Here is a 144,179-nt window from a genome sequence, read left to right as displayed (position 1 = left end):
ACATCCAGCAGATTCCAGCTGCCCGCGGACGCTGTCCCCCCTCCTTCCTCGACGCGCTGAAGAGAAGTCGCTGCCTTTCTCCTGCAGAGAAATCCAGCCACGGCGTTTCCGGTTTACCCTCGCGGGTGACTGGGATATTGAGAGAGACCCCTGAAGGAGATACCAATCCTCCATCATTCTATTCAGAGGTATGGTGTTGACTAAACCCTTAGACGAGAATTCTTGAAACAAACCTTGGCAAAACCAACTTAACTTAAAGCTACTTAACTTACTCCCCTTTCACGTGTTAGGCTTAGGTCAGGCACACTGGGGTAGGCTTAGTTAGAAGCACCAGTTGAGTATGTTAGCCTAATGTATATATGACTGTATATATGTTTTATTACTTTTAAACCATTGTATGGCTAAGAAACCATATCAATGCTTTTACAGTTCTATTTCGCAATACTTATCTTACTGTACGTACTTTTTATAATAACAATTATTGCAATTGTGGCAATACATTTCTCTTGTACGAGAAAAAAGACTGTTCAATAAATGTTAACCTTTATTGACAAACGCCCGTCTCTCTATTCTCTACATACCGTGAAAGTAAACTGCACTAGACTGACTGAGTGAAATACATGTCTATTGTTTCACACGACCCTAGAGATTGACTCTTGATCTGAGGAGCAAAGTTGTCATGTTGCACGGTTGTTGGAAAGCTGAATCCCTTCTTGTCTGTGCCAAGGAAGCTGATCACTTCCTATGCAGAGAAGAAAGTTTCCAGTGACCTCTGAGCTAGTTGGTAACACAACCCAATTAAGTTTAGCATAGTCAGTGGAGGCCTGGAATATCCGCAGTTCCACGTCGATACTACTGTTTATGTTATTCCAATGCGCAGGGCCTAGTGGGAAACTAGGAACTACACTACAAGGACAAAAGAGAGGTAAGTGAACTTAAAAAAATAATTCTCTTCCAACTTCTGCTTACCCCCCTACCCGCCCCACTACTGCTTCGTGGGAGAAGCTGCGACTGAATAGGAATGTTAGAGTTAAGTGTGCATTTATTCAACAAGACACAGAAAGCACCGACATGTATCAAATTAGCCAGTTAATTGCAACAAACATGATAAAATGTCTTCTTGTTGTGTCCTCAAACCACCTAAAGTCCAACAGCTTATTCCAGACACAGGAGTTTACACCCATTCAGATTCTGTATAAATATGACTTAAAATTTAGCATTTTTACCTCTTTGCTTAGTGTCCTGAATCCAGCAGTTCAGCTGTCTGACTTCCTTTTGAAGTCTTAACATAAACTAAATTGGGATGGGGGTAAGAGTGGAGATTAGCATATTTTACTACAACATCTGGAAGAACTATGCGGCATATTTACATGAGAATGGCAAAATGCAGCGTTAAGCCAAAATGGCTAACCTCATGCGCCGCCATTCTGAAAATGCAGGGATGTGCTGTATTTACAATGATACAGCACACCCCTGCATTTTCCCTAGCGCTGGCGCTAAATTCAGCTGCCTAGCGCCAACACAAGCACCCTTGCACCATAGTGCCAGGGTGCCTGCATTGAAGGTATGATTTTTTATGTGCAGGAAGGTGTCTCTCCCTACACAGAAACAATCAATAATGGTGATTTGTAACTCCTATGTGTGCTGCATTGTGCAACACACATAGAAGTTGCAAATCGTCATGTTTTTTAATGATTGTGTGCAGGAAGGGGCACAGTCCTGCACATAAACCATCATTCATGGCAATTTGCTGTTTCTATGTACTGCACAATGTAGCACACATACAAACAGCAAAAACTAGGAGAAATTTATAATTTCTCCCCGTTTCACCATGTTAAGACCAGGTTGTTTTTGGTCTCAACCCTTGTAAATAGGAGGCAACATCAAAAAGCAGTGGGTGTTGCAATGGAACAACTACTGCAACACACATTGCATGCCCCTTTCACACTAGGTGTAGTGTGAAAGGGAGCCTTATTTACAAGGCATAGTAAGCCACGTTAAGTGGCTGAACACCGCATTGTAACGCGGCTTAACGCCGCCTTGTAAATAAGGCGAAGGGTTTATCGCCACAGGAACGTCATAAAAAGTGACGTTCCTGTGGTGATAAACTTTTGTATATATGCCCCTATATATTTTGCCATTTTCAGTCTGCTGTTTTCATGCAGCTCAATAGCTCAGTGCAAATGTCTGTACAAAAGTGCAATTCACCATATCTCTAGGTCAGAACCAGCCTAGCTCGTGGGCTTAGAAGGAGCCATTTTTAAAATGAAAATGTTTGCTCTTTGCCATTCACAAAATGAATTCTTGGCAGGGCATTGTAAGGGGAAGTTGGAGCAGTACTCCCCCCACTGAGGCATCTATCGCTAGAGACATTAACTAACCCCCATTGCACTAGCGCTCTGTTTTGAGAAGTTGTAAGTGTGATCTCCACATAGGATTTATTCAGTTTTCCAGGATTAATATCCGTTTTATCCAGCTCATAGTATGGAGGACAGAGACATTTCTGTTTGTAGCAAAGTTTCTTTATTTTAATTCATATGACAAGGACAGCCGACACGTGTTTCGCCCCCTCTTGGCGAATTGCACCGGGGCTTTCTCAAGGCTGTTGGAAAAGGAATGAAACAGAATGTTTCAAGATTATGTGGTCTATGAGCAGTTTGACCCCAAGAGAAACCAAAGATAACACCTAGTGTACAGGAGTGGTTGGATTGGTTCTGTGATACCATATCACCTAAAAAGATTATGTGCGTGATCAGGAAAAGTCTTAGTGCCAAAGTCAAGAGCAGTGATTAGAGAAATGCCAAGAAGCCGTGCGGGACAAAGGTCCAGAGAAAAAAACCTTATGGATGTGTTTCAGTATTTATTCCAGAGGATAGCTAGATTCGGTTAGCGTCAGAGGAAATGTCACTATATTTGGTTAGTCAATCAAAGAAATACCGAAGTATCAAAGCAAAAGAATAAAGTGAGTAGAAAAATACAGCGTGGTCGAAAAATACAATCATCATACCTAAATGGATTAAATCACGTTGGCGATTCTTATTTCCAGATATGTACAGTGTCCGAAATTTTAAAAAACCTAATTCTTCAATATTAAAATATTTCCTGTTGATTTAAACAGAACGATTCATAAGTGCAATTGTATTGACCTCCAGTCTTGTATACAGCGTATTGAGTAAAACATAATGACAGGCAGCTTTGCAATATATAAGGACAGTGTGTTTTAAAAAAAACAATTTACCAAACATAAATTACCATATTTATGGTGTCTATACATGGTGTTTATCTAATCCATTGACAGTATTGCCTAGTAGTTAATATGCTTTTGTCACAAGGGCTAAGCACTCAAACGATCTTGTCTCAGCAAATATTTCAAAGGATGATAGTCCTACATTACATTTAGGTTATAACACCTATATTGCAAAGGCATATGATAGCCTGTTGTCAGCAATATCTGATTAAATGTACACATGCTATAAGGGTTGTTTACGCTAATACACAGCACATATTTTTGCACATTATTTATCACACTCATTTTTTTATACTTTTATTACACATATTGTTCCATGGTTACAAGCGGTGTGTACTAATAATTCCTCAAAACGAACCTTTGTTTATAGATGTTGTATAGTACTGTGAGATATTTTAGTGGCGGTGGGGGTTAAATAGGTTTAGAGAAAATAATAAGCCTCATATCGGTGCATCTATTGAAATATTTTAAAGAGGCAAGGTCTCCCTGCTTAATCCGCCCGTTTGGGAAAAAGTATGTGACTTTGACCGGCCGAAATGCCGTAGGTCATAATCCTATTGAGTATCAGGAAGTTCTCGATAGAAGGTTTGGTGGGTTGGTGTTACGCAAGCAAAGAAAACGGCGTGCAACCCGAAAACTGAATAAATCCTATGTGGAGATCACACTTACAACTTCTCAAAACTGTTTCCTTAAATTGAAGCCCAAGAGGTCCAGAGCTTCGAGTGTGTCTCCACCCACAGATTAACTATACTTATTCAAGTGTTGTCCAAAGCCTTAAAACCCTTGGGCCTTTGCTTCTCTTTCTGCACTAGCGCTCTGTATTCACTGTCAGAGGACTGTCGTGAGTTGGTGCCCAGTGCATTGTATTGTGATTCACTACCAGAGGACCTAGGGTGAGCTGATGCACAGTGCACTGCATTGTGGTTCACTACCAAAGGGTCTGTGGTGAGTTGGTGCCCACTGTACAGTGACTCACTACCAAAGGACCTGGGGTTTGTTGCTGCCCAGTGCACTGCATTGTGGTTCACCACCAGAGGTCATGTAGGGAGTTGGTGCCAGTGCACTGCATTGTGGTTCACTACCACAAGGCCTGTAGTGAGTTAGTGCCCAGTGCACTGCATTGTGGTTCAATACCAGAAGACCTGGGCTGAGTTGAAGGCCCAGTGCACTACATTGTGGTTCACCACCAGAGGTTCTGTAGGGAGTTGGTGCCAGTGCACTGCATTGTGGTTCACTACCACAAGGCCTGTAGTGAGTTAGTGCCCAGTGCACTGCATTGTGGTTCAATACCAGAAGACCTGGGCTGAGTTGATGCCCAGTGCACTGCATTGTGGTTCACCACCAGAGGTTCTGTAGGGAGTTGGTGCCAGTGCACTGCATTGTGGTTCACTACCACAAGGCCTGTAGTGAGTTAGTGCCCATTGCACTGCATTGAGGTTCAATACCAGAAGGCCTGGGGTGAGGTGATGCCCAGCGCACTGCATTATGATTCACTACTCGAAGGCCTGTAGTGATTTGGCACCAGAGCTATGCATTGTGGTTCACTACCAGAGGGCCTGTGGTGAGTTGTTGCCCTGTGCACTGTATCACTACCAGAGGGGCGGTAGTAAGTTGGTGCTCAGTGATCTGCTTGTGCTTCACTACCAAAGGGCCTGTAGAGAGTTGGTGCCAGTGCACTGCATTGTGGTTCACTACCAGAGGGCATGTAGTGAGGCAGTGCCCAGTTCACTGCATTGTGGTTCAATACCAGAAGGCTGGGGTGAGTTGATGCCCAGCGCACTGCATTATGATTCACTACCTGAAGGCCTGTAGTGAGTTGGCGCCAGTGCTATGCATTGTGGTTCACTACCAGAGGGCCTGTGGTGAGTTGTTGCCCATGCACTGTATCACTCCCAGAGGGACGATAGTAAGTTGGTGCTCAGTGAACTGCCTTGTGGTTCACTACCAGAGGGCCTGTAGTGAATTGGTGCCTCTGCACTGCCTTGTGGTTCACTACCAGAGGGCCTGTAGTGAGTTGGTGCCACTGCACTGCATTGTGGTTCACTACCACAAGGCCTGGGGTGAGTTGATGCCCAGCGCACTGCATTATGGTTCACTACCAGAGGTCTTGTAGTGAGCCAGTGCTATGCATTGTGGTTCACTACCTGAGGGTCTGTGATGAGTTGGCGCCAGTGCTATGCATTGTGGTTCACTACTTGAGGGTCTGTGGTGAGTTGGCGCCAGTGCTATGCATTGTGGTTCACTACCAGAGGGCCTGTAGTGAGTTTGTGCCAGTGCTATGTATTGTGGTTCACTACCAGAGGGCCTGTGGTGAGTTGTTGCGTGCACTGTATCACTCCCAGAGGGACGGTAGTAAGTTGGTGCTCAGTGAACTGCATTGTGGTTCACTACCAGAGGGCCTGTAGTGAATTGGTGCCTCTGCACTGCCTTGTGGTTCACTACCAGAGGGCCTGTAGTGAGTTGGTGCCAATGCACTGCATTGTGGTTCACTACCACAAGGCCTGTAGTGAGTTAGTGCCCAGTGCACTGCATTGTGGTTCAATATCAGAAGGCCTGGGATGAGTTGATGCCCAGTGCACTGCATTATGGTTCACTACCTGAGGGTCTGTGATGAGTTGGCGCCAGTGCTATGCATTGTGGTTCACTACCAGAGGGCCTGTAGTGAGTTGGTGTCAGTGCTATGCATTATGGTTCACTACTTGAGGGTCTGTGGTGAGTTGGCGCCAGTGATATGCATTGTGGTTCACTACAAGAGGGCCTGTAGTGAGTTGGTGCCAGTGCTATGCATTGTGGTTCACTACCAGAGGGCCTGTGGTGAGTTGTTGCCCGGTGCACTGTATCACTCCCAGAGGGACGGTAGTAAGTTGGTGCTCAGTGAACTGCCTTGTGGTTCACTACCAGAGGGCCTGTAGTGAATTGGTGCCTCTGCACTGCCTTGTAGTTCACTACCAGAGGGCCTGTAGTGAGGTGGTGCCACTGCACTGCATTGTGGTTCACTACCACAAGGCCTGTAGTGAGTTAGTGCCCAGTGCACTGCATTGTGGTTCAATACCAGAAGGCCTGGGGTGAGTTGATTCCCAGCGCACTGCATTATGGTTCACTACCTGAGGGTCTGTGATGAGTTGGCACCAGTGCTATGCATTGTGGTTCACTACCAGAGGGCCTGTAGTGAGTTGGTGTCAGTGATATGCATTATGGTTCACTACTTGAGGGTCTGTGGTGAGTTGGCGCCAGTGCTATGCATTGTGGTTCACTACCAGAGGGCCTGTAGTGAGTTGGTGCCAGTGTTATGCATTGTGGTTCACTACCAGAGGGCCTGTGGTGAGTTGTTGCCTGGTGCACTGTATCACTCCCAGAGGGACGGTAGTAAGTTGGTGCTCAGTGAACTGTCTTGTGGTTCACTACCAGAGGGCCTGTAGTGAATTGGTGCCTCTGCACTGCCTTGTGGTTCACTACCAGAGGGCCTGTAGTGAGTTAGTGCCACTGCACTGCATTGTGGTTCACTACCACAAGGCCTGTAGTGAGTTAGTGCCCAGTGCACTGCATTGTGGTTCAATACCAGAAGGCCTGGGGTGAGTTGATGCCCAGCGCACTGCATTATGGTTCACTACCTGTGGGTCTGTGATGAGTTGGCACCAGTGCTATGCATTGTGGTTCACTACCAGAGGGCCTGTAGTGAGTTGGTGTCAGTGCTATGCATTATGGTTCACTACTTGAGGGTCTGTGGTGAGTTGGCACCAGTGCTATGCATTGTGGTTCACTGCCAGAGGGCCTGTAGTGAGTTGGTGTCAGTGCTATGCATTATGGTTCACTACCTGAGGGTCTGTGGTGAGTTGGCACCAGTGCTATGCATTGTGGTTCACTACCAGAGGGCCTGTGGTGAGTTGATGCCCTGTACACTGTATCACTACCAGAGGGACGGTAGTAAGTTGGTGCTCAGTGAACTGCCTTGTGGTTCACTACCAGAAGGCTGGGGTGAGTTGATGCCCAGCGCACTGCATTATGATTCACTACCAGAGGGCCTGTAGTGACTTGGCGCCAGTGCTATGCATTGTGGTTCACTACCAGAGGGCCTGTGGTGAGATGTTGCCCAGTGCACTGTATCACTACCAGAGGGACGGTAGTAAGTTGGTGCTCAGTGAACTGCCTTGAGGTTCACTACCAGAGGGCTTGTAGTGAGTTAGTGCCCAGTGTACTGCATTGTGGTTCACTACCAGAGGGCCTGTAGTGAGTTGGTGTCAGTGCTATGCATTATGGTTCACTACCTGAGGGTCTGTGGTGAGTTGGCACCAGTGCTATGCATTGTGGTTCACTACCAGATGGCATGTGGTGAGTTGTTGCCCTGTGCACTGTATCACTACCAGAGGGACGGTAGTAAGTTGGTGCTCAGTGAACTGCCTTGTGGTTCACTACCAGAGGGCCTGTAGTGAGTTAGTGCCCAGTGCACTGCATTGTGGTTCACTACCAGAGGGCCTGTAGTGAGTTGGTGCCACTGTATTGGGTTCACTACCACAAGGCCTGTAGTGAGTTAGTGCCCAGTGCACTGCATTGTGGCTCAATACCAGAAGACCTGGGCTGAGTTGATGCCCAGTGCGCTGCATTGTGGTCCACTACCAGAGGGCTTGTAGTGAGTCAGTGCCCAGTGCACTGCATTGTATTCTAGGGTCACAAGCTACTGCACTGTTTCCATTGGTGAGTAACTCACAAAAGAGCTGCCTCTGTACTTCACTAAACTACCACTCTGCACTGCATTCATGGGACACTGGCTCACTGCACTACAGAGTACAAATACTCACCCAAAAATGGAAGAAGTGGGAACTAACAGCTTGTTCAGCACCTTATACATCAAAATGAAAGAAATAAACCAGCACACTGCAAAGCATCCCACTGGCACGACGTCACCACAGTGCACTGAATTTAAAGGATACTACTGGACACCACCAGTACTGCATTCTAGAGACAATAGCCCTTGGTACACTACTGCCCCATAGGGGGAGAAAGCCAATCGGTAATTGCTCTGCAAGGCCCCTAACCTGCCACAGTGCACTGCATGAGAGGGATACTGCCCTCCCTACCCCACCGCACTGGCCTTGTCAAAGCCTCTTTTATTGGGCTCACTTTATGAACGTTTATGTGAAAGGTGCCTCGATGTGAGCACAGAAAGCGCTATCCGGATCAGAATGCATAATTTTAAGAATGAAGCCATTTTTAAATGGATATAGTATTTCAACATGACTTCACGGAATCTGATTGGATCTCAGACAGCCAGGGCTTTAAATGGGCCGGTACTGTCTGGTACTGAGGACCTGCACTTTTAGCCCTGCTGTAATACATTTAATGGGAGAGTGCAGGCACTTCTCAGAGGCAAATAGGTATTCTGAATAGAGAGTACCAGCACTTCTATATTTCCATTTAAAGCACTGGTGACAGCAAAAAAACATCCACCCAGCACGTGCTGCCTTCATTGGAGCAGAAACCCCATTCCTGAGGACTTGGAGAATGTGCGCTCTGGTTTGTGGAAACCGACAGCTTGCAGAAGTCAGCTCCCTTCCTAGCAACCACGGCTTCATGAAATGACCGAGCCCGTGACGTCACGCCCCCCAGGGAGCTCTGCGTGCAGCGCAGCGTGGCTGCGATGTCTAACAGCGCCCCTGGGAGCGCCATTCCTCGAATTACCCATCAGTCTCATTCTGCATAATTGGCAGGGCGTGGGATTACATCCTCTCCCCGCGTGCGCTCTGGCCTGTATATTTTAATTCACAGCTCTTTCCAATTCTTCACAAAGGCGCCACCATGTTGTTTTGAGAAAGCTGCGGTGTGAGGTGATGTAGAGGAATGGGTCTGATGTACAGGGCCAGAATTTGCACCGGTGGCGCCTGGTGCATCAATCTTTTGTGGCACCCTCCCCCCTCATGATCTCTTTCTCTGATTCCCTCACTACCACCTGGCAAAAGTGCCCCTCATCTCTCCATAACCCTCTCTCACATACATGTCATTTGTTTTAAAGGCTGGCTTTACCAATCCACTCAGCTATCCACATGAAATACAGATCTGCTCTTTACAGCAGGCACATTAACCCTCTGCGCTACTTTATGATGAGTCAAAACTGCCTCTAGACAAAACTCTGATCTCTCTCTGTAGCAGGAACATTCACCATAAGAGTTATCTTGACATTTTAATTGCAGCCTGGAAGCTGGAAAAAGAAGGAACTCTGCAGCAGGTGTTTTTATATCATATGCTAAACACACTGCCCCCCTGAGGTTAGTGCCCCCTACAGATCAGCGCCCAGTGCAGCTGCACCGGTCGCACCACCCTAAAGCCGGCCCTGTCTTGACATTTTATGCTGCTTCCTGAAGGCTGGACACACAAGGAACTCAGCAGAAGGTGCTTTTAGTAAGTTATTGCTAAACACAGCGCCCTACCTGAGGTCAGTGCCCCCCTTCGAGGTCCGCGCCCAGTGCGGCCGCAACTGTAGCACCGCCCTAAAGACGGCCCTGCTGATGTACCCCACTGTTTTGTGAGCTCAGAACCTGCAATTCACAAAATCACTGGGGTTGCTTCCAGAAAATAGTGTGTTAAGATGTACAAGCCCCTTTTGTGAGTCAAATACTTCTTCCAGAGTCATGAAAAGGATTCTACAACACTTTTCAAGTTTGCAATTACGAGGGGGTGTAAAAAGCACATTCCCCTCTCAATTGCAAGTCCCAAAGGCGATGTATCAATCAATTGTGACTACAATTATGGTTGGAGTTCATTGATCACATCATGATACCAAGGTTAGAGCGTTAGCTTATTCACAAAGAGGAATTGTCCCCCTGGAACAGCTTCTCTTTGGAAATCGTGTCAGGCAACCTCGCCAATATGTTTTCGCAAACAGGATTATTTTATTTAAGGCAGCATCTGTTCCTGCTGCTCTTTTTTTAGGTTGAGCCTAATTTGGTGCTCACATGCACTGCTCGCTCTACGAGGCATGCGGTAGTCGAGTATGCTGTAGAAGCCTCGCCCACTCTCCTCCCATACTTTTCATTCGCTGTTGTCATTGTCCTTGGTAAATCCTGACTTCCGATTCATTATGAGGCTTGTTTGTCCTTCCTTCTCACCGCCTTTTAGCCATTTGTTATCGCCCATGATGACTGGACCTTTTACTTGACTCTTATACGGTTGGCTTTATCTAGGGGTTCAGCATTAGTTTGTTTATGGGCACTTATGGGGACTATGGTGGATGCAATTTAATTGTATTTGTATCCAGAACGCGACGCCCACTTTAGGGGATAAAGATTGTTTAACACGAATCCTTTTCCCCGCAGGCTATTACAACGTGGTCGTTACTACGACCGCATTGTAACAACGCATACCATTACCCCGCAAGTCGTAACAATGACTTGCGGAGGGGTAAGAAGGTGTTGGATCTAAAATCCAACACCTTCCCTATTGTTGCACAGACTGGAGTTGGAATAGTAAAATATACTATTCCGATATCCAGCGCCCCCCCTAGAGCCAACAGTTGTTATGACTTGCGGGTAATGGCATGTGTTGTTACAACACAGTTGTTGTAACGACCGCTTTGTAATAGCCTGCACTAAAAAGGCATACGTTGAAAGGAAACATTTTCCCTTTAGGGACGCGGCGCTCAGTTTATTTATTTATATTAAATGTTTATGTTGAGCCTGGCGTCCACTTCTGGGACACCGCTCTCTGTTTATTTATTTGTTTATTTTTAACTTTGATAATGAGCACAGTACCCGCTTCAGGGACACTACGCTCAATTTCTTTTTTCTTTTTGTACTTTAAAACTGAGCATGGCACCGCTTCAAGGATACTGCGCTCGGTGTTAAAGTAAAAAAAAAAGAAAGACACCGAGCGCATTGTCCTTGTAGCATTGCCGCGCTCAGTTTTACACTGAAGCAAGCATTTGTAATGCAATAGGTCCCGCATTTACGTGAGTTTAAGCTATTGGCATTGTAAATGACAATGCCTTAGGCATATCCAATGCCAATAGCCTAAACTTGCGTAAATGTGAGACCTATTACATTGCAAATGCTTGTTTAAAGTCTTTCTTATTTCGAAAAAGGAACACAGAGATGAAGTAATTCCGTCTCTTGCAGCCCACCATACCTGCTATTGCAAATAATCAGAGAGTCTTAAATATTGAGTAACTAATAGTCACTAGTAACTTCACTTTCGGAACCTGTAAAAAAAAAAATGCAATGCAACCATTAGTGTACAGGTCACGTTGCAAATTGCATCCTTGTTTGCAAACAGATCAGTGTGCAAATTTCACCTCTGTGATATGCAAATGACAACAGTACATCAGGCCAAACGTCTTGCTTTCCCTCATGTCATTGAATGCTAGCTGTGCATATTTGATGTGTTTCCATTAGTCTTGGGAAGGGCTCAGTAAAGCCTTTTAATGCTGTGAAGAACACCTCAAATGGCCCCACCTCTGGAGCATGGATTTGCGGAATCCCCAGTAAAAGGGTGTTTTGAGTTCTGGGCATGTCCTCTCATCTAGAAATAACTCCAATTTTGAGATCGCTCATTATAATCCAGCATCCTTCTGGTGTGGCCATTTATGGTGGCATTGTAGGGCAGCTGCTTACAGTGGCTTTGATGCAGATCTGGCACTTACTGGAAGATCACAAACCAAAAAGGCTGACAGGCAGTGAGCTTGTGTCTGAGCCTGATAATATATAAACTAACCTCTCCACCTCTGAAATCACTCCACCAAGAAAAAAGTCAAGTTCCTCACTCAGTTTCCAAAGAGGTTTGGAGCAGGGGCCTTGGGTACCTCTGCAATCTGTCTCCTCCCTTTGTTCCTGCCTGGAATCATGGCTTCCACCTCCCTTTAGTATCCTCCCCATAGAAATGGAAGAAGGCCCTCAGTGTATTGGGTCTGATGCTATGGAATAGTTAGTACCTCAGATCCTAACCTAACATTTGTTGTTCAGGAAAAACGTAAGACGTGCCTGTGGAGACGGGACTCAATTGTGACCTAATAAGGACTGCTGCACCCTTTGGCAAAGGGACAGGGCCACACCAAGCAGTTTACCAGTTTCCCCTACCTTTAACCCCTTCGCTGCGGGGTGTTTTCCCCCCGCTGTGTGGGGGGGAGGGGCGCCGCCGTGCTGGTGACGAGCTGAGCTCGTCACGGCTTCACCTGTTTTTAGAACGTTCAGCACAGCGGGGTAATTACCCCCGCGTGCGAATATTCCAACGGCCGTGACGAGCTCAGCTCGTCATGAGTGCAGCTCCACTGTGCCTCATGACGAGATGAGCTTGTCAGCATCACCCATGAGGTTAAACAGGGAAGCCTAGTGCATCTGCAGGTTCATTACTATCAGAACATTCTGTTCCCATATACAAGGCCATTGTGCCTCTGGTGGGTCACTTTTATTGGCGCGTCAGCAGTGCAATGGGCTTCCCCATATTTACAAGGCCATATAAAGTCACAGTGTGTGACTGTTCATGCCCTTGTAAATATGGGCCCCTTTCACGTATTACTCAGTATGAAATGGGTGTTCCATGGGTGTTGCTCTGGGTGTTCCCACACACAATATCCATGGAACCTGACACATTCCCAGATTTACAAAGTTTTGTAAAGCTGAATGCATCAGAATCCTACGCCTCCCCAGCAGAGGTGCAGGAGTGGCAGAACGAGGAGAAATAATTGTATTTCTCTTTTTCCCCCCTCTTTCTATGCATGGGGCATTCTGCAGCGCACACCAATGGAGGAAAACACCATCAATGATTGTTTTTGTGCAGGAAGATTTCCCCTCAACGCAGGCGCCCTTGCAACATGAGGCAAGAGTGCCTGCGCTGGCGCATGGCAGCTAATTGTGTGCCAGCACAGGGAAAAGTACAGGGAATTGTTGCATGGTTGTTAATACGAAGCATCCCTGTACTCTTAAAATGCCACAGAGCGGCACAGCAAAATGGCTCGTGGCGCCACGCTGCACCATTTTTTTGTAAATGAGGAAGAGGATGTCTGCACACATCTGCAGATCATTACCAAAGATTCCCTCGAGATTTCAGTACTGCAAGTAGGCTGCGTATCTAAACCTCACTAAAACCATAAAGATATATATATATATATATATATATATATATATATATTCACTGAAAAAACCATAGGTTATAGACCATATATAGTTAGGAATTAGCATTTACAAAACCTTGAAAATTCACTGAAAAAACCATAGGTTATAGACCATATATAGTTAGGAATTAGCATTTACAAAACCTTATTTTACTCACACAAAACCATTGAAATTTGCATATATAGTTAGTTGCACTAACTATATATCGCGCACCCGCAATCCACTGCTGATCATGTCACATATTACATCATTCATGACATGGTCAGTGACATCACTGATGACATCCTTCATGACATCTCAAATGACATCACTGATGACATCTCAAATGACATCACTGATGACATCACTGATGACATCTCATTTGACATTACTGATCACATCACTGATGACGTCATTCATGTGATAATACGATGAACCTCTTCAGACTCTTATATAACCTTAGATACACTCAGTGTAAACAGACACTCACAGACTGTCACTCATCCATGGAGCTACTCACACACCTAGTCAGTCATGCAAAGAATCAATCACACCTCCATTTCCTCAACTATACAGTAATACACACCTTACTTATTCAAACATATACTAACACATATTTACTCTCTTATACAATCTCTGATACAAGTTCACAATGATCCATACAGCCACTCACACATTCACTGGCTCTTATGCACAGTTATTTATATATGTCAACTCTCACATGTACTGTGTTTTACATATGTACTTACTTTGACATGTAGCAATGAGATATCCATTCACTCACCAATACACTCATGCACACAGTCAACCGCCCATACAGCTGTTTCCACATGCACTTTTGAACCCATACATCTAGTGAATCAACTGCTCACACATCTATGCACAGAGTCATACACCTCCCAGCCACCCACACACACACTCAGTCTCCCATACAAATACTTGGGCAACCAATCAATAACCCATATAGTTACTCATATAGCTACTGATCAACACATGCAGCAGTTTACAGAACAACAGACATAATGATGCACAAATTAAGACAGTTTAGTCACTAACCCACGCACTCAGTGAGACACATTTAATCACTCACTCATACAGTCAGTCATGCACCTACTAAATCCTTCATCCAGACACTTATACATCCACTCATTCTTCAATATGTAAGACATATTTTAACTTTACAGAAACATACAGTCACTGGATGTTGTCATCAGTGATGTCATTTGAGATGTCATCAGTGATGTCATCAGTGATGTCACTGACCATGTCATGAATGATGTAATATGTGACATGATCAGCAGTGGATTGCGGGTGCGCGATATATAGTTAGTGCAACTAACTATATATGCAAATTTCAATGGTTTTGTGTGAGTAAAATAAGGTTTTGTAAATGCTAATTCCTAACTATATGTTGGTCTATAACCTATGGTTTTTTCAGTGAATTTTCAAGGTTTTGTAAATGCTAATTCCTAACTATATATGGTCTATAACCTATGGCTTTTTCCATGAACTTCAATGGTTTTTTAATAGCAAATATCAAAAGCTGTAAAATGTATTCTTCTTTTAAAGGAAAAATATATGTTATATGTATTTAATATAATTTTTTTATGTATATACATTTTTTGAGGGAACTCATTTATCAATTATCATGCTGAAGAAGAGTGTGGGGAAAAAAAAACAAAGAGGAGGACTAAGAGGAAAGAACAATCAGTTCAAAAATACAATTGCTTTAAAGCATGAAGTGCTTTTCCACACATTCACATTTAAATAACCCATATTAGAACATACAAAATATCTACAGAGGAGACGGTGTACATTGAATTTTAGACTCTTCATTGGTACCTACATGTTGGTACTTACATCACCCACACAACACAACAGCTCTATTCAGAGCTACCCTACCTCAAAGCACTCTAAAATATTATTTTACTATTTCCCTTGGTTTTCCCCTTGTTACGCTTTCCGGAACGCTACCCGGTGCGCGGACCGGGCGCTAACCGTGCAAAAATTAGAAAAAAAATGTTTTGGTTTTTTTACATATATGGGCCTCCTCTGCCACCCTCAGAAAACCTAGGGGATCAGGATATGTCTCCCGTGCCCCCTTATACCCATTCCCAACATTGTTTATCCTTCACCTTGTGACTAAATTTGTCCGAAACACAAGATGGCGGACTCTTGTTACGCTACCGGTGAGCTACCCGGTTCGTGTACCGGGTAGCGCTTCCACCGCGAAAAATTGAAAAAAATGTATTTTATTCTTTTGCCCCGCGTGGCCCTTTAATAGCCCCCACATCAATCCTAGGGGGTCAGGAGGGGTCTACCTTGCCCCTTTCATTCATTTCCCCCTTTTTTTATTTCCACCTCTTGTCTCTCGATCCTACCGAGAGACAAGATGGCGGCCACTCCGGACTGTTTAGAATGTTGAGAGTCACCGGAGAGCCAATCCGCTTCTCCTCGCGAAGTTCCGTTACGCGTCTGGTACGCGAACCGGGGCGCTAACCGGGACGCTGTCACAGATATATATATTTTTTTGAAAGTTAATTTCTCAAAATCCACTGGAGCACATATCTTCAGACCTAACAAAGGCACATCGGGCAAACAGTCTCTACAATTTTGCCAAGTTTCATAGAAATCCATTCAGCCGTTCGAGCTAAAAGTGAGTCCAACCGCCCTATGGAAAACTCAATGTTAAAAACACGTTTTTTGGGACCCCCCTTTTTTTTTGGCCCCTGCTTGACGAAACCCCCCCAAACTTTCAGGGGACGCTCAGAAACAAAATGTGCCATTTCCCTGAACATTTCAGCCAATTCCGTCCATCAACGCCAAAGTTATTCAACATAGAATTTTCAGAAATCCCTATTCAAAAAAATCCTAACTATATATACCTACTGGCGACGGCCAGTAGGTAATATATATATATATATATATATATATATATATATATATATATATATATATATATATATATATATATATATATATATATATATATATATATATATATATATATATATATATATATATATATATATATATATATATATATATATATATATATATATATATATATATATATATATATATATATATATATATATATATATATATATATAACACATTTCTATGGCAAAATGAAACCCCTCATTTTGTTCCTTTGCAAATTAAATGTTTTAAGTGTTAACACTTTATTCCAATCAAGATGACTTCAGGTGTGCCATACTTTTGTCATAAGTAAGACTGTTAGCGCTCTAGTTGTACTTTAGAACACTCTGGGACATTCTGTCACTGGGCTATAGTTGGGCTACATCTGGCTGATATTTGGGCTACATTTGGTTTTTTTTTGTCTCTGGTGGCCATCTTTGGGCTACATTGGGCTACATTGGGCTATATTTGGGCTCTAACATATATATAGCCCAATGTAGCCCAATATATATTTTTCAAAGTTAATTTTCGTAAAAACCACTGGAGCATATATCTTGAGACATAGCAAAGGCACATCGGGCTACCAGTCCCTACAATTTTGCCAAGTTTTGTGGAAATCCATTCAGCCGTTCGAGCTAAAAGTGTGTCCAAACGCCCTATGGAAAACTCAATGTTAAAAACACGTTTTGGGACCCCCCTTTTTTCTCGGCCCCCGCTTGACGAAACCCCCCCAAACTTTCAGGGGACGCTCAGAAACAAAATGTGCCATTTTCCTGAAAATTTCAGCCAATGCCGTCCATCAACGCCAAAGTTATTCAACATAGAATTTTCAGAAATCCCTATTCAAAAAAATCCTAACTATATATACCTACTGGTGACCGCCAGTAGGTAATATATATATATATATATATATATATATATATATATATATATATATATATATATATATACATATATATCACAAATCCTGATTTCGATACCACGTCTTGAATCACGCGTAGAAACCAAACAGAACACAGACCCAGGATTATCTCAATGCTTATTTCTTTATTTTAGCCAGATGTCAGAGACGCGTTTCGCGGCGCGAACGCCGCTTGTTCACTCGACAAATTCATTTAGTCATGAAGGCTATTTAAAGTGAGAGTGCTTTTAAAAAGATGTGAATCACGTGATAACATTTTGTCATGGACATAGAAAACATGCTACAATCCTCGTATAATACCTTAATTTGTAACATCGGTTAAGGATATCGGTGGCTTTACTAAATGTACGTAAAATACGCATAACATTCTATTACGTGCAACTTGGTGCTTAACTTCTTCCATGCTGATGACGAACCCCAGCCGTCATGCACTACGGTGCTCGTGTGCTTATGACGGCTGGGGTTCGTCACGGCCCGCCCCTGTTCGTGCTGTTTACAGCACACCAGGGGAATCGCGGCCGCATCGAAGGGGTTAATAACAAATTCGCACCTTATTTAACTTTTTATATTTAGTTATTAGATTTTAGATTTCTGTATATATATATATATATATAATATATATATGATATGAGAATATGGAAATACGTGAACACAATTGTTCTCCAAATGTATTTGGGCCTCATTGAGCAAGCTCACACTCAGGTTTATGAAAATTGCATGTAGTCACATTTATATAGGTAGTCATACCCCTGGCAAGGCATCAACTCGCATTGGGATGTATAGCACACCATTCCATGAGAGCGCTTTGGAGGATAGACTCCGGATTGTGATGTGGGCTGTATGGGTGGTGTGTCGATGTCATGCAAGAAGGTCAAAGTTATATTATTACTGGGTATTGTAATGTTGCTGTGTCTTAGCGTGAAATTGAAGCAGAGTCAGGAACTAGAATGCTTAAGTGTTAGATGACAATGTATGGTTAAATCTAGAAGAAATATTTGAGGATAGGCATGGGAAAAAAAGATGCTATCTAAAAGTCCTTATAAATAACCAATACTTTGACTAATAACAATGAACAAAATGGCAACAGCACACCAAGAGGAAGTGGGGAGAACCTAACAAGTTGATCTCTGTTTCCAAAGTTTTAGTCCATCCACAAAGAGTCTACAGGCCATATCCCAGGCATTAGACTAGTATCTGTCTCTGTGGCCCTCGCCCCGCCATTTCCCTGAACAGCCCCACCCCCCATTCCTAGTACCATTCTCCGCACTTGAATCTGCTTCTTCCTACTCTTGAATCAGCTTCTTCCTACTCTAGAATCTGCTTCTTCCTACTCTTGAATATGCTTCTTCCTGCTCTAGAATCTGCTTCTTCCTACTCTTGAATCTGCTTCTTCCTACTCTTGAATCTGCTTCTTCCTACTCTTGAATCTGCTTCTTCCAACTCTTGAATCTGCTTCTTCCTACTCTCCAAGAGGCTCTTCTCTGGTCAAAGGCATCACAGCTCTAGCAAACACCACTGTTACTGATAAACAAAGCAGTGCTTAATTTGTAATAAATAAGTGCTGGTGCCAAAACTCTGGTCTTAAACCTGCGGTTGGTGCAATTAAATGTCAGTGCACCGAATGCCAAGGCTGCGTGGCTTTGAATCGACATCAGACCTCCTTACTCCACTGCCAGTCACTTCCTGTCCCTTTATCGCACTCTTACAGGCGCCTTCTTTCTGCCTTTATGGTGGTTTCTGTCTTTCCGCTTTGTTAGTTTTTATGTCTCTCGGTCTCTGATGCAGAAAACATAAGTGTTGGTTCCCAAAAATAAGTGCCGTGCCCCACACCGGCAACCACTGGCTCAAATTAAAGCACTGGAACAAACTTTTGTTATCCAGGCATCTTCTGTCCAGCAACCCTACACCCACAGCAAAAGACCAAAGGGAGGCCTGAGACCGTCAAGAATTAAAAAAACACTGAATTAGTCTTACTGTGAAAGGGCTCCAGAAAGCTGGGGCTCTATTCCACTGAGGACCAACCCCTTGTTTGACCATTTAAAACTAGAACTTAAAGTCCAGCTTTTTTCAATATTTGTTTTCGTGGGTGACTGATTCCCAAGAGACCCTGTTTCCTGGAAAGATCCAAGACATATTCTGAATGATAATGTATGTTTTTATCTTTCACATCCATGGTTATTCCATCTACTGTTCTGTTGTTAGTTACATTTTGCCACGTGTTCTCTAGACACTGGTTATTTGCTGCTCTTTGTGAAGTGCCCTGTTGGCCTAAGGGTCTGGAATGGAGGTATGGAGCTATACCAGACTGCAGAAATGAATTAAGAGAGGGGACAGTAGTTAAAATAGTAGCTAGGTAGCAAAATGCAGTGCTGAACCTTATGAAACAAAACAGCAAGAGGTAGCCAAGTTGGAGACTAAATCCTCGAGACAAGCTTGCTGCTCAAGATCCTACTCCTGTGGCTTCTAGCTTCCGAGAGGCGTCAACCGGCAGCAGGCAGTGCAGCTGAAGGCTGTGGACTCCTGGTCCTCTGAGCTGGTGCTGCTGCACAAGTGAGAGGCTTCAGAATGGCCATCTTCCTCCAGGTCATTAAGGACACAGTTTCCACTCCTGGGCTTTTTGTGATTATCTAATGTATTCTGGGTGTTGTAGTTGTGTTTTGCTTCTGTGGAACTAATTAGATCACGCTTCTCCAACAAGTAGCTTGTGAGCTACTTACTGCCTGTAAGTATCTCTCCTATGTGTAGCTTTGGCAACTAAATTAGAAGCTTGTGCTTGGTTGAATGTATATAATATGTATTTGAGGCAAACATGGATGTCTTTTCAGAACTCATAAGCTCATGTGTGGAAAGGGTGGTAGAATTTCATTAAAGGTGATATTTGAGTGAGAAATCAAAAAGTGTTAGGGAGACTTCTTAATAATATTAACTTGATGCCAGGGGCATTGCACCTGTGGCTGTTATGTATCACACATGTAGTGGCATTCCACATTGACAAGGCATTTTGACATTACTGCTATCAATCGTGCCTAATGCACTGAAGTGATCTCTGTTGGTAATTTTTTCATTTGGGGGCCACTAATTTAATCTTGTCTGACGTGGTAACTACTACATCTCTAATAATATTAGTAGCTCAGTAGGATTTTAATTGAACATAAGTAGCTCTTATTACAGAAAAGTTTGGAGACCTCTGAGTTAGACTAACACGCCAGAAATCATTGACTTGTAGGTGAGAACCTCAGGACTGGAGACAATGTCCATAATCACCTAAAGTGAGATTGGCACCCTGTAAATGTAATGTAAATTGATACTTGTATAGCGCACTACTCACCCGCAAGGGTCTCAAGGCGCTTGTACGAATACCGCTGTGGAACCCATCCTGGCTTTCCCTGTGAGGCGTCCACTCCTGGGCACCCCCAAGGTGGAAGCCAGGCATCCTTAGCGTTGTGGGGGCCGTTGTGGAGATTAAGCAAGCTGTTGCCCAGAGTTGCAGAGTGGGACTCCATGATTGGAATAGGCACCGAGGCGAGAATTATCAGGTCTGTGGAATTTTTGAGCCCAAGACCCGCCGAGGCGGGGAATTGAACGCTGGTCCCAGGCTAGACCGCTGCATCAGGGTCTGCCGCTCTAACCATTGAGCCACACTTCTCCACCCTAGTGAGATCACATTTGCTTAAAGACCTTAATACTATTTTATGTCTATATCACACACATTTTTTACTCGTTAGTGTCTGTTGGTGTTCATTCTGAAGAGTGTTCGCAATCCTGCATCTCCCCCTACAAATTTTGTTGAGGGAAATGATCACTCTCTATAACCCACCCAACATACTTCAATACTTTGAGTAATATGCAGGCTGATGCTTTTAGGGGGGATTCCAACATGCCCAAAATGCGAGTCCGCACCACAATTTATTTTTCTTAAAAAAATCAACTACTGCAATGTTGCACTGAAATTTTAAAAAATGTATGGGGCTTAGTGACAAAGTCTGAATCACTTTGGGTACGTTCAGCACATTATGATTCATGCAAGGTGCAGCTTAGATCTTGCTGGGAAGCTACCAATGAAAAAAATAATCCGGCCTCCGCCCTTTTCCTACCCTTGAATCATAAACCACTTGACCTACTATCTAGCAGTTGTTATGAGGAACATTCGACAACTGCCTCCTTCCTTACCGGAAACAGCATTCAAAGAAGTCCACTAGAGCAAAGCAGAGCTGGTATGTGTGAGTCTTATCAGAACTCCTGCCTTACCCCGGAAGAGGCTGGCAGCCATTTTGGAAGCTCTGCCATATCCAGTGGAGGTTGGCAGTCAATCTGAAATGTCCGCCTTGCTCAGTGGAGGCTGGCAGCCATAGTTTAACTTCCACCTTACCTGAGGGATGCTGCCAGTCGTGGTGGCAGCCATGGTAAAAGTTCCACGTTACCCAGGGAAGACAGGCAGCCATAGTGAAAGTCTCACTTTCCCTAATTGAGGGTGGCAGTCACAGTGAAAGTCCACCATACCCCATTAGAAGGTGACAGTTATCGTGGAGTTTTCACCTAACCCAGTGGCGAATGGAACTCAAAGTGGAAGCCCTGCCTTATCTATGTGGAGTCCGGCAGCTATAGTGAAAGTTCCACCTTAACCAGTGGAAGCTGGCAGCCTTAGTGGAAGTCCTACTTTACCTGCCTGAGGCTGGCGGTCATCGTGGAAGTCAACTTTACCCCAGTGGAGTCCGGCACTGATAGGGGAAATTGCGCCTCATCCTAGCGGAGCCTGGTAGATGTCATGGAATTTTCACCTTCCCCAGTGGAGGCTGGCCTTCATAGTGTAAGTCCAGCATTATACCAGTAGAGGCTGGTAGTCATAGTTCAACTCTAGAGAGGTGCGGCGCAGCGGCCAGGCTGGCTGACTCCGGAGCGCGGGGCTAACAGTTCAATCCCTAGTGCTGGAGGCAGCTCAGCATCATGTGACTCTGGGTAATAGCTCACTTAGTCTCCCCGACTGCCGGCAGCGCCTTGAGACCCTTAAGGGTGATTAGTTTGTGCTTTACAAATACCAGGTTAACTCCCACCTTCCCTAACGGAGGCTGGCACTCAGGATGGAAGTCAATCCTTACCCCAGTGGAGACTGGGAGTCATTGTGGAATTTTCACTTTATCCAGCAAAGACCGGCAGCCATAGTGGAAGTCCTGCCTACCCCAGTGGAGGCTGCCACTCACTATGGAACCTCCAACTTACACAGTGGAGGCTGGCAGCCATAGTGGAAGTCCTGCCTACCCCAGTGGAGGCTGCCACTCACTATGGAACCTCCAACTTACACAGTGGAGGCTGGCAGCCATAGTGGAAGTCCTGCCTACCCCAGTGGAGGCTGCCACTCACTATGGAACCTCCAACTTACACAGTGGAGGCTGGCAGCCATTGTGGAAGTCCTGCCTACCCCAGTGGAGGCTGCCACTCACTATGGAACCTCCAACTTACACAGTGGAGGCTGGCAGCCATAGTGGAAGTCCTGCCTACCCCAGTGGAGGCTGCCACTCACCATGGAACCTCCAACTTACACAGTGGAGGCTGGCAGCCATAGTGGAAGTTCTGCCTACCCCAGTGGAGTCTGCCACTCACTATGGAACCTCCTATTTACACAGTGGAGGCTGGCAGCCATAGTGGAAGTCCTGCCTACCCCAGTGGAAGCTGCCACTCACTATGGAACCTCCAACTTACACAGTGGAGGCTGGCAGCCATAGTGGAAGTCCTGCCTACCCCAGTGGAGGCTGCCACTCACTATGGAACCTCCTATTTACACAGTGGAGGCTGGCAGCCATAGTGGAAGTCCTGCCTACCCCAGTGGAAGCTGCCACTCACTATGGAACCTCATATTTACACAGTGGAGGCTGGCAGCCATAGTGGAAGTTCTGCCTACCCCAGTGGAGGCTGCCACTCACTATGGAACCTCCTATTTACACAGTGGAGGCTGGCAGCCATAGTGGAAGTCCTGCCTACCCCAGTGGAGGCACTCACAGTGAATGTGTGAGGAATCCTGTGTTTTCTGGCTGCTTCTACGTCATTCAACCTTCTACTCCTTGGTTGAAGTGGGGGGATCTGAGGGGCATCAACAAATGCTCTCCAACTTTTTCTGAAAAGCACACCCATCCCAGGATGATTAATTACCAGAGTCTAATTGCTTCAGCTGAAATGCAAGGCAGGGAGTCTCCTGTGCTGTGAAACCGTGAGTGGGGCAGACAGCTAAACAGACCTTCTAGCCAGGGTGCCTGCTTGTCTGAAAGAAATGTACTGGATAACCTGAAAAGAGGGGTTTGGAAGCCGGTATTGACTTTAATTGGTGGAATCACTTGAAGCTTCCTGATGACACAGATTTAGGGGCCTATCTATTTGAAAGGTACGCAGCGCAGCAAGTCACCCTGCTGCGCTGTATTCCAGGAAAAGGTTAGGAATTATATTTATTGCAATACAGCACATTCCTGTCCTTTCCCCAGCGCTGACGCACAATGGGATGCCTAGCGCCAACACAGGCAGCCTAGCATAATGCTGCAAGGGTGCCTGCGGATGCATGCTGGATTGTTTTGTGCAGGAAGGGCAGCACTCGCAGACTCGAGCTAAAGAAAAGAAGTGCCATAAAAACCTGTCCTCTGATGGCGGTGGGGAGGAAGCAGCGAGTCATTTAATTTATGAAGATGTGGTTAACCTTAAATTTTCTCCTCGTGAGACATCAATGTGAGGACGGGCACGAGTGCTAAGAGGAATGACGAACCTGGGAATTAAAAATCAGACTGAACACAAAAGAACCTTCATTTTAAGATGTTTACAGATTCGATGAGTTCAAGGTTATTTGTGCATCGAGTTCTTGCCACGAAAGCATCTTTTTGTCTCATGCACTGTTAAGAAGAAAGGTACAGGTGAAAACAAGCTAAAGTTAACAAAGTAGTACAATATTACCTTTAAATGTGGTTTGGCCAGAAGTGGCTTGGCTCACAGGCCCGGAAGAATCCCTCGAATCTCATTGGTAGACTTGGCAGATCCTGCAAAGACTAACAGGCAGATTCATCAAGCGAAATTGCGCTCGCAAAGGGCCAGATTCTGAGAATCTGGCCCTTTGCGAGCGCAATTTTTGCATTTGGGATTCATCATCCCAAATGCAAAATTCGCTATTTAATGTCTTTATTAGAGATTCCTTAAATGCTATTCTTCAAACATTTAAAAATTGCGAATTCGCAATTTAGAAACGCTATTTACCACGAAGTCAAACCTCGTGGTAAATAGCGAAAACTTATAAAAATGCATTTAAATGCATTTTTCTAAGTTGCATGTTACACATACCATAACATAACATGAGTATTTGTAAAGCGCACGTTCACCACTACGGGCCTCTTGGCGCTGAAATAACAGATGTTTGTTGTTACCCAACTCAATGGTACTCATTTTATCGACCCCAAATGGATGAAAGGCTGAGTGGACCCGCCGGGATTTGAACCTGTGACCATGAGGTCGAACACAGGCCCCTGCAGTAGACGCATTAGTCCACTGAGCCACCAGACCCGGCTAACGGTTACACACACACATGTCCTTTGGACATGTGTGTGTGTAACATCTGTGTAAATTTACATTTCAGGGGTGTTACAGGGTGTCCTTTGGACACCCCTGCACCCTTGAAATCGCAATCTCATTTGCGATTAGCTAATTGCTAATCGCAAATAAGGAATGACTCCCCATTCATTCCTATGGGCCTTTAGGCCCATAGGAATGAATGGGGAGTCATTCCTTATTTGCGATTAGCAATTAGCTAATCGCAAATAAGGAAGCTGTAGGAATCGCAAAAAATATTGCGATTCCTACATGAATTTCGTTTTGCGAGTCTGGAATAGCGATTCCTTATTAATCGCTATTTCAGACTCGCAAAACTTCACAATGATGAATCGGGCTGTAAGAAACGACCCGGATCATGACTGTTCCATAGACCCGTGATTCAGTTCTTCAGCTGTCTCTATTGACCCGGTCTGTGCAAGTGAGACATCCAACGTTTCCATATGAGACAGACCTGCAAAGCCCTGGTTTCATAGCACTATGCTGATCTCGGGAAAAAAAAATCTGCCTCTTTCTTTCTGCCGGGAAACAGTTTGTTCTTTGTCGCCTGATTAGCATTTGACATCCAAACTTGCAATTTGCTGTGAGTGCTTGCCATCTGCATTGTGCGCCTTTTGACAGTAGCACATTACAGACTGAAACATCAACTCTGATTCCTGTCTAGACTGGTGTGGCACATCTGGGAGAGGTGTCATCACACAAAGTGATGAAGGCCTCGCTTCTGGCTCGGAAATTACAAGCCTTGATAGGATGGCCGCAGGGCAAAGGGACAGGACTGACAGGAGAACACCTTCCCCAGGAATGTAATTGTAATTGTATTTATATTGCACTTACTACCCCTGACTAGGTGCATAATATATGTCAATTTCACTGGGGCGAATGGCACAAATTGAGTTGAAGCATTATATCTCAGTTCTGCATGTTATCCTATATCAATCCTACTCGACGCATTTCCGGGACACCGGAGCTTTATTGCACATGTATATCATCACCGCAACTTCCCTCTTCCTCATCTCAGTCATTACGTCAAGCCCTGGTACTCCTGCCAGGGCTGGACTGGCAGTAGGGGCTACCAGGCGTTTCCTCGGTGGGTCGCTAGAGTGGGGGCCGGTTCTGGGCTCCTGGGGGTCCGTTTTTGTTACAGGGTCGTTTTTGCAGCATAGTTGCAATGTCAGCCCCTGTAACAAAATCGGTCGAAACCGTCCCTGGCAAACAGCTTGGCCGCATCCCCAACCCTCCAGGGCCGGTTTTGGTTCCCAGTTCCTACATCTGGATGGTGCTAATGCTCTGCTCCATTGTCTCTCAGACACCTCATTTCCTCCACCTGCTCCCCCTTTTAGGACTACATGCTGCATCATGTCTCATCCGAGGCCAGAAGAACTATGGTCCCTCCACCCCCATCTGATGGAACATTATTGCCCCCCTTGCCAGCACATACCATCTTCAAAACCAGCCGCATCATCTACAAAGCCATCTCCACCAGCACCTTTGCTGATTTTCTAGACACGCTCAGCATCTCTGGTGTTTCTCTACACACCTGCAGACAGGACATGATTAGACCGGGGACTAAGAAGTGTTAAAAAAAATAAAGGCAGTAGGCCTTTTCCATCTGTTTACCCGGGATCTGGAAGAAGATCCCTGTATCCATCAGGAACGTTCCGGCTTTGCTACAATTTAGGAAAGAGTTGAAGACAAACCTCTTTGAAGAACACTACATCAACATACAGTAACAATCCAATAGCCAGCTACCTCTCCTATGACTTATTAAGGTTATACTTTTCTTCGACCTTTACATCACTCTGCTGCCTTTTGGCTCGGTTCAAGGCAGATACTCTGATTCTTGAAACCTACATAAACAAATCCATCCATTTATTGTTTTTTTAACAAAAGTTCTCTAGTCTCACGCGTTCTGTATACACCCACCTGTTCTCAGAAAGCTTCCTATATCACATCTCTCTCTCTCTCTCTGGTCAGGTAAGCATCCCCAGAGTGTGTGTTGGGTAGGGATGCCCTGAAATTGTACATCCTTGGCTAACCTGAAGATCTTGGGCCATGGTTAAAACAGTCAGCAGCATTATCTATAAACTCCCTACTGTGGGTTGTCTGGTACTTTGAACTATATTTTCTAGAAGAGGTGCCCCAGTTGTTGAAGCAAGGCGTAGCAAGTCTACTTTTGGAATAAACAACCACAAACCCAGCAATTCCGCCAATTACCACCCAATTTCTCTTTTGCATGCATAAGCTTAGATACTCAAAAGATCAGTTAACTAGAAGCTAAAGTAATAGAACAAAGTCAATGACATTCTGCATTTAGGTCCCATCCAGGGCACGGTATGGATTTGGTGCTGGTCGCAGCCTTAAATGATCTGAGAGGCATTTAGGCAACGCTGGAATCTTTCTCCTACTGGATCTGTCAATCAAGTTCACCAACATCAATCATCCTGGCAACTTACCTCTAGACTTCAGGGATTGGAGGTCAAGCCCTGGCCTGGCTCACTCTTTTAGAAGGGTGGATGCAGACGGTAGCTATGACCCTATGTAGATCAAAGTCCAACCATCAGGTGCTGGGTTCCACACGGTTTGGCCCATCTATACATCTTATTTAAGATCTGAATAGCCCTACTGGCTAAACTGATCAGACATTTTGGATCTGAATTTTACACATTTGTGGGCAATGCACAAAGCATCTTCTCAATGGACAGACATTCTGTAGGCACCATCAGAGGTTTGAACAACTGCATGTCCTCTGTGGCCACCTGGATGACCACTAACACCCTCAAGCTAACCTCCGATAAGACTGAAGTTTTGTTGTTCAAGGTTCAGCCAACAATATCTTGGAGAGCATGAGTTGCTGAGAGCTTCTCTGTTCCTCGACAATGCTGCCCATGACTTAGGCTGTGTATTGATGCATAAACTGCTTCCATAGCGGAAGTCAACAGAGAGGTGTTACTTCTCAGACCTTTGATACTGACTCTCCTTTCTGCCAGCTTCTATTCAGCCAAAGAGGTACCTCATCTTGCCTGGGTTACTAGAATGCTTTCTATTTAGGAATGCCTAAGGATTTAATTGCCTACTCGCTGGGCATCAAAGGGGGAACAATGGTATATCTTCATGTCAGGTCTTTGCGTTGGTTGCCTACTTCTGAAAAAATCATCTCTTAGACTTTTCTTTGAATAATAAACTGATATTTTCTGGTCGTTTTGGTTTTTTGCGTTCCCTGTTTCTTCCCTTTCACACTCGGAGAGCAGTACGACAGAGGCATTGTAAAGTAGGGGCAAACTGGGCAATTGGCCAGTGTCCACACCTTCCTTATGGCTCCCTGGTATAGTGAGTGGGATAGTCGAATTTTCTGCCATAATAACATTATTCATAAAAACAGCTTCTTTTTCTACTGTGAGAGCTTAGCATGTTTAGCAGAAACTTAGGGTCACAATTCCTAAGGGTTTGTGCAGTGGCAAAGTTATGTAAAGTGATGGAAAACAGCACAAACGCATGCAACTGTATTTATATTCCAGTACAGAGGTTATTTTGTGCTAGAAAAGTGCCCTGATCTCAGTGCAAATAGCTCTTTTACGCTGTTTTTCACCTCCGTGCATCAAGGGAACATTACATGAGTGTAACCTGGGCAGATTATTGTAAGGACCCATCGAGCCTCATTTATGAAAAGTGACGCATCACTGCGAGGAAAACAGTGATGCGTCACTTTTCACTGCGCCCTCCTTGAGACATGCTGGATGCATCACATTTACAGTAATACGCATCATGTTGCAAGGAGTTACTGGTACGTCAGTATTTCTGACGTATCTGTAGGTGCAAAAATGACGCATTGCTGGAGTGTGTCACGAAAGTGACGCAATTCCATCAATGGGTCTTTTCACATGGGGCAAGCCCCATTTCAAATGTGCCTGCATCCGTCTTACGCCTGCTGTGAGGCAGGCGTAAGATTTTGACGCCTTTGCGTCCTAGAAGTGACGCAGTGAAATATCATAGATTTCACTGCGTCACTTCTATGAGGCTTATTTGCGTCAGAACGCCCAGCCTGCATGCATTATACATGGTGCAGATATAATGTGGCGCAAGGGTTTACAAAGTGACGCATCTACATAGATGCGTCACTTTGTAAATATGACACAACATGGCGCATTTTTTACCCTGCTGCTGCGTCACAAAAAGTGACGCTCTAGCGGCGCAAAAGTGACGCAGGGGCCCATAAATAAGCCCCATCGTTTTTAATACCAAGTCCATCTACTAAAATATCCGTACCGGACTTGATGTTAAAAAAACGCCTCTTTGAAGCAGGCTCTTGCATGGGGAAATGTTTTATTTCATTTCTGCAAACAGTCAACGTGTTGCATGTTTGCTGCTCTGTTCAGCGCGTATACAAAGTATTGAATTTTTAGGAATTTTTCTAGGCATGGGGTTTTGTCCTGTGACGATATGCTTCCAGTACAAATCCTATGCCGGACAGCACACACACACCTGCAAGCCCAGGCGAGCAGCAGTCGGCCATTTTGAACAAATATGTTTCGGCCCGGCCTACTTCTACTTCCTCCCTCTACATCAACTCTATCTCATTGCTCTCTCTGTTCCTCACTGTACTGTTTCCCATCTGACCTCCCTGTATCTCTCCTCAATCTACTTCACTTCAGGAGAAAGTTATTCGATTTTTAACAATGGAAAGGTGACAACCCTCCGCTCAGCGGTTTGATTTTCACTGGTGCAGCAAGAACGGCAGTGGTGAAAGGAGATATATTTGTGATTATAAATATTCAGCAACTAAAGGTACAATTTCAAGTGCTATGTGCATGTGACTTTCCTATTATGTGCTAGTCGACTAAACATCTAACAAAGCTCCCTTTATCATGCCTTCACGACAATGGGAGTAACAAGCTGGTTAGACACTGGATTCTACATAAAATGTTGTTGCAAGTAAAACAAATCTAGATCTAAACTCATATATACATTTCTTTATAAAGGATTGTTTAAGCTTCCTTGTTATACTCCTAGGCTGGTGGACAGCAGGTAGCTTTTAGGCTGTTTCTGTGTGCCCCCTTTTCTGAAAGTTTGCCACATAATTTAATATTGTGTGGCATCATCAGGGCTGGCTTGAATGAGAGCAAAAAGCGGTAATACGTTGAAAGGTGTTCCTCGCAGGGTGCCCCAATATATCAATAGCCCAGTAGCAGCCCGGGGTGGGAGTGCTGCCGGGTACTGACGTGGAGCGGGGGAGGGGCAGGGTGGGGGGTAGTAAACTGCGGAATACGGCCGCACAGAGGTATGTACACAAAAAAATAAAATGAATTTTGTTGCGCTCTCTGCATCGCCAAATTCAGTATTCCATCACTACTAAACTGGAGGCAAATTATCCCCGTATCTTTGAGATAAGCTTTGGGGTGAACTGCTGACCAGTTCTAGTTGACCCCAAACACAATTTGGTTGCCTGGGAAGTACCATAAACCTGAGGTGCGCGCTTTGCAAACAAATGTTCTTCGCAAAGGGCTCCAGTGCTATTTGGACTATAGTTTATTCTATATCAAGGAACTAACTTAACATTTAAAAAATCATGAATTGACATGTACACAAAGTTGTGCAACAGGTACATTAACCCACCATGCCATCTTACTGTTATGGAAACCTATTGACGTGAGGTTACACGCATATTACTGTAGCAGACACTCAAGCTATTGAGCTGTCTTCTCTGGGACTTGTGCTGTTACCTACAGGAATCAAAGGACCTGGGGTGAGCACTCGTCCTTCCATACCTTAAGCTTGTCACTGCACAATGTCCACCTGTGGTAATTGCAATTGATTACATCAGCCGCAGCCCATGCAGGTAAGAGCAGTTGGGCTGGGTGGGGGGGGATTTGACAGACATCAACCAGGGAAAAATTATTATTTATTTAATTTTCCCTTGTCATTGTCTGTCGAAATCCCCCCCACCGCGCCCCACAGCCTCTTACCTGCACTGGCCGCGGCTGGATTACATGGGCGGCGGAAGTAAGGTGAGAGAAGGGTGGGGCAGCGGCAGATGTTTGCTGTGTGGGTCCAGCACCATCTTATTGATGTCCTTGTTGCACCTGGTGGCCTTGCGTCTCTGCCTTGCGCATAAAGTGCCTGAATGAAACCCCCAACTACTAGGAAATCCCTTGCATGCAAGTTGTAAAGGGGGTTAATCTGAGCAGTCTACAGGTTCAAGGCTCCCTTGGCTCACCCTTAGTTTCAATGATTTTCAATTTTTGGAGTGAGCAAGCATCCCTCCCCACCAAGGATGACAAGAGCCATCTCTACCTCCCATGAATCAAGGGCTCCTTGGGGATTCTCCCACCATACCAGTGCTTAATTTGTAAAGAAATAGGTCCCAAGGCTCTCGTCAGAAAGCCACTGCCGCGTGTACCACACATTGAACCGGCCTGCGCAGCCAGTGATAGTAACAACACATCTGATAACCATCAAACACCAACAAGTGTGACAATTCGGAATATTCAGGCCTTTAAAGTTATAAGAATGGCTTGGGTGGCAGGTAATAGTCACTTTTAATGTATATTGAATGAATAATTTCCTGTTGTGGTCATCTCTAAATTAGCTAGATAGCGCCACCATGTAGCAGACTGTCACAAGCGCCGTTGTTGATGGTTAAGTGCCAGTGCTGAGCACGGAAACCACTGGCTCAAATTAAGCACTCGCCCTGCCGGCTGGTGTAAAAAACAGGCAGCTCTTACCATCACCTGAATCGTACATCACAGCAGTTTTTCAGGCCACAAGCTGTGGGTGAGACGGGGCTTGCACCATCTGAATAATGCTAGCCCTTCCTCCACTCTATAAAGTGTAGCTAGGTAGCGGGTGGTGGCTGGACTGGCCTCTAATTTCATCGAGCATTTCCCCAATGAGATGGAGTAATTGGAAGACAGTTTTGAAAGTCCTAGGCCGCTGCTGGTGCCTCACAGTGGGGCTGTAAGACAGAGAGAAAGGGTAGGAGGTAGGTCGGAAGGTGTACAGAAAGTTATAAGAGAGTGAGGAGAGAAGGAGGGAGAAAGAACAGATGGATGGGAAAAGAGAGCATGAGGAGTGGAAGGTAGTGGGGCTGGTTTGAGCATTTTTGCCAGACTGCTTTTGGTTCCCCAGTCTGGCCCGGGTTGGTGGTACTGTCTTGCAGGAGGCTACCGTCACTCTATGCCATTGTTGACCCTCACTCTATGCCATTGTTGACCGTCACTCTATGCCATTGTTGACCCTCACTCTATGCCATTGATGACCGTCACTCTATGCCATTGTTGACCCTCACTCTATGCCATTGTTGACCGTCACTCTATGCCATTGTTGACCCTCACTCTATGCCATTGTTGACCGTCACTCTATGCCATTGTTGACCCTCACTCTATGCCATTGTTGACCGTCACTCTATGCCATTGTTGACCCTCACTCTATGCCATTGTTGACCGTCACTCTATGCCATTGTTGACCGTCACTCTATGCCATTGTTGACCCTCACTCTATGCCATTGTTGACCGTCACTCTATGCCATTGTTGACCGTCACTCTATGCCATTGTTGACCCTCACTCTATGCCATTGTTGACCGTCACTCTATGCCATTGTTGACCGTCACTCTATGCCATTGTTGACCGTCACTCTATGCCATTGTTGAAGGCAACAGCTTTTTACTGGCAGGCTTTCTAATTTCTCAGAACCTTTTTGTACAGCACACAGATACCTCAACCTTTGGAGGGATTTGAATGTCTTCAAGAACGTTTTGTATTTTTCAAAGTATTCTTTTTTCCTGACAACCCCAATATTCCCTTAACTCTCTATGCTCCTAACGCCCTGTCATCCCTGCCTGTTTTTCCATGTTTTTTGTAACCAACAACATGGGGCTTGCTGGGAATCATCCCTCCCCCTCCATTGTACTACCCAATACACTCCCCTGCCTATGCTTTACTTTATTATGAATGTAAATGTAAATGTAGGTGTATTTATATAGCGCAACCTGTCACCCAAAGGGCATCCTGGCGCTTGCCTAGGGAACCCGTCCTGGTATTCCCCTGTGAGAGGCCCCGGCAGGGTGTCCACAGGGTGAAAGCCAGGCCTCCCGCCACGAGGGGCCGTCGTGGAGATTAAGCAAGCTATTGCCCAGAGTTGCAGAGTGAGACCCCGTGAGTCGAGAAGGCACCGGAGCGAGAATTGTCGAGGCCGTGGAATGTTGAGCCCGAGACCCGCTGAGGCGGGGAATCGAACCCTGGTCCACGGTCGATCCCAGCTTCCGGGTCTGCCGCCTCTAACCACTGAGCCACACTTCTCCAGCTAGTACTGTTCTGTTATGTTATGTTATGTTATGTTAAAATTATTTATAGAGCGTACATGCACCAGTTGGTTTCTTGGCGCTAACTGTCCTGGACGGATGGTCAGATGTCTGAATGAGCAGCCATGTTTAAGGTTAATCATATGCCTGAGTGAAAGGCCATTATTTGAGGAGCTTCCTGAATCTCAGATCTGTGCAGGGTCTGCTAGTTCAGTCTGCACATGCTCAGTGTGAAGGACATTCACTCTACTGCTGGTGGACCCTGTTTGTTTGTTTATTTAGCTGCTGGGAGTGTTTTCATGTCTTGCATTTCTTGGGCTGTGTAAGGGTGGTATACACTGCTGCCAACTCTGTGCCCAGTCAGTTTGAGCGGGGAGGCACTAGCATAGCAAGGGGGTGGGGGTTTGGTACGCGGTCTGCCCCGTGCGGCATGAGTTTTGAGGTTGGCTGCCTCCCCCTGCTCTTACCTTCCGTCTTGCGTGGCAATCGCCAGCACCCCCCACGATCCTCAATACGGCCTCGGGGCAGCAAAGGCAGGGACCACCACTTGCGGCTAAAGGGCTAGCTACGCCACTGCAGAGAGGCTTTCACTGCTAGGGTGGGGCGTGAGGGAGAGAGAGAGAGAGAGAGAGAGAGAGAAAGAGAGAGAAAGAGAGACTGCCTGTGTGTGCATGCATGCCTGTGTGTTTTATTCAGTTATATGAACTGCAGCAAATTTGTACAATTTATTAAATTACTGGTTTTAATTCTGCTGATAAATAAGGCCTACTTTATCCGTGCATATGCACTTACATTACATTTGTTCTACCTACCTGTTGTGTTGGAACACTGAAAAAATGCATTTTGCACTTTAAAGTTGCTTATAATAGTGTTGCATATATGAACATTGTATTTTAAGCTATTTTTAAAATGATCCTGATTTATTTATGTGATTGTAATGATTTTAATTAATCAAACAATAGTGACACAGGTGTGTGTGTGTTGCACTTCTGATGTCCATCAGTTTCATTGGAAAAGCTGAGTCCTTGTGACCCGGTGGAGGGTGGCCTGTGGCCAGTTCGGAGGTTTCAGCCAGCAGCACTTTTCATGTTGAAATTCTAAGGCCCTTACGTACAATGTGGAAAGGTGAAGTGAAAAGATCCCAGCATGCTTTGTGCTGCAAGATGAAACAACAGATTTGCAGGAATGTTAAGGTCATGACATGGCGGAAGTTGGTACCCATGGTCAAGCGTCTCTACTTCACCTGTCTAAAGTTTGGCATCTCGTCAGAGGCTTAGCCAGTATGTCATGGGCCCTAGTGCAAGGAAGGAAAGCTGCTGATGTGAACAGTGAAACACTGCAATAATTTTATTTATTTATTTATTTATGAGATTTGTAGAGCACACAAATACCAGAGGGTGTCTCGGCGCTAGGGTTCAGTGGGCTCTTCGGGCCTCTGGGCCCCGGTGCCACTGCACTTGCGGCACCAGCGGAAGTTACAAGTGTATATGCTTCAGTGCCAGTTGCACGGTCCGCTCACGCTGCCTGCTTCTTGGTGAGGAAGCAGCGCTTTGCCAAGGCATGTTTAATTGAATAGTATTTTTGTATTCTAGAGTGATGCGTTTCCTCAAGCTGTTCTGCGGCCCTCCCCTCCAGCTGGGATCCTGGGTTTGTAAGAGCTGGGTTATTCTCTGCCTCCCTGGGACAGATTGGCAAAGCCTCCTGCTATTAATAGCCTTCCTTAACCACATGGCTGCTGCGGGGATTTTTGCGCTGTGCTGCATATGCTCATTTTCCATTATTCATGACGAGCTCAGCTCGTCATCAGCACACGACACCCGTGGGTGATGACGAGCTGAGCTCGTCATCAGCATCGAAAGGGTTAATATGAAAGAGCATAATGAGGCCTGCTAATCATATTACTTTTTAATTAAACTGTTGATAGAGTCTGAGCTCTTTCAGTGATTAACTGTGCTCATAGCTGGGCTGGGGGGAGGGTTTAGTTCATTTAATATAAGGCCATATATTTTGGTATCTCAACATCCTGCCTACAGTCACTTTGTTCTCTGATGTATGTTAGGATAAAGATAATAACTTGTTCTTTTTCATATAGTGCTTGCTATAACAGTTTTGATACATTGTCGCGCAGCTGTTGACGTGTCTATGGGTAGCAGTCTCTAGGTCATTTTCGGACAATGAAACGTGGAAGGAAGAGACAGTGGGGCCAGTGCCATCTTAAGGAGTTTTGGGGCCCCTGGCAAGACATATTTTGAAGAACTTTGAATTTTTTACTAAATTTTCAGCTAAGTCAAGCCTTTGTGATATTACAAAAAACTGAATTATTTCATAATTCAAGGCACCGGGACCCAGATTCAATAACAGTCATGCAAAGCAATGCAGCAGGGGAAGTTGTTGCACTGCATTGCATGAAAAGGAGAGAACTGAATTGCACCATAGTTACAAAGATATGGCGCTATTCAGCTCTCTCCCTATGCTGGTACACTTGAAGCTGCCTAGTCCCTACTCATGCACCATCGGGCTATGTCGCAAGGTTGCCTGCGTTGTGGGCAGAATAGATGTTCTGCAGGAAGGGGTACGTTCCTGCGCAGAAGTTATCCTTAGAGATGTATTCCTCTTTACATGTGTGCTGCACACATGTAAGCATAACACTGAGTGGTCAAAATTCTGCCAATGCTGCCGGAGAAGTGGAATATATCACCCACCGCTACAATTCATGTGACCCAGGACATAGGGTATGGGCACCAAATGATTAGGACAAGAACATTTTAACTTTCTAAAAGTGGTATTTTCAGAACTGTGACTTAAAATCTAACTTTACCATTAAAGAGAGTTTTAGATTACAATTCATTTGAGTGCAAACATGACATTCCTACATGCTCCCAATCAAATGTTCTCACTAAATAAATGCAATAAGGTAATTTAATGTTATCCTATGGAAGATGTAGACCTTGCAATAGTGAAAACGATTTCAAGAGTTTTTCACTACCAAGGCATGTAAAACTTAAAAACACACTTCCTACTTTTTTAAACAAATGCCTCCTGCGAAATGGTCTGCTTAAGACCTACTTTAGGGGTGATTTATTTATATGTATTAAAAAGAAATGTTTAGGCCTGGCAAAAGATATATTTTGTCAGACATAAACAGCAGTTCAAAACTACACATAGGGTGCAGTGACAGGCCTAAGCCAAGTTTTAAAGGCTACTTTACTGGGTGGCACAATGATTTCTGTAGAGCCACAAGTAGCATTTTATTTATAGACCCTGGGTACAAGTAGTACCACTTCACTAGGGACTAGTAAATTAAAGGTGCCAAATGGGTGTAGGTAAATTTTACAATTTTTAAAGGAGAGAGCACAAGCACTTTAGCACAGGTTAGCAGTGGTAAAGTGCAATGAGTCATAAAAGCCAACAAAAACAGGTTCAGAAAACAGGAGCAAAGAAATCAAAAGGTTTAGGGGTGACCATACGGGGAGGGCCAAGTCCAAGGGCGTCTCATCACCCATCTCAATAATGACCCGTGGCATTAGGCTTCCCACCCTATAGAAAAATAAAAAAGTAACCTTGTGTCCTACCACTAGATTCCATCGCAATACAAAAATTCCATACCTGCTTTCCTGCCACACAGCCCTGTGCGTATTCCCTCTCCTCATCTTTCCCCTCCTTACATAAAGCCCCCACCTGGCATTCTGCCCACGTCTGCACTACCCTGTGCACATTCTCGCCCAACATTCCCCAAAGCCGGTCTCTGTGCTTTCACATGAGGAGGGTCGCGCCAACCTTCTGCTGAAAATGACTCCCCACAAACTGCTCTGCAACATGTTGTTTCTGGCAGTGCAGGTTTTCAGATGCCTACAGTCACACACAATGTGATTGTTGGCAGAGGCAGGGTACCACCCGCATTCTCCCACCTCCCTCCGGTCTGTGGAGACCAGAGAGAGGCATCCTTCTTCTGCTTAGCTCAGGTCTCTGCAGGCCCAGGCAAGGCAGGGGAAAACAAGGGAAGTAGGCACTTCCTTTATGAAGTTGTAAGAATGGGAAACATCTGTTCCCTCCCCCTGTTGACACATTATAGCTGTGAATAAGTGAGCCTAGAATCCAGTATTCATGCTAAAAGCTCTCTATAACAGTTATACATAACAGCAGTATTCAATGCCTGTATTCAAAGCATTCTGATTTAATAAAATAGTCCCAGCTTTCAATACAGATTGCTCATGAAACTTTATTGCTAACTACTCAGGCTGGTAACAGTGGTTAGCGCCCTCTGCAGAGACCATTAAGCATTGTTGATTGTTGGCACCCAAAGTGGGAGCTACAATTAGAGGAAGAGCGAATAGGAGATGTCAATGCCTGACAGCAAAAGGGCTTTTAGCACCCATCTGCCTAATGTCACCCAAATCAGGGAGACAGACAGTCCAACTTTCCCTGATTCACTATGTCCCCCCTTCACAATATCACCAAATGTAAACAGCAAGCAAACAAGTCATTATAGCCAGCATCATATGTGTTTTGCTCAGTTGAGCCTATGTCAATATTCCATGAAGGGTGCAAATTAAAACATTAAAAAAGTAGGAGTCTAGAAAAGACATGCAAAGAAACAATGCAAGAGATAAAATGCGTAATAAGATATTGATGACCTGACAGCCTTTTTGACTACTTACTGCCTTTCTATGGAGCACAAATATTCACTGTTTCAAGCTTTACACTTGCTAACCCTCAGATGGTGTTATAGCTCTGCAGTGCCTTTTTCTGGTCTTTATAAATCAATGTCCTGCTTTCCTTTCTGATGTTTCGGCTGGAAGAACACTTAATTCATTTACCACTTGTTCTGTGAAAAATGGTTAGCTACTTATTGGTTCCGAGTCAAAATCCTAGATTTCATGTTTGACCAGAGAGAAACACTGTTAACTCGTGTTATAAGTGGTTTGCACCAGAAAATAATAAGTATGCACCCTTCTAGGCTGCATATCATTGCATCTACCTCTGGGATGCCACATTTGGGGGAAAGCTCTTCTACTGCATTTATTCCCTTTGGGGATTTGAATGTTTCTGCAGGATTATTATTCCTGCTTTTCCCCCAGTGTGCACATATTTAGATTCATGAGCCTCTTGCTACTGGACTCTGCCTAGTTTGCCAAATTTACCAAATTCATTGGCCTATGAGGATTCCTACACAAAAAGTTTCATTAGATAATGTTCCAGCAAAATATTTTATGGTAGAGACGACCTCGATTGATTTTTTTTGTGTGAGTTGTCACAATTCTTAACTTTTGTGGCATTTTAGAAAAACTTCAAAAGGTTGCTGTGGGTAAATGTTACAACTTCACGCACTCTAAATTCTCATGACTATTCTTCGGGCTGTCAGGGCACTCTTTTAAAGATGAGGATTGAAGATCTGGCAATATGAAATATTGTAAGTGTACACAAAAATGCAAAGGACCGAGATTTCTATTTGATCAACGAGGGCAAAGGCATACATTTATGTCGAAATGAATGGATGATAGATTGAAACAATACGAGATTATTGAATGTACACTTGAAGAAACAGATCTAATGATGAAGGTATTAGGTGTGGGCGGAAAATCCGTTACGCTCGCGGATTTTGCGGATTTTTGGGAAATTCGCAATCCGCGAGATTTGCGAATTTCCCGCAAAATCCGCAAATTCGCACGCAGCGGATTTTTTGGGCGGCGCGCGGCGTTGGTGATACAATTTTTGCGGCGCGCGGCGTTTATCATCGTTTGCCGAGTAGTTTTTTTTGATAGTTTGCGAGTGCTGCGCCATTTTGGATCTTGCTGTGTGATCTCGCGGGAATTGGCGAGCGCGATTACGTCATCGCGGCTTGCCAGCGATAGTTTGTCAACGCGAGTACGGCGAGATCACGTCTCGCAGTACTTCGCAATTGCGAGATTTGAGATGCGGCGAGCGAAAATATAAATTTGCAATTCTGCACAAGAAATCCACCAGCAAGCAGCATAAACTTTCTAGAAATGATGATTTTTATCTAAATAACTCCTTAGTTTGACATTTGCCTGCACTTTTTTAGCGAGGAGTCCATTTTGGGGAGGGGGGCAGGGGGGTGGGAGGAAGGAAGTGCCCCACAGTCTTCAACTTCCTGTTCCTGTTCAGCAGGCTCCTCCCAGTGCTTTGTCCATCTCCTGGTCACTTTTCATTTGGGTCTGGAGCTGGAAGGATTACTTTTTGTGGATGCTGCTGGATATTTGGATTTGAGGCCTTTTTGACTTTCTTTGGATCACTGTTGGATTAGAAATTTTACAAGTAAGTTTGTTTGGGGCATTACAGTTGCTGCAATTAAAATTTTGGAATTTTCGATTTTTGGGCTGTTTTGGGGCCTTTTGCCCAGGGGTACTCAGTGGTGGGTGGACTGAGTCTTTCTGTGGGTTGTCTTGAACTTAAACATCATGGAGGCCATGGATGAATTGGGATTGTGCTGATTTTTCTGTGTTTTTCGATTTTTGACCTGTTGTTGGGGCCTTGACCAGGGGTAGTGAGTGGTGCATGGGCCTAGTCTTTCTGTGGGCTGTCTTGAACTTTAACATCATGGAGGGCATGGATGGAATGGGATTGTGCTGATTTTTCTGTGTTTTTCGATTTTTGACCTGTTGTTGGGGCCTTGACCAGGGGTAGTGAGTGGTGCATGGGCCTAGTCTTTCTGTGGGGTGTCTTGAATTTAAACATCATGGAGGCCATGGATGGAATGGGATTGTGCTGATTTTGCAGTGTTTTTCGATTTTTGGGGGTGTTCATGGGGAGGGACATGCCATGTGGCTGGTGGCCATTTTGAGTGCAGCTACAGGCACTGGCCATGTGCTGGCAGGCAAGTGGCCATTTTGAATGCAGGCTTTGTTGTTAGGCCTCCAACCATTTTGCCTACTTTTCAACCTTTATTTATGCCCAGGGGTAGTGAGTCTTGCATGGGCCTAGTCTTTCTGTGGGTTGTCTTGAATTTAAACATTATGGAGGGCATGGATGGATTGGGATTGTGCTGATTTTGCAGTGTTTTTCGATTTTTTTGTGCTCTATAACTGAACTGATGTTCCTCTGTCTTCCATTTTTTTTAGGTGCACAAGACTCAAGAGAACCACCAGTGCCAGGAAGAAGTCCTGCAGCGGTGTGTGTGTGCAGCATAACGTCACGCGACGTCACGTCTGGCCTCAGACAACTCTACAATTCGTGCAACTGCGGCCTGCTGTCTGACCTGCTCTGAAGAAGATGGCCCCGCCCCCAAAGAATGTTCTCCGTAGCTCCTCTAGCAAGAAAGTTGCTAGTAAGGAGCAGAAGAAGCAAGTTACCAAGGAGGCTGGTGTGCCACCCGCCATGTTTTTTGGGAGCAAAAAAAAAAGTACGCCTGCAGCAGCAGGATCTGCTGGGGACCAAGCTGGGAGCAGCACCCCTGCTCCATTGGGTTCAGTGCCTCCACCACCACGCCAACTTAAGTCAAAGCCCTTGAGTGCTTCAGAGGCAGTCAGTGTACTTCTCCAATCACCATCAACCAGTGATGTTGGCTCATCGCAAGAAAGTAGCAGCAATGTCCCTGAATCAACACAGGTTGTTGTAACTCATCTGACAAGTGTTGAACAACCACAGCCGCAACAACAACACCATGTGCAAGTACACGCCCAAGTACATGTGGAAGGAGAGGCAGCAAAAGGAGATGCGCAAGCAAAGGTGCATGGAGGTTCACAAGTGCCCACAATAGTTGTTCCTCCCGAAGTAGGGGCACATCAGGAAATCGACAATGAAGCCGAGGTATCATTGGAAGCCACTCCTCCTGATGATCATTCATTGTCTTCCACATCCCTAGCAAGGAAAAGATCAAGGGGGGTGTCTACATCTTCTTCAAGCCCACCTCGTTCTGATGCAAGTGATCTGTCTTGGGAACCACAACTGCGGTCTGACAGTGAGGCACACCATGATCTGACACCGGTACCTAAGCGTAAAAGGAAGGTCGTCCAAAAACTCAAACCTATGGAGTGTGATGAGGCTCAACAAGAAGTGACAGATACTGCTGGTGATGAAGCCTCTCACGATGACGACGAGCCAGTCATCACAAAGGTCACTGCAGCCCCACCGGGCATGCAGCAAAGAGACATTTTGACCCTATCCCGAGAAGCTGCTGAGCGTGATGATGATGTCGGCGAGGAGGCAATGGAAATGGAATCATTAGATTTGGAGTTAAGTAGTACACCAAAACCTACTGCTTCCATATTTCTTCCTCGCAAGAAGGTACCCACCTCGTCCTCGACCTCAATTCGTGGTGGTGAAAGTGCAAAACGTACTGAAGTTCGGCAATCCACATCCTCCACTTCATCTGGCATTAGCAGCAGGACCACCACCACCAGTATCGCCGCCTCCTCCGGCCCCCGAAGACATTTCAAGTCTCCAGTTTGGGACTTCTTTAGTGTTTGCCCAAAAAAGGAAAACGTAGCCATTTGTAGCCTTTGTAAGCTTCGATTTAGTCGTGGTAAGCTTGGTTCTAACTATGGTACCGGAGGCCAGAGAGGTCATCTTGAGAGAGCGCACCCTGTCCAATGGTTTCCGCACCTAGAGGCGGTCAAGAAAGCCGCAATTGCACGTAATGAAAACGTTGATTTTTCATCTGGTGATGACGAGGAGGTAGAAGACGATTCAAACACTTCACTTACACCCAGTTCCCCTGTCAGCAGCACACCCCATGGGAGCCACACTAAGAGTGTGGGAGAGAGTGAGACATCAATGCGGAAAAGTTCATCAGCGAGCGTAACTGGGTCGAAGAGATCATCATCATCCCGTAAATCCTTGGTCCAGGGCAACATTAAAAAGATGTTGTTTACAGAAGCGCAATATGAACGCAACCACCCAATGACCCGTCTGTATAACACTAAGCTGGCTAAAATGCTAGCTCTGGACCTTCTCCCTTTTTCTTTTGTAGAAGGGGTTGGTTTTCTAGAATTAGTGACAGCGCTCTGCCCTAAATGGAAGGTTCCTAGCCGGTTCTATTTTGCCCGAGTTGCGGTTCCAGCACTACATGAAGATGTTCTGAAGGTGATTGGGGCAGCTTTGCAGAAGAGTGCTGTTCACACTATACATCTGACAACAGACATGTGGACCAGTGGCGCAGGCGCTGATTACATGTGCATCACTGCACACTGGGTCTCTTTTTCAGGGGCTAAAGCAAAGCTAAACGCAGGTGTTGACACTAACATTGTTTTTAAAGGTGCTCGGAAACATGCAACACTAGCCATGTTTGGTTTGGAGAAACGTCACACAGCAGAAAACATTTTGGATGTCTTTAACACAAAGGTCCTTAACTGGCTGTCCCCACTAAAACGCAAGGTTGGTTATGTTTCCACGGACAATGGCGCCAATATAGTTAAGGCCATGAGGGACGGTTACTATTTCAGAGTGCCGTGTTTGGCGCACTGTATAAACCTGGTTGTCCAAAAATTCTTGGGTAATAAAGGCAGTGCAGCGTACAGTGTATTGGAGACCTGCCGAAAAATGTGCAAGCATTTCAGGCATTCTTTTAAGCCTGCTATATCAACGTCAAATGCCAGTGAAAGCACTCATCCAGGAGGTGGTAACACGTTGGAACTCAACCTTCTACATGCTTGAGCGTCTGTATGAGCAGTATACGGAACTCGATCAATATTTCTTTAAAGAGGGTACAGAGGAGCTGAGGATGGGTGGGCCGCAATGGAACATAGTTGAAAGCCTGACACGCATGCTTCGTCCTTTTGAGTTCTTCACGCGTGCAGTCAGCAAGGAGGACTCTAATTTGGGAAAAGCTATCCCATTGTTGTACATGCTGGAGGACCAACTGAAGGAGGTGTGTTCTGTGTTTGGAAAAGATGACAAAAACCAAGACTCTTTGCTTCTGGCTGAGCAATTATTAGAGCTCCTACAAGGTGATGAACGTCTTAAAAAGATCCACTCAGAACAGCATTACATTTGTGCTACTATTCTGGATCCACGCTACAAAAAGGTGCTGGCAGGCCAAGCATTCTTTCCTTTTGATGATGAACATGTTCCAAAGTACAAACGTTGGCTAGCCTTGTCAGCCAAAAAGTTTGAAACAGAACGGCTGGAAATTGAAGGAAATGGCAGTACATCAGCAGGCCATCCCTAGTCAAAACAATCCACTTCTGCACCTGTGGCTGTGGCACAAGTGACCTCTCAGCCGTTAAAGACACCGGCAACCGGATCATCTGCACGAAAGACAACAGAAACATTGGAGCCTGAAGAGGATTGGCTAGCTCTGCGTATGTTTGGTTCTCAAAAGGTCAGAGGCACAGCAAGAGCTAAGCAAAGTGGAGGAACCTTGGATGAGGACCTTGAGTCGATGGTGAAGGACTATCTGAATGACTCAACAGAGGTCTATGTTAATTCTGACCCATTGGCGTATTGGCATGGGAAAAAAGAATTGTGGCCACAGCTCACCAACCTGGCTTTAAACTACTTGTCTTGCCCACTCGCAAGCGTGTCTTCTGAACGGGTTTTCAGTGCGGCTGGTGGGATTGTAACTCCCAAACGGAGCCCCCTCTCGCCCAAAAATGTGGAGAGGTTAACAATGATCAAGATGAATCAGCACCTCATACCACCAGATTTCAGAGTACGAGAGAGCGTGCCGGATGAAGAGGAGGTGGCCAGCAACATAGATGAGGGAATTTCTACTCTGTCAGGTGACACTGAGCTCACCCTGCCTGAATTCGCAGAGTATGATGACGAAGCCTTATTCTTATTCCTGGACCGTGATACCGAGCCCTGAAAATGAGACAACGAATCAATAACTTTCTTTTTCATCCTTATTTACTTTTATTCCTGTGTGTCTGTCTTTCTTTGTTGTGCACAGTTAATATAATTCAAACTTTAATCAGATAATCACAAAAACAAGCCCATCACCAGAACTGTCTTCACTTGTTTGCTAATTGATTTGAAGGTGCCGCAGTCTGCATTCCTCAGGTTCACAAGTTCAGAAGAACATGCTCCTCTATCCTCCTCCTCCAGACTCCTATTTCCATCAAAGCAGAGGGCTGGTTTACGCCCAATGAAGAAAGACTCAGCACTTGTGGGGGTGTTGTTCTACCTCTCTGCAGGTGAGTTGACGGGTCTGGGCCATTGCTGGGAAGCACTAAAAGTGGTTTGGACCAAATCCGAGGCGGAACATTTTTTGTGTTTTTGATGACTTGCTTGCCTTTGAGGTGCTCTTAGGGGGGGTTCCGTCTGTTTGTAGGTGAGTTTCGTGGTCTGGGAGCACTGCTGGGACACTCTAATCTTGATTGCATTTGCTTTTCAGGAAATCCGTCGTGGCAACCCCGACTTATGGCCTAGCTACGCAGCGCGTTTGGACCGAAGGCCCAGAAATATTGCAAGTATGAGATTTTGCTTTTGGCCTGTTTGGGGGTGTTATGCTTCTTGGCGGGTGGGTTGCCGGGTCTTGGGGCATTCCTGGGAAGGTCTAATACTGGGTAGAAGTGGTTGGGACAAAATCCAGGCCGATTTTTTTTTGGCTATTTCTGACATTTTGCTCTATGTAGCGTTTTCGGGGGCCTGTTTGGGGGGCTTCCTGGTGTTTGTGGGTGAGTTTCGTGGTCTGGGAGCACTGCTGGGACACTCTAATCTTGATTGCATTTGCTTTTCAGGAAATCCGTCGTGGCAACCCCGACTTATGGCCTAGCTACGCAGCGCGTTTGGACCGAAGGCCCAGAAATATTGCAAGTATGAGATTTTGCTTTTGGCCTGTTTGGGGGTGTTATGCTTCTTGGCGGGTGGGTTGCCGGGTCTTGGGGCATTCCTGGGAAGGTCTAATACCGGGTAGAAGTGGTTGGGACAAAATCCAGGCCGATTTTTTTTTGGCTATTTCTGACATTTTGCTCTATGTAGCGTTTTCGGGGGCCTGTTTGGGGGGCTTCCTGGTGTTTGTGGGTGAGTTTCGTGGTCTGGGAGCACTGCTGGGACACTCTAATCTTGATTGCATTTGCTTTTCAGGAAATCCGTCGTGCCAACCCCGACTTATGGCCTAGCTACGCAGCGTGTTTGGACCGAAGGCCCAGAAATATTGCAAGTATGAGATTTTGCTTTTGGCCTGTTTGGGGGTGTTATGCTTCTTGGCGGGTGGGTTGCCGGGTCTTGGGGCATTCCTGGGAAGGTCTAATACCGGGTAGAAGTGGTTGGGACAAAATCCAGGCCGATTTTTTTTTGGCTATTTCTGACATTTTGCTCTATGTAGCGTTTTCGGGGGCCTGTTTGGGGGGCTTCCTGGTGTTTGTGGGTGAGTTTCGTGGTCTGGGAGCACTGCTGGCTATATATACTTTACTTTGCAAGAGGTTTGAAGCAAATCCATGGTGGCAGAGGGGACTTAGGGCCTAGCTGCAGAGCGCGCGCGGAGTGATTTGGGAAATTTGTGAAAAATTGACTAAGTCCCCATTTTTGTACTTTTGCTCTTTGGCTGTTTGGGGGTCTTCTACTCGTTTTCTCCTGGGTTGACGGCTCTGGGGCCATTGCTGGGAAGCTCTAATACCGGATAAAAGTGTTTTGGACCAAATCCCAGGCGGAAATTTTTTTGTGTTTTTGATGACTTGCTTGCCTTTGAGGTGCTCTTAGGGGGGGTTCCATCTGTTTGTGGGTGAGTTTCGTGGTCTGGGAGCATTGCTGGAACACTCTAATCTTGATTGCATTTGCTTTTCAGGAAATCCGTCGTGCCAACCCCGACTTATGGCCTAGCTACGCAGCGCGTTTGGACCGAAGGCCCAGAAATATTGCAAGTATGAGATTTTGCTTTTGGCCTGTTTGGGGGTGTTATGCTTCTTGGCGGGTGGGTTGCCGGGTCTTGGGGCATTCCTGGGAAGGTCTAATACCGGGTAGAAGTGGTTGGGACAAAATCCAGGCCGATTTTTTTTTGGCTATTTCTGACATTTTGCTCTATGTAGCGTTTTCGGGGGCCTGTTTGGGGGGCTTCCTGGTGTTTGTGGGTGAGTTTCGTGGTCTGGGAGCACTGCTGGGACACTCTAATCTTGATTGCATTTGCTTTTCAGGAAATCCGTCGTGCCAACCCCGACTTATGGCCTAGCTACGCAGCGCGTTTGGACCGAAGGCCCAGAAATATTGCAAGTATGAGATTTTGCTTTTGGCCTGTTTGGGGGTGTTATGCTTCTTGGCGGGTGGGTTTCCGGGTCTTGGGGCATTCCTGGGAAGGTCTAATACCGGGTAGAAGTGGTTGGGACAAAATCCTCGCGAAAAAGCCTTTAGTTTTGGCACTTTTTGTAACTTAGGGTTCGTTAGGGTTAGCCCTAGCAGCAGGATTGCATGTGTTTCGGGGTGTTCTAGATTTTTCCAACTGAGTTCTGGGGTCTTAGAGCACTCGTGAGAATGTGTAATTTTGGTTGCAAGTCATTTGAAGAAAATCCTGTGTGGGAAAGGGGGGATTTGGCATAGTTAAAGAAAGCCTTTGCCACTATTCTTAACTTAGGGTTCGTTAGGGTTAGCAGTATTTCTATTGCATGTGTTTGAGTGGGGGGGATTTCGAGTCTTGGAGCGATGCTGGCTATGGCTACTTTTGCTTGGTTGCTTGCAAGTGGTTTGAATGCAATCCACGGTGGGTAATGGGTAATTAGGAAGGGGGTACTTCGGCCTACTTTTACTTTCAAAGTAAGTTTTGTCACCAGTTTTCTGCTAGGCCTCGTTTTTTGAGATTTGATTGGGGGTCTTCTACATTTTTGCGACTGGCTTTAGTAAGGGTCTGGGTGGGAGCACTGCTAGGAAGATCTAATTTTGTTCTAAAACACAGTTTACAGTACACCTAGCTTGAGGGGCAAGATCCGCTACATTAATTTGCCCATACTTATTTATCCTTCAAAAGTGGACTCAGAGTACGCACTTTCAAAAATATTGTACTGTCTACTAGGAAAATCAAATTGTGACTTTTTGCACTCCACAGCCTACATACCTTATATTTATTTATCAGTGGTGTTGTAATAATATATCACTTCCTGTTTTTCGTTGAATAACTACAGGCCGGGTTTCAGTCTCTGCAATGGGGAAAAAAGGATGGAGTCAGGCTTCACAGTAGCGAGCCACAATTCAGCATCAGGCAGGCAGTGGACAGGGTGTCTTCTGGTGACCAACATCGATGGACGAAGCGTCGGCTGCAATGGAGGAGTGCCGCTAAAAGGAGGATTGTTTTTCTGCAGGCAACTTACTTACCACTTCCAACAGGACCACTACAGCCACATAGATACAGTATCCCTTGCCTTTTTCTCTGACTGTGACTGCATTTCTTGGATCTCTCTCTGCTTCTAAATTGATCCCTTAACACATCACTTAGTCCACTCCACTATCACATCTGCACCACACATAGTCATTTGTAAGTGCTCCTACGTAATTCGCAAGTCGCAGCACGCCCCAGGCCGTAGAGGACTGGGATGGCCCCAATGATGAAGCATGTCACCAAGGGGCAACCCTGGTGAGTGAGGGGACACCTAAAAAACAAGCAATTTCTCCTTTTCTATCTACTATACCTTCCAGACCAACCACACTGAGTGTTGTTGTGAATGGATTTATAGTGACCAGCATGGCTCTCGGGTATCTGGCTAAGTACAGAGACCTTATGTTGAATATCGTTATCAATAATTCCACACAGGCCCTGTACTGTCGCATTCTTTCTTCCACAGTTGTCGAATGTACTACTTACTTTTCACTGACATGCATGCAGTAGTGCATGCACTTTCAAAGATTGATGGATAGGTTTGTACCCAAAAAATTGTTTATGTTCCATTCTTTGTCTATGCTGTGCTTTTTTTTACAGGGGGTCTTCTGGTGACCAACATCGATGGACGAAGCGTCGGCTGCAAAGGAGGAGTGCCGCTAAAAGGAGGATTTTTTTCTGCAGGCAACTTACTTACCACTTCCAACAGGACCACTACAACCACATAGATACAGTATCCCTTGCCTTTTTCTCTGACTGTGACTGCATTTCTTGGATCTCTCTCTGCTTCTAAATTGATCCCTTAACACATCACTTAGTCCACTCCACTATCACATCTGCACCACACATAGTCATTTGTAAGTGCTCCTACGTAATTCGCAAGTCGCAGCACGCCCCAGGCCGTAGAGGACTGGGATGGCCCCAATGATGAAGCATGTCACCAAGGTGCAACCCTGGTGAGTGAGGGGACACCTAGAAAACAAGCAATTTCTCCTTTTCTATCTACTATACCTTCCAGACCAACCCCACTGAGTGTTGTTGTGAATGGATTTATAGTGAGCAGCAAGGCTCTCGCTCGGGTATCTGGCTAAGTACAGAGACCTTATGTTGAATATCGTTATCAATAATTCCACACAGGCCCTGTACTGTCGCATTCTTTCTATTCTTCCACAGTTGTCGAATGTACTACTTACTTTTCACTGACATGTATGCAGTAGTGCATGCACTTTCAAAGATTGATGTATAGGTCTGCACCCAAAGATTTGTTTATGTTCACAATTGTTTGTCTATGCTGTGCTATTTTTTCTTGTCTCCCAAAACCTTTCCCAAAAACCCCCGTACCCATCCATTTTTCAAACCCTAACCCTCTTCCCCCGGGCTGTGTGGTTTTGATTGATGTGTGACTAAATGACAGCAATAAATCCACACACTTGCTGGGGAGGATAAGGTGATAGCAACAGGCTGGTGAAGAAATCCGAGGATATATTCTTACTCTGCTTGACAAAGAACCATTGCTAATGTGAAAGAACTTCAACCGAATTAGTAGTTATACTTTACCATTTGTTAGGCTACAATGTGGCACTGTTCTACTGTACTTCTGTCACCTGCTATATTCTCAGTTGTACCGTTGAATTGCTCAGGAGGACAAACCAGATTTCATTTTCTTTTTTTTCATAGGCATGCAACTGCCACTGTGTCACACCACTAGTACCACCGCTATGAGGAAATTTTATCCGACCAAGATTGCCAACCATATTCGCTGTCTCCCGTGGAGCCAGCCCTGGGTCTAGCCCTACTTTCAAACACAAATTACAGGTAAGATAAGCGTTTGGTGGTTTGGGGGTATAATGGAGTATTAGTACGAGAGACGAGAGACTGAAGGTAGTACTACTAAAGTCCTAGGACTCTTGGATTCACTTCGTCTGTGAGAGGCACTTAGTGTTGAAAACATTTGGGCATTTACACTTAAAGGAAGAAAATGGAACTAAACTTTCAGGAAAACAAAGTCAACGTTAAACCCCCACCCACCAGGCAAGCAGTAAGAAACGGGTATGCTCAGATAAAGTTTGAAAAAGTATATTTATATCCCTAACAAAATAATCTCCCGCAAGACCCTCCCTAACCCCAACGATTGTCCTTCAAAAGTCCCCAAAAACCCAACTCCCAATTCCCACCCCCCAAAAGTCTCTAAAAAAGGGGCAAGGGACACTATGGGCGGATGCTGTCAACTTTTTGGGCCAGGGCATCATGCTCCTGGCGGAGCAAGGCGTGCTCTACGCGGAGCCCCTCCAACTGGTTGGAAAAGTGGTGGAGCTCCTGCTGGAGGCGGGACACCATCAGGGTACTGCGGCGCAGGCGTGCCTTCAATGCCTTGTAGGTGCAACGGCTGTGAGAGGAAGCTGTAGCTGTTGTCCTTGCTACTCGGCGGTGGCGTTTGGCTTTGGCAGCCCGGCTCAGTCTGGGTGGACCACTGTGCTGGGTGGCACTGGCAGCCCGTGGGGGAACGGAGGCCGATGCAGACGACGTAGTTGTTGTGGTCGACTGCACACTTTCTTCGTCCTCCAGGGCCACCAGCCGCCGATATTCGGCCACAGTGGCATCGATCCTCCGTTGCCGGGCCGCTCTAGCCAGCTCCTTCCTCCTTGTTCGTTTGGAAGGAGAACCTATATGAAGAAAGAAAGACATAGTCTGTAACCAATGCTCCTTAAGATTAACTCAATCATTCAGCAGAAATTTGTGTTGCACTACAACTAGCAACTTGCAAACGCATTACATAACTATTGAGGCCAGTATCTATCTAACCTCACACTTCTTCATCCTTGCTCTAACATTAGTGGGAGTTTAAGGAACAAATTCAACGAGCACTATGGACTTCCATTAGAGTCGACTATGAAAGTACACCAGTCTTATTCTTCTTCTTGTCTCTTGTTTTGGAAAATTGGTACGTTATCTTCTGCAAGCCGGCATAATGCCAGCGCAGTAAACTTGCACCCGAGAAAAAGAGACGCACGCCATGAGGAGTGACCTAGACTTGCGTTGCGTTACTGTACCCGTCCAGTACATGCAGGTGGTGAAGCTCTTACTTTTCTATTACGGGTGGCACTGAGAATACTCTGTTACAACTCAAGGGCTACTCCTTAATTAATTTAACTTTCACCCTACAGTGGAAATGAGTACTAGAAATGGAAAATTGAAGAAGATAAATAATCTGATTATCTATCACTTCAAATGGGATGTTTTTGCTTATATATGGGATGACTTTTGGTGCTTTGCTTTTTATTGAGTGACCAGTGATACATCCACACATGAATGACTGAGTACTACTAAACTTATAAAGAGAGGTAGGGAGTGGCCACCGTAATAACCGGATCTATGCAGTGCTTGCAATACAAACTACTGCTACTATTGATGGTAGTATTTGGACAAAATTAAAAGTTCTTTTCCTTGCCTTTCCTACACTGGAACGGACGTGCGGGTGCAGTGTTACATGCTCTTCAAAGTTACACTTAGTTCATCCACTGACCGTCTACTCTCTCTAGATCATGGGTACTCACAAACTTTCTCTCAGGGGCTACATTTCCAGTGTAGTTTGGGGCCGAGGGCCGCACTGGTGGGGGCGGAGTCAGAGGGGGCGGGGCTAGCGCAAAACGATAACTTGTGACCATGAGGTTGCACACAGGTCCCTGCAGCAGATGCCCTCACCCACTGAGCCACCAGACCCAGCATTTACATACATCTCTCTCCCTCCTGCTCTCCCTCCTGCCCTCCCTCTCCATCTCTCTCTCCCTCCTGCCCTCCCTCTACCCCCCCCTCTGTCATCTCACTGTGTGTGTGTCTATCTGTGTCAGCCTTCAGCCCGGGTTGAGACCGCTTCCTCAACGCGCACACACAGACAACAACACCAAAGTACTTAACAGGTCTTTAAAAGACCATTAACATATTATTGAGGCTTTGTTTGTTGTAGCGCCCCTGCTTCTCCACCCTGACAATCACTGCTTGCCCGGCCCCACAGAGGCTTTGTTCTATTTCACCTCTTTGTGGCCTTGCATCTCCACTCTGCTCTGTGGGGACCGGGGGAGCAGTGATTGTCTGCAAGGTCTGCGCACCGCCAAGGAAGGCTTGCCGGGCCACCACCTGCCCGCGGGCCGTACTATAAGTACCCCTGCTCTAGATACACATATGCTATCTAAGAGTCAGATAGTAGCATGATCCAGGTATATGGACACATACAGTTTCTGTGTCACCCACCCAGGCTGTTGTCCTTCCACCCATCATTACTTCATCATTCACCCAGCCATGCATCTCATATTCTTGCCTTCCCAGCTAGACTTCAATCTCAATAAGTAAGGAATATATAAGAGCTTACCTCTGGCCGCCACCACCACCGTCTCAACTCTCACAGCCGCCGCCTCCTCCCCTGAAGAATCGCCCTCCGCCTCCGTGTCGAGCACCACCACCTCCACACTGGCCCCGCCACCAGATGTTCCACCTACAAAGTACATTTAAGAATGTTAGAATAAAGCACTCACTAGTCTTTGGTCTAGGAATGAAAACATGTGAAAACAATGTAATTTGTGACTGTCTACGTTAAAGTTAAAAAAAATGTCCCTTTTTCCAGGGAAGGTTGTCTTGCTGCACTTTTTGGCACAACTGATGAAGGCTGTTTTTTTAACACGCACCATTTTTCTCCACACAGACAGAAGATGGACTTCTAACAACAAGATCAAGTTAAACCAGGTGAGAGCTCGGCTCGACCACAAGAAATGTCTTCAATTAATCGTCAGCACTAACCACTTTTCCATTATCAGTTAAACGTTTAGTTTTATTATGACTTCATTTTAATAAATGTGTTTACTTTTAATAAAGCTTTTAAACTTAAATACAATCTGTGTATTTTGGTCCAGACTAGAGTGACTGAGCGAAAGGTTTTGCAATTTTTGCAAGCATGAGTCCAGATAGAACACTTCAAAAGACATTATGGACAATCCCAAAGGACTGCACTAAGTTGATAGAGCTATTGCTGACTAGAATGGAAGTTTCGCCAACCGTGCAATCTTAGTTAGCTACACAGACAGACTAATAAGAATAATCTAGTAATACCACAGGGAGTCATAGTAGAGGCAGGATAAGAATTTAGATACAGTCTACAAGAAGAGCAAAGACAATTTTGAAAAAATTCAAATGAGGAACGCTAGGAAAAATAGGTACTTGTCTAAAATGAAAACTTACTGGGGCCAGCAGAGGAGCCCTCGCCTGCCCGATCCTGGACCTGTTGAACAGCATCCGCCGCCTGCTGCTCCTGTGTCCTCCTCTCGCCCCTGGGGGGAGCTGACGTACAACATGAAAGAAAGAACAGAAAACATGGATGATTGTTGCTTGTCAATGTCAACCAAATCAAACATTTCAAAAGAACAATAACAAAATATTTCCGCGAATTTATATTGATTAAGGTTAGTTTTCATTTATTTGCGGACCTGTGACTTCGAAAGTCACGTAACTCACTAAACAAAGTACTGAAACGTTCACCTAGGACTGGCAGGCAGCAGTCCGCAGGCAAGACGCAAAGTGACAGACAAACTCCATTGTGATTTCAGTCAGATCAGTGACAACACTAACAGTTGCCTGCTACATTACCAGTCATTGAAATAGTCAAACTATCAATCCACCGCCACTATTTTTCTTATTGTCAGGGGTACAAAGGAAGGGGCAGATTTAAGCCCCTTGCGGCTCTTTTGCGCCGTTCTTGCGTGACTTTTGTGACGCAGCAGCTAAACAAAAAAGGGCGCCATGGTGCGGCGTATAATATTATAAGAACGTGACGCATTTGAGAGATGCATCCCGTTATAAAGCCCTGCGCCATCAGGGGGCGTTCCGGCGCAAGGGAGGGCATTCCTGCGCTGGAACACATCCTAATAGTGGCTGAGGGAAATCTACAAAATTTCAATCAGTCACCTTTAGGACAATGATGCGTCACACAAACCCTGCACCTGCTTGAAGCAGACGTACGGCTTGACCCAGCATTGGGGAGATAGGGTACCCCAGAGCATTGCTGGAGCTGCGCCATCGTTGTGACGCAACTCCAGCAGTAAAGCTTCGGTGACGTTTTGGGCCCATGGTGCGCCGCATTGCAAATACGGCGCACCATGTTTGGTGGTGGTAGCGGGCCGCACAATTAATGGCGCATCCCTGCTACTTTGCAGGGATGCGACGGTAATTGCAATTCTGCCCCTTAGGGGCATACTTACTTACGCGTTCTGGCGCATCTCCAGAGATGCGCCAGATCAAATGCGTCACGCAAAACTACCCTTGCGACACGGCAGATGCGCCTCATTTACAATGCGGTGCGCCCTGGCGCAAGGGTAGGCACTTGCGTGACGCATTTCGTCACGTAAGAGCGGCGCATCGCTGGAGTCACGTCGCCAACGCAATGCAACTCCAGTAATGCTCAGGGCCACCCAATACTTAACATGCTGTGTCAGTCCTTTAGCCTGCTTCGAGCAGACATAAGGAATTGAATTGACGTAGCAGCGTCGCAGAAGTGCCTGCGTTAAATCTTGTAGATTTCACGCAGGCAATTTTGCGAGGCGCACAGCCGCCGGACCGCCCACCCTGCGTACTAGTAACGCACCCATTGTGGTGCAGGCCCATGGCTTTATAACGTGACGCATCTCCCTAGATGCGTCATGCTGTAAATGACTCGCAGGGATGCGGCACGTTTACGCCGCTGTTGCGTCACGCAAGGCAACGTAAACGTGGCAACGTAAACGTGGCGCAAGGGGCTTGTAAATGTAATCTGCCCCCTAGTGTCTAGCATTACGCAGTTCTGTAAAGTACACTCATACATAATAGTTACTCAGGCCAATGAGACCACGAAATAGAAAACAAATAAGCATAGTAGCAACGCCACTGAGAAGGAGAGCAGTGCACCTGAAATGCACAGAAGATTTTGAAATATAATTTAACTACAATGTAATCGTCATCAGCGGCATTATTGGCTTGCTCCATGTAAAAAACAAATATTTGCAATACAACAACACAGAGCAGGAGAAAACATCATAGTAGTGAGTGATTAAATGGCTACTACTACTCACCAAGCCCGGGGATCTCCAAGCCGAGCTGGTCCAGCAGGTCGCGCTCGCGGTCCAGGAGGTCCGTCCAGCGATGGGTGACCTGGCTGTAGGTGCGCTGGACCCCGTAGAGGTGGGATATGGCCCAGCACACCTTCTCCCACCGCTTCCGACGCTCCCGCATGTTGTAGCCGCCGGCCGCGATCCTGCCGCCTCCCGCGATGGTCCTGGGCAGGCGGCGCTGGACGAAGTAGACCAGCGCGCCCACTTCCTCCGGGCTGAATATCTCCCGTCGAGTCACCTGCTCCCCCCTCAATCTCCCGCATGCTGTCCTGGCACTGGGTCCAGCACTACTCCCCGCCGCCGCTGCGGCCCTCAAGTGCCTGCGCAGCTTCACGGCGCCTGGCTTGACCATGGTCTGGGCAGGTAAGGTAGGAAGAAGTTGAAAATTAAGAAAGAATAGGATAGGGAAGAAGAAAAGAAAAGAGTTTAAACAAGTAGTTTAAAAGTAAAGAAAAATAGCAGAAAAGACAAAAATATACAGCTAGGAAAAGAGAGGGATAGATAAGAAGCAAAATCGTAAAAAAAAAACTGAAAATAAGCAAAGGATGGCAAAGATACCAGGAGGATTAAACACCATGCCCAGACACAGGAAATGAATGGAAAACAAGATGGCCGGCGCCCGTTCACGAGCGCGAAAGTAAGTTCGCGCGAGATTTTCCTCGCGATCTCGTGCGAACCTCTAGATTTCCCGCGCGATCTCGTGCGAACCTCTACTCGCAATGCGCTTACTGCGCGAGATTATACATAGCGGGCGGAAACGGAAATACGTCACGCAAACAAAATGGCCGCGCCCGTACTCGACCTTGGGGTAAATTCGCGTGTTGCGCTGCAAGCGGCTCGCGAATACTGCAAAAAAACTCGCGAAACAACAAGCCGCAAAAAAATAAAATGCTCATTCGCACGAATTGGCGGCTTCCGCGGTCGGTTTCGCACGACGCCGCGCCCCGCGAATAGCGCGAAAAAAACCGAAAAACGATTTCAGCAAAAGCAAAAGCAATGAGCAGGTGCAAAAGGTCAACCTCATGATTTGTAACGATTCTTTGTAGTGCTTCCTGAGGGAGCCCTCCAGAATTCGGTTGCCTGCTTGCAACTATTGTGTGACCCTGCTCTGACCTTAACTGTATGCCACAAAGGTCCTGATTTACAGCTAAAGGAGCAGACAAGCAGGTGCCAGGCTGGAACTTGAAATTCTTTCAGTGACACATTAATTAGCCCCTAATTCATTATTGTCAGTTGGGGCAGGGCAGGTGTTGTTAATAAACTAACCCCAAATTAATTCATGTCAGTTCAAGCAGGGCAGGTGGGCTTGCTTTTCCCCCCCATCTTCTACAGTGATGATGAACCAGAGGGTGGCATTGATGTAACAGAGGGTGGCATGGGTCAAAGAGAGGGTGCCAGTGGTGAAACAGAGGGTGCTGGGAGGCGGTGATGATGAACCAGACGTAGAAACAACATAGTCGCGACCGTTGCGAGCCGACAAGTAAGTTCGCAATTGCGAACTAGTACCAAATCCTCGCGAACTGGCAGGAACAATTGCGAACACACAAAAAAAAAAAATCCGCAAATTCGCGGGAATTCGTGGATTTTGCGGATTGCGAGTTCGCAAATCCGCAAAATTCGCGAACGCGAGATCCGCAAAATTCGCCCATGGTTAGAAGATATACATATTTAAAACTATTAAAGGAGAATTATCAGGCGCATGGAAGTGTCATTTTTCAATCTCAAGTTAATTCTGTTATAAGCTATTGGAAGCCACACTTTTCTTTGGTCTTTCTGGTTGCCCTGCACTTCTTTGGGAGCTAGAGGCCATCTTTATGTTGCTTAGAAAATGGTTGTTGCCTGTCCCCTCCCCCCCCGAATGATGGGACTCTCCACCAATTGGTTAAAGTCTCCATCCCAGATTTAGTCAGGGTTGCACAGGCACTCTTGCTGCACTGTGCAATAGTGTACTATGCCTATGGGCATTTTCATTTGTAAGTAAATTGATGCAATGCTGCTTAGAACATAACCCCATCTGTGTGGGGCCAATCTCTGGTTTCCAAAGATAGGGCTGATCTACTGCAAAGGCTGTGGCTTTGTGAACAATAAAAAATGATGTAATGAACAAATGGAGAGAAGCATGAGGAAGGGAAATAGGTGAGGTCAGGGCCCTACAACTAAAGTTCTTATGCTGCACTAATAGTCTTCTTTTACTGATGACGAAACAGACATATGATGATATTGATTAAATACTTTAAGAACAGAAGAGCGGATAAGGAACATAAGAATGTACAACATAAGAAAAGAAGGGATAATACAAGAAAGAATGATGAAACAAGTTAGCAAGCGAGACATAGGAAAAGTCCCACTGTTTTGACAAGTGACCAAGTTCTCTCTACAGATTGTTGGCTGCCCCTCTTCTCAAGGTGAGGTTTTAACCAAAGATCAAAATTCTGCTGTCCTGCTGTGCAGCTTTCTAGGGTTTATGGAAGCCGCGGCCTGCCAAAACAGACCAGCGAGGCTGACCAGAGCACCTAGAAGACTCCCTTACCCCTCACTAGGATCCGAAGGAGAACTGCCCCAGAAATGATCCATCGAGAACAGGCAAGTAGGGCAAGGCCTCAAAAGCATGTTCTACTGCACAACCTAAATCCTTGCTGCTTTGTGGGCCTTCCCTTTCTCCTCACCTTTCCCAACCCCAGATCCTACTAGCAACCACTGGGCGAGGGGGGCGGGGGGGGGGGGCATTGGTCCATAAACACCTACTTGGCCAAGTCCGGACTGGCTGTAGCGGGCACCAGGCGTTTCCCCGGTGGGCCGCGAGAGTGGGAACCGGTTTTGGGCCAGTGGGGGCCGTTTTTGTTACCGGGGGCCGGCAATATAGGCCCCCTGTAACAAAATTTACGGAAACCGGCTGTAGCAAACAGCTCAGCCACACTCGCCATCCCCCCCCCACGGGGGACCGGCCAAGCAGTTTGCCAGGGCCGGTTTTGGTTCTTAGTACTGCCCTGTATGTGGTTGTGGGTGCTGAAGAAATGCCCATCAGCCACACTTGGAGGTCACCTGCTGAGCTATGCAGCTGCCCACACCCTGGAGGGCTGGATCACAACTTGGCAATCAGACCTGCAAGAACCTTTTCCTGTCCTTTGTCCTTGTGGTTTAGCAGGACCAGTGCCGTCTTAACGCATGGGCACGCTGGGCACTACAATTTAACACACATTTTACGTTAAACATTTGTATTCCTGTGAGTGGTTGTGTAAGCAAGCTCCAGTGCACTGCTTTGCCCGGGGGCCTATAATACTGTTAAGACGGCCCTGAGGTGGACCACGTCTTTCCAGTTCATTACTGAAACTGGCTGGGTGGCTAGCCTGAGACCCCCAGGGGCAACACAGTTGTACATTTTCAATAGTAGATGCTGAGATGCATGTCCTGCTAGCTTAGGTGCAATTGCTTTGTTTTTGCATGACATAAGTGGACGCAAGGCACCCCTGCGTCAAGATGCATTATATGGGTAGAGATTGTCTGTTCTCATGCATCCAACCATGTAATTTGACACAAACTCAGATTTAATGAAGTCAGTAAGCCTGGGTTTGCACCATAAAGGTGCACCTACCCGACCTTGTTGTAACGATGAGAAATATGTTTATTTCTTCTCCTTACTTCCTCTCTGCATGTGCGCTGCATTCTGCTGCACACATAGAAGGAGGAATACGCCTCTCATGTCCACAATGCAGGCGCGCTTGTGACATAGGGCAAGGGTACATGCAATGGCGCTAGGCTACCACAGGTCTGCAAGGGTAAGGAGAGAGAGGTGCGCCATATCTAATTAAATATGATGCATTTCTGCCCTCTCCCCTTTGTCAATGCAGCACAGCAAATTCCTCTGCTGCCTTGCAATGCATGAGAGTTTAGAAAATCTGACCCTAGACTGCAAAGATTGAGAGTTTATGTCTTAAATCAAATGTGAATTTTCCGCTTTGTGTTGCCATAACGTTCATCAATGTTGGCAAGAGGGCGAGAAATCCGCCCACAAAGAATACCTTTAGACCATCATATAAATTGAGAGACAATGATGTCGCACCAACAGATTAAAAGAGTTTTGAGTATCTGTTTATTTGACTTTGATAATAGCTTTCAGGGGTTATAGCACACCTGGCTGAGCGTTCCATCGTTGTTGTCACTGTCTTATGTTTTATCTGGCATTAAAAACCAATCTACCTCCCCCAAACAAGGTCTCAATCTCAAAACCAAGATACCCCAGAGAGTCAAAGAGGCTTTGAAAGCCCAGCTTTCCATCTCAGACCAACAACTCAGCATTCTGGTCCATAAAGAATACATTCAGTCTCATCTTTCATAAGTGCTCCCTAGAACTGCACAGATGTGGGAAAAGGTCTGACATTGACGGCTACAAGCGCTGTTCCGTATCTTGACCACAGAAAACATGTTAAATCATTCCAATTTAAATTTTAAGCCTTAAAGTGGTAAACATAAACCACACTGTAGAAGGTGTTGAGGCATTACCCAGATGATAACATGTAGAAGCACAGACAGAACAATGCAGAACGAGGCATCTTCAAACAACAGGAGTCAGAGGGAACTTCTTGGAGTGCCTTTTGGATTTTAAGGCAAGACCGAGAGAAGAGTCTCCCCAAAAGAGGGATTCTGTCCCTAGCAACACTGATACCCCAGCTCAGCAGACTAGTTCAAATGCTGGGTCTGGTTGTTTAGTAGACTAATGCGTCCTCTGTAGGGGCTGGTTCACTCAGTCTTTCATCCTTATGAGGTTGATATAATGGGTACCATTGAGTTGGGTAACAATTAAGTATGGGTGGAAATTCGGGAGTTGGCAGATTTTTTTTTCTTGTTCGCGCTTCAAAAATACAATCTCGCGCGCGTGGTATTGACTTACCATGATTCTGCGTTTGCTGATGAGTTTTCCTCCATGTTCGTCTGCGCTGCGAGATTTTGGTAGCTGGCTGAGCGACGCCACGATCGCGAACACGTCATTACGACCCGAAACAGGAAATTGCGAACGTGAACACATCATTGCGACCCGAAACAGGAAATTGCGAACACGAACACGTCATTGCGACCCGAAACAGGAAAAAGGCATCACGAGCAGGCTGGTTAAGTGGAAACAACATGTTCGCAACCGTTGCGACCGCATGCACAAGTTCTCGTTCACGAACTTGTAAAAAAATCTCGCAAACTCGCAAAAAAATAAAAATTCGCAAGCTCGCGGAATTTGGCGGATTTTTGCAAATCACGATTACGAATTCGCGCGAATTCCGCCCATGCTTAGTAACAATACATTTCTGTTAATCAGCGCCAAGATATCGTTTTGGATGAGAGTGCACTTTACAAATACTTATGTTATGTTATGTATACCAGAAGCGTTGCCCTCACAATAAAACAACTGGAAAATAAGTTGGGAACAGCAAACCTAACTGTGGCCGAGCGAGCAAGTAAGTCCAAGAGGGATACGTTGGGTGCAAAATTATGCACGCATGACAGATGTGTTGTAGAGGAAATTTAGGCGAAGAGTAACTCAACAACATGACAAGTTCATACATTCATAATTATATTTATGCAGAGTTTTGTGTACAGCTGACACATTATTTTGGTTACTTAATGAAACCAGGAAAAATCAAAGTGGGGTAATATAAATATATTAAGGGGATTCGAGTTCACGTTGATATAGAGAGAGGACCTAAATCCAGCATTCTCCAATCTCTCACCAACAGTTCAGTTTCAGGAGTTTCAGAATTGAAGGTATTTGCTCTCAGCTTCGAGGTGAGTCTGAGGGTTTTCCATATATTCAGGCCCTGAACTCCTTATGGTTTTCCTTTATGTTTTAGTCTTTTAAATTAATGTTTATGGATGAGCCAAGAAGTCGGCTGCTGGTTGCTGGCTGGTACATTAAGGTGAACCAGCTCTTCGGAGGTATGCCCTAGGCATCACCCTTACTAACCAGTGTGAAGCGAATTCATGAACTTCAGGTACACAACTCTCTTCTTTTCAAAAAACCATGAAAGATGTAGAATGGGAGTTGGATCCAGATTTTAATTAGTTTATTTAATTTCATGTTTCAGATTACACCGTGCCCCAGTGCCCTGATGATAATCCCGCAAAGTCATCGCAAGTCATCGCAGGGATTATCATCTGTCTCTTCAGTTCCATCTGTCTCACTTAGCGCCATGAAACCCCTGGGTGACCGTGCGCTTAACAAATTCCGAATAACATAACATTACATAACATTAGAAATGCGTCGGCCTTTTCATTATATTTGCCACATAGGGCGTTTAATCAGCTCCAAAATTAGGGTGTAGAAAGGTTTACGCACCCGACAGGGAGTGAAGAAGAATTGCCCAAGTAGCTCTAAGGAACTCCTTAAAATCACCTATTGTTAGGCGAATAGAGTTCTTGTGTTTATGAAAATGTGTAATTCCTTCAGCAGTAATTGGATGAATTCTACATGTTTTTGTATTATTTTTTCACTGTATAATATTACCACATTGTATGATTAATTTTATTTGCATTTGATCAAAAATGACTTTTGGTGGATGTTAGATGTATTGATGCTCAGCCAAGAAATTCAAATGTATATTCTATATATCGAAAAAATATATAAATGGTATACACTGAACATATGAACCTTATGGTCATTGTTTCTTTTCCCGCACAAAATAAAAAGTGGTGAAATACACAAACCAGGTACTAGTATGCTTTGGGCATGATGCATAATGTTCTGAATTTTATTCATGATTCCATCAGAAGCCTGAGGAGTGCTATTATGGTGGAACTGATAGTGGTATTGTATTTGTATTGTATTTGTATTTTGTATTGGTTATTTGTAGAGCGCAACTATCGCTCCAGAAGGAGCATCCTGGCGCTAATAAAACAGAGTGCATACAATTGCGGGTTTTGAGTTAAATGGCTGTCATTACGTAGTGGTGTGTCTCAGCGAGGGCAGGCATGTTCTGGTTGCATATTTTAGGACACTTGTGGGCTGATTCACAAAGGTAACATACACGTTTGCGTAACTTAAACTTTTCAGTAAGTGTCCTACTTTTTGCTTAGAAGCCAAAAGAGGTACGGTGTTCCTGGGTGGCAAGTTGGCCACCTGGTGAGTACTCCGAGTGGTGGGGAGGTGGGGAATACCTCCTTTCGGAACTAGGAGGAACTACTTTTTGCTTATTCACAATATCTGAGAGTAAGTTACCACAAAAACAGTAGTAAGTACAGCACCACACATGGACAACCACTGGGATAGAAACATGCCCGATAGAGAATAAGGGAAGTAGGGAATTAAAATAAAACCCACAGGAAATAATGTTAAACTAAATTGTGTTAAATGGTTAAAATATAAAACAATGCAGTTTGATGTTAAAAAAAGTTCATATGTTTTATTTAATTATAAAATATGGTAGCAATGGAGTATTTTTGGGAGAGCCTGGCATTCGCAACATTGCAGTTGTCCAGTCATGCTGTTACCAGAGCTTATGTTAACTCTGCTCAGTGATTTGTTTGCAGGAGAGTTATTTAATTTAATTTTCTGGAGAAGCTCCAGTTGAAAGTTTGTTCCCATGACAGCAGAGCTTGTTTGAGAGATGAATGAAAGGTATTAATAGCTTAAATAATAGAACTTCACCATATGTGACTTGAATGTGGAGGGCATACTTTCAACATACCACAGCCACACAACTGAGTCTTTTTTTTTTTTTTTTTTTTTTTTAATTTTTATTTTTGGTGCAAAACAAAGATAGTATGTACAGTTTCATCCATCGCGTTCTCACATATAAGTTACTAGGTGAATGAAGTGATACAGTATTTACAATGATAAAACTTATAACATCCACATTAGTGCAAAGCATTTCAGGTCATATCGACGATGTGATGAATAGGGATATACTTGTGTCGTAGAAATACAGTTTGCGATTTTGTGTTTTGTTGGCTACTATTCGTCTGAGTTTTGCCTTTTTCACCTTGCAATAAACATAAAACAATGAAAACAGCACACTTAGTCCGGCACGTACTTGAAGTAGTAGCTTTCGGCACTTGTAGCACAGTCCATCTGTAAAGAGAGCAGTGTATTGTGTCAAAGCCCCCCAATTCCCACTCTCTCCCATACCACCTCCCACGGCTGGACCCACCCACTTCTGTTGCGCACGCCCTATATACATTGTTATAACCCAATCAACGCTCCTCGTCACTCTCAGATCCTTCGTCGTCATCCTCCTCCAGTGGTTCGCAGATATCCCCTCTATAGGTGTTCCAGGATTGCCACACCCCATTCCATTTACGTGGATTACCCCTCAATTTGTACACCGCCCTTTCAGTCAACATAAGCATGTCCATGTTGCGGAGCCATTGGGGCAGCGTGGGGAGATCAGCCGACCCCCACCTCTGTGCTATGTCCCGTTTCGCTGTTACCATCCCCACTGTGACCCAGGTCCTTGCATAAAAGGTGAGGTCAGTCGGCTCCCAGATGTTTAGCAGGCAGAGCCGTGGGTCTAGGGTGAGGGTGGTGTGAAGTGTTTGGGCCATCGTGCGTACTACCCGTTGCCAGTAGCTGACTATCAACGGACATTCCCACACCGTGTGTATGAAGGTCTCTTCTGCCCCGCAGCCCCTAAGGCAATACGGATGATCCGCCCTGCGCAGTTTATGAAGCAACGTACGGGTGTAGTAGATTCTGTGAATGAATTTTAGCTGCACTAGGCGAAATTTAGACGATATGCCTGCTTCACGTGGGGATGCCATGGCTGTGTTCCAGTCAGTTTCATCCAGGTCACCCACTTCCGCCATCCATTTGTCCTTCAGTTTCCCCAGTGGATCAGGCATATTGTTAATCAGCTTGCGGTATGTCAGCGATGTCGCCCCTTCTTGCATGAAGTCGGTAAGTAGACGATCCTCCAGAGGGGAGGATTCGGGCAGGGATGTGTCGGGTGAGATCGCTGCCTGTAGTGCGTGTCGGACCTGGATGTATCTGTAGAGCTCTGTGTTCCCCAACTCATATTGGTCCTGTAAAGTGGCAAAGGAGATCACTCCTTCCCTCGTCCACATGTCCCCCACCGTGGAGATGCCGATGCTGTCCCATTGTGTGAAGCCCTTAGAGCGCCGCAAATGGCCCAACGCCTTTGCGTCCCATAGGGGCGTAAGTTTCGTAATGATGCCATCCCACTTCAACTTTGCCTGTGCCTTGTACCATATGCGGACTGTGTGTTTCGTAGGCCCAGTGAGTTTTGCCGCCACTCCACGGTGGTACAGTGGGGCCAATAAGGTGTTTGCACCCAGTTGCGCCCTGTCAGCCTTGAACGCTGGGTCATCCTGCGGGGCATGTATCCACTGGTTAAGGATTTTGAGTTGGGCCGCCCAGTAGTACAACTGTACGTTTGGGAGGGCGATTCCCCCGTCGTACCATCCCCTGTTTAATTTGGCGTGAGAAATGCGGGCTGGCTGGTTGCCCCATAACAGGCCCGAGATCTGCGCCGTTATTTTCTGAAGGAAGCCATCTGGCACCAAGTACGGGGCGTTCTCCAGCACATATAGGAAACGTGGCAGAGCCATCATTTTAAATAGCGCTGCACGTCCAAGGAGCGTTAGGGGGAGATCCTTCCAATGGCGCACGTCCCCTCGGAGCCGGGCCAAGGGAGGTTGTAGGTTGAGCCGTGAGAAATCCGCCTCATTCCGGGTGATATGAATCCCCAGGTATTTAAAGGACGTGTGCGCCGGTTCCAGTGGGCAGGAGTCCGGGAGAGGCGGGAGTGGCCCCCGCAGTTCAAAAATGATGGACTTGGTCCAGTTAATGGTGTAACCCGAGACTCGCCCATGAGCTGTACAGAGAGCCAGGAGGTTAGGGAGACTCTCTTCCAGATCCGTAAGATAGATCAGCATGTCGTCTGCGTAGAGGGACACTCTGTCCTCCCATAAAGAGGTCCATTGTATCCCTTTCAGGAGTTGGGTGGTGCGTATCGTAACCGCCAGCGGTTCTAGAACTAAGGCGAAGAGTAGGGGTGAAAGCGGGCAGCCCTGTCGTGTACCTCTGCCTAGGGAGAAGGTTCTTGAAATGTGGCCATTAGCCGTCACCTGCGCCACTGGGTCTCTGTACAGCATTCGTATCCAGGAAAGGAACACCGGGCCAAAACCCATACGCGTGAGCACTGCAAAGAGGTAGCTCCATTCCACCATGTCAAACGCCATCTTGGCGTCTAAGGAGAGGATGGCAGCCGGTTCTTGCAGTAGTGGAACTCGCGCCAATACACCATGCACCCTGCGGAGATTTAGAGCAGTGCTGCGGTGTGGCATGAATCCGGACTGGTCCGGGTGGATTAGGTGGGACAGAGTCGGCAAGATCCTGTTTGCCAACACTTTGGCAATAATTTTGGCCTCCGGATTCAAAAGTGAGATCGGTCTATATGATGAGCATTCGTTGGGGGGCTTACCTGGCTTCGGTATCGCCACAATGGTAGCCATCCGGTGATCTAGCGGCAGCGTACCCTGTGCTCTAGATTCCTCATACATATTGAGTAGGGGCGTGCTTAAGGATTCGGCCATGACTTTCAACCATTCAATGGGAATCCCGTTGGGGCCCATCGCCTTGCCTGGATGGAGGGCGCCTATAGCCATCTGGATCTCCTCCACCGTGAGAGGCGCGTCTATGTCCTCGGACATCTCTGGTGTCAGCTCTGGCAAGGGAACGTGTTCAAGGGCAGTCTGTACCTCCCCCTCCTCTACCACTATCTCTGGGGTGTAGACTGAAGTGAAATAATCGGCGAGGACGTCTACTATCTCGTCGGGGCGGGTGTGGTTGTTGCCCTGTGGGTCCGTAAGTTGTAGGATATTCTCCCCCCCCCCTGTCTCCTGTCCAGCCACGCCAGCAATTTACTGGCCTTGTCCCCAATATCATATACCCTGTGCTGTGTGGCCGCAATGTCTGACATTGTGACCTTGCGCATGTGATCTGTAAGGCGGTGCTGGTGGACCTGGAGTTCGTGAAGCGTGTCGTCTGAGGGGTTCGCCATATGGGCCGTATTGGCCCTCTCTAGGCCTAACTCTATCTCGAGGGCCTCTTGCCTGTGCGTCCTTTTGTGATTTGCGATCGCTGCTATGGCCTGACCCCTGAACACTGTCTTATACGCCTCCCACAGTATGGAGGGGGAGGCCACCGAAGATTGGTTTTCTTCGAAATACAGCCGGGTTGTCCTCTTCAAGTCCTTGGTAATCCGAGGTACTTTGAGGTAGCCTGGGAAAATCGGGAATAATCTGCGCCGTGCCATGGTCGTAGTGGTGAGTGTTAATGTGAGTGGCGAGTGATCGGAGACCCCCCGTGGTTGTATCTCGGCTTCGGCTACAGTAAGGTGACCATTAATCAAAGTAAAGAAGTAGTCTATCCTGGACAGGCTATTGTGCGTGGCCGAGTAGTATGTGTATTGTTGCTGAGTAGGGTGCAGAGCGCGCCATACATCCACCAACCCCTGTGCAGTCAAGAATGTCTGGAGCCTGTTGGGCCCTCCTGCGTGTGTACGTGGGGGAAAGCGGTCCTCGGAGTTTGTGAGTGTCATGTTGAAGTCCCCACCTATGAGCAGTTCCCCATCGGGGAGTGTTAGCAGGAATTTGCCCAGATCCGGCAAGGCCTCAGAGTGTAGTGCTGGTGGTATGTAGACTGGGACTACATTAAAGAGCTTCCCCTCCCACTGGCCATGAACTGCCGCGAATCTGCCATGGTCATCCGTTGCAGTAGACTTGACAATGAATTTGGAAGATTTTTTTTGCAGGATGCCAGTGCCACGGGACCCCGAAGTGAACTCAGCATGCACTATCATGTGATAGCCTCTCCTATCTAGGGCCTTCGTGGCCGCTCCCAACAAGTGTGTCTCCTGTAGGAGAATGAGAGCCGGTCCCCGTCTCCTTATCCCCTGCAACACTAGCCCTCGCTTAATCTTATCCCCCAGGCCCCTCACGTTCCAGGACATGACAATTAGTGAGTTCTTCGTGGTTGGACTATCCGTTGCAGCCATTGCTAGTCTCCCATTCAGACCTCCCTGCGCCCGAGTGTACCAGTAGTTCTTAGTTACATAAGACATGCCTAGATACTTAAGTGTGCATAGAACATAACCTTGTAGGACCGAAAAGTCCCACAGAGAAAACTTATTCCACTCTCCCCCCCTCCCTGCCCCCTGCTATACGGACTCAAAACTGCCCGCCCCCCCAACTTAGCAGAGTGCATACCCCATCCCCAAAACAGTGTACTTGCGCGTTGGGGTGAGGGACTCTCCGCAGCCGGCAGTCTCTCATTCACACCCCCGGAGGCCCTTCACCCAGTGTCCAATGGCGGGAAGCGCTTCACAGCTTAATAGTCTCAATACAGAAGCGAAAAATGAATTGTTCCCAAGCGTTCATTGTTCCTCAGCCTCGTCCCCGCCGCCTTCAGCTCCCAAAGAGTCACTGTTGTCCGGTCCCCCTCCGGAGGCCTGTGAGTCTCGGCGATGGCCTTCAGCCCGATCTTTTCTGGAGCGATTCGTCCGTCTGTGGTTCTGACCCGGTCTCCATCCCTCGAGCCATTCTTGCACGTTTTCCGGGCTGTCGAAGAACCAGGTTTTGTTCTCCGCTACCACCCTTAGTCTTGCGGGGAATAACATTGAGTACGGCAGTTCCCTGGACCTCAGTTCCTTTTTCACGTCGAAAAATGTGCGTCGCCGACGGGCGACTTCCGCGGTGTAGTCGGGGAAGATGGCAACGGTGGCGTTCTGGATCTTGAGGGGGGGGGAGGACCTGGCTGCCTGCAGGATCGTGTCCCGGTCACGGAAGTTAAACAAGCGTGCCACTATGGGTCGCGGGTTAGCCCCCGGCTTTGGTTGGCCACCCGGGACTCGATGGGCCCTCTCCACCGAAAAGAAGTTGGACAGTCCCTTCGGCTTTAGTTCGTTAGTGATCAGGTTCTCTATGAAGAGATCCATCGCCTTCACACCTTCCGATTCCGGTACCCCTATAAGGCGGATATTATTGCGCCTAGAACGCCCCTCCTGCTCATCCAGCTTCTCCCGAAGCATTCTATTGTCCTGCGCCATCTTCCCCATTTCACGCTGGAGTTCCGCGACGTCTTCCACCAGTGATTTCGTGATCACCTCCATACTCTTGACCTTTTCCGACATTTTGTGGAGGTCCGCTCTAAGTAGGGTGACGTCCGTGGAGATTCCACCAACAGTTGTTTGTAATTGTGCCAATGCAACCATGACGTCGTCCAGTGTGGCCTTTTTTCCCCCAGGGGAGTCGGCCGTCTTGCCAGGCTGTTCCTTCCCTGCCGGGGATCCGGCGGGCTTGTCGGAGGTAAAGCGATCTATATGAGTCTGTGTGACGCCGCCCTTAGGGCCTTTCCCCGCCATGCCGCCGAGTGTCGTGCTCCTCGTGCCCCTACGCGCCAGGATGTGAGGATCGGTGCAAGCCTCCTGACCGGTCCGGTTCAGCAACGATCAGGTCGGGCGTGCGTCTTCGGGGCGCGAGGTGCTCCGTTAGTCGCCAAGTGCGTAGCGACTGTTCAGGTCACAAGATGGCGGGCGTCCACTCCGTCGTCGATGCCCAGGCTCTCGGCACGTTAGGTGATGACCTTCGAGGCTTTCAGGACTCCAGCGGCCCCTCCTGTAGGCACCGCTTCCTTGATTCGCATGAGCCGCCTTCTCCGACTTCCCGAGGTGCAGTCGATCTATTGAGTCTACCACCGCACGGGCACTTCCGGTCTAAGTTCTCCGGTCAGGATGCACTTCCGGCGGGGTGAAAGTCCGGGGAAGGTCCCGGCTCTGGAGGTGTTGGTAGGCCGGCCGGAGGCTTCGACGTATCTTTGGCTACGGACGTCGGATTTTCTCGCTGCTTGCCGCTGCTCACTCCGCCCGGTCCTGGGATCCGGTACCTGCCTTTGGGGCTTGTAGTTGTGACAGATTTTGTGTCGGATCGACGAAGAGGCCGCTTCAGCCGCGGAGCTCGTCCCTTATGCTGCCGCCATGATCGGCTGCTAGCCACGCCCCCCCACAACTGAGTCTTTAATAGATTATTTTCTAGGAAACTATCAGAAAATCAAGGGTTTGGAAAGCTTAAAATTGACTATATGTTGTGAAAGTGACCACAGTACTCTGGGCATCACCTTGTCAATGAACCTTCCATAACAGTAGAAAGGGACAATCAAGAAAAGAGATTTGGGTGTAATACACAGGAAATCTGACAGGGAAGAAGGCTAAGATGGACATAAGATATCAAACAAGTATTAAAAGAATAGAACAAAATTAATGAACCAGAACAGACTGAGCCAGTAGTAGACCTGGGCCTGTATTACAGACAGTGCCCCAGGGGCACAACAGGCGTGTGCGCCAATGTTCTGCACCTCCTAAGACAGAATGAGCTGCAGACACTTTGCAGCCTCTTCTGTAATACAGAGAGGCCAGCACACATACAGAACTGATGCTATCTTAGTGGGACATTCCCTCATTGGTTTAGGGCGAAGGCCTCATCCATATGAGAAAAAACGTTGCCCCTGTGCCCGTGCAATGCTAGGTGCCTAGGGGTAGAGTCAAAGAAGCCTTTAGCAGACGCACTGCCTCACACCACATACAGGTGCTGCACAGTCAGTGTTCCCCATTTAGGGCAGCCCACAAAGGAGAGAATGGTGGTCCCATGGAAGCCCCCGGCATCCCCGTGAAGGTTAATGCAGCAATTTGCTGAATGTGTCTGCCGGTAGGATCTCTGCCCCCCACCCCCTTAGAAGTGCTGTTGAGAGACCCCTGCACAATGAAAGAAGGAGCAGCGAGTGCCGTTTGCACAGTGAAAGAAGCAGCAGCGAGTGCCGTCTGCACAGTGAAAGAATTAGCAGTGAGTGCCATCTGCACAGTAAAAGAAGGTGCAGCGAGTGCCATCTGCACAGTAAAAGAATTAGTAGCGAACAGTCTGCACTGTGAAAGAAGGAGCAGCGAGTGCCGTCTGCACAGTGAAAGAATGAACAGCGAGTGCCGTCTACACAATGAAAGAAGGAGCAGCGAGTGGCGTCTGCCCAGTGAAAGAATTAGCAGCGAGTGCCGTCTGCACAGTGAAAGAATTAGCAGTGAGTGCCATCTGCACAGTAAAAGAATTAGCAGTGAGTGCCATCTGCACAGTAAAAGAATTAGTAGCGAACCGTCTGCACTGTGAAAGAAGGAGCAGCGAGTGCCGTCTGCACAGTGATAGAAGCAGCGAGTGCCGAGTGCCGTCTGCACAGTGAAAAAATTAGCAGCGAGTGCCGTCTGCACTGTGAAAGAAGGAGCAGCGAGTGCCGTCTGCCCAGTGAAAGAAGCAGCAGCGAGTGCTGTCTGTACTGTGAAAGAAGGAGCAGCGAGTGCCGAGTGCCGTCTGCACACTGAAAGAAGGAGCAGCGAGTACCGTCTGCCCAGTGAAAGAAGCAACAGGGAGTGCCATCTGCACAGTGAAAGAAGGAGCAGCGAGTGCCGCCTGCACAGTGAAAGAAGGAGCAGCGAGTGCCGTCTGCACAGTGAAAGAATTAGCAGCGAGTGCCATCTGCACAGTGAAAGAAGGAGCAGTGAGTGCTGTCTGCACAGTGAAAGAAGGAGCAGCGAGTGCCGCCTGCACAGTGAAGGAAGGAGCAGCGAGTGTCGTCTTCCCAGTGAAAGAAGGAGCAGCGAGTGCCGTCTTCACAGTAAAAGAAGAAGCAGCGAGTGCTGTCTGCACAGTGAAAGAAGGAGCAGCGAGTGCTGTCTGCACAGCGAAAGAAGGAGCAGCGAGTGCCGTCTGCACAGTGAAAGAAGGAGCAGCGAGTGCCGTCTTCCCAGTGAAAGAAGGAGCAGCGAGGGCCGTCTTCACAGTGAAAGAAGGAGCAGCGAGTGCCGTCTGCCCAGTGAAAGAAGGAGCAGTGAGTGCCGTATGCACAGTGAAGGAAGGAGCAGCTGCTTCAAGCAGCCGCTTCATCTTTCACAAATGTTCTGCGCCCAGGATTGCCACAAGTTTACTTCTGCTGGGGATTGTGTACTATGAGTAATAGGGCGCACTGTCCCTGTTTGCATCCGGCGAACCAATTTGAAGGTGCGCTCCCAGACAAACAGGGACATTGTGCCCTACTTGTAGTACAGCCTCTGGTATCTTCAATAACCATTAACCAGCTGTTAAAAGATGATGGAGAGTTCCACTCTGCAGTGCAGCCATGGGTCTTTAAAGGACTATGCTTGAGCAACACAAAATCATAAGAGAAAGTGATGAACAATGATATGTTTGGAAATGGAATGCAAAACCTTAAAGCAACAACTCAATGAGTTGAAAAAACACTCCCAAAGGAATGAAATAGCAAACTGCAGGGAAAAATACAAAAAATTGATTGAAATTAAAATAATAAGAACTTCATGATAAGAAGTGGCAGAATTCATAGCCGCAGGTAGCACAAAAAAGAATAGGAAAGGAGCCTCAAATTGATGTAAACAAACCAAATGCAGTTGGGCCGAATACTAGGAACACATCATCTCTGACAACAGGCTGCCTACTCAGAAACTACAGGGCCACCAGTTAATATATAGAGCACAAGAAGATTAGCAGGCAAGAGTAGAGGAATTCTGACATTAACAGTTCAAAAGACAAACTAACAAACAATAAAGGCCCTGCTCAAATATGATGCCTTCTGGATGCTAGATTGGTGATGCAGACATTGATGGAAACATTAAAGAAATGCTGCATTGCACAACATTTTTCAAGTTTGTGATACAAGAACATAATAGCCCTAATCTACAAACAAACTTTGGCAAAGCCAGTAGTTCTGACCTTTCGCTTAGCTCAATCATTACTAGGTGTCCATCTCACATCAGAAGCAATAGCTTGAGGTCTTTAACAAGGCTGCAGGCCTTCAAGACTTTTTACCAGAGGCCCCTCTGGAGTCAGAAGGAACTGCTTAAAAAGTCCATCACAAGAGTGAAGAACCTCAAGTCACCACTAGATGTCTCTCTCGAGTCAGATGCAGCTGCTTAAAATGTCCTTCACAACGCTGAAAAGGTGTGGTTCTAACATATACATTTACATACACACTTTTGCTATTTTATTAAATTGCACTTGTTTTATATAGGATAAGTAAGTTGGCAAAACTGGTTAATGTTAATACTGCAACTTTCAGAGCATGGCTTGATTACTATGAAACACTTGTGGTGCCAACCTACATTGCATAGATATTAGCAGTCACTGATAAATTCAAGGGCCTTGCGCTGTATTCTTACCAAATTGATTTTTTGAATGGCGCTATCCCTGAGTAGCAGTAAGTTGCAGTTATATTGATAGAGCGCGTAGGTCACCCGGGTCATTAGATTACCAATTTCCACGCACTGGGCCCTGACGTGCATATAATGACAGTGTTTTGCATGAATCGGGTGAAACCTTTACCACGCTACTATGAGTAATTCGGGGGTGTCACTTACACCACTTACTATTCATGTACCTGACTTACCACAGGCACATTACTCCTGATGGATCAGGAGCTAGCAGTGGACAGGTAACAAGATTCCTAAAGGATGTAAAATACCTTTCACGTTTAATATATTAATAGCATTTACGTTGTAAAATGACCACAGACACCTGATGAGTTTTAAAGTTTATATAAGATATTTCAGAATGAATATGCCAGAATAATGAGGCAGATACAAATCAGTACATCAATTATCAGTATTAAAGCCACAATGTAACTATGGATTAGGGCAAGTACTATTAGAGAATTTAGAGAACACTACAGAGTATGAGTATCAGGGAACACGCTATTCAGCATAGGCTTAAACTAAGGCAAGGGACATGAGAAGGACCTAATATGTGCACTAATATTCTTAACCTACTCCCTAGATCTTATGCTATTCTTACTAAGTTCACGGCAAACATACTAAAGGGAAGGGAAAATGGAACACACTAAAATAATATGACAGTTCAATAATATCCTATAGGTAGGGAAAGAAGTGGAACACCACTAATAAACAGTTGCATATAAATCACTTTAAAGGTGATAGGGCAATACCACGGGCAAGAGAGCTTTATTAAGAAGAGAAGAAAGAGTGATAGAAAGACGTACACCCACAGTTAATAATTACCTAGGCAAGAATGAGGACTAACCCTGGCCACAGGTCAGCTTTGGAAGGACGGGGACAAGGACCCTCAAGGATTGGAATACCAGAAAGTGAGCAGGTACAGCTCGTGGACAGTCAGGACAGGATACCCCTCAGGTTTGGGTCAGGACTGGGTTCACCAAGGTACGACCAACACCTACAGCTTCGGATGCAACGTCTGCGTTACCCCCTCTCTGCAAGTAATCCGCCAGTAACCCCGATTGGGTTTTCGAATTTCCCAGCAAAGTGCTCCGCCAGCACTTAAGACTATTTCCACCCCTTCTAGTTTTGTGGAAAATACGGACAGAGTACTCCGCAGTGCTCTGTATCAATCACCTATAGAGTTCGTAGGGTCAGTGACAGGTCTGCTACTCGGACAAGTCGGACAATTTCTCTAAGCTAAACTAGGCTAGTTATACCTTTTTGGGACCCCTGGACCACCCACAAATGTTGCAAGTGACATGGTCCCAACTTATGATTGGTCAAGCGAGGAGGTTATGTCATTGTCACCTCCTAAAATGTAGTGTTCCCATGATTAATATGCAAGTGACAGTACCCACCCCTTACATTTTAGTTCCCAGGGTATACGTGAGGGAAAGACAATAGCGTTCACAGTAGAATGAAACAAATGTAACAATTTTATGGTACAGTTCAGCATCTCCTCCTATTTCGGAGGTGAGTTCCCAGGCGCATCTTGCTTCAGAGGCCAGCTGGCTTGTTTCAGCTTCTGCGCAGTTGGGTTTTTCCCACGTCACGTGACAGGGTTTAGATGAGCTTCAATATGGAGCGGCTCCCCGTCCCCAGGCCCATTGATACGCGGTACATGAAAAGTAAGCGAGAACAAATTAGAATCATACATAAAAATGATTACACTGTACACCGTAAAAACTACACTGCACCCCTTACTTTATAATATCTATAGCATTAAGGTTTAGTGCGAAAAGACAGATAGGCATAAGCAGCGGTGGCAAGCAGAGAGCATAGTTAGAGACAAGCGGCCATGTTTGCAACAATGCGCATGTGCAACAGTATCCCTCCAAAATGCGAGTGCGTCACATCACATGGGTATGACCGACGCATGCACAGACTGGATTTCTGCGAAGCAGCCATTTCCGTAGTGCAAGCATGGTTAGGATGAAAAGACACACAGGCAAGCCTCCTGGGGACACCCGCGTGTTGGGGAAAATGCTAAATGAATGACGGACAGGTTGAATTAATATTATTACAAGTTAGGCGAGGTTCTTGATTAAGAGCAAGTCGCTTTACGTGCGAATCCTTGCTCCATCAATCCCCTCTTTGATGATATTTACTATCATCACTATAAAGGAAACAGATGCCAACTTCATTCTTCCATATCATCCATCTCAATTTCAACAGACTTATTGTTGAGTTTTCTTTCGGCTTCTCTATGAGAGTGGTGATTCTTAGCTTTTTTATAGATCTGGTTTCTCAATTCTTCTAATTCTAGCTCATCAATATTTCGCTTCACTCCTCTCTTATTCACTGTGTACTTTTTGCACTTTTGACATTTACAGCAGATGAAGATGATCAATACAACCACACCTATTCCAGCTATTGGCATCAGTATTTTCCACAGAAGACTTTTACCTAAGTTAGAAAACCAACTACCTACAGAGGAGAGACCATCAGTCAGTCTCTTCCAGGCACTGTCAACCTCTAATGGTTTGAGCTCTTTTTCCAAATTAGTTATGTTTCTTACATATTTCTTGAGTTCGATACTTTTGTCAGGTATGTAGGTGCAACAATGTTGCGCCTTCAATCAATCAATCAATCAATCAGTGACACTTATAAAGCGCGCTACATACCCGTGGGGTCTCAAGGCGCTGGGGGGGGGGGGGAGCCGCTACTGCTCGAACAGCCAGGTCTTCAGCTTCTTCCTGAGGGAGAGGTGGTCTTGGGTCAGGCGCAGGTCGGTCGGGAGGGAGTTCCAGGTCTTGGCGGCCAGGTGGGAGAAGGACCTTCCTCCAGTAGTCGCTCTTCGGATGCGGGGGACGGCGGCGAGGGCGTGGTTGGCTGATCGGAGGTGGCATTTGGGAGCGTAGAAGTTGACTCGGCTGTTGAGGTAGCTCGGGCCTTGGTCGTGTAGGGCTTTGTGTGCGTGGGTGAGGAGGCGGAAGGTGATTCTTTTGTTGACGGGGAGCCAGTGAAGGTCTCGCAGATGTCCGGAGATGTGGCTGGTTCGTGGGATGTCGAGGATGAGTCTGGCTGAGGCGTTCTGGATCCGCTGGAGTCTCTTCTGGAGCTTGGCGGTGGTCCCGGCGTAGAGGGCGTTGCCGTAGTCCAGTCGGCTGGTGACGAGGGCCTGGGTGACGGTCTTCCTGGTCTCGGTGGGGATCCACCAGAAGATCTTCCGTAGCATGCGTAGGATGTTGAAGCATGCCGAGGAGACGTTGTTGACTTGCCTGGTCATGGAGAGGGAGGAGTCCAGGATGAAGCCCAGGTTGCGTGCATGGTCTGTCGGTTTGGGTGCGGTGCCCAGGGCGGGAGGCCACCAGGAGTCGTCCCAGGCGGAGGGAGAGGAGCCCAGGATGAGGACCTCCGTCTTGTCCGAGTTCAGTTTCAGGCGGCTGGTCGTCATCCACTCGGCTACCTCTTTCATCCCATCGTGCAGGTTGGCTCTGGCGGCGGCGGGGTCGTTGGTCAGGGAGAGGATCAGCTGGGTGTCGTCGGCGTAGGAGATTATGCTGAGGTTGTGTTTGCGTACGATGGCCGCGAGGGGGCTCATGTAGACGTTGAAGAGGGTGGGGCTCAGAGATGATCCTTGGGGGACGCCGCAGATGACTTCGGTGGCCTCTGACTTGTACGGTGGTAGGCGGACTCTCTGTGTTCTCCCGTCGAGGAAGGAGGTGATCCACTCCAGCGCCTTGTCCTGGATTCCGACGTTGCTGAGACGCCGTACTAGGGTGCGGTGGCAGACCGTGTCGAATGCCGCGGAGAGGTCTAGGAGGATGAGGGCCGCTGTTTCTCCTTTGTCCATCAGGGCTCGGATGTCGTCGGTGGCGGCGATGAGGGCGGTCTCGGTGCTGTGGTTGGCTCGGAAGCCGGACTGTGAGGGGTCGAGGGATCCGCCTTCAGCATCCTGCAGACTCCGCCCTCTTTTGCCAATAAGGTGTCAAGAGCAAGGCGATTCTGTAAAACCATTGATCTGATCGCAACCATTTCAGTATTGACCAGCAGAAATCCGGCAGCAGTGTCAGTTGATAACCGATCCACTACTGTAGACAATTTGCAGATTCTGTGAGTATTCAGAACTACCCCCATTCCAGGTATCAGTGCACTAAAAATATCACCTACAATTTCTCCTACACTTTCTCTTTTTCTACGCGTTAAGCCATTAGTTTCTTCATTGCTTCCAGCTGCGTTGTTCACATGGTATACTTTCGGGAAAACAATGCCAAAGTAGCAGCTCCCATACCAGTGATCCGGCAATTTGAAATAAGCCTTGTTCCCACATATATAATAAATTCCGGGAAACACAGGTTCTGACCCATTTTTGAAACCCCAACCTCCATTTACCTTATAATTATGTTCACACTCGCTGGAACCGATGAATACATTGTTATAATAATCTGTCCTTTCTCTATGGAGACAAAGTTTCCCTTTCCGTTCAAAATCCAGCAACAAAGCAGGAGCAGCTTCGCCTTCTGAGGTGTTGTCCATATGTTCTGCCCATCTAGGGATTCTATCCTTCTCGTCATTTGCCTTTTTCTGAAACTTTTCCCTCCTTCTATCTGCCATTTTTATAAACATCTTTTCCTGCTCTTGCAAGGAACAGGTCAGATTAGCTTGTCTTGCTTCATTTAAGTCTATTTCACCTATGGTCAGGAAATATTCTCCCATGTAGCGGGTCACCTCACTTCTAATATGTACAAGGTTCAGGTTTCCTCGAATAGGGAGTTCTGAAAAGATTACGTCAGTGTTTGAGTAGTAGTACTGTAAAGTGCTTCTATAAAACAAGCTAGCTAATATACTACAGGAAATTCCATAGGTTAGGGGTAAATGGTGATATGTCACACCTTCAGCTACAGAAGTGGGTAGCTTCATGCAGACATAACAGTCTTCTATTTCCATAGCCTCTACATAATGCACTAAAAGGTTAGCAAAAACATTTAAATGTGTCCTGTTTCTCATCTTGTGAAAATGTAGTCCACCCTCATCTGATGCTTCTAATTTAGGTCGTGTGTGTCTCAGGCTAACTGTATTGTCACGTTTTTCTAAACTTCGTGGTGTTTCTTCAGTCTGTACAACTTCTGTGTCTAACGTCTCTGGTTCAGTAGGGTACAAGTTAGGGTCTTTACTAACTATAAAAGGTATAAAGACTGTTAGTCCTATCCATATCACTATCAACATGGCTACACTACATAAGCATATTTTACAGCAGGTTTTGCAACACCTACATTTGGATCTTCCATTGACACTTGAATCAGACATTATAGCTTACAGGTGGCTTTTCAACCCCTCTTTGTTTCTTTACACCAGAGGCTCACTTAGGTGTGTTTCAGGGAGGGTCTTCGTCAGAACTCCGATCAGCAATGGACTCTTCGTCACTTTTGCCACTGTGGTTGGGCTCGTCAATTTCTTCCAACACCAAGTAAGTCCATTCAGGGCTCCGATACAACCTGTTCTGTTTCTTTACTCTGTCGCCTTTTCTGAGAGACTTGCCTCGGGCTTCTTTCCTTTCACTTTCAGCCCTTTTTCGGTCTTTTAGTTTTTCTTCAACTGTCTTTATTCGGAGTCTCAGTCTTTTGATGTATCGGGGTTCACCCTTACTTTGGTGGCTTTCAGTGGTCGAGGAAACTTGGCCTTCCTCGTGCACTCTTTTGATTTCGCTTTGTTGTGGCACTTTTGTTTTGGCAGTGTCTATTTCCCTTCCTGTCTGACTAGTACCAGGTCTTTCATCTATTTCTTCTGCCTGGTTTCTAAGCTGGCCTTGTTCAGGTTGGAGTGGTATGTTTTCTTTACTTTCAGGCGATCTGGATTCTGTTTCCTGAACACGTTCGTCTATATCTATCTGCTCCTGTTCATGCACTTCGTTCTCTTGATTTTCTCCCGCATGAACTTCAACTTTAACCCCTATCTGTCCCTTTCCAGATTCTGGAGTTTCAGGAGGGGTGTCGATGACTTGATCTGTCCCTACTTGGCCTACTTCCTGATCAGGTTTGATGTGAGTCTCGTTGACCTGACCTTTGTCCTCTAGTTCTGTCTCACCCTCACTATCCCACTCACTATCTAGGTAGGAATATTTTCTTGTTCTTATTGGATCGAGAACTTGATTGTCGGCAGGGAACCATTCGACGTCTTGACTTGTGCTCGGTAGTTCGATGTCAGCGAGATCTGGACCCTCTTCTGGAGTCTCCTCAGCTGTGCTACCTTCTGCTCCAGTCGCGTCTTCTCCGGTCACCCGCTTCGTGTGGCTGGCATGGATCCACTTTGGTACACCAGCACACTTTACAGCAGTTGTGGTGACAAGGATCACTTGTCTTGGCTTTCCCCACTTTGGTCCAAGGCAACTCTTCCGGGTGTGTTTCTTTAACACCACCCAATCACCTGGTTGCAGTTTATGTGCTGGAGTCTTGGGCCAATCGTCAGCAGTCTCTCCAATCTGGTGAGAGATAGAACGCACTTGGTCACCCAGCTGCTTGCAGTATTCTAGTACCAAATCATCAGAAATACTTAGCAATTTGTGTCCAGGTACCCATGCCTGTCGCATCACTCTCCCCATTAGCACTTCATGGGGGCTCAGGCCTGTTTTTCGGTTTGGAATGCTTCTCAAACTCATCAGCACAAGGGGCAAAGCTTCTATCCAGTTCATTTTGGTGGAATCACACATCTTCGCCAGTCTGGACTTGATCGTACCATTTATCTGTTCAACTATTCCAGAAGCCTCTGGATGATATGCACAGTGCAGCCTTTGCTCCATCTTAAATGCTGTACAGAGTTCTTTTAGGATTTCGTTTGAGAAATGCCCACCTTGGTCTGTTTCAATAGTCTCTGGAATTCCATATCTAGGTATCAATTCCCTTAGTAATAGTTTGGCCACGGTTATGGCATCATTTTTCTTTGCTGGGTAAGCCTCCACCCACCTGGAAAACAGGCAAACTATGACCAGGACATATCTATATCCCTTGCACTTGGGCAAAGTTATAAAGTCCGCCTGCATCCTGACAAAGGGACCTTCTGCCTTTCCAATTGTACTTTGTTCTACTACTGTCCTCTTTCCTGCGTTGAATTGCTGGCACACTAGGCACCTCTGGCAAAGTCTTTCCGCTTGGTTCCTGAATTTTGAATTATAGAACACTTTGTCAAACACACGACACATTGCATCCCTTTCCATATGTGTTGGTTCATGTATCATTCTGACCATGGGGTCTACCAGGCTGTCTGGCAGTACAGGCATACCAGTTGGATTCACCACCACACCATCATTCCTGATTCTGCATTTGTTCGCCCTCCATCTGCCCTTTTCTTCCCTGTCTGTTGCCTGTTGTAAGTCTCTCAATTCCTCCCAGGTAGACACACTTTCAAACAACATCAGTTGGCAGCTGCTTCCACCACCCCATAATCCAATTTGGAGGGACATTTTGTGTCGGGCACAAAACTGGGCAATTTGGTCAGCGTATCGATTTCCGGCTGTCACATCATCATTTCCAGATCTGTGAGCCGCACACTTGACCACAGCCAATTCTTTGGGCAATTGAATTGCTTCCAGTAAGTTCTGCACCACCTTTCCATTTCTAATAGGGGTACCTGAGGAAGTCATGAATTCTCTTTGTAACCATAGTTGGCCGAAGTCATGAACAACCGTATAACAGTACTGGCTGTCGGTATAAACAGTTACTCTTTTGTTTTTCCCCCGCTTACAAGCTCTTGTCAATGCGATTAGTTCTGCTACTTGTGCAGATTTCACTTCGCATAGGTAAGATGCTTCCAGGGTTGTCGCCAATGTGACTACGGCATAGGCAGCACTCAGACCTCCATCCTCATGTCTTAAACATGAGCCATCCACAAACATCATAATATCCTCATCAAGTAAGGCTATTTCTCTGATATCAGGACGTGGCTTGGTGCTAAACTCTGTTAAATCCATGCAGTTATGCTCCATTTCATCCTCGGCTTCTACATCCAGAGGAATAGGCAACAGGGTTGCAGGGTTCAGGACATTGCACCGGGAAATAATTACATTCTCGGCACCAACTAGAATTCTCTCATATTTAGTCAGCCGACTAGGGGTGAGATACTGGGCTTTGTTCGGGTCAGTAAGATCACAACAGAATGAGAAACATATACAGTGACAGGATGTCCCATAACAATGTTCTCACTCTGTTCTAGACTTACACAAGTAGCAGCTACTGCTTTCAGACATCCTGGTAATCCCGCAGCCACTGGGTCTAAAGTGGCCGAAAAATAGGCCACCGGACGCCTGATCAGCCCATGTTCCTGGGTTAGGACTGAGAGCGCACAATTTTCTCTTGTGTCACAGAACAATTCGAAGTTCTTGGAATAGTCAGGCATTCCTAATGCAGGAGCTGAGCACAGACAATTTCGCAATTTTACCCAAGCGGACATGCTTTCATCATCCCACTTCACTGGATCTTCCACTCCCTTCTTGGTCATTTTTATCAAAGGTTTGGCTAGAGCTGCGAATCCTACAATCCATTGTCTGCAGTATCCTACAACTCCTAGGAACATTCTCACTTCTTTCTGGGTTCTGGGTAGGTCCATATTTTGAATTATCTTGACCCTTTCTGTAGTGACTTTTCGAATTCCTTTCTCTATCTGGTGCCCCAGATATTTTACTGAGTTTCTACAGAACTGCAATTTGTCAGGCGATACCTTATGTCCTCCCTTTCCTAGGTGATTCAGCAAGGCAATAGTATCAGTGACACAGTCAGTTTGACTTTTAGACGCCACCAGAAGGTCGTCTATGTACTGTACCAGAACAGACTCTCTTGGCAGTACTAACGATTCAAGGCATCTTTTTAGGATCTGGTTGAAAATCGATGGACTTTCGGTGTACCCCTGGGGGACACGATTCCAGACATAGACATGGCTGTCAAATTCAAAACTAAAAAGGAACTTGCTTTCTGGATGCAATGGGATGGAAAAGAATGCATGGCACAGGTCAATGACAGTGAACCATTCCACATTCCAAGGAATCTGGTACAGTATCACTGCGGGGTTGGGCACAATGGGACAGCAAGGTACAACGATTTGGTTTACCTTGCGTAGATCCTGCACTACCCGGTACCTTCCGCTAGGCTTTTTAATTCCAATTATGGGTGAATTACAGGGACTGCTCATTACTTCCTGTATTATGTTTGCTTCGAGCAACCATTTTAATTCAGTTGCGACTCCAGCCTTTACTTCTGCACTCATCTTGTACTGCCGTTTTTTTGGATAAACAGCATTTGTTTTTATTGCTATTTTAACTGGGTCTACATTTGCCATTAAGCCTACATCTCTTCCAGTGAAATCCCAAACTTCAGGTACCACTTTTAACTGTAGTTCTTCCGGAAGGTCTTCAACGGACAGGGGTCTAATTTCTGAATCTGGCCTTACTAACATCAATTTGTACAGGCCATCTTCATCTGGGGTCTGAATCTCGACACCATTTGGTGTGCAAAAGATAGTACAATTCATTTTGCACAGCAAATCTCGTCCTAACAGGTTCACGGGACTGGAGTCACAGACCACAAATCTGTGCATTTCCTTGAAGTTCCCTATGGAAACCTCCATTGGTACAGTTACCGGAGTACTGATTATCTGATTTGAAACACCCACTACTTGGATTGCTTCTCCCGAGAGGGGTAGGTTAGCAACATCCACTGTTCTCACAGTAGAACGGGTAGCACCAGTGTCCAACAGAAAGGTGACGTCTTTTCCCTCAACCTTTCCTTCAATATATGGTCCAGTCTGGTCTACCGGTAAGGCGGCGCCAAGCACGCACTCCTTGTCCTCCCCCCTCAGGCCCCGTCAATCTTGATCATCACAGAGGAAGGAATCATTTAACAAAAACTGTGGAATCGCTGCATTTCTCTCATTCTCTCCTTCCCATACCTCGGCCCTTTCATTCTGCTGACCCTGATTCTTATAATTCGGTCTAGGAGCGCGAGGCACTGGAGGTAGCTTTACCTGCTGCTGGTTCTTTCGTATCCCCTCTTTCTGCACCTGTGGATTTAAACCATTTACAGGGGCATTACCAGCCTGCAGATGTGGACACTCGTCTCTCCAATGCCCTATCTGACCGCACCCGTGGCAGGGGAACTTCTTCATAGCCTCCTCCTTACTCATTTTTACCCGGGGTTTCCCTCCTCCCCCAGCATTGGGATTTTGGGCATTATTAGCATTATTAATTTTACTTAACTGTTTTTCTTGCTGTTCAGCCAATTTCACTTGTGCCCACATCACCTTCTCCTTTAGGGCTTTCTTCTTATTTTCTATCTCATCCTCACAGTACTTGGCGTACTTGAGGACATCATCTATGGGCTTGCCTTGCCAACTGATTTTTTTATCTCGAATCCACTGGGATATTTCAGGCCTTAATCCTAGCACGAATCTGTAACTGAAATGGGTCATGTCTTTCATGTCCACATTATCAATTCCACTGTAAGTTTTGAACACCTGCAGTAACCTTTCATAAAAGGAGTGAACAGTTTCATCGCGCTCTTGGGTAGTTCTATCTATCCGGGTCCAATCAGTTTCCTTTGCGGGCACCTTTTTCTTTAGGTATTGTATGACTTGCTCATACTTCCTCATTACTTCAGGTGAGGGAGCTCCGGTTCTAGGGTCTCTCGCATATTCATCATTGGGCCAATTAATTTCAATTTTGCAATCGGTCCACAAATCTACAGGCACCACAATGTCGAAAAACCCATCCAGGTCTTTCAGAAGGCATTTCTGAACCTTTATCAAGCGTTCGACCTGTCTGTACCAGTCAACTGGTTTTTCCCGCAATTTTGGAAAGTCATTAGTAAATGACACAATATCTTGTCGGGACCAAGGGACATGGACATATTTCCCCCCCGGTACCTCTCTCAAGGGACACAATTTTTCTGCTGGCTCTACCTCTTTCAGTAAGTATTCTGAACCCTTAGGATTAGCCTTACTCTCTTCTTTCTTTTTCGCCCACCGGGTTTTCCATTTTTCTACATTTCCCCAATTCTGTAGGATTTTCAGTAATTCCTTTATCTGGGTCTGTTTTCCTGCCATATTCATGTTCTCTAAGTCTCTATCAGAAAAATCTGTTCTGTAAGGTTTCTTAAGGACTTTGGATCGACTGATATCGATTCCCATGTCAGTGGCTGTGTCCATCAATCTCTCACAGTAACTCGTCTTCACTAAAGGAGTTTAGCCGGTCTAATCCTACATTACCAGCCACTAGTTCCTCTATTTCTATCCTTAGTCTATAGATTTCTAAGGGTTTCGGTTGGGGTGTGGTCTCTTTTTCTAACTCTTTGGTCCATCTGTCCAATTCCTCTGGAGATACTACTGTGGCACTCCTGACCCCAGAGGTGCTTTCAATCATTACCTCTTTTACCCTACTCTGACTTCTTGCCCTTGGCACACTTGTTCTGGGTTCCCTTATGGGCAGATCCATTAAGACCACTGACTCACATTCGCTTTCTTGATCATCATCTATGAGCGTCTCTTTTCTCGGGAGTGGAATACTAGGAGTTGGCATATTCGGGGTTATAACAGGATTCCGTGGACTGGCCAGTCTATCCCCGTAAAGAGGAATAGCTGGACCGATAGTTACTGGGATAGTCAGTGAATCTGGATGGGGATGTATCTGGGCTATGGTCCGAATTAAATCATCTCGCTGTTTGGATAGGGCTTCCTTCTCTCGCTCACGCAAAGCCCTTTCTGTGGAATTGTCATGCAACACTTGGGGTACCAAGCTAGGGTAAATATTTGGGGCTGTTGGAGTAACCAACCGAGGTGGGTCTTCTCCAAACGGACGGTAATTCGGGACTGTAGAACTAGGTCTGCAAAACCCATCCCCATCACTGGTTTTACTATCCGTACCCGTTCCATCTGTTTCACTATCCCTCCGACATCTAGGATATTTAGAAAACGGGTTAGGTGAACTCAAAGGCTCTGACTCTGCAACATAGGGAGGGGGGTTTTTCATCAACAAATCTTCCAGGTGTTCATCCTCTGAGTCCCCTACGGTCATTAATTGGCGGATTTTCTCAGTACATTTTCCTTTCCCTTGTTCCAGTACCCCCATCATTGGAAACAACCCCTCAACCATCATATTCTGCCTCCACTGTTTCATTTTCTGCTCTTTGGTTTCTTTTGGCAATTTTGGATACCATGTACTCAAACCCTTATCCATTCTGGGCCTGTCTCTTTCCAGAGCCTCAATCTCCCATTCTTCTAGTGCCTCGTACTGAGCTAATCTGGGTCTGGGATGCAATTCATTCATTCGGTTTCTTAGGTTAAACAGGATTCTGCCATTAAAGGAACCATTAATAGGAAATGCTAGGACTCTGTCATCTGCAGTGTACTTTACCCAGTTTTCTAACCATACGCAAGTGTGATACTCCTTATCAAACATCATGAAGGAGGCAGGAGTATCTGGTGGAGGAATGATCACACCCTCCCTAGTTCTAATGGGCTGGTCTTTCTTGAAATAATTCTTAATTTTGTCAGCAAGAGACATCTTCCTCTTAACTCCGTACATTTTGTTTGGTCTACCTCGTAGAATCTGTTCCTTATAGAAGCGTAAGTGCTGTGGATTAGGTATAAACTCAGGATACCACATACACCTTTCCAAACTCTTCTCAAGCTCCTGTTGATTAATTTTGTTTACCTTTGTGCTTCCAATGCTAACGCGACTTCTATCTCGCAGTAACCAGTCAACGCAGTGACTACAAGAATTCTTGTCCAATGGGTGCGCGGCCTTTCGCGAGACAAGGTCTCACGCTCCGGCACTCACCCCTCCCTTAAAATTTCAGCTCCGCTACACGCCCGCTGTTCTGACCAATACCAGCGCGGCACGGAGTGACATCAGCGCAGCTTTCCGACTGACTCCCTCCTTCACAAGGTAACGGAAACTTTGAATTTTCCCTAAAGTGCAAGTACTTATTTTAGTTAACAACACGAAACTTTCGCCGCTGTGTCTGAGTGTTCTAAAGAGAGAGAAAGTTCTTCTTTCGCTACAAGTAAACCACTTCTGTCTACTTTTCATTCACTCCGGATAGACTTCTCTGTCTAACCTCCCACACGCGCAATATAGAACCTGCTATTCCCCTGACTTATCCACTTATTTCCGGGATATATACTAAGTCAGGCTTTCACCAGCGGACTACCTTGCTTACCATTCAAGCTTTGGAGACCCTATTACTCCTTCCGTATGTGACCCTTACTAGGTGATATCACAATGGAAGTTTTACACAAAAGGACTCACAGCTATCATTTATTCAGATACGAAAAGATCCTAATTAGCACTTCCGGTCCTTCCTAACCATGCACTAATAACTCACGACAAGCGACCTCATCAGCTAACCGGATTCTGCTCACCGTTAGCTATAGACTTCCCCGGGGATTCGGACTACACTGAACACTTACAAACAATTTCTGTTAATGTAACATATAACACTTATAGCAGCAATGCAAAATCATATATATATATCAAACCCTTTAAAACATTTGCGCAATATTTGAAGCAATACAATCAATATAGAAATTTTAGCAGCACATTTTATTTTCACGGTTTGTTTATTAACTATCTTGTCTACCTATCTTAACTAGTCCTAACCATACTACTGCTACCAGAAAATTACTGATAGAGCGCGCAGGTCACCCGGGTCATTAGATTACCAATTTCCACGCACTGGGCCCTGACGTGCATATAATGACAGTGTTTTGCATGAATCGGGTGAAACCTTTACCACGCTACTATGAGTAATTCGGGGGTGTCACTTACACCACTTACTATTCATGTACCTGACTTACCACAGGCACATTACTCCTGATGGATCAGGAGCTAGCAGTGGACAGGTAACAAGATTCCTAAAGGATGTAAAATACCTTTCACGTTTAATATATTAATAGCATTTACGTTGTAAAATGACCACAGACACCTGATGGGTTTTAAAGTTTATATAAGATATTTCAGAATGAATATGCCAGAATAATGAGGCAGATACAAATCAGTACATCAATTATCAGTATTAAAGCCACAATGTAACTATGGATTAGGGCAAGTACTATTAGAGAATTTAGAGAACACTACAGAGTATGAGTATCAGGGAACACGCTATTCAGCATAGGCTTAAACTAAGGCAAGGGACATAAGAAGGACCCAATATGTGCACTAATATTCTTAACCTACTCCCTAGATCTTATGCTATTCTTACTAAGTTCACAGCAAACATACTAAAGGGAAGGGAAAATGGAACACACTAAAATAATATGACAGTTCAATAATATCCTATAGGTAGGGAAAGAAGTGGAACACCACTAATAAACAGTTGCATATAAATCACTTTAAAGGTGATAGGGCAATACCACGGGCAAGAGAGCTTTATTAAGAAGAGAAGAAAGAGTGATAGAAAGACGTACACCCACAGTTAATAATTACCTAGGCAAGAATGAGGACTAACCCTGGCCACGAGTCAGCTTTGGAAGGACGGGGACAAGGACCCTCAAGGATTGGAATACCAGAAAGTGAGCAGGTACAGCTCGTGGACAGTCAGGACAGGATACCCCTCAGGTTTGGGTCAGGACTGGGTTCACCAAGGTACGACCAACACCTACAGCTTCGGATGCAACGCCTGCGTTACCCCCTCTCTGCAAGTAATCCGCCAGTAACCCCGATTGGGTTTTCGAATTTCCCAGCAAAGTGCTCCGCCAGCACTTAAGACTATTTCCACCCCTTCTAGTTTTGTGGAAAATACGGACAGAGTACTCCGCAGTGCTCTGTATCAATCACCTATAGAGTTCGTAGGGTCAGTGACAGGTCTGCTACTCGGACAAGTTGGACAATTTCTCTAAGCTAAACTAGGCTAGTTATACCTTTTTGGGACCCCTGGACCACCCACAAATGTTGCAAGTGACATGGTCCCAACTTATGATTGGTCAAGCGAGGAGGTTATGTCATTGTCACCTCCTAAAATTTAGTGTTCCCATGATTAATATGCAAGTGACAGTACCCACCCCTTACATTTTAGTTCCCAGGGTATACGTGAGGGAAAGACAATAGCGTTCACAGTAGAATGAAACAAATGTAACAATTTTATGGTACAGTTCAGCATCTCCTCCTATTTCGGAGGTGAGTTCCCAGGCGCATCTTGCTTCAGAGGCCAGCTGGCTTGTTTCAGCTTCTGCGCAGTTGGGTTTTTCCCACGTCACGTGACAGGGTTTAGATGAGCTTCAATATGGAGCGGCTCCCCGTCCCCAGGCCCATTGATACGCGGTACATGAAAAGTAAGCGAGAACAAATTAGAATCATACATAAAAATGATTACACTGTACACCGTAACAACTACACGGCACCCCTTACTTTATAATATCTATAGCATTAAGGTTTAGTGCGAAAAGACAGATAGGCATAAGCAGCGGTGGCAAGCAGAGAGCATAGTTAGAGACAAGCAGCCATGTTTGCAACAATGCGCATGTGCAACATTATCCCTCCAAAATGAGAGTGCGTCACATCACATGGGTATGACCGACGCATGCGCAGACTGGATTTCTGCGAAGCAGCCATTTCCGTAGTGCAAGCATGGTTAGGATGAAAAGACACACAGGCAAGCCTCCTGGGGACACCCGCGTGTTGGGGAAAATGCTAAATAAATGACGGACAGTTTGAATTAATATTATTACAAGTTAGGCGAGGTTCTTGATTAAGAGCAAGTCGCTTTACGTGCGAATCCTTGCTCCATCAATGTGACTGATTTGTGCTGATCCATAGCCCTATGCTGTGTGCTGTGCTAGGAAGATGCAAAATGCCAATGACAGATGAGGAGGGAGAGGATCAACGGCAGTCTCCAATGGCCGCACCTCTTAGTTAATTTCCTGTTGTGGGTAATTTGTGATGAAGTCACAATTGGTGTGCACAATCTGCTCCTGCACCTGCCATTGGGAGATGCAAACTGCCAGGCAGATATACAAATATGGAGAACAACATTATCCAACGGCGGTACGAGGAAGGAGCACAGGTCACTCACGGCTCCAGACGCATCACTGGGCCCTTATCAAGGAGGCTCTTTCTGTCCATGGAGTCGCCATCACAGAACGTGACCTCTCCCACACTTGGAAACGGACCAGTCCCACAAGGAGACCATTTTACTTTGGAATCCAACTTAACAGTTCGGAACAAACATACGCCCTGAAGAAGTTCTTTTTGAACGAAACTCGTTGGCTGAGGCTTGTTGCACATATCTGTTAGATTACCTAATAAAGAACGTTTTTCAAAAAAGAAAATCGACTATTCGTTGTTACTGAAACAGACAATTGGAGTAGTGCACCGCTCCACTGGTTCTCAGCCAAGGACAGATGAGCTAACCAATAAAGAAATTCCACAAAATGTGCTTTTATTCATATACATGTTTGTATTTTTATTATTAGAATTTCACGGTGTGGGCAAGACATTAACAACCCTGGCTTGCCTCACGTTGCTGTGAGAGGCCCTTTCAAGTCAGATGCAAAATGCTCAACATTATTTCCCAAAGCTGCAGGTGTGTTAGCTGTCTCAAGTCAGATCCACCTGACCTCCCCAAATCTGCAGTATTGCAAGTCATTATTAGAGGTCCCTCTTGAGCCAGATGCTAAAGCTTGGACGTTTTTTCAAAGCTGCAGTACCTCAAGCAGTTATTAGGTGTCACTCTGAAATCAGATTCAAGTGCTTCAAATGAGCTTCAGAAAGCTGAGGTGGGGTGACTTCATCATATAAATTTACATACACATATTTGCTGGCTTAATGATTTCTGCTTGTTTTCCATTAGATAAATAATAATGCCAAAGGGATTTATGATAATAAGTCATTATTGAAGATATCAATAAATTACTTGATTTTTACCAAAGTGTTGACACCCTACTGTACATAGGTTCTATCAGGCATTGGTAAATACAGGAGCCTTTAAATACCCAGCATCGAGGGACCGTTTTGTGGGTGTATGCATGCACTCAAACAAAATGCAGTCATTCAAAATGAAGATATCCAATGGCTGAAGTGAGCTTGTCTAGTGTCCTATGCTCTCTGTTGTGGTGGGAGGGAGCATCATTTGAGTGACATTTGTGCAGCCCAATGGTTAATGAGAATTGAGTAAACCCCCACTATATAGATGTATTATTTTATTATGATTTGTTTGGAAAATAAGAAGCTACAAAGACAGTTAAGACAGCATTTAGACCAGACCTAAAAAGGTTCTTACCACCCAATCAGCCGCCTTTGTATAGATCAAAGATATATATCAAATGCATTGTTTTGGTGTCATTCTATTTAATATCGATCATTTCCAGAGGGTTCAGCACAGGTTAACTTAGTGACTTTTGTGGTTCACCCTGACAAGTATTGTGGGTGTTGCTTGAGAAGAGTTTTCAACCCACTCAATCAAAAATGCAATTTCTTATAATGACGTCAGTATGAAGTTTTTTACAACATTCTTAACAAATAGCTGGAAATCATGTGGTGCAATGACCTAAAAGGTCATGTGATGAGAGAGGCAATGATGCCTTTTCTCTGAAGCCTCTTTGCCAGGGTGTCCAGAGACTACTGTAACTGGATAGAGAGTGTGTCTACCACAATATCAAAGTTGTAAAAGTGACCTGCATCTAGATAAACATGCGGGTATGTGTGTGGTATTTCTCTTGCGTGGCCCTGGCCAGAAGGCACTGGTCGATCTGGAGTTAGGGATAGTGAATCCATGCTTACCTTGAAGGTATGTTTGGAATCAATATTGTTGAGGAGAAATATGTGCAGATCAGTGTTGTTGAACTCAGCACTGAAACATACAGAGAGGATTCTGGAAACAAGGGGGCATATTACCAACGTTTAGCGATATTTATTGCTAACGATGCTTAGCTACGAATTTTTTAACGCTAAGCATCGCCGGAAATTATCACAGAGATAACTTGCTATTAGCAAGGTTTATCTCAGAAGTGATAAAAATCCTCGCGTTAACTGCCAATTGAGAGATTATCGCTGGAAAACCAACGATAATCTCTCGAAGTTTGTCTTTAGCTTGATGATGGGAAACATCCTTTACAACGCAACTTTTACCACGCAGTGCTTTTACGACGCAACTTTTACAACGCAAACCATTACAACGCATTGCGCTGGGGGGCGCTCTAGGATAGGGGATAGGTTTAATTTACTATCCAACACCTTCCCTACTATCCACGGGGACTGGAGTTGGAATAGTAAATTAAACTATTCACTATCCAGCGCCCCAAAGCACTATGCGCTGTAAAGGCATGCGTTGTAAAAACCGCGTTGTAAAGGAATGCGTGGTAAAAGCATGCGTTGTAACGTCATACATCCCTTGATGATAGGGGCTCACAAACTTAACCATGATATCCACCTTCCATAGGATATCATGGCTAAGTCAGGAACATACCAGGTGTAAAAAAACAGTGCTAACTGCGGTTAGCGCTGTTTTTTTATCACTAACAGGGTTAGCGATATCCTTGATAATAGGAGAAATGTCGCTTAACATCATTTCTCCTATTATTTTTCTCTGGAACGCCCCCTTTGCATCTTATTAGAGATGAAAGGGGAAGCGTAGAGAAAAAGGGTGCTAACATGCGAATTTGCGTGTTAGCACCCTGTTGCTGATAGGGAGATAATTTTATCTCCGCTTTCTTGGCTTTTAAAGCCAAAAAAGTGGAGATAAATCCCTTGAAAATATGCCCCAAGATTCTGACTCCAGAGTCTGTAAGTAAATAAAGTCCCAAAACGAAGAAGTAATATTTACACCCACAACAACATCCTCTAAACTCATGCTAAAAAGGCAGGCTGCTCAAAACAGAAGCAGCCTGAGAAGAAGCAGACTAGAACATCTGCCGGAAGGGAAGAGGTAGAAGTTAAAGGCACATGTCATGGACAGGAGAGTGAGGGGAGCATAGCATGTCAGTAGCATCAGGGGCCAATACACCTGAAGGACATGAAGAGGACAGAAAGCAGAGCAACCTTAGCAGAAAAGCAAATCTGAACTACACAGAGACCAAAGTCTATTTGGTACACGTAAGCGAACCCCACCATGGCACACCCGCCTCTGGCTGCATAGTCACTGAAAAGTTTAAACTGATACGCTACTTGGTTGTGTTGTGTCTTCCTAGATTGTTATTTTACTGACCAGAAATTACCAGGAAAATCTACATGATGGCTACATGCCACAAGACCATTGCTAATGTGCCGCGCCTCACTGCAACACCCAAGGACCCACCATTTGTTCCAGAAACTTGCAAAGGTAGATAGACTCCCATGAACACCACCCCTCACTATCAAGGTGGCCACATATATAAGGCATGTTTAAGAAGGCACCTGGTAAGAGGGATGCTGAGCCCATGTCAGGGACAGAGTGAAGCCTCCAAGGCAAGGGTCAAGGCTCCTGGGGACCGTGGCTCTCGGAGAAGACCCAGTTGAGAACCCTCCAGAATGGCGCATTGCCAGCTGAAGATGACCATTGCAAGAAGATTTGCAAATGCAAGCAGAACGACTGGGCTCAATAAGGTATTGAAGGGGAAATGTGCAAATCTTAGTTAAAATTAGGTTTGGAAATCCTCAAGTTCCCAGAGATGCAACCCAATTTTGAGCTACATACTGACTTAAATTAATGAGCTTTTCATAGCCTTTCTAGAGGATACTTTCAGGCTAATTGAACTGAGCCTCCCCTTGAGAGCACTCACAGTAATTTGATAATATTAGCTCACTCAGCCACATGGGCGCAGTCACCATGGGTTGGTTCTGTGAGCAGTGATGGGCAGAGCACACCACAGTTTCCTCCAGCCTGGCTGTGCTGCTGAGGATTCAAAGCAGCACTACAGCAGGATTCCATCACACCTCTCCCTTGGTGAGACAGAAAGATGACACCAATTAGGAGGTGCGAATGGCATCTCCATGTTTGTACCCCCAGGAGCTCCGAGGTGAGATATGATCCTTGTGTGACATCCCAGCAGAGTACTCCTGCCTGTAGATAGTGTTAAGAGATGCTATCCACTATTGGGCTAAAAATACCTTTTTTTTCCAAGGAAAAACTAAAATAATGCTATTTTACCCATGAATCCACCCTAGTGGCAACACGAGAGAGTGAACAAACTTTCCTTGTGCCAGAAAGTATGTGGTGATCATCTGTTTGCTTCCACCGAGGTATAAAGAACAACACCTCAAATACAAATATATAATCCACTCATCACACTAGAGTATTCAGGTGCATGAGTGAACCCCTTCTGGTGGCAATAGGGGGCGCCCTGGGAGTTTTCAAGCAAGTTTCACGTTTATTACAAAATTGATTTTGACCTCTTCTGAGTTCTACAATTCACCCCATCAATCAAAGCCAACACAACAATAGTTTTGACAAACAACAGATGTTTGAGAAAGGAAGAGAATAAACATCTCTTAAAAAATGGATATATTTTGAACACATTTGTTCATTTGCAGGATTCCTAAACAGCAGGATCATAGCTTGATGTGTTTCTGTATTACATTTATTTGTTATCGGTGTCAGGTATCTTGTTGAGGTCCCTCTTAGCACAGCACAAGAAACAGATCTTGCAGCCTGATTCATGTAGCTAAATTGCACTCGCAAAGGGCCAGATTCTCAGAATCTGGCCCTTTGCGAGCGCAATTTTTGCATTTGGTATTCATGATACCAAATGCAAAAATCGCTATTTAAGAATTCGCATATTTGCGTGGAATGGCATTTAAGGAATCTCTAATAGAGATTCCTTAAATGCTATTCATGACACACAACAAAATAGCGATTTTGGACTTTTGGGGCCGCTATTTACCGACAGGTCAGACCTGTCGGTAAATAGCAAAAACTCCGAATAATGCTTTTAAAAGCATTTTTCAAAGTTGCATGTAGCACACACACATGTCCTTTGGACATGTGTGTGCGCAACACCTGTCCAAAAGTGCATTTTAGGGGTGCTACAGGGCGTCCTTTGGACACCCCTGTCACCCTTAAAATCGCTATCTCAGTTGCGAGTAGCAAATTGCTACTCGCAAATCCCCATTCATTCCAATGGGCCTCTTGGCCCATAGGAATGAATGGGGAGTATTTGCGAGTAGCAAATTGCTACTCGCAAATAAAGAACATGTAGGAATCGCTATTTAAGTAGCAATTCCTACATGAATGCCGTTTTGCGTGTCCTCAATAGCGAATCGCTATGATTCGCTATTAGGGACACGCAAAACGGCCCGTACATGAATTAGGCTGTTGGATTCTTCCTTGAGAAGCATTACAGAGAGGAAAGGAATTATTGTCCATCTCACTGTTAAAGCCTGAAGAGGAAAGTTCCCTAAAAGGAGACTCATAATACAGGTCTAACACCAAGGGAAATTCGAAAGAAAAGATAAAAAAACAAATATCAGAGCACATATTATTACACAGTTGTAAAGAAGAGCAGTGCCCCATAACCAAAGAATAACTTAACCATACAGACTGGGTCCTAATGACTAATCAGAGATGCCCTGTTTGCAAGTAGAGGACTCCAACCCCCGCCACCGTCCACTACATCTTCTTGGACTTTCCAAATGTACACATTTGTTTTTTGTTAAGTGCAGCTTTTGCCCTCTAGCATCAAGGCGCTATTTCTGAGATTTATATACTATGAAGCGATGGAACGATGCACAAGAGTACGCCTTTACATGAGCGTGGGAAGGTGGGGCTGTCGGCAGGGCAAGTGTGAAATTACATTGTGGGAAGAGGGAGTAACCCATAGGGTGGAGACTGAGAATTGAGGTTTTCGAAACTGAAGGCGGCGTATAGTGGAAAAAGAGACCGGTAGGTGCAAGACTGCAGATCTGTGGGTTGATGAGCAGGTGTAGGGCAGATGTGTTCATGCCTGTGGGTCCGGAAGACGTGGAAGGGTATACCACTACAGGACATTTCTTAAAGAGTTGAGTCTTCAGTTCCTTCCTGAAGCGCCACAGGGTCGGGACCCAGTGGAAATGGACAAAACACCAGTTCTGTTCTCTTGAGGCGTAGCAGGAGATCTGTAAGCATCTCATCTTCTACTTCCTGGATTTTCCTACTTCCCGTCGGGTGCTGTTGCTGCTGCGGTTTGTGCATGTCCAATCACAGGTTTTGAACCCCGGCTGGGCGCCAGCGGCAGATCCCTTCTAGATAATAGAGCTGACCTGGCATGAGATTGGGTTGACAGTGGGAGCCAATGGGGTTTCTGCAGTGTTGGTGTGATTCTTTTTGATTTTTAGAGGCCCTTGAGGAGGCAGGCCACTGCTGTGGGATGCTCTTGGGATGCCTGGAGTATTACCTCCATTGTGATGGGTAGGAACAGAGCTGAGGTGGACCTTCTCAAGTTTGCTTCTACTGGGAAGGGTTCAACGCTACAGAGCAAGGTTAGCTGGTACCGCACTCACTTTGTCTTATGCAGCTTGTGGGTCTTGAACCTGAGGTTGATGCTTGCGTGGAAGCCCAGGGACTCGGTGCTGTGATGAGTTGGCGGATGAAGCTGCCCAGATTTACTTTTAAGAGCCATTCTTGAACCTGCTGTTATTTGCAGCCACTGCTGGTGAGAATGAAATCCATCTTGAGCCTGGCTAGGCCCTGGACATACATGCTTGAATGGCTGCAAGGCGGATCCTCAGACTGTCCTTGCCACAACTAGAACTTACCTTCCAGGAGAACTGGGTGGTCTATGGACACAATGAATGCCTATAGCCACGCTGGCCAGCAGGGGATGCTCGATTTATGAATACAAGGTGGCCTTGCACTTGTAGATCCTTTTAAACAGTGTGCAGTATTATCCCATGATGGTGTAATACAGTTTATGAGTAAATTCTACTGAAGGAGTGAGGAACTGATGATACAAGGAGGGGGTTCCATGAAATATTTGAAAGCATCCACAAACTCGAGAGTTTTTGGGCATTCTCAAACTTTTCTCTGAACCATTCCTATCATTGAAATGATTGAAGATTTACTCCTATCAAGGGCAGTGGACATCTCTTTCCAGGCAGGGAAGGAGAAGAAAAGTCCCACAAAATTGGTCAGACTGTAGGTGAAGTGGTTTCTCCAAAGGGACAAAAAAGGTCTTTGTAGTAATGCCATAGCCTTTTCCATGCAAAATTGTACATTGTGTACAACTGTGCATGCAGAGATGCCTCTGTGTGGACGAAATAACATAATCAGATGATTGTTTCAGGAGTACACACAGAAAGCTGCAACTGTCACAGGTTTTTAGGCATAGGTTGGGAAACCTATGTGAATTTCAGGAATGAGTCAATATATACTCATTCACAGTCATGCACCTCTCAGTATTTAGATGAACTAATTTTGTTGTGAACCATGTCAGGATTGTTGCAATGCTTGTTGTTTCTGAAGTGCATGAGTGCTGCAGAGAAATCATTTGATGCTTAGTTTGGTCAATCTTTCAAACTCGACATGACCGCATACCTCATGCTTCCATTACCTGAAGATGCTTTGGGAGATATTCAAGTAATTCCCAATCAGCACCCGGAAAACAGTCACACACATCCCAGTCAATAGGAAGCTGGACTACGGTAACACACTCTGTGCTAGGATTAACACAAAACTCACCAGAAGGTTTCAGACCATTCAGAACTCCACACCCAGAATCACTCTTAACCTCCCGCGCCGCACGAGCAACACACCACACCCGAAGGCGTGTCACTGACTCCCCACACACAGACAAGCACAATTCAAACTCCTCACCCAGACCTTCAAGGCACTACACAGCACTGGCCCATCATACCTCAACAATCGCATCTGGTTTCACAAACCTTCCAGACACCTCCGCTAGTCTGGACTCTCATTTGCACAAATCCAAGGCAGATGGAAACCAGATTCGGACGTCGAGCCTTCTCCAACGTCTGTAGTCGTGCCACTACAGATACGAGCCTCCTCCTCACTTCTTGAATTCCACAAGCAGATGAAGACCTGGCTTTTCAAGTGGTCCCACCAGGCCCTAGGCTTGGCTAGGCTCACACCTACTCGGTGCCAGGATATCCTCCCAGGTAATAGAGCGCTTTACAAATCTGCTTAAGAGGTCTTTGTTGTCGCCAGTGTAGCGAGATTACTCATCACTTAAAATATGTCACTGTGCATTTAAGAAAAGTTTAATACTCTTCATATTCATTTTTCTAAAAAAAGTTATTAATTTCAGCTTCATGTATAATTCATCATTAGGCTCCCAGTGATTCAGATTTTAATTAAAGAGTGTATAAGTTTATTGAAAACTAAGTTTGATCGCCTGATGGTAGAAAGCTAAAACCCACATCTTCTGCAAAGTTTACACCTAGATCAAAAATTAATCTAAGGATGGTTTACACTTATTTTAGAATAGTGTACAATGAAGAAATGTAAATAGAATTGTATGGATTAGAGTTGTGGAACGTTTTTTAGGTCTGGCTTGATAGAACAGATGTCTGCTTAAACTATTGTTATTTTATTTTTTTAAATATACAGAAAGTGGGCTTTAGATGCTCTCAGAGGTGTACATTTCTCTCTCACTTCATGTATCATTTTGTCTCCTATAGAATACTTGCATTGCAATGCACGAGGAATGTTTCAAAAAGATACAAAGAATCATCACACATCAAATCACACACAAAAATGAGTTCATAGAGGCATTCTATACAAAAAGCCACCATTTTGTATTTGATTTTGTCCTCTGCAGCAGTCTTTTGTTTGCCTTTTTGTAAGGAATCAGATGTGTTTAATTTTTTTTTTTTGTTTTATTATTTTATTGTTTTATGCAAGGATATACAGCAATGGTCAATCACATATCAATACAGCAGAGCAAAAAAAATAAAGCGATAAGAAGAAAACAAAGAACAGCCGAAGTAAAGTAAAAACCACATCGTCATATCGCTTCTGTTATAAGCAGCATCAAGCAATGTCTAAATCCAATCAGTTATAAACTCCCCCATTTTTTCACCAAAAGCTCTTCTTCTAACCCCTTTAAGTATATATGGCAGATTCAATATTATACATGTATAATAATCTTTCCCTCCAACTAAATAAAGAAGGGGGGTCTGCATTAATCCATTCCCTGGTAATACATGCTCGAACTACTGCCATGCAAATAAAAAGAAAACAAGTTAAAGGTTTAGGTCTTGACATTCCGGCCTCTAAACCAATTAAAACCATCTCAGATGATATTTTGATATTAAGCTTTACCACGGCACTTAAAAAATTCTCAATTTGTTTGAAAAACTCTCCCAGTTTAGAATAACCAAAAAACATATGTTCAGCATCTGCAGCATACAACTCACAGCGATTACATTTTGTCCCGGTTGTCGTACTCCATTTTGTAACTTTGCTAGGAGTATAATAAAGATCATGTAAACACATAAAATGTTGAGATTTCATCATCCCAGTTATTAAGCATTCGGAGGCAAGTTTAACTGAATCAAAGACCCTAATATCGGGTATCCCCAATTTGCCAACCCACCTCCCCTGACATTCCGTTAAATCCTCCCCAAATTCTTGTAATAAACAAGAATACAAAAGACCTATTGGTGTTTTTTTCTGCAGTAAATCCAAAAGGGGAATTTTATTCATTTTAGTTACTGAAACAAGTGATGGATTTTGAAGAAAGCTGCGGATTTGAAGAAACTTAAAAAAATCATTTTTACTTAATGAATATTTGCTCTGTAATTCTTGAAAAGAAGCCAGCTGATCTCCACAAAACAAGTCACCCAAATAGCGCACACCTTTCAGATTCCATCTAATCGCCACTAAGTCACAAAAAATTGTAGATGGTAGTAGGCCAGATGTTTCAAAAGGTGTATATGCATTCAGTTTAGTTAACCCCACATGTTTCCGAATTTTTTGCCATACCAAAAAAGCTGCTTTCAATACCTTAAATTTCGTCTTCTTATAGTAACTGGGCTCTGTCATTTTAAGAAAGTGGGAATTTGCTCCTTCTCCTAACATCAGCTCATATATAGAGGGAGAGCTGCAAGCAGGTATTCGAGCTCGCTCCCCCATTATCAATGGACTAATAAATTGTAAAGTTGCCGCCAGGTAATAAAACAAAAAATAGGGAACATTCCATCCTCCACACTCTTTGCTAAGAATCATTTTTTTTAGGGCCTTTCGATGTCTTCTATACCCCCATAAAAATCTGGATGTTGCACTTTCCAAATTTCTGATACAAATAGGAGAAAATTCCAGGGGTATAGAACGAAAAAGATATAAGACCTTGGGTAAAATCAGCATTTTTAAAACATTGGCCCTGCCATGCAAAGATAAATGTAAATGGTCTAGCCGTTGCAATGTGGAATTAATCTTAGCAAGCACTGGATTCATATTTAGACGCCGAATGCAGGATACGGGTTGCGAAATTTTAATCCCAAGATATGTAACCTCAGAGACGGTCGGGAAATTAGTCTGCATGTTATGCCCTGCACATAAAATCTGAGTTTTTGACAGGTTTAATTTATACCCAGAAAAAATGCCGAACTCTGACGCCAAGTCATTAATAGCTGGGACCGCATTCTGAACATCTGTTGTGATGACAACAATGTCATCAGCATAAGCTAGTGCTCGATAATTTACAATGGCCAGACAAACTGATTTAATCCTCTCTTCCAACTTAAGATAATTGAGTAAAGGGTCGATATAAAGTGCAAATAATAAAGGAGAACAAGGACATCCCTGTCGGGTACCCCTAGTGATTGAAAAAATAGAGGACACATGTGAATTTATTCGAATACGTGCTTAGGGGGTGACATACATAGTTTTAAGTGCAGTTATAAAACCCTCGCCAAACCCCTTTCTGCCCAAGATATCCCACAAATAATCCCAGGCAACCCTATTGAATGCTTTTTCAGCATCTAGCAAAATTATTCCAATATTCGATCAGGTTGCCTGGGCCCAGTCTAGAAAAGTTGTAATTCGCCGAATATGGTCAGTTGTGTCACGTGCGGGGATGAAGCCATGTTGGAATCTAGAAACTAATGGAGTTATAACTGCGGAGAGTCGGGAAGCCAATATTTTGGAAAAATGTTTACTGTCTGCATTTATTAAAGAAATAGGACGAAAGGAAGATGGAAGAAGAGGAGGTTTATCCTTTTTTACAAAGACTGTAATTGTTAATTCTTGCCACGATAAAGGGGATATGCCCTGTTGTGCTGCTGTAAATGGAGAGACCAATTTGGGCTTTAAAATAAATCGAAAAACCCTATAGAATTCAAGAGGGGTAGAGTTGGGCCCGACTGCCTTCCCCTGCGCTAAAGATAAGAGAGAAGATTCTATTTCCTCCCAAGATATAGGAAGATCTAGTTGTTCCTTTTCCTCCTCTGCCACAATGCCATTAATGGTTAATTCCGTAAATTTAGAGATCCTATTTTCAAGATTCGTGCCCCCATCCTCTGTATAAAGCCTAGAATAGAATCCACGAAACACTTCCAGTATTTCTGATGTTTCATTAACAGTTTTCCCTCTATCATCCATTATTTTGTCTACAGAGGAAGATACCGCCTTCTGCCGAAGCCTTTTGGCCAAATGTTTACCAGAGTTTTCCCCTACTTCATAAACTTCCTCTCGAAACGCAGTAAGTTGTTGTGCAAATTTCTTAGCATAGCATTGATGAATTCTAACCTTGTGAAAAAATAGATATCTTAAAGTACTGTCAATATTCAATCCTGCATTACAAGCCCGCATTAATTGAATTTCCAGATCTCTCAATTTATACATCTCAGCTTCTGCCTTTTTTCTAATTTCTTTCTGTTTTCTAAGCGAGTAGATCAGGGTTTGCCCCCAAATCCCACATTTAAAAGCATCCCATATTGTTACAAGCGCAGCAGACCCTTTATTGTTCTCAAAAAATTCAGGGATCCATTTCCTCATATGTTCGATATAAGATGAATCATACAGGAGTTTACGATCAAAAGACCATGGTCTAAAAGTTGATGGAAAATTCCAATCAAAACTTAGAAGAATGGGATTATGGTGAGAAATGACCTTAGGTAGGATCCTATATGATAAATTTGCAGAGATGTTAGTAAGGGCTGTCGCTACAAAAAAATAGTCAAGTCTAAAATGCTTCTGGTGAAGGGCAGAGAAGAATGTGTACCCGGGCAGGCCTCCAGCTCTAACATGTCCTATATCCGGCAACCCAAATTCCTGGACCAAACCTTTAACAGCTCTATATACATTTTTCTTTCTGCCAGCATAAGAACTATCACTAGATAAATCAAATGTCTCTTCTAAGTGTAGATTAAAGTCTCCACAGATAATTAACAAAGGTGGCCATGAGGCCAATTCAATGCTTAATTGATATAAAACAGAAGGGTCGTCAGTATTTGGCCCGTAGATTGAACAGATAGTCAAAGTTATTTCACCTATTTTCAATGCAATTATAGCCCAGCAGCCCAATGGGTCCTCTTTAGTATTCTTAACCTGTCCCAGCCCAAATCTTTTTAGTATTGCCACTCCTCTTACAGTGGAGGTCTGTCGGGACAACTAACAATCTCTAACCCAAGATCTTTAAGCCACCCTCTATTTTTCCAAGCTAGATGACTTTCTTGAATACATAGAATATCGACAGCCATAATTTTCAGCATCTGTCCGATTGTCCCTCTTTTTTTTATCATTTAGCCCACACACCTTCCCTGAACATATAGATATTTTACCCATTATCATATTTATTTAAGTATTTTTCGCAGACCTCAAAAATGTCGCTTAATGTATCAAATGTATTGAGATAAGAAGAGTCAGACACAAACCCGTTTAGAAGTTTAACTAACAATAATTGACCATTAGCTGTTTTTCCTTGCCCCCAGAACCCCCCCTCCCCTCCCCTTCCACATACCCACCCTGTCCCCCCCCCCCACCCTTGCAACACCCTCCCAACAGAGGCGTAAGGACAAAAGTCCTCATTGATGGTGGGTGGCGTGAAATAGTCTCCCTGTATGTGCTGACCAGACCTAGCCTTAACTGATTAACACCTTAAACAGAAGTACCCCATCAAGAAAAAAGAAAAAAAAGAAGAAAAAAAGGGGAAATAATAAATCTTTCCCTAATGAGCCTTACATTGTATCTATAAACTGCTGAGTTTTGATCTCAGATACAAAAAAAGTTGTTTTCCCCTTATAAACAATTTTCAGTTTTGCGGGGTTTAATAAAAACACCTGGCCCCCCTTCGCTTGAATAGGTGTCATTAACTGCCTAAGCCTCCAACGTTGCTGGATTGTTGTCTGGCAGAAATCAGGACGGACAAAAAATTTGTGACCCAATCCTTTCCTAGGTTTTGTAGGTCTAGCTAAATCATACAAAATCTCACGGAGGAGATAATTATGCAGACAAATGAGAATTGCCCTGGGCTGAGTAGTTGCCCTCCCTGCATCTCGTCTTTGAGTAAAGGGGAAGCGGTGAGCCCTTATGATTTCTTTGTCCCAATCCCAGTCTTTAAGGTCGGTGAAAGTTGCAGCAAAGAGATCAACAACATATCGGCGGACATGTTTTCCCTCAGAAAGTTCCGGAATCCCAAGAATACGCAGGTTATTCCGACGTGCCCGATTTTCCAAGTCGGTGAGTTTCCAATCTATATCTGAGTCATTTTTTTTCATCTGATTAATTACGTTTTTCTGGCTAGAGAGCTCATCCTCAACTGTTGAAACTCGGGTTTCCACTTCTTGAACTCTCGTGGTAGTTTCTGTGCAATTTTTAGCCAATCAACAAACCACATTCTGCAACTTGCGAACAGCCCCCTGTGTCCGAAGCCCCTCTGCTTTGGTTCCTCCCTATGGGCCATAATGATTTTATACATGGATGTTTGTAAATTATAGATTGATTTTAAAGTAATCTCCCCTTCTCCTTCCCCTTCGAAACTATGTACCTCATCCTGAGTTGCTTCAGTTTCCACCTCTTCCGCCGGTTCCTGCCATTGTGGTTGATCAATCAGGTTAAGTTTGCTATTGGCAAGGGATTTCTGTATTTCATTAATTTTCCTAACTGTAACATTCAGAGAATCAAATGATAAAACATCTTCTCCCAAGCTTGTATTAGCATTAATATCCTCTCCCCAATCACCAGAAGAGGAGAATTGTTCATTATCCTCCCATCCCCGTCTTCTTCCTCGCCCTCTGACATGGAGAAGAACGGCCCCCCTGAATCAACAGATTCCGCATCATTCACGGCAGGTGGCAGAGTGTTCTTTTCTTTCTCAAAGTTATTCCTGATCTGAGGTGAGATACTAGCCTCTCCCACTGCCTGGCATAGGACCGCCATCTCCCTTTCCAGGTCTTGCTGTTGCTCTCTAGGTAGTTCCACTAGAGACGTTTCAACTGAGGATAAGTGGTTCTGAGTGGTCCTCTGTTTGGAAACTGCGCCAGAGGGATCGGGAAGCCCATTATTAGAATTGGTCTGGAAAGATATCTGCGCAGAGCTGCTGACAGCATCCCCTGTGCCACCTGTATTTTTCTTTCTTAATAATTCGAGTACTGTGCGCTCCTTAATGTTCTCATTGCGTGCCCGGGGATTTTTACTATTCGCAGGTGTGGTAGCAGTGTTGAGTGGGAGGTCCTCATTGCGGACAGAATTAGAATTGGTATTAGTATTTTTACCTCTTCCTCCCTTTCCTTTTGGTGCCATGACAGTATCTTTCTTTACTTCTTGCTTTGCCAGACTTTTGCCAAGCGTGTACCTTTTTTTTTTTTTTTGAATGTCTATGCTGCCCACTGTTTATACCTATTTATCCTGGACACCGAGAATCTGGTAAAATCCCAGAAAGTCCAAAAGAAATCCTCAATCCTTATAGACTGTAGCTCCACACTATGAATAGCTACCACTCCTGCAAGAGCTTGTAATTTTTTTATTCCTTTAGTTCTATTCCCCAGTCAATTTTCAGCAGAGCTCGTACCTCCAAACGTAGTCCGTGGTAGCCCACCTCCACCTCCACCTCCGCCTCAGCTGCAGCTTCACCTCGCTTCGCCACGCTCCAACTCCGAAAGACGCTGCAGCTGTTCTCCCCTTCCAGCGCCGGCAATTGTGCACAGCTGCGCACCTTCACTCTTGCAACACAGGGACGGAAGTAACCATCCGAAGCCGCTCCGTTTCCACCGTGCCTTGCCCTACTCGTCAAGCCACGGCTGTCTCTCTCTTCAAGCGCCGATACCTTCACCTTCACAGCGCAGAGGGGAAGGTTGCCGCTATAGCCGCTATAGCCGTCACCGGTCACCAGTCACCGGTCACAGAACTGTTAATGCCGCTTCGCTCCACTTCACCCAGCATTTTCTCGGCGCATTTTTTCCCGGGGAATCCTCATCAACAGCCCCACACAGTCACCGCATAGGAGACTTAACGAAAAGTGCCGGGCAGGTCAGCAACAGGTAGGAGCTATACACACCAACTCACGCGGCCGCCATCTTGCCCCTCAATCAGATGTGTTTCATAGCCAAATGTACATATATATATATATGTTACTCACACCCCCCACACACACACACTTGCTTAAAACAAGGTAAGCAGTGAGAAATGCAAATATTGTGACAATGCATAGAAACACAAACAAGCCCAAGTGCAGATTGCATGTATCAGACCATCAAAGTCAGGCCTCTTTATTTTGCCAATGCCTGTTTCCATTGGAAACGTTCTGCAAAGTTTCTCATTTCTGTCATTTTTTTTAGACATGGCAAGATAATTTTCATCACAAATGAAACAAGAATTTGCAATGCAATAGGTCTTGCATTACTGTAAGTTTGAGCTATAAGCGTTGCTAATAATAATGCAACACAAATTGCTCAAACTTTCAGTAATGTGAGACCTATTGCATTGCAAATGCTTGCTCCCTTTATTTTCGGGTCCTAGGTGGTGGCAGTCAATAAACTGTTTCTGGGTGTAGCCCAGGTATGTTGCTTGCTGCAGCACCCAAATAAATGTAAAATCCGGTGAGGTCTGATAATGAAAATCTCTTTTTTTGTGGAGGTTACTGATAACATTAAACCAATTTGTGAATGAAGGCTGATCACAAACTCCAGGATGGATGCAGAAAGAGAACGACAGAGCTCCTATCCTTTGCTCTTCCTTAGGGATCTCACTGGCGCGACTGGACCAGTGAGGATTTAGAAGGAATTTCCAAACGGGAGCTCATGTGAGTTTGCCTCAATATTGCCCCCACTATTAAGTTGTTTATTAGGAATGTTGAGAAAACCCATTTCAATCGTCAGGGGGGGATGGTGAACCCCCAGACGAGGCGTAGCGGCTTAACACATTTGTATGGAATCTAAATACAGAGTAGAAGACTGCAGGGTAACTGGTTTAAGTGCTTCCCCTATGACTGCTGTAGGTTTCCTGACCCAGCAAGGTGGGTGGCTTTTAGCTGTGATTGTACATATGCTGAAATCCCAGTTGCCAGAAAGGCCATTTGGCCAATTTTTGGATCAGGGTGTATGGTCAATCTAAAGACACATGTGTGGAGCATAGCCTACAGGTTGGGAATCTTTAAGTTTACTGTTATGTTACTGGGTCAGTAGAACCATGCTGGGTAACTGTGCATAGGATTAAAGGTTAAAAGAACTGTTACACCTTTCCCAGATACGCGTCCTTTTAAGGTGAACATTGGTTTGCTAGCTGTCTCTTTTAAAGGGAAAACAGCGTTTACAATGCTGTTTCCACAACGCGAAGCAATTACAACACGGTCGTTACTACGACCGCAATGTTACATCGCAGGGCCATTACATCGCACGTCGTTACTTCGACTTGCTGTAGGGGGCGCGCTAACATAAGGAATAGTATAATTTACTACTCCAGTACCTTCCCTACTATTGCACACACTGGAATTGGAATAGTAAATAATACTATCTTAAGTCCATGGCGCCCCCTACAGCAAGTCAATGTAACGACTTCCATTGTAAAGGTACTGCAATGTAACAACAGGGTCGTTGTAACGACTGCGTTGATATCGCATGGGTTGTAAACGCATGCGTTGTAACAATCTATATTCCTTCATGGCCAAGATGAATAAGTAAGTTAGCACTAAACAAGAAGCCGTAGATACAGGAATAGCAGGAAACATACATATTGCATTCATTGCAATTATACTAGTTTTGGTTTGCACCCATTAGCTTAACAGTGCTTAACAGTGCACAAAAAACATAAAAAAATCTAAGTGGGCAAGGGAAAACGTACAAAAAGTAATCTTTCATATTTGCTATACAGCACAAAGATTCCATGAACCTTTAGCAAGATCTGCTCTGTTCATTAAATGTTGGCCATGAACATGGGTGCAAATCATAAAAATGGTAAAGGTAGCAGAAGCGATGGAATAAAGAATTTGAGCCAAGATGATCTCAAAAGAACGAACACTTCTAGTGCTTGCAGTTCCTTAAAGGTTCCATATTTGTGGTAGAGGGGCTTTTGAAAACACAGTGAGTGGAAACTAAAAACAAGTAGACAGGGTTCATGGTCTAGCGCTTACTTTCTGTTCTGCACTCCCTTATGAGCACTCAGGCCTTGAGTATTAAGAGCATATCTGGAGGTACTGAACAGTAAGCCATAGGTATTAGCACCTGGTACCCATGAGAAATCCTAATAGTTGTCCATTTATGAACAGAATCAGACACTGAGATATTATTCACACGACTACAACATGGCGGAGGACTGGCTGAACCTATTTTCACGAACATGGGCACTTGTCACCACTGTCTGCAGCTATTACCTGCTGCACTAGATACACAGGGGCACAAAAGATCAGGGCAAACCCAGGCCCACAACTACCTAAAGTGTATTATGAGGTGCCCTTTCATCCCAGCACACTGCAACCTCTATTCGCTCAGTCACAAAAAGCAGGTAACTCTCTCTGTTCCCAGAACACCCACCCCTAGGTTCCCTGAACTTTCACAAAGATGGAAACGGGCTCCTTCTCTCCTGCCATACTGCACATACCTGTCATAATTAAATGAAACGGCAAACATGGGTCTCGGTCAGTGCCCGCTAAAGTGCTGCGAATGCTGCAGCCATTCGGAAGAAAAGTTGTCCTGCATAGAAATTGACGCATAAAGCAGAAAGACGCTATTTTCTTGTGCTAAATTTTTAAAGAAAATATAAAATGGTACTTGTATTGGTGAAATTAACCTATCACATACTGAACATGTGGCGTTCAAGGCATCTTAATTGCTGTCTCCCACTGCAGTTATAATATCCGTTCCACTTGTCGAAAAGCTGTCTCTGTTTAATTTAGTTTAACAACAAAGGTGTCATTACAATGTTCACCAGCTTGCGTACATAATAAATGGAATATGAAAGTGGGTGATTCTTTTTAGTATCCGCAAGGCAATCCAAGTTGTACAGTCGTTTTCCAGTTTATGCGAGTGGAGAAAAGAAGGAGCGACCACTAATGCTAAAGCAGCGCCCCGCACTCCGGGTGGTGTGTGTGCATGCGCTGAAAATAACAGGCTCACAGCGCAGCCTGACTCGACCCCGCCCCGTCCTCCAATGAGCGGCCGCATCAGAGCTGCCAACTCCGGACCTGTGGATGAGGGTTTGGGTCTCAGCGTCACTCACTATGTGGTCAAATTGGGGATACTACACCTGATTCCCCGAGTACTTCCCCAATTCCCCTCCTCCTACGCCATCATTTTACCGTCTTTCAACGTTGGACATATCCTGACAGTGTAAAGATTACTGGAAAAGTGGTATGATCACATTCCTTGCAATTTCCGATTTGGTCGGAAACACTTGTGTGGGTCGAATCAACGTACCTTGCAACAGAGGCTTGTTTTCTGGGAAGTATGTTTTCTGGGAACCATTTTTTTGTGTTAAACAAGAGCATGCATGGGCATACATTGTCACAAAAGTGTAAGTGGCAAGTTGAAAAACTTGGCAATCTTCACAAAATTGGTCAACTTCCATCGACCTTTGCTAAGAATGTCAAAAAAACATTAGCAACCTTGCAGGCCCCTAGTAGGATGGGGTACAAATACCTTTAAACCATAAGTACATATTCTTTCTCGGGATGGAGTCCTCATGATTTATAGGCATGAAGGAAAGGTGGTCCATGCCCCCCAACTTTACTTAATCGTCTTATCGTTTTAAAAAAACAAACCGGGATGGTCATAGAATATTATCACATTCTAGGGTCCGTTCATGACTCCCTTACAGCTCTCCATGCTACAATCATAGAAAACTATATAATTATTTTTTCCTTCTAAATAATGAGGTCACCCAGTATGTACTGGTCATCCAACCTGCATCCCTGCTGAGTGACTAAGGCATCTTGAGTCATGGGACAACAGTACAGGAATTATATTCCCTACGGGCAATTTTGTACAGATGTTCCACTTCCTCTTTTTGACAGAGTGAAGGCAATGTGACTTACCAACAGAGTAAATGGCCTCAGGTGAAGAGGGAGGCACACTTGGGGGAGGGAACCAGCACGCAATTATTCCAGGCAAACAATACCAGCACTGCACACTAAGTGAACACAGCATAAAACAAAAAAAATTAGTTTATTATAACAACTTAAAATAAGGTAAAAAACTATGGAATTATATACAACATTGACCACAGCAGAAAGCAAAACGTTTTGCGTATTATCTCCACTTAAAAGATGGTTAAAACTATAGAATTATATACAACCTTGACCAATTTCATATACAACATTGATCACAACATAAAACAAAAATAATTGTGTATTTTTTCCTCCTAAAATAAGGTAAACATCTATGGAATTATATACAACATTGACCACAGCTTACCAAAATGCTTGATTCATTCCCCAGGAGCTCTCCTTTGCCCTGGCCTGGGGACATTGGTGGTCACATAGGTTGAAGGAGTGGACAGACAGATTAAATGCCTGAGGGAATGAGGTGAGTCTATAATGATGGTATTGACTAGGGCTCAAAGGTAGAGCACACAAGTAGAAGAGAAATTGCACTTGATCCTTGGGCCCTTTAAATGCAAGTGGCGGTAAAACACTGTTAAGAGCTGTGTGGCAACTGTGCCACCTCAAAATGAAAGGAGCACCTGGTACTCCACTTCAACCAAGGGGTGCCCTCCTAGGGGTGTCTGAGATAGGCGCCCAGGCTGTGGAGCCGATACCAACCAGGATGCATTCTCCGAGCCGTCCCTCAGATTCTGAAAGGTCAGAGGGAGTCATACTTGTCTTAACGCAGTGATGAACCACCACTGTTTTCAGTTCAGGGTTGGATGAGCGAGGGTGTGTCAGCTATGAAGGAATGTAGTGGTATGGATGCACCAACTGAGAAGAAACCGAATGGTCTGGACACACCCGCTGTGAAGAGACCCAGTGGCCTGGACCCACCCGCTGTGAAGAGACCCAGTGGCCTGGACACACCAATTGTGAAGGGACCCAGTGATCTGAATGCACCAGCTGAGATGGAACTTAATGATCTGAGTGCGCATGCTGTGAAGGAACCTAGTGGCGTTGAAGACTTTCCAATTGTGAAGGAACTGAGTATTCTGGATGGACCAGCTGTGAAGATTCCTCGTGGCCTTGACCCGCCAATTGGGAAGCAAGTGAGCACACTGAACACACCAGCTGTGACCAAACGTAATGGTCTGGAGGCACCAGCTGTGCAGGAAGCTAATGGCCTGGATATACCCAGTGTGAAGGAACGTATTGGACCCAACACACCAGCTCTGATCAAGCTAGTGGTCTGAACACTATGAAGGAACCTAGTGGTCCATGGTTTTCTTTCACTGAGGGACACAGATGCGCGGAGTGGTTCAGCAGCCTTGAGAGGTCCAGTTTCCCTGGGGCACCTCTCAGTAAAGATGTCCATCTAACATTGGAAGGCCTGATGGGGCTCACAGCGGCATCTCACTCTTGTGTCGCTGGTGCCACAGAAAACAGAGAGCAAGGACCACTCTCTGCAGCATCTCTTATGACCACTTCCGGAAAGGCACCTGGATTGTCTAACAATTCCGAAAAAGACGGGCTTCCTCATCCAATTGGAGATCAAGTAATGCAGCTCAGTTCTTGCATCAAAGCAGGGAAGCTTTCTTCAGTGCTGCAAATAATCAAGCAAGGATGTTAAGTTTCAAGTGTATTCAAAAAACATTTTGGGATACTAGAGCCTTTCGTGCATACCCGATAAAGGCAACGATAACACTTGCACATACAAATAACAGAACCCTGTAAATGAGTTATGTGTGATAATGTATCTCACACCCAGGGACGAAGCTATCAATGATGCAGCAGGTGCAGTGGCACCGGGGCTCAGGGCTGTGTAGTTCCTCCTTGCTGCTGAACTATTGATAAGGGTGGTCCATTTCCCTTCCTTGCAGGATGGACCTTGACACCATTGGTACGCCAGTGCTCAATCTGCATAACCTGTTAACATTTCAAGTCAGTGGAAAGTTCTGTAACCAAATAATGGTCTAAGATCTGAAGCCAAGTGACCTCATAAGGTCACATAGCTCAGAGATGAACTGCAGTGTTACTTAGTGTACTCCTGGCAGTACATTATTCCATGTAATAAGTTGGTTGTTCCATCCTGCCACAGACTTGACAGGTATTACCAAGACAGACGTGTCACTCATTCAGTCCTTTTTTTGCATCCTGCGACTTATAGTTCTAATTTCAATTCTATAAGTGATACTTCGTGACCTAGAATGCAAAGAAGAAAAAAAGATTGAGTGCCCAGTTCTCGTCTGACCTTTGGGACATATGTATCAAGCAAAATTGTGATTGCAGATTCGCAGAATTTCGGCGTTTGCGATTGCAATTTTGCTTAGTGGTATGCATGAGGCAAATCTGCGTGCAAAATAAGGAATCGCAAAATTTGCAATTCCTTATTTTGCGATTGCATTTAAGGAATAGCAAATGGTGCGATTCCTTAAATGCATGTAAGAAGCACCCAAAAAGTACAATTTTGCCTAAAGGAATCGCAAATTACCACCAAATTCAAGTAGGTGGTAATTTGCGATTTCTTTAAAAAATTAACTTTTTTGCTTTTTTCAACGTGCAATGTGAAGCACATACATGCCCTTAGGGCATGTATGTGCGCCACATGTGTACCCATGCTTATTTCAGGGGTGCAACAGGGTGTCCTTTTGACACCCTTGCACCCTTGAAATTGCATTCTCAATTTGCGATTCTCTAATTGCTAATAGCAAATTGAGAATGTCTTCCTGTTCATTCCTATGGGCCTCTAGGCATCGCAATTTGGGATTCGCAATTAAGTAATATGTAGGATTCACAAAATGTATTGCAAATCCTATATAAATAGCATTTTGCGATTCTCAAATAGCGATTCCCAAAAAATAGCTATTTGAGAATCACAAAAGAGTATTTTGATACATATGGCCCCAAGTCAACTGAGGGTGTTGTTTAGTTCTATGCCTCCAGGTGGCGTGTGTCTGTAGCACGGCTCCTCTATCTCCAAGGGTTTACTTGAGGGAGGCTCGGAAAGGCAGCTGATAGGCTGTCTGCGGGCCGTGAAACGGGCGTTGCCTGGTCGCAGTGCAGGTGACATATCCTTACAGACTAAAAGTACTGCCAGCTGTTCTGACAATATTAAATATTAAAAGATTTACCATATTATCTCGCATCTCTCCATCCTATAATAACTCTCCCGAGTCAATACATCTTAGCTTCAATTGAGACGGTACCTGCATTGTCGTCTCAAATTTGACACTGTTACTAAATATGTGCACAATATTCACACCTTTGCTGATGGACACTGTATAAACACTTTTTTTTGCTCTGTATATGATGGTGCATAGTGGAGTCAAAATGTACCCCTATATAACCTAAAGAAGTTTGGTGAATCCTTATATGGCTATTTAAGTGCTACTTAAGTGTTAGCCATGAAAACTGAGCTAACAGTCAATTAAAGAGTCAACAAGTCTTTTTAACCCCTTGGCTGCGGCGGCTATTCCGCCGCAGCGCTAAAGGGGCGGGGCGGCCGCGCGGCGGCCACATGCTGGTGACGGAGCCGCTCCGTCACCAGCCGCGGTTGAGCTATGCTGGTGACGGAGCGGTTCCGTCATGACCCGCCCCGCTCATTAGAACGCCCGCACAGGCGCGAAATCAGCGCCGTGCAGGCGCGGCGGCTGGGCCATGACGGAACCGCTCCGTCATCAGCACAGCCCAACTGTAGCTGATGACGGAGCGGTTCCGTCATCAGCAGGGGAGGGGTTAAAGGTAGACAATGCACCACCAGTGCATCATAACTTGGCACACAATTTTAACTATAAGATATTTAAGGTTCAAATAAACATGCATCCATCCACATATAGACACATGCATTCAAGAAATTGATTGATCAGGTAGGCACAACAAAACTTTGTAACGGCCACAAATGTATGCACATATACACATTGCTCACCAACAACTAGATACACCAACACAAGTGTAAAAACTAGAGGTGGGAGGAACTCGTGGAGTTTCACGCCACGGAATTCCGCTGAGTTACATGAAAACTCCCCGAGATTCCGCGGAATTTCACAAATAGGTGGAAATCGCCACGCCGCGGTGCTCGCTCTGATTTTTAGCACTGGGATCTTGTTCAGTGTGAACGGCACCACGTGGCGCACCAGTAAGCGCTGCTTCTTGTGTTGGTTTTGCTGCTGCTCGAGTAGATTTTCCACCTGAGTTGCAGCTTTCTTACCACGAATGGACGTGAGCGCCCACCTTGATACAATCTTGCCAGGTGCCCTCCTCTACTCGAAAATCATGCTAGGGGACGCCAATTCTCGCCTGTGCTCGCCAAATTACTGTTGGTGAGCCAAGCTCAAGAAAAAACTCCACCATGTAACGGTTGGCGAAATTTTGCATCAATTAGAGTGACCAAAACTCTGCCAACTCTGCCATTGGAGAGTAATTAATCGCCTACCCCTAGTCAAAACAAGCACACACACAAACAAGATGCAAACATTTTACATCTAAAACACACACATTCACAGTCCCACACACAAAAGACTGCACACATAGCAACTCAATAGCATACACACACATCATACATACACATGTACCACTAGAAACTGCACACATAAACACATTTCCACAAAATACCTACCACATCCCGCATTCACCTGTACACTGTCACAGGCACACACACTGCATTCAAACTCCTGTACAAGTAAAATCATATAATCACATACTCATGGACACACAAAAAAATATAACGACACAAACTTCACAATGACAAATGCACACACACACACATACACACATACACACATACACTCATCACTCAACAATACCTACATGTCTGATAACCTCATCTTCATCAATGCCTTTAACTGTGGGTAACAAACCTGTAACTCTTCACTTTTGCAGAGTGCTCATTTTAATGCCCCTGAAAAATATTGCTTTTCTGTGGTTTAAAGGGGCCACACTGTGAATGACGTCCCAATATTTCTCAACACCCGAGCTGACATCTTCAAATAAACATTCTTGAATGGCTGTGGTTGGTGATTGTTAGAGACGGAGAACTGGGGACAGAGACATGTTTTTTGTTCTGAACTGCCTTTTTAAATGCTAGGAACTGTAAACCGGTAATTGCCATATATGTAGGGTGCTTTTAAAAGAATCAATGTGGGTAACAAGTCTGTGAACATCCAGACAGGAGTGGCGGCTCGCATAAGGCGTGCATTCGGCGGTGGGGTGGACAGGGGAGGGCCGGGGGGGGGTCGTAAACTTGGACATAAGACGGAAAGGAGGAAAGTAATTATTACGTTCCTCCGTTCCGTCGTATGACCGAGTTTACTACCCCCCCCCACCCTGCCTCTCCACTGCTACGCCCCACCAGCCCGCAGCACGCCCTATGCGAGCCGCCACTGAGGAAGGTGTTGATTCCTCACCACATGCTTTCACAAAACTATTTGGGCCCGATTCACAGAACTAACTTAATACAAAATCCTAAACTTACTACTTTTGGTATTCACAGAAGGCATTTAGTAGTAGTAAAGTTAGAATTTTGTCTTAAGTTTGTCTTAAGTCAAACTTAAGGCAAAATACTAACTTTAATACTACTAAATGCCTTCTGTGAATACCAAAAGTAGTAAGTTTAGGATTTTGTCTTAAGTTCGTTCTGAGAATTGGCCCCACTAGCTGTAGTTATTCATAAACTGCGTGTAAGTGACGCTACACATATTTATTGGAGCTGGTGTCTATCAAGTGTCACGAATTTCAAAATTTTTAGAACTTCTCACCTAGTTCTACACTCAGTGCTGGCTGATCGACCCCAGATGTTCCCTAAACTAAGTCATCATACTCTGCCGGCCAGGTGTTTTCAGAATATTCCAAGCCCCAACTTTGGAAATTTTGGAAGGGCTTCCTCTCAATAACCCTTGAACCCCATTCTCATTGGCCATTGTATACAATCAGTTAGAGAGGGTTACTGGAGGGAGAAAATACTGTGGTCTAGGCAGATGTTCTGTGTTCTACTGCTTGCAGCGGGCGCGGGTTGGTTGGGGCGGTTGGGCAGTCCTGCTTGGGATGCGTCTGCCTGAGAAGGGATGGGACATGTGGAGAATCCTGGGTGCAGGACCATGCATGGTCCACTGGAGGGTAATGTGGAGGGATGGTCTGTTCCCTTTTTCCATTCCGGAAAGAGGAAAGGCCCCAGACCTGGAGGCCATATGGCGTTGAAGGCCCCAGGATGACAACTGTAAGGGGGTGAGGCAATAGGTGAACATTTGGGCCCCCTCAGGTGGGTGATGCTCCTGCTCAGCTACCTTCAGCGTGTGCCTGGTGAGTCCTTCACTTCTCCTAGCTGCTGGGTAGGCACCATCCTAGACGTGCTACTTGCGTGCATCGAAAGAAGTCCATTCCACCAAGCAGGACCATTTGCAGAAAGGAGGCCTCATTTCTCTCTTCGTGAAACACATACTTGGTTTACACAGACTCTCCCACCCCATAGTTGCTGGCTGTGCCCAGGAGGTATGGATGCTGCAGGGACCAGAAGCCACAGTAGCCCACATTGATAAAAACAGTCCATTGGTGACCACCTGACCTCATTATACCCTATGCAGGGTATGACTGTGCCGTTAGTGCTGTAAGGGATGGTTTGCATCTCACGTGATTGTTTCTATGACCTATGAGGTTCTGGGAGGGCCCAATGCCCCCAAAAAGGATTGTCCATTTATTTCCCAGGGGAGGGAGCATGGCCAATGCCTATAGCTCCCTGAGTCAAGCCCTAGAACATTGACTTGGTGACTTTGGAAAGTAGAGGTGTGATGCAGCTTATGTACTACTAAAACACCTCATGTAGGCACCTTGTTTGCTTAGGCTGTTTGGAGGATACAGCCTCTTTAGGGGCATATCATCAAGGCCCGCAATAAAATTATCGCTGCTTTAGCGTCCGTTTTAGGCGAAAAGCGGCGATAATTTTATCGCATTATCAGCAAAGTCACGCTATCGCGTGAATCCTCGCGTTAGCACCTTTTCCCTCAACACCCAGCTTTGCATCTCTAATGAGATGCAAAGTGGGCATTCCACACAAAAATAACGTGAGAAATGTCGCTAACCCACATTTCTCCTATCAACAAACCTCCCGCTAACTTGCATGGCGATTAAAAAAGAAGTTCTAATCGCACTTATAGCTACTTTTCTTACGCCTGCTTTCAATCTGACTTAGCCATTGTATCCAATGGAAGGTGAATATATTGGCTAAGTCTACCCTGCCCTATCAACAACGTATTGCCAATCGTTGTGCGATTATCGCTGGATTTCCAGCGATAATCGCACATTTGGCAGCTAACTCTGGAATTTGTATCGCTTTGGAGATAAGCGTCGCTGATAGCGTGCTATCTCCGCGATAAAATCCAGCGATAGCCGGCGATAATTATCCTAGCTCTAAGCGTGCTTAGAGATAATTATTGCCGGTTGTTGCTGATATGCCCCTTAGAACCTTGCACTTCCATACCAGTACTTAGCGTTGATACCCCACTCTGGACCATAGGCTCGTAGGACAAGTGGCTGTGGTGCCCTGTTGCCCTCATTCATTCCAGGAGCCAGGATGAACCCGGGGCCACGCCGCTTTTCTTTTATGCCCATAGTTTCACATTTTATTTGTTTCCCATTTAAATGGATGTATTATTATGGAGAAAACTGGCTGCCATCCTCAGCAACCTGGCATATGGGGTTATAATGGGACACCTGGGCCTGCAGCCTCATGGCTAATGAAACAAGACATGCATCACAGTCACTGCACTTGGCAGCCAACGCTTCAATCCTCAAGGCACTGAAAGTCGGCACGATCTCTTGATTCTCGTTTGTAAATAATTGAGCCAACTGCTGACAATTGTTCTAGGACCATCCTGCCCCCCTAGTGTCCCTCGCACATGTTCCACGCACCTGTGATCCTCAACAAAGAGTGAGGGAGGTGGGCAACATTCCATCCACGGGCAGGAAGTCTCAATAAACTTGGAACTATTTGAACTTTTTGGAGTCTAATGGTTTGCCAATTATTCTCCTGCTAAAACTGGTTTGTTCTCAAACCAAACCCGACAGGCCCTGAAAGCAGTTCCAATAGTTTCAATGACACAACCTCCTGACTTCAAGATGCTTGCACTGCCAGCAGCTCAGGGGATTCTGTTGAACCTGAACACGGTTGGCTAATTTACCAGTCTTGAAATAAAAAGACCTGGGGCCAGACGCGTTATTGCATTGTGTTGCCTTTGCATCATGCATGTTGTTGCATGGGCAATGCAATACTTGAGTTAGATTTACCAAGCAATGCAAGGTCACCTTGTGTAGCCCTGCGGTGCTTGGTAAATATGAAGCAACGCAAGGCAGCACCAGTCGATGTCTTGCGTCACTCCATGATGGGAAGGCATTACAAGGGCGGAGCGTGGTGTTCCCTCGTATCCACCCATGGATTTTGGTGCATTCTGAGATTTGACTGGCAAACCTGGGAATGTGGGAAAATAATACACCTTCCCAGGGGAAGCACAATGAGGAGAAATACCTTTATTTCATGCACCGCAGCAAGTTGTCTTGCTGCGTTCCTTTGCATGAAATAATGATAACTCTGGCCACTGAATTCTAGCCCTTGCTCTCCACTTGACTGAGTTTTGTGATATTAAGCAAATCAATTTTCCTCCTGCGCCTCAGTTCACCACTCTGCCAAACTTTCAGTGCCCAGAAACAAATTAGTTGTCAATTTTAAGCAGTGCACAACAAATGATATTACACAGGCGGATCCAGCCAAAGGTAAAGCAGCTGACTTGCCACAAGCAGAAATATGCAGGTCCGCCAATTGGTGCCCAACGTGGGGGCTGCGTCCCAGAATGCAGCCCTTCAAGTCATTTCATGTGGTCCTCTGCACTGTGTCTTCAATGATGAACAGAGCCTGCAGAGAGGCTGCCGTGCTCCTGGATCCAGTGCTTAATTTGTAAACAAATAAATGACTGGGCTCTCCTCAGGAAGCCACCGCAGCTTGCACCACACATACCCCCTGCCATGCTGCCAGTAATACTTACCATCACACTCCTACAAGTGTGACAATTCGGACTATTTCAGACCCCCAAAGCTATAAGAATGGCTTGAGCAGCAGGTAATAGTCATTTTGAATGTATATTGATTCAATAATTACCTGTTGTTATGGTCATCTCTAAATTAGCCAGACAGCGCCACCATGTGGCAGACTGTCACAAGCACCGTTTTTGACAATTAAGTGCTGGGGCCATGCACCGGAAACCACCGGCTCAAATAAAGCACTGCCTGGATCTTTTCCATAGGGGCTGGTTCCCAACAAATGCATAATTTCACTGACAATCAGCAATTCTTTTGGCTGAGCACAGTGGGAATCTGAAGGATTTGCAGGCAGTCTCCATCTAAATGAACAATTAAATGAAGTAACCAGAGTGCACCTTCTGAAACAGCTAAGAGCTAAAGTGAACTTAGTAATGTTTATAGCTTTTTCAATCTCTGTAGACAAGGGGGGGTTCCACTTCGGTCTGTATGCTTTATATAAATGCGATGAATGTGCATTTACAAATTATTTTTGGGCACTGTGTACTAAATATTTCTTACTTCTTATCATCCTATCTATAGTTAGACACTGAGTTAAAACCTGCAAGGATTCAAACGTACGCCTTCCGTGTTTATGCGGATGGTTGCAGAGGATGCAGAACTCATTGAGCCATTTTACCACAATGGTAATATGCCACCTGCTGGTTGCACAAGGACCTCTGCACGAAAAGCATTAAACAGTTTGCCACCTTACACAAAATACAAATCTGTGTCTGTTGTGTTACATGCAGTGCTGTGTGGCAGGCACATTAGCCCTCTGAGCTATCTTCTGATAATTCAAGCTTGTCTCTAGAGTGCATTCTCTCTATTTCACACACACACATGTTACACATCTGGCAAGCAATTACAATAATCATCTCAAATACCTTACCAGTATCTTGGCCTGAAATATGATGGATACACAATGATCTCGGGAGCAGATGCCTTTACATCTTAAGCAGTCTTAAAATTCTATTTGTTTTTGAGCAGTTAAGCCAGAACAGCTTGACTATCACATTTTTTCAATGAGATTTCCTTGTTATCAATATTTTTGGGGGCCTAGTTTATTAACAAAAAAACAAAAACTAATAATAATTTCTAGGCTGAGTGTCATTGAATCGCGTGCTTGTGACTAGGGGTTGGCGGAACCTGTGGAGGTTTATTCCGTGGAATTCCATAGAGTTACATAAAAACTCAGCAAAATTCCACAAAGTTCTAGGAGCGGTGGGATTTCGGCACGTCGTGCTTCTCGTGCTGATTTTTAGAGCTGGGAGCTTGTTCCACGCTGTAAAATCAGCGCAAACTGCACCACACGCCACTCTAGCGGGCGCTGCTCCCTTCTGTCGCTCGCGTACATTTTCTACAAAAGCAGCAGCTTCTCAACATGAACGAAATGGTGGCGACCTGCAGTGGCTGCCCACGTTGAGAAAGCGGGCTTGGACTCATCCTAGCGTGAAATCTTTCCCGCTTGCGCTATCGAGCCGCGTGCGAAAAAAACACTTTGCAGAGTTTTCCTGGGACTCCGTGCTCCAGGCAGAGCGCGGAGTGGGAAAAACTCGGCAAACTCCTCCGGCAGAGGGGAGGTTATGACCCAACCCTACTTGTAACACCACCCTTCATAAATCCACCCTAACCCAATATGTAGGCCCCTGGAGAAAATGTTTTAAATTTTTTTACATGGCCTGCCCATTGGGCATAGAATACATAATGTGTTATGTATAAATTGTGCATGCCCATCCCGACTGTGCTCTGTGTTTAGCCCCAATAAAGTTTGGTTCCTATCTGTTGGGTGCCTGCTGTTTTGTTTCTTACGGTTAGACTTGCAATTGTTGGCCTGAAGAGTAGGCAGCACAGTGTCAACTTAAGAATTTATGATGAGGCTCCAGGCCGGAAACATTTTGGGGCTCTGGTCACAACAAATTTCAATGTTATTGCCTATTTTCTTTTTCTTCACATTCAAACCTGAATCAATGTCAAAGAGAAACAGTCAGACCTGATAGAAAAATCGACAAAGGTAAGATGGAAAGAGAGCAAGATTACATTACTGAAGTGGGGGTTTCAAAGGTGGGGGCCCTGGGCAAAGGCCCACTTTGCCCATGCCTTAAAACGTCTCTGAGGCAGCTGCCAGCTTTGTCCCTCCGTGAGCCAGTGTCTGAGGCTGTCTGCCAACCCGCGGTGCTGACCCAACAGTACCAAAAGCTGCCCTTGGCAGAAGGGTGCAGGCTGCAGTCTTCATGCGCAGAGACTGCCGGTAGGGGGCAGGCATCCCTGCATGTGACAGCAGAATGAAGACAACAGAGAAGGAAAGCTCATATTTTGAGAAACAAGATGCAAATTAAAAAGTGGTATTTTGGGACACAAATCATGTGTTTGCTGCTAATGAAAAGCGGATATTTTGAACAAACAGGTGCATTTGCATCTAATGATAAACTGATATTTTGGGACATATGAGTGTGTTTTAGGCATGCGACGAGGGCTATTTTGAGAAAAATTAGTGCATCTGATGGGAAAGAAAAAACAATGCTTGAAACAAATATGTGTGCTTTCTGCAAATGCGAGCATGTTTACCGTTTTAGCATCTGTCTGCAGTAGTATGAGGTATTTTCTGTTTTGCTCTCTGTTAACACATTGTGGTTGTAGTTTTGATGCAGGGCTTTATTATATGAAGAGCTCTCCATTGCTATAATGTACTTCTCTGTTTCAGAAAAGTGCGATTTGGGAATGTATATTTTAGTTTTAAGCATGTGTCTTTCTTTCAGTTTTCTAAAATGTATCATTATTATTATTATTGTTTTTCATTCTTTCATTTAGACCCTAAACAGCTTTCAGGTTTTCTTGAACCATTTCATTGATATTTCTTGTGATATCTGTTTCTATAAAGTTATTTCCTGCAAGAACATTAATGTCATTGGTCACATCAATTCACTAAGTCACATGACATCACTTCCTGTATTTCTTTAAATATTTCCTTCCACCCAGGGCTTCATTTGTAAAACAATAAGTGCCAGGGCCCTCTCAGGACTATACAGCAGCATGCACCATCCATTGCCCCTTCCAGTACTGCCAGTGACAGCACCAACACAACTACTAGCTTTCACACTCCTACAAGTGACAATTCATACCATTCCAAGCCCCCAAAGCGATAAGAATGGGTATTAGTCAATCTTAATGTATATTAAATTAATAAACTGCTGTTGTGCTCATACCCACATTTGGCAAACAGCGTAACCGTGTGGCAGACTGTCACAAGCACCGATGCTAAGAATTAAGTGCAGGTGCCGAGCACTGGAAACCACTGGCTCACATTAAGCACCACTTCCACCCCGTGGGAGACAACACCGGGGCATATTATCAAGGGGGTTTATCTCTGCTTTTTTGGCTTTAATAGCCAAGAAAGCGGAGATAAAATTATCTCCCTATTACCTAGCTGTCGCTAACACCAGTTAGCGACAGCTAGTAGGAGATAGCGACCATCTTGGGCCCCGCTTTGCATGTCAGTGATATTTATCACTAATGACATGCAAAGTGGGCGTGCCAAGATGTTAGCGACTGGAAACAGTCGCTAACATCGCTATCTCCTATTACCAACTTTTGGAGATATTCGCTGTTAGAACTGGCTATTTCTGGTAGGCTAAGGCTGACGCCAAAGCCAGGCAGAAACTACCATTCTAGTCAGGGCAAGGAAGTCACACGCCAAGATAACCCCTGCTCACCCCCTTGGTAGCTTGGCACGAGCAGTAAGGCTAAACTCGGAGGCAATGTGTAAAGCATTTGCGCCAGCACACAACAGCAACAACATACTAGGCACACCACAAAAGGAATTCCACACAAGGTTATTATAAAATACCTTTTGTATTGTAAAAACACATCAGATAGTATCACAAATGTACATTGTGCCAACTAGCACGGGCAATATTCACAAGGGATTATTTACAAGACAGGGCCACATGGGCCACTGTCAGAATCAACACTTTTAGAAATAGAAATACTTGTCAGAAATTAGAATAAAAGGATATAAAATCACTGTAGCACAAAGTAACAGTTATAAATCACATCCAGTAACTACTGGGAACAGGTACTAGGACCTCACTAGGACCACCTGTACTAAAAGAACAACTACCTAAGTATCACACAGCATTTAGGGGTCTAGGAAAGAACACGTTATCCATGATGCATAAATATACATTCAGAGGAGTAGTAAAGAGAAACACATGATGCGTAAACCTACACATTCAAGGGTGTTCAGAACAGAGCACATGATGCAATAAAATACATTCAGGGGTGCAGCGCCAGAAGAAACATGATGCCTAAAACATTCAGAGGTGCAGCGCAGGGAAAGAAAGACACATGATGCATCACAAACATTCAGCCGTGCCAGAGCAATACAATAGCGCAAAAATCACATGATGTCTAAAAACATTCAGAGGTGCAGGAATAACACATGATGCAGGAAATCTCATTCAGAGGTGCAATAACCATACAATTGCGCAAAAACTCACATAAGCCACTACCTGCGGCAGTCTCTAGGCCAACTCAATGTCAGGGTGCGCTGCCATGCAGCGCCAGTCCAAGCACAAGCCTAAACGTAGCAGGTGCCCACTACTTGCTGGGCACCTGTGAATATCCCAAGACCTAAACGGTGCAGCTGCCCACTAATTGCTGGGCAGCTGGGGAACTTCAAAACTGTGCCAGGGCCCTCACTGGCCCTTAGGCGCAAACTGCGCCACTGCTGGAGCCACACAGGCTCTGAGCTCACTCTACACATGTTGGAGCCACACAGGCTCTGGCATAACACATGCCCCACGTTGGAGCCACACAGGCTCTGGAAACGTATGCCCCAAACATTGGAGCTCTCAGGCTCTAAACAAAGCATTTCGCAGGCAGGAGGGGGCGGGCACCGGCAATGTGCCCCAACGCCCCCTTTACCTAACATGGCCCCCAAAGCCTTCTCGGGGCTCTACACAAGCATGGCCCCCAAGTCCCTCACAAGGACTTCTAAAACAACTGTGGGCCCTTGGTGGAGCCTCTCTGGGCTCTAGACTACGTTGGGGCGACCCGCTGCCAACCGGGGCCGCCCTGCTCGCACCAACTATGCCCCCCTAGATAGAGGGCTGGACACGGGCCATCGAGAGAGCCTACGGGGCTCTCAAACACATCGCGGGAAGAAGAGAGGAGCGGCCCGCTGCCACGGGGCCGCTCGAACGCTGCCTCGATCAGGCACTGCCATCCGCGGAGCTCCCCGCCTACCCCCAGCCCTTCAAACACTCACCGGGCTGGTCGGGGGGGGGGCTCTGCCTCACACGCGGCTTCCTCTGCTGGGCTCTCCTTTCGCCGGCGCTTCTCTCTCGGCTCCTCTGCTCCCAGCAATTCCAGTCTCCCTCTCCACACGGGAGACCGGCGACGAGGCAGCCAGGCTTTTCTCCTTCTCTCGGGGCTCCCTCTCGGTCACGGGAGCCCTGCAACGGCCGCCATCTTCCCCCTCTCTTCCACGGGCATCCCTCGACCAGCCAATCCCGTCGCGGCACCGATGACGAGCCTCCACTCTTCAGCCAATCACGGCACGACAATGGCGATGACGCTGCGCTGCACGGGCCTATCCCGTCGCGGCGTTGGTGAGGGGGCTGGGCTCTCTCAGCCAATGAGAGCGCGGCGGCTCCGATTTTCGCCGCTGCAGCCTCCATTTACAGACGGCAACTTTTAGGGATATTCCTGGCCCCGGGTAGCGGCGGTGAACAACACGGGGCAATGCCGGGTGGGCACCGGCTTCCATTCAATATGAAAATAAAAGCGCTACTAAGCGCTTGGGCAAGATAAAGCGCTCCAAAGCGCTAAAGGGGCAAGAACACGCGCCCTCAAGCCCAGGATTAAGAATAAAGCGCTATCAGCGCTAAGAATCAATCTACAGCGCCCCCAGCGCTATAAGGACATCCAAAGTCCAGTAAAGTCTTCCAGGAGATGCAGCAAAGTCCTTAGCAGTCCTGGCAGAATAAAGATGGAGTAACACAGCTCCCAGCAGGGAAAGTCCATCAGGAGTCCAGGGGCTGGGCAGGGCTCAGGGATTCCCCTGAGCCCCAGCAGCAGCATGCCCCTGGCAGATTCAAGTTAGAAACAAGAACATTTTGGAAGGGGACACAGCCCCTTCTTATACACAGAAAAGTCTTTGAAGTCTTTGTGTAGGCAGTGTGAGAACCAGCTAGAACTGGTTATAGGGAAGTCCCGTCAGTATCAGGGACAGAGGTGACAGTCGCCCAGCGGGAGGTGGAGCCAGCTTTGTAGTCAGGCAGGCACAGCCCTTCACTATCAGGTACCATCTCCTCCCACTTCCCTGGCAGCAGATGCTGCCTTTCATCCACGGCCTGGCTCAGATAACCCCCTGGGGGCCCTGCAGCCCCTGTCACCCTCAAACCAGACAGTCAATCCACAAGCAGGCCCAGGCACACAGAGCCAGGCTCACCAGCCAATCACACACCAGACACAAATTACACAAATATGCCAACTTCTTAAAAGTGGCACTTCTAGACTAGACACATTCATGCCGCATATACCATTTCGCAGCATTCACTCTCACGAGTTCGTACATATCAAACTCGCCCCTGCACTCCCCACACATCAGGAACTACCATGGGCATACATATTCCCGATTCATTCCTATGGGAGGGCAGGTCACTCACCACACATACACAGAGAGCTCAAGCACTTTACACTGTACCACAGTGAAAAAGTGCGCAGAGGCCTAAAATCACCAACACTAGGTCACAGAAACGGGCTAGGAAAAAGCAAAAAGTCTCCGAGTGAACCTGCCCAAAGGGCCGGGTCCAACACAACCCCATTCTAGCCAAAACGCAGGGTAGACCAATCACTCCACTGATGGGCTTCCTTGCTTTGGGCGACAAAACATGGACACGGACCTGCACAGCAGGGACACCTTCCAGTTCTACGCCACTCTGAACCCACATGGTTTCCTCTAAACAATAACTCTCTGACACAACTAGGATACCCCACTGGTACTCCCTAGTCATCCACGGCCAAGACCAGGCCATAGGCCATCCAAATCACAGGTCCTAACCAATCCACAGAGTGGGGGGCAGTAACCCCTGGCACACAATAGCCATTCTCCACTCTTCCTCAGTGTAGCTTCAACTACCACTGATCCTTCAACCTAGGGACCATACCCTCAGGCTGACCAGAGGTCACGGGCAAGAATGCCCTACCCTACCTCTACTTCTGGGTTTCCGCACCCTCACAGAGAAGCACTCACCAGAACACAATTCTCCTACCAGATCAGGACCTCACTCCATCACTGGTCTACCACCTGGAAACTATTCCACTTCCGAGGTACAAAGCACACAGCAGAGTCCCTCTTCAAGCAGGTGGGGGGACACAGCACACAGCAAAGTCCCCTTTCCTCTACCTTAGTGGAAACAACAAACTGCAGATGAGCCCCAGATCACACAGCAAGGGCAGCCCCCTCAGTCTCTTCAGCTGATCCACTTTGGTAGAGATTCCTCTTGACCTAGAAGTTTCCTAATCTCCCAACCTAAAATCTAAACCCTCAGGTTGCACCGGGGTCAGAAGTAAGGACACCGTCCCTCTGCACCCCCTTCCAGTTCCATGACTACAGGCCCAGTATGTCTCAGGCTAGACAGAGCACACGCCAGCGGCTTATCAGCGACACACTCTCCTCCAGCACTCCCTATCACAGGGTTATTCTCAGTATGTCCCAGGCTAGACAGAGCACACGCCAGCGGCGTATCAGTGACACACTTTCCTTCAGTACTCCTTCCAGGTCAGGCCACAACCCCCAACCTGGCTTTCCCCCCTCCTCGGGGAACGACCTCCAGAGGCCCCACAAATGGTCAAGCACTCTAGACGGTCAAATGCTCAGCGAGCCAGGACTTCTGCACCCTCCACTTAGGAGCGGTACTGCCCAACACTAGGACCGCCGGAGTTCTGGTTACAGACACTCCCCGTCCTCTAGACACAGGAAGATCCTCCTCAAATGACCTTTGTACAGCTTAGGCCCCTGACCTGGCGCTCCCTTAGGGAACCCTCCAGGCCCTGAGATAGGGTTTCAGGCCAACGTGGGACACACCGTCCCACACTCACTCCGCCTCCACTGAGACAGGGCGTGAGCCCCTACACCCCTACCATACTACTGGGACCTAGCTGGGTTACACAGTAACCTCTTCTCCTAAACAGGATCATCAGATACTCAAGCCACTCCTTTTGGAACTACTCCCTAATGCCTCTGCAAGACATCTAGCACACCGCCAGACATCCACCTTCTTGTCCAGTGCCTCTGCAGGACCTCCTGCACACCACCAGAGGTACACCTCACGTGCAAACTCCTTAAACAAAACTCACACCAACTCCTCCAGTTCAAGACACCACTCATCCACACACTCCCCCTCCAGACTGGTGAGACAGTTCCTCACTGCCTCTGACTCACAACCTGTACCCCTCTTACTGAGCACCAGGCACCATACTCTGGGAACTGGGAATGGGACTTCACATGCACTGGACACATTTAAGCTGCCAGCACTGGATCCTACCATACTGGGGAATCCAGATACACACACTACACTCAGGCGATAACCACCCTCCTGAGCTAGTCATTTCTCCTCCACACTCCCTCTCTTCCATCTACCCACCCAGGAACAGGAACAGGGATTGGGCACTGGACTCAGCAAGGGATTCCTTATCTATGGGCACCTCCCCCTCTACTGGCGTCCCGCCCTGTCAATTTCTCTCATCTGCCACTAAACATAAAGCGCAGAGACACATTTGAAAATGACACTCTTGAGGAAAAACAAAAATCAAAAACAATAATCCCAAAAATGTGACTATCTAAAAAAAAATTGCAGAGTTTTGTAATGTAGCCAGTTGTCGCTGTGGCACTGCGCAAACACAAGTCCAAATCGCACCGCTGACCAACAATGTTAGAATTGGCTATTTCTGGTAGGCTAGGGCTGACGCCAAAGCCAGGCAGAAACCACCATTCTAGTCAGGGCAAGGAAGTCACACGCCAAGATAACCCCTGCTCACCCCCTTGGTAGCTTGGCACGAGCAGTAAGGCTAAACTCGGAGGCAATGTGTAAAGCATTTGCGCCAGCACACAACAGCAACAACATACTAGGCACACCACAAAAGGAACTCCACACAAGGTTATTATAAAATAACTTTTGTATTGTAAAAACACATCAGATAGTATCACACATGTACATTGTGCCAACTGGCACGGGCAATATTCACAAGGGATTATTTACAAGACAGGGCCACATGGGCCACTGTCAGAATCAACACTTTTAGAAATAGAAATACTTGTCAGAAATTAGAATAAAAGGATATAAAATCACTGTAGCACAAAGTAACAGTTATAAATCACATCCAGTAACTACTGGGAACAGGTACTAGGACCTCACTAGGACCACCTGTACAAAAAGAACAACCACCTAAGTATCACACAGCATTTAGGGGTCTAAGAAAGAACACATTACCCATGATGCATAAATATACATTCAGAGGAGTAGTAAAGAGAAACACATGATGCGTAAACCTACACATTCAAGGGTGTTCAGAACAGAGCACATGATGCAATAAAATACATTCAGGGGTGCAGCGCCAGAAGGCACATGATGCCTAAAACATTCAGAGGTGCAGTGCAGGGAAAGAAAGACACATGATGCATCACAAACATTCAGCGGTGCCAGAGCAATACAATAGCGCAAAAATCACATGATGTCTTAAAACATGCAGAGGTGCAGGAATAACACATGATGCAGGAAATCTCAGTCAGAGGTGCAATAACCATACAATTGCGCAAAAACTCACATAAGCCACTACCTGTGGCAGTCCCTAGGCCAACTGGCCTTGTTGGGGCTAGGACGCCCTGAGTCTCAATGTCAGGGTGCGCTGCCATGCAGCGCCAGTCCAAGCACAAGCCTAAACGTAGCAGGTGCCCACTACTTGCTGGGCACCTGTGAATATCCCAAAACCTAAACGGTGCAGCTGCCCACTAATTGCTGGGCAGCTGGGGATCTTCACACCTGCGCCAGGGCCCTCACTGGCCCTTAGGCGCAAACTGCGCCACCGCTGGAGCCACACAGGCTCTGAGCTCACTCTACACATGTTGGAGCCACACAGGCTCTGGCATAACACATGCCCCACGTTGGAGCCACACAGGCTCTGGAAACGTATGCCCCAAACATTGGAGCTCTCAGGCTCTAAACAAAGCATTTTGCAGGCAGGAGGGGGCGGGCACCGGCAATGTGCCCCGACGCCCCCTTTACCTAACATGGCCTCCGAAGCCTTCTCGGGGCTCTACACAAGCATGGCCCCCAAGCCCCTCACAGGGACTTCTGAAACAACTGCGGGCCCTCGGTGGAGCCTCTCTGGGCTCTAGACTACGTTGGGGCGACCCGCTGCCAACCGGGGCCGCCCTGCTCGCACCAACTATGCCCCCCTAGATAGAGGGCTGGACACGGGCCATCGAGAGAGCCTACGGGGCTCTCAAACACATCGCGGGAAGAAGAGAGGAGCGGCCCGCTGCCACGGGGCCGCTCGAACGCTGCCTCGATCAGGCACTGCCATCCGCGGAGCTCCCCGCCTACCCCCAGCCCTCAAACACTCACCGGGCTGGTCGGGGGGGCTCTGCCTCACACGCAGCTTCCTCTGCTGGGCTCTCCTTTCGCCGGCGCTTCTCTCTCGGCTCCTCTGCTCCCAGCAATTCTGGTCTTCCTCTCCACGCGGGAGGCCGGCGACGAGGCAACCAGGCTTTTCTCCTTCTCTCGTGGCTCCCTCTCGGTCACGGGAGCCCCGCAACGTCCACCATCTTCCCCCTCTCTTCCACGGGCATCCCTCGACCAGCCAATCCCGTCGCGGCACCGATGACGAGCCCCCACTCTTCAGCCAATCACGGAATGACAATGGCGATGACGCTGCGCCGTACGGGCCTATCCCGTCGCGGCGTTGGTGAGGGGGCTCGGCTCTCTCAGCCAATGAGAGCGCGGCGGCTCCGATTTTCGTCGCTGCAGCCTCCATTTACAGACGGCAACTTTTAGGGATATTCCTGGCCCCGGGCAGCGGCGGTGAACAACACGGGGCAATGCCAGGTGGGCACCGGCTTCCATTCAATATGAAAATAAAAGCGGTACTAAGCGCTTGGGCAAGATAAAGTGTTCCAAAGCGCTAAAGGGGCAAGAACACGCGCCCTCAAGCCCAGGATTAAGAATAAAGCGCTATCAGCGCTAAGAATCAATCTACAGCGCCCCCAGCGCTATAAGGACATCCAAAGTCCAGTAAAGTCTTCCAGGAGATGCAGCAAAGTCCTTAGCAGTCCTGGCAGAATAAAGATGGAGTAACACAGCTCCCAGCAGGGAAAGTCCATCAGGAGTCCAGGGGCTGGGCAGGGCTCAGGGATTCCCCTGAGCCCCAGCAGCAGCATGCCCCTGGGATTCAAGTTAGAAACAAGAACATTTTGGAAGGGGACACAGCCCCTTCTTATACACAGAAAAGTCTTTGAAGTCTTTGTGTAGGCAGTGTGAGAACCAGCTAGAACTGGTTATAGGGAAATCCTGTCAGTATCAGGGACAGAGGTGACAGTCGCCCAGCGGGAGGTGGAGCCAGCTTTGTAGTCAGGCAGGCACAGCCCTTCACTATCAGGTGCCATCTCCTCCCACTTCCCTGGCAGCAGATGCTGCCTTTCATCCACGGCCTGGCTCAGATAACCCCCTGGGGGCCCTGCAGCCCCTGTCACCCTCAAACCAGACAGTCAATCCACAAGTAGGCCCAGGCACACAGAGCCAGGCTCACCAGCCAATCACACGCCAGACACAAATTACACAAATATGCCAACTTCTTAAAAGTGGCACTTCTAGACTAAACACATTCATGCCGCATATACCATTTCGCAGCATTTACTCTCACGAGTTTGTACATATCAAACTCGCCCCTGCACTCCCCACACATCAGGAACTACCATGGGCATACATATTCCCCATTCATTCCTATGGGAGGGCAGGTCACTCACCACACATACACAGAGAGCTCAAGCACTTTACACTGTACCACAGTGAAAAAGTGCGCAGAGGCCTAAAATCACCAACACTAGGTCACAGAAACGGGCTAGGAAAAAGCAAAAAGTCTCGGGGTGAACCTGCCCAAAGGGCCGGGTCCAACATTCCCGCTAAGCGCGAATATCTCCAAAAGCTAACACCTGCCCTGAGCAGTTCTTAGCCATGTTATCCAATGGGAGGTGGATAACACGGCTAAGAGCATTCGCTCGGTAATGCATGAATATCGCTGACTTTACAGCGATATTCATGCATTGCGGCCTATTTTTATCGCATTTGCGATAAACCTTGGTAATACCAAGGTTTATCTGCGATAAAAATCGCCGCAGGTCGGCGATACATTTTTGTCTCTAACCAAGCAATAGAGATAATTATCGCTATTACTTGGTAATATGCCCCACAGTTCTATGTCAGGACTGCAGGCTCCGATTAATCTTCTATTTCTTTACTTTATTCCACAGCAGCTAATTTCATTAAACACATAAAAACGACATTTCCCATGACCTTTGTCTGAGTCACTGCCCAATGTCCCCTTGAACTTTCCCCATAAAATAGCTCTAACACAATTATAGCGCCTCTTTCTTTGCGGTTGCATGCTGAGATAAGCAGTGTTTTCTCCACTCCCTAATACCTTGTTTTAAAACTGTGCATGGCACGTTTGTGGTTATTGTTGCACCACTTACACACACACCACTGATTTAGCCTGCATTTAAATGTGCATTGCTTCATTTTACAAATATTGGCCGCGTGTAACATACATGCCAACATTTTAGAAAATGAAAGTGGGAAATTTAAAAAATATAATCGGGAGAATGTAGTTCCCCCATTGACTTCTATCACAGCAGAGGCAATTTTAGGTGGGAGGCACCCAAAATAAAGCCATTTTTGGCCTCAGAATTCGGGATTCTATCGGGTCTATTGGCGTGTATGCTGTAAGCAACCCTACTCAGGCTCTCTGGGGGTGGAAGCAGATGCCAATGCTGGGCTGCTTCTATCCAGCATGCATGGTCCCATTTCTGTTTCTACATTACTAGTGCACAATGCATCTGGCGGCCCATTCAGTGCAATCACAGGTGTCACAAGAGGCTGCCCGCACTTAGCCACCACACCTAAAGCACTATCTAACAAAGTGGTTGTTGATTCATGGTCACGTGGCAGGAGCCTTTCCTTTATGCCCTTGTAAGAAAGACTTCTGGGGCAAAAATAATTTTGGGATCAGGTCTCACCTTAGGAGCAACAGTGATTTCTTCCAGTAGAATTTTCAAGTTATACCAGCAACCAAAGAAACTAATTTGGGCACCTTCGCATACTGTGTACATTGTACCAACCTCCATTATATGACCCCTTAAAAACTACGTGGAGTTCAGAAATTGCAGAAAACTATAGGTATATGGATTTCTAATATGGCAGAGTTTGGTCCTTATGGGGCAGAAGCAAATGAGGTGTATTGAGAAGAGGGAAACAACCTTTACAACGCAACTTTTACAACGCATTACCATTACAACGAAACTTTTACAACGCAACCTCCATTACAACGCATGCATTTACAACGCAACCATTACAACGCATGACACTACAACGCACACCACTTCAACGCATGCCATTACAACGCAGTCATTACAACGCATACCATTACAACGCATAGCATTACAACACATAGTACCCTTACACTATCCAACACTTACCCTACTGTTGCACCCCCTGGAGTTAGAATAGTAATTTTTACCCCTACACTATCCAACCCTTACCCTACTGTTGCACCCCCCTGGAGTTAGAATAGTAATTTTAACCCCTACACTATCCAACACTTACCTTACATGCAATGTAATCTTATGCGTTGTAATGGTATGCGTTGTAAATGTAGTATGCGTTGTAGTGGAATGCGTTGTAAAGGTAGTTTCAAAGAATTAATTGTAATGGCATGCGTTGTAATGGTATGCGTTGTAATGGATGTTGCGGTGTAAAAAATGCGTTGTAAAGGTAGGCGTTGTAAAAGTATGCGTTGTAACGTCATACATCCTTGAGAAGATGAGTACTTTATGGGATGGGAATTATGAGTTCTGTGATCATTATCACACCCTCTTAGTTTTTCTCTGATAAATTCTGACAGGTCAAACCAGCCGAAAGTTATTAGGGTAAAATGTTCAGTATTGACCAGTACATGAGGATTTAGGTTGGGTAAGCAACAAAATCCGCATGTTATTCCCCAAAAACTTTTAATCAGGAGATATGTATCGAATTCCATAAATTCCAACTGTGCGTTCTCGGATTTTATCAATTGTACTAAACATCACACCGTTTACAGGGCTACTGTAAATAAAGCATTGGATTGATGCCCTGCAGCCCTTTACCAGGCAACTGAGAACATACACAATGGACGCGCGCGCACGCATAGCAAATCCAGTGCCAAGCCCAGCTGGGTGAACCCAAAAAAGGGTAAAGCCAAGACAAAGTCAGATGAATGGCCACACACACCTGCCTTGGAGCAATTATCCAAAAACTATGGCCCAGAATATGGATATTCAGTGTTAGAGCCAACAACTAGTAATGCAATCTCCCTGGGGCACAAAGATGACCATGAATCAGATAAGACATTGATTTGTTCTTCCTACTTCGAAGACTTCCAAGGCTACCCTATTACCAGCCCCAAACAATAGAAATTGGAGACCTCTCACTTGAATTTTTTGGCTTTTGATTCGGATGGATGTATGACGTTACAACGCATACATTTAGTTTGCGGTACATTACATTGCGGTTTTTACAACGCAAGTCGTTACAACGACTTGCGTTGGAGGTTCCTTTTCCTAGAGCGCCATCCAACGCAAGTCGTTGTAACTACTTGCGCTGTGAAAACCGCGATGTAATAGCATCGCTATGTAATCCCCGCGTTGTAAACGATTTTCCCGATTCGGATGATATTGTCCACCTGCACTCTTCAGACTGGGCGCAGATGGCACCAGTGGTGAAATCCACTCATGCAATGCTACGTAAGAGCTAGGCCCGAGACTACACACTCACTTAAGGATAGAATGCTCCAGAAGGCTCCAGTCCTGTTCTCGCAGGTAAAGTGGTGGAGACACCTGAATTAGATCCAAACAGGGAGACATTTTTAAGGAAATTCTTTAAGGATCACAAGAAGGTGATAGACAGGTCATGGACTGGTAATGGAGAGCCCGTAAGAATAAGGTAGTAGATCTTTTGGGTCTATCAGTAAAATATTGTAAATGGTGCTATATGCTAAGGAGTCCTGCACATCAATAGGTCTGGACGTGCTCTCAGGCAGGGCTCAGCGCACAATTTGTCCACTTGACAATGTCAACTGTGTCTTCTCCATGCTATGCTGAAGATCTATTCTCATCTGGATAGACTTGTAGCTTGCGGAACTTACTACAGCAGAAGCAGATCCAATAGCAACCAACCTACTTTTTAGGTGACCTGATCATAAAGGATTTAGAGAAATTTGTAAATACATTTTCAGCCCGTGCCAAAGCTCAAACTTAACTGAAGAGAGTTTTCCAGCCACACCATTTTGGGCGCCCGAGTGATATAAAAGGTAATCACTTGATCGGTCAGCATATCAAGGTCCTCCCAAGGTTTCAGATACTGCCGATGAGTCTGATGGCTTTACTGCACAAGACGAACATTCTTCCCCTACAGGGCCCAGGGCACCCATTGAAGTTATGGTCGGGGGGAACCACCAGGCCAGGCAATTCAACACAGAAACAAACTCCACAGGTAAAGAATTTTCCAGTGTCTCATGTGACTCTGGGGGCAAGATAAAGTAGTTTTTCCATAAATTACAACAGTTAAGGAATGATGCCTGGGTTATGTAAACTGTTCAAGGTTTCAAGATAGAATTTTATGATTCCCCCAGACAGGATATAATTCTTCCTCAGCTCAGTTTTTCCCATTAAGAATGGAATTTGAAAGAGGCAGAAATTGACCAAATGCTGCAGAAGAGAGCCATATGTCTCACGCAACCTCGCGGAACAGGGTTTTTGCAAAATTATTAGCTTGGTGAGCAAAAAGGGCGAAGGAGCCTGTTTAGCGCTCATTTGGAAAGAGTTCAATGGATGCATCTTTACCTTCATTTCAAGATAGAGAGAATCCTCCTTCTCAGAGACTGGCTACGAGAGAAAATCTGGTTGGTCTGTCTCGACTTAAAAGATGCGTATATTACAATACCGATTTTTCCTCCACCCATGAGGTTTTTACAGTTCCATTGGAACAGAGCATGGTACGAATTCACCTTTCTCTCTTTTGGTCTGTTGTCCAGATGGCGGCATTTCACTAAGATGATGAAGCCCATAATAGAGAAGCTTTGGACCAGAGGAGTACATTTGAGTGTGTACCTTGACAACTGCCTCTAGATGGCCCAGAATAAGGTTCAGGTGATGACACATCTAGGGCTGTATTACGTAAGGTGCAACAGGGGCCCAATAGGCGTTTGCTCACGATTTGCGCTCCCCCAGTGCACTTTCGTATTATTGAAGGGGCGCAGACGCTTGTGCGTCCCCTTCTAAAATACCGATAGCACTGGCGTACTTAAAGCGCCAGCGATATCAACAAAGCATGGTCACTCATTTGCATATGGGTGTGCCCTATGCAAATGAGGATATTCCCTTTGACTCTGCACCCGTGCCGTATTACAGACGTGGGTGCAGAGTCAAAGAAGCCCTCAGAAGTTACACTGAGAGTGCGCCATTTTCAAGGTGACGGACTGTCAGTGCGCCCCCTGAGAGCAGACCTCTGCAGGGGTAAAGGGGGTATCATGGACCCTCCTGGCGCACTGCAGGCGGGTACAGTCACTGACTGCACCCGCCTACAAGGGGACCTCTAATTCACTGTGATAGTGCAGGTGGGTGCCGCCTGCACTGTGAAAACACGGAGCAGTTGCTCCGTGTTTTCACATGAATGCGCTGCCCCCAGGGCAGGTTAGGCTCTGGCTGCCCCCAGGGCAGGTTAGGCTCTGGCTGCCCCCAGGGCAGGTTAGGTTCTATCTGCCCCCAGGGCAGTGTAAGTTCGCGGCTGCCCCCAAGGCAGCGCATTCACCATAATGGGGTGCATTAACATCGTTTGCGCCCAGTGCACCTTTTCAAAGGTGCCCTGGGCGCAAACAATGCCAATACATAATAAGGCCCCTGAACTGGACATTCCAGCACCAGTTGGGCTTCTTAGTGAATGAGAATAAGTCAATTTTGACACCATCATAATGCATATAGTTTCTCGGATCCAGATAAACTCAATAACCTCACAACTATTGTTGCCTGCTCAGAAGATTAGCAATGGTGAAGTAAGAATTGAGAAGAGCTCTAAGTAAAGAAATGGTTTTGTGGCGAGTGTTGGCCAGGACTGTGGAATTGTTAGCGTCTTTCATACAGGCCATATTCCAGGATCTTCTCAATACCAGATCTCTGCAGAGACTCAACATTCAGTACCTGCACAGGTACTATCTTATGCGGGACATGTGCAGATATTCCCAGAGGCCAGAGCGAAAGAGTTATGGTGGAGGGCACACATGACAGCGTGGGTCATATTTGTCTCTCAACCGCAGGAAATCATAGGATCAGATGCTAGCAAATGGGGCTGGGCATCTAGGTGCGGGCCGTGTCTACTGTAGGTCAAAGGTCAGAGGCCAAGTTGGGGTTACCTTAAACTATTAGCTTTAGCTGTAAAGACATTATCCACCCAGAGGAGGAATTGTTGCATTCTCCTGCATATAGACAATCTTTCAGCTGTCCAGTACATAAAAACATAAACAATTTGGGGGTACAAAATCCAAGATACTAGTAGAAATTGTAAAAGATTTCTTGCATTTTTGCCTTCAACAGAGAATTTCAGTAGTGCAAAGTACCTTTATTGCTCATAAATAGAGTCCTCAATTCGGTCAGGCAGTTTCACTTTTAGATATTCAGAAGTGTAGCATGCTGGTGCATTCAGTTCTCAACGTCTTACATATCAAAGTACATCAGTTTGAAATTCTTAATGGCCTGTATCATGCCACACAGTTTCTGAATATGTGGGGTCAAAGAAAGGACTTGCGTTGCTTCCACTGAGCTATTGAGGGCGCTAACACTACTCATATTTTTGCAACATTTCCTTCAATTAAGATGTAATTGGATTATGTTTTTGGGAAGGTATGTGTGTTAGTAAGGTCTGATGTTAGGTGAGATGCTAAACTGATTCTGCTGGGGCATTCCTCTAGTGTCACACCAAGATTTTCTGCCATTTTATTTTCTGACCATTGCTTTGGCGGAACTTGGTTTAGTGCCCCATTGCTTGCAGAGGGATTAACGCAAATGTATGCATTGGTGGTCTGAGTTTGTCACCTTAAGTGGACTAGAGATGTCAGTAATGCAAACAGATAGATGCAGGATCAAACACTTGCCTTTTTGGCATCCTATCAAAGCCTGGTTGTATAGGCTTTAGTCGTGCTATGTCACAGGAACAAATGACCATAGGCTCTCGTCACTGGCATTAAAGGGGTATTATAGTGGGGTGGATTAATTCATGTGTTTCATTCATGTTTCTCGAGTTACACCTGGTGGCCACCTTACGGGGCTATGGATTTTTATAATACGATTTTTAGAATTGATGCGATTCTATATCTTGTGATGCCCAATGTACTCTATAGTTCATATTTCGTTGGCTTTTTTGTATTTGTATTTATATTTCACATGGTAGCTTTAATAAAAATAATTTAAAAAATGCAAAGTACCTTTTGGGTTAGATCAATTCGATAGCGTACTAGAACTCGAGATATCTCCGAGATATCAGCGATTGCAGGCTGCATTAACAGGTCTTTTCTAGACTTCAGTTCAAGTTGGGTTCTTTAGACACAAAACTTTTCTCCTCTCGCTTGAACAAACAAGGGGACATATATTTTCAACTGGAGAGCAGATATGATGGTATTAGCCACAGATGCCTTTTCTTCAGGATTGGCATGGTCCTCTTTATTGCTTGTTTCCCATGTAATGAATCCTTGGGTGGCAGCTCAAGTGTGGAATTAACAGGCAGAGGTGGCTTTGCTGACTCCAATCTAAAAGTGCAGTCGCGGTTCTCAGTACTTCTAGAGATGCTATGCGAGTTCCTGGTGGAACTCACGTTTTGTGTTGCATCCGACTGGTCTTCAGCACCCTTTGGTTCTTCAAGGCCAGTAACATCTCATGGCCTGGATGATAACAGGGGTCGCTAGCTCCTGCTACGCCTATCACAACAGCCTGAATCTTCCTTCAGACAGTCATCGTCATACTCCACCCATAAATGACAGTCTTTGGCTTTGATGAAATTGAGTTGGTGTGAAGAACAGAATATGGATCCCAAGAGCCAAATTACAATTTATAATTCATTTCCTATCTGAAATAATCTAATGGATTTGCTTATATATCAGAAAATAATTTTGGCTCCGTCATTTCAGTTGGACGTTCTACAATAGATGGGAAACCAATTAGAGAGCACCCGTTAGTAAGTAAAGTGATGTCTGGAATACCACTGTCTAATCCACTGTTACTGTGGTATACTTGATTATGGGAAGTGAATATTATTCTGAGATTCCTTCATGGTTGACCTACTGATACTGTTTTATTGAGGAAATAAATATCTACCAAATTGACTGTTATTGTGCTTTGTGTCATGCAGGAGAATGTCAGACGTACAGGCTCTGGAGCTAAATGTAGGACATTTTCCCCGAACAGGGTTGCTTTTGCTATTTCTAGGTTTAATAAGATGTTTTCTAGGTATGTGCCTTATCTCAGTTTCCCTGACAATCCTGAATTGTGAATTGTTCAATGTTTAAAGGCAAATGAGGATTGTTCTAGGGAGTTCAGGCAAAATAATGTGGGTCAATTATTAATTGCATTGCAAAAATCTTTCAACACAGTTTCTTCAGCCAGTTTGGCAAGATGGGCACCTTGTCTCATGTCAGAAGCGGGCAGTGATGTTAATATGTTTGGAGTGCACTTGGTAATAGGTGTCATGGCATCCAAGACATTACTGCTGGGTTCTAGACTGGGGGAAATTATGAAGGCCACAGATTGGTCTTCGTAGTCTACATACATTAAATGTTATTGCATATCAATAACTGATATTGCTTCTGGTGTGGTGGGAAAGCTGTAACCTGTTGCAGTCGGTCGTCGGCCAATGGCCGTCGCGAGCACTACCTCGGTAGTGCTGCGCATGTCCATCGGCCGAAGCTGCCCCGCCCACTCAATAGAACTCCTGCACCGTGGCGGAATGTGCGCAGCGGTTAAGGGGTTAAACAAGCCTAATCCGAGCCTCCGGTCCCTACTTAGAATACTATGGGCCGTATGTAGGTAATAGGGAAATACAGATTCCTATGTACCGAATTTTACCGATTCGGTATTTAGAAATCGGTATTTCAGATGTAGGTAAGAATTCGGTAACAAATACCGAATTCTTAATATTCGTCATTACCGAATCGGTAATTGATATTCGGTAATAACGAATACCTATCCATTCATTCCTATGGGCGTGGAGGCCCATAGGAATGAATGTGAAGACATTCGGTATTACCGATTCGGTATTACCGAATCAGTAATACCGGGAGGTATTTCATGGGTGCTAGGGTGTCCAAAGGACACCCTGTTGCACCCCTGAAATGTGCATGTGTTCCTAAGGGCATGGATGTGTGCCACATGGCACATTTCAAAAAGCAAAAAAGTGCTTTTTGAAAGGAAATTGCTACTTACCACCAACTTGAAGTTGGTGGTAAATAGCGATTCCTTAAGGCTGGGTCGCTCTTTTTTAAGTGCTACCTACATTGCATTTAAGGAATCGGTATTACCGATTCCTTAAATGCAAGGTCAATAAGGAATCGGTATTAAGGAATCAGTAATTACCGATTCCTTATTACCGATTGCTACCCTAGATCCCACATGGCGAAATTCCAGTCGGTAATGGTGAAATCTACCGAATTTCACCGTTACCGACCCGTATTTGCCCACCTACATCTAGCCCAAAATGTTCTAGCTATCGCATTGAGAGTTTTCAATTCTATTAAAGAAACAGCGGCTGGGATTATTCCACCAGAAGGAAAAGTATATGGTCATGTATTCTTATGTCTTATTTGTATTTACCCGCCCATGGATTGAATATGGAAATTATTGTAATTAACGTATTTATGGCAGTGGAGATTATGGAAATGTTTTCTGTTCAAGGTTCCGATCAAAAGCAAGATTAAAAATCCACGCAAGAGGGGAATCATTGATGGTTGCAATGCCAGAGCTACAGGTTGAAAGATGGGGATCATCCAGAGATCTTCAGATCAGACTGACTCGGAAACATTTCCAGTTTGTTGTCAATGATCAGTTCATTCGGTTGTTGGTTTTCGGGCTACTGATTGCCTAGAAAAAGACACTAATATGTGTCGGGCTATTTCATGGAGAAGGTTCGTTGTTATTGGTGCATTGGACAGTGATTTATACAAGGCTCATGGGAAATGTGTTTTTTCTGTGTTTAGTGTGGTTGGCTATTGTGAAATAAACAAGAAAGAGAAGCATAATCCTCACCTTCATATCCTTAATAGAATTGAAATTTCTCGAGGCAATAGGTAGAAAGCAAAATTTTTATTGCAATATATTTCTAGACTCAAAAAAGGCTGGACATCACTGCTCTGGGGATTGCAAAGCTATGCAATTTTTGTCATACTGCTTTCACACGTGCCACTGGAATAAAAAACCTATAAAGTGCACTCATCCTATGTTTTTTCCTGTATGTTTGAGCGCACTGAAGTGGCTGTACGTGACATAAGGCACTTCTCAAAACACTTATAGGTAATGAGCGTCTGCGCGGAGAAGATCTTCTGCCTCTCAGTCCTGCCAAGGGAAGGAGTGATCATGCATGAGTGTTATTTACAAGAGAAGTGATGTTAATTATTATGCATATTCGTTTTTTCACTCCTGGCAGATATAAGATGTAATTTTGCTTTGGTGTTAAGAATCTGAATTTGTATACCTGATCCCCTCATTCCAAACATGCAGCTTATGGTCCGGAAAGGTATAAATGTCATGAAATTGGTTCACTGGCAATTTTTCTATCTCCAGGTTTTAATATATTTTCAGAAATGGTAAGGCTTATACTAGTCGCCCTATGACGCCTATTCCTGCTGCAGGAATTTCATAGTAATTGGTATTTTCACCAGTTATTCTTCAGTAACTCTGGAGATGTTGAAATATTCCAGAAATGTCAGCAGGTAATGTTAGTATTGACCCGCCCCTTTCCACAGTACTGTGTGGCATGTTTAACACCGGGCCATACATATTGACAAGGTCATCAATACAACACTTTACATGAGAAGTATTGAAAAAAAAGAAGATTTTAAGCAGAAGTATTGAAAGAAAAAAATGATTTTATGCAGAATAAGAGGTCCAAGCCATTTGCCGACCTTGTTTTGAAACACAGAATGTCTGTCTGTTTATCTGTCTGTTTGTCTGCCTACCTGTCTGTCTATACTCTAGAACTGGCAACAGATTTTGGGCCTCATTTATGTAAAGTGTTGCATCGCTGGTTGAAAACAGCGATGCAACATTTTTCATTGTCAACATTTTGATCTGTTGTATTTACAGTACGCGCTCCATGTCACAAGCATTGACCAGATACATCAGGAATCCTGACGTATCTGGTGGCGCAGTAATGACGCATTGCTGGAGTGTGTCCAAAACAGACGCAACTCCAGCAATGTGTCATTACACATGGGGAAGTCCCATGAAAAAGGGCCTGCATCATAGATTTCACTGCAACACTTCTAAGAGCCTTTTTTACGGGAGAATGCCCACCCTGCATACATTATACCTGACACAAGTATAATGTAACACAGGGGTTTACAAAGCGAGACATCTGCCTAGAAGCACCAGTTTGTAAATATGGCCCAGTGTGTTGCATTATTTGAGCCTCTGCAGCATCTCAAAAAAGTGAAAGTCTCATAAATAAGACCCTTTGTCCCTTTCTAACTCGGCATGAATTTCCCTGTGCAAAAACTATGTGTAAAGACTCTGCTAAAAAAAAAAACCAGTTGTGGGGAGAAAATTCACAGTGTCACTGATGTTGTGGGTAGAATGGGCGGTATACTCCACTCTGCCGGTTCACAGGGTCTTTCTACTCCACACTTTGCTTAGAGCATGGAGTTCAGCAAAAACATAGCGGAATATCCCTGCGCACGCTCACCCCTAATATTGTTGGTACTACTTGTAGCAATTAGAAATGCTTGGATGCTAAAAGTACACAACGGAGAGCATATAGTTTCTTTGGACTACGTGTCACTCGAGTTGTCACACATAAGACTTGCAACTGTCACACCTATGAGCATTAGAAACACGGAAACATCACACATAAGCAAATGAAAACACTGCAGTCATGTCTACTCTTAATCCTGCTGTACAAGCCCGTCAATGCTGTCTTTGTCGGGGGCGTGGCTACGCATCGCGGAAGATGGCGGCGTGATTCCAGAGCTCCGGAGCCGACCTTCCTTACGACGCTCGTATCGGCGGCATTTGGAGTCGCACAGCCCCGGCACATGGCTTAAACGTCTCCACAACGTGAGGTGAGCCCAGCGCCCTCACTATTTCGTAGATTTGCGGTGTTTTGGCGGACTTGCTCGTTCCGGTCGGGAGTTTCAGTCCCGACCACCATTTTGTGAGCAACGCGCCCCTTTCTATCTGAGGCATAAGTTTTCCCACAAACTGCCTGTGGACGGACTACTCAATTGGGGTAACACCTATTTCTGTGGTGAGTCTCTTTCATTGTGCACTATTGGAAGATGCCGCATTATCTCCTTTCTCAAGCCTGTACTTAAACTTGCTCCTTCAGCCGCCATTTTGTGAAGCTGTATGCCTTACACCTCGAGCAATGTCTTCTCTGACACATCCTTGACTCTGACCTTTTTATCTCAACTCAAATGTTGAATTGCGACCAGGCTTGGTTTTGCATTACTCTCTTTGCTCTTGAATGTTTTACTTGCTTTCTCCTCACTCTAGTCCATGCAGCATATCACCATTTTTCAGCGCCTCCTGCTGTTACACCACCATGTCTTCATCTATTATGTTCCATTATTGGGCTTGACCTTTTGCTGATTATTCTTCTCTTGGTGAGGCAGGTGGTCGCTGTTGGTTATCCTGAATTTCTTTACGGAGTGGAGTGCTTTCCTTTCTTCATTGCTGCTCAGTGTTCTTTTATGGGGAAACTCCGCAACTTGAAGCTCGCTACGGTTACTAAGTTGCCTTCTGGGTCAGATTCTGACTCCCCTCTTCAGGATATGGAGGGAAGCAAGTTGTCAAAGCCTGACGCATCGCATGGTGCTATTCCTAAATCTCAGAATGGCGGGAAAGCACCTCTAGCCTCCGGCAAACGTCTCAAGAAAGACCCTCCTGCTCCTGAGAACGGCGCTTCTTCTTCATCTATGGATATCATCTTAGAGGAAATCCGTGCTCTCAAACCATTCATGGAAGCTACCACTAAGAACATGCAAGCCATGCAAGACAAATGGTCCACTTTAGAATCCCGTGTTCTTATACTGGAACAATCATCCGAGTCTCTTTACTCCTCCTGCTCTCGTATTTCCACATTGGAGGCTGAGGTTCTTCTGCTTAAGAAACAGTCAGAGGATTTGGAAAACAGAAATCATAGAAACAACCTCCGCCTTTACGGACTTCCTAAATTAACAGAGGGGTCCAACCCCACTACTTTCTTTCCGACTTTCCTTTAAAAAATTATGAATACTCCAGCTCTAGCCTCCATCAACATCCAAAGAGCCCATCGTCTTGGTCCTAGAGTTTCTTCTAAGCCTATGGGGTCATCATGCTCTTCCTTCAATACACTGATCTCCTGCAGGTTCTTTCAGCCGTGAAACTAAAAAAACAAATCATGTGGCAAGGTCATCGTCTTTATCTATCTCAGGATGTCTCTAAGGCCACAGCGGACAGACGGAAGAGATTTCTTGATTTGCGTCCTCAGCTCAGGGCTCTCAATGCAAGATATGGCCTCCTTCACCCGTGTCTCTTCAAGGTTACCTACAAAGACAAAACCACCACTTATGAAGGCCCTGTTGTCCTTCAAGAATTTCTCCGTCAGCAGAGCCCTGATGTTATGGATGTTTCCAGACCGCCCTGATTAAACTTGCAGTCTAATATTTCTGATGTTATTTATTCTCTGTATCTCGTGTTAATTGTTGCGAGTTTACTTCTTTATTTTTATCTTTGTTGTCCTTTGACCTGTGTCATATCTCCCTTGTTCTTCATAGATTTACTCTTTTTCTCCTCTCACATTTACAGATACCGCTCTTTCTCCCCCCTGTTTTCATCCGATGTTTGCATGGTGTTTGTACACTGCCTTTCGATATGTGAATACTACGGTCTGGGGTCCGCTCTTGGTGATGTCGCTGTCGTCTTTTCGATGCCTACACCCCTTTCTCGTTTGCCTTTCTCATACCCGTAAGTATGTCTCTCAGTTGTTCGTTTTGGACATGTACTGTCTTCTTGCAGTCTATGGTTCCTGTCCCTTTTCTCCTTTTCTTATTCTCTGCTTATGTCATTTCCTTCCTTCTCTTCTCTCTCCCCTCCAACTCTCTATCTTCTTTCTGCTTTCTGGTCTATTTCTTCTTTTCTTTCTTCTATGACTCAGTATTTTTTCTATAGCAGTTTTTTCATTGTTCTCTTTGCGCCTTTCCTTTTCTTCTTTCCTTTCTCTTACCCTTTTCTCTTTATCACTAGATTTCCACTTTTCTCCACTCTCTTAGTTTATTCCTTATGTATTAGAAGCATGTTGCTGTTAGTTGTTTTTCTCAACTATTCCATTCCGTGTAACTACATGGAACGTTAAGGGATTAAATAATCCCATTAAAAGGCAAAGAGTTCTCTCACATTTAGCACGACTTAAGACTGATGTTGCCCTCCTTCAAGAGACTCATCTCGCTAAGTTAGAGGCTCTAAAGCTCAAGCGCTGTTGGGTGGGTCATGTTCTTTGTTCCCCTACGGCAACTAGGAAAAATGGTGTTGTAATTTTGTTGCATAAAAAGTTAAACGTTTCCTCCATTGTTCATGAATGTGATGTTGATGGCCGTTGGGTTCTTGTTACATTACTCATAGATAATATTCCTCTCACCCTTTTTAATGTGTATGCCCCTACTGGGATCGACAGGTCCTTTTGGCCCTCTATCTCTACTAAATTGTCCTCCCTTTCTGGGGACCACATACTTCTTGGAGGAGATTGTAATCAGGTTGTTGACCCCTTCCTTGACCGACAGTCAAAAGTCAAATTTGTACCCTCTCGGATGCACACTCAATTTGTAAATTCTTTTCAAAACAATGCTTTAGTAGATATTTGAAGACTGTGTAACCCAGATATTAGAGAGTACAGTTTCTACTCCCCTCCTCATCAATCCCAATCCCGCATTGACCATATTTTCCTTAGCAAATCCCTGTCCCAACATGCTATCCGCTCTGAAATTGGCTCCATTCTGCTTTCCGACCATGCCCCAGTTTTTGTGGATCTTGACTTGCTCCCATTTTCTCCCCACTCTGGCAGATGGCGTTTCAATAACGCTTTGTCCTGGAGCCCACTTTTTGTACTGAATTTACCGCATTTGTCAAAGAATTTTTTCTTTTAAATCATACCCCTGATTCCCCTTTTGTTATGGTTTGGGACTCGTTTAAAGCAGCCTCTAGGGGTTTTATCATCAATTTTGTGGCTAGGCGGAAAAAACTCAGAGATCTAAGTTGGAGAAAAGTTTGGCTGAGATTAAAGCTTTAGAACATGCCTATTATGCATCTAAATCTGACTCTTCCCTTAAATCACTCATTGAGGCAAAGATTTCATTTAACAAATTCACAACAGACGCTGCCTCTAATATCTTGCTAAAATGTAACTCCAGATACTATGGTGGTAAGAATAAGATGGGAAAACTCCTGGCCAATTACTTAAAAATACGAAAGGAATGTACAAAGATTGAATCTATCAAGACTTCTTCTGGACAATCTACATTTAAGAATAAAGACATCCTCACCGAATTTGTCAAATTCTACGATAACCTTTACACTCCTGAGCAAGTTCCGATGCCTACTGATCTCCTTTCTTACTTTCATTCTTTTCCCTCTCCTCCGATTTCTCATTTCGATTTTCATTTCCTGGAACAGGACATTTCACTCTCCGAAATTTCCCATGCTGTTTCTAAATTACGTCACGGTAAATCTCCGGGTCCTGACGGTTTCACTATTGAGTTCTATAGTCATTTTGCCTCTCTTCTTCTCCCTAAACTCCAACTTTTATTTCAAACCTTTCTCGGAGCCGGCTCCTCAAGCGGTTCTTTTCAACAGGCTTTAATTTGTTTGATCCCCAAGGAAGATAAGGACCACTCCTTATGCAAGAATTACAGACCAATTTCCTCGGTCAATACTGATTATAAAATCTTTGCCAAGATACTAGCGTTACGCATGGATCCTCTTTTACCAGACCTAATTGGTCCTGAGCAATCGGGTTTTGTCAAGGGACGTCTCTCATCCGATAATTCACGTGTCTTCCTTAATATACTCAGCAAGGCTTCCTCTTTAGCTCTTCCCTTCGCAGCTATCTCTTTAGATGCGGAGAAAGCCTTTGATAGGATTGGGTGGGATTTTATGCTTCAGGCTTTGCGCTGGATCAGTATCCCCTCCGAATTAATTTCTATTGTTTCTTTACTTTATTGCGACCCTCAGGCTTCTATTTTTGTCAACGGGATGTCCTCAGACTATTTTTCTTTACATAGAGGTGTTCGACGGGGTTGCCCCCTATCCCCTTTACTTTTTGTGTTAGCCTTGGAACCTTTCCTTACTAAAATCCGTTTGGACAATGGTATCTCTGGTTTTCAATTTGGTTCCCATCAGGTTAAACTCTCAGTTTATGCTGATGATATTCTTTTTTATTGCTCCAATCCTACTACCTCCATTCCCTCTTTTCTTCAGCAAGTCTCTTCTCTGCAGTTTCTGGTTATCGCTTAAACGCCGATAAGTGTGAAATCTTGCCTTTGAATCCTCTATGCCAGAAACATCTTTTTTGGTTTCTCATGGCAACCATC

This window comes from Lissotriton vulgaris, chromosome 10, assembly GCF_964263255.1.
Source record: "Lissotriton vulgaris chromosome 10, aLisVul1.2, whole genome shotgun sequence".
NCBI lineage: Eukaryota > Metazoa > Chordata > Amphibia > Caudata > Salamandridae > Lissotriton > Lissotriton vulgaris.
Note: the sequence above shows the minus strand (reverse complement) of the source record.